This window comes from Neolamprologus brichardi, chromosome 5 (genome assembly GCF_056152115.1).
Source record: "Neolamprologus brichardi isolate AB-2024 chromosome 5, ASM5615211v1, whole genome shotgun sequence".
Classification (NCBI taxonomy): domain Eukaryota; kingdom Metazoa; phylum Chordata; class Actinopteri; order Cichliformes; family Cichlidae; genus Neolamprologus; species Neolamprologus brichardi.
The window spans coordinates 1,593,047-1,737,225 of NC_142108.1; the positions used below are offsets into that span (position 1 = coordinate 1,593,047).

The 144,179-nt window shown below is 40.2% G+C and overlaps 2 protein-coding genes across 2 annotated transcripts; one reads left to right on the top strand and one right to left on the bottom strand.

Annotated features, from left to right (window-relative positions):
- Positions 1-638: 638 nt before the first annotated feature.
- Positions 639-58,473, bottom strand: hdac11 (histone deacetylase 11). The gene is given in 12 exon segments (XM_006800198.3): positions 639-4,794; positions 16,191-16,369; positions 20,737-20,833; positions 30,313-30,375; positions 30,691-30,767; positions 40,103-40,145; positions 49,199-49,315; positions 51,896-51,963; positions 51,966-51,986; positions 57,483-57,631; positions 57,739-57,798; positions 58,258-58,473. Coding segments are annotated over 11 exon segments (1,092 nt in total). The 5' UTR covers positions 57,774-57,798; positions 58,258-58,473; the 3' UTR covers positions 639-4,551.
- On the top strand, positions 40,873-42,281 carry LOC148102679 (uncharacterized). Its single transcript, XM_087841244.1, has one exon. The coding sequence runs from the start codon at positions 41,031-41,033 to the stop codon at positions 41,841-41,843; it is 813 nt and encodes a 270-aa protein (XP_087697370.1). The 5' UTR covers positions 40,873-41,030; the 3' UTR covers positions 41,844-42,281.
- Positions 58,474-144,179: the final 85,706 nt, after the last annotated feature.

Sequence of the window (144,179 nt, forward strand, 5' to 3'; positions counted from 1 at the left end):
CCCATCCCTTTCTTCTTCTAATGTGAAGATTTAAGCAGTAACTGTAACAGAATACAGTTACTCATATTTTGTATTTTAAATACGTAACGCTTGTACATGTATTCCGTTACCCCCGAACACTACATTTAGCCATTTCATAATTTTTTTGGAGCATGTTTCAGAAAGGAAGATTATCCAGGATATGCTCATTGATTACAAACTTATGACTGATAACTCAGCAATCATGGCAAAAACACTCATCTCAAGGCTTCAGAATAAGACTTCACATTGTCTTAGGTGAGGTGTAGGTGAGTAGCTACATCCACATTTATGCTGCCTATGGCTGGGAGAACCTAAGCTATGCTAAGGAGTCATAAGGATCTGTTGCTATTATATTGTCTGCTTGTCTATGTATATATGGGCTGAACGTCAAAACTGAATTACCCCCAGGTGACCAAGTTTGAGTTTGATTTCTGTACATGAAACTAAACAGCTACTTTTACAAACCTGTACCAGGACATTTAGTCAGTAATGTAAAATTGTATGACCTCTTTTGCACTAAATGAAGCAGGGCTGTTAAAACAGTCATGTGTTAAGATCATTTTAATAGATGAAGAATTAATTTAATGCTTAAAACATGGAAAAGAACCTCATTGGTTGTTATAGAATTTATTCAATGTCATGATAAATGCATAGAAGGAATTTTCAGTGTTTACACACAGCAAAAACATACAGCACAGCTTTTAAGTTCTATTTTTGGCACATAAGATTCAGTAATAAAAACCGGCTGACACAGAAAGGATCTGACGAGCTGTGATGGCATTGTGTATTAAGAACAAACCTCCATACAGTAAGCAGCACTTTCATAGTCCTAATTAAAGGTAGACTGCACTAAACCTTTTAGCTGCATTCAAAAGCAGCATGCCAGATCAAAGGCTTTAGCTAATTAGCACAGACACCACTATGCCCGCCTTTCACAGTTTGGTTTTGAGTGTTTCCAAACAGCTTCCAGGATAAGTACCCCAATACGGCTTTCACGCTGTTCAAAGACGGACCTTTGAATCTTTCAAATAACTGCAAGTCTGCATTACAGCCATAAACTTTCACAGTACAGCTGTAGCAATAGCACACAACAAACATGAAGATTACAGCCACTTCAGGTCTAATCAGCCACAAAATAGCAAAGAACAACTGAATGCAATGACAAACACTAGGATTAAAACCCTCTTACCACCTTCATGGTGATATTGCAGAACCCTTGTCTGCTGTTATTAAACATGCTTTCATTGTATGTTACTGGGACAAATGGGGAAAGTATTTTCACACTTAATAATCTGAAACCAAATCCAAACTGCACCCTCAACAGCAGAAATGAATTAGTACACGGGGTTTAAGGTTTTCTTTTTTTGATAATTATTTCCATCCATTTTTTAAATACACGTTCAAAACAGGGTTGTAGCTCGGCTGTAGCCAATGCCTGTTCACTATAGGGTGAAAGGTGATTGGTCCCAAATCCACCACATGGTTGACACTGAGGGACAACCGCACAACTACCCTACGACCAGTTTAGTTACCATTCAACTAAGGCTACGTCCACACGTACACGGGTATTTTTGAAAACGGAGATTTTCCGTTTTCGTTTTAAAAAATAATCCCGTCCACACATAAAGGCAGAAATGAAGGAAAACGCTGCTAGGAACATGCCAAAGCAGCAGGTGGCGCTATATTCCTAACCGTGCAGAAATGTTGGCCAATCAGAAGTCTAGAAGCCTCGGTGGGAAATATTAAACAAAGCTGGGGCATAGAAGCAGAACCGAGTCGTATGTGTGGAGGGACAGTAACTGTGTGTGTATATGTAAGCATTTAAACACTGCAGAGAGAACAATTAACAGTATTGTAGAAATTCATTTCACCGAAACAATAACGTGGCGCACAGTGTGACGTCAAAAAAGGCGCACACCTTTGACGCTGCGTTTTCTCCATTTTTCTCGTCCACACGTAAATGCAAAAACTGAGTTTTAGAAAATATCCACCCAGGCTGGAGTTTTTAAAAATCTCCATTTTCAGTGACCGAAAACGCCGTTTACGTGTGGACGAAAGGTGCAAACGCATAGAAAAATCTGCGTTTTCAAAAATACCCGGGTACGTGTGGACGTAGCCTGAACATGCATGTCTTCGGCCTGTGGGAGGAAACTATTTAATATTCCAGAAAAAGGCATCCCAACACATAGGGCAACATTTACTGTGCAAGTGCGAATACCTACTTGGTTTTTGTACTTGTTCAATCAATCAAGGATGACTTACTAATAGGTTACGCAGGCAGTGTCATTGCAAATTACTCTGAATTTAACACTTAAAGCATGCATTGTACCTAATGTGGTTGTGACAGTTGCAGCCAGGAGTGTTCATTTAGTATGAATGAGAGAGGAGGGTTCAGAGTGAGTTCATAATTTGATGTGGGTGGATGAGTCAAAGCTGTCGCTGCAGTGCCCAAGCTTTGGCTCAGTCCTGTAATCCTAATATGTTTTGGGGAGAGCACCACATTGTCACCTTTCTGCCTGCTTGGTGGACATTCACCAAACTAAAGCAGCCTCAGATAGGTTGCCAGTGACCTGGTGGATGTAAAAAGTTGAACGCCATTTTTGTAATGCTAAGTGAAAAAAGTTGTTTACCATAGTGGGATGCTTGGGTGGATTTCACGTTCACGCAGCATTTATAGCCACGTGTCTGTTGATGTTTTAAATACATGTAGCTGGTTAACTAGTTTTAGCTATAACAACACCGGCGATAACCAGTATTTGCAATGTGGCCATCATAGCTGCGAGGCCAATTATAAAGTGCTCACAAAATGTTTTCCATTGATGTTCGTCTTTTGATTTGGGGTAGATGGACACACACAAAACTCTACATATAAAAATAGCAACTTTAAATTCTCCTATATGTACATGAACAAATACATTGTTGCAATGCCAAAAACATGAGACACCCCAAATTATAATGAATGTTAAATGATTCCACAGCCAACACTGATGTAGGTCACGTGGGTCATTTGATATCAGCTTATATTAGCAAAGTTTCACAGAAAGGCTTGTGATGCCCTTTGACCTCAGTTCGTGCATGTTTTAGGCAGAGATTGATAGTAAAATGCCGTAGTGATCATTACATGGGAGCACACAGCTTGTATTCAGTCTGTGTCAGACGATGTCTTCAGTATCTTTTGGAAGCGGTGATATTGTTTCAGCCGCTGCATTAATCATATTGATCTTAGTGTTTTTGTGGCTCCTTTTACAAAGTTTCTGCATGTGTAAACATCATTAGGGAAGCTCTGTGTCCAACTATAAACAACCAATCAAAAGTGAAAGCCACTGGAAACCCTGCTGTACAGGCTTTCTCATTAATCACTGAACATTCTGGGTTTTAGACTTAAATCTAGACATGGTGGAAAAAACGCTGCAACAAGCAGACTGAATTTCAGGAGTCTAAAACGTTGGGCGACTTGAGTTTCTTAAGCAGTTAAAGTGCTCAGTCAAAAGTTTTAGTGTCTCAAATCTTTCCAATTACAGGGACAATTAGTACCTGTAATAACTTAAAACATTAACTGTACATATTAGATTGGATTCAAAGCACAAAACTCATCTCAATTAAGACACTACTCACTTATATATATATAATTTGATCTTCTTTCAATGTTAAAATTCACCCAACGATTACTTCTGATTAAGATAATTACACTTTCATGTGCGGTTATGCTTGTTTTCATATTATATATGCTTTATATTTATAACTTGAGACATTATTTACACATACATTGGAAGTATATTAAGCCTTAATAATAGCACATGCTTCATATGCTATTATTAGTTTTGCATTTCCTGAGATTAAAGATTACATTTAGCCAAAATGCTGACCTGATCACACATCACACATAAAACCCATAATCTCCTACTGATTAAACATTTAAAAAGCTCTTTTGTGCCATATGAAAGTCGTAGCTGTGAAAACACGGTTGTTTAAAGACAGCTTTTTCCCTCTGAATGATTATTCCCTTTGAGTGTGTGTCAACCTGCGCATAGCAAATGTGAAAATGTTACCAAAGCTCATGAATATTTAAGTGTACATGTGCAAACTTCTTGTTACATAATCTGAGTTTAGACAAGTGTTGAATGTTACAACAGCTGTCACACGATCACAGCACAATATAAAGTTACTTAGTGCTTTCAAGCAGCGGTCTCCAACCTTTTTTGCGCCACGGACCGGTTTATGCCCGACAATATTTTCATGGACCGGCCTTTAAGGTGTCGCGTATAAATACAACAAAATAAAACTAGTACCGACAAAAATAAGATTTATTCATAACACACGTGAAAAGACCCAGGAAAACCGAGTAAACGATAAAAACAATAACAAAATAACGCTGAAAACCGATAAAAACCCTGAAAACTATACATTTCACACCTGAGCCTCAACTCTCAACCAAACGACTCACGGACCGCTACCGGTCCGAGGCCCGGGGGTTGGGGACCGCTGCTTTAAAGTCAGGTATGTTAGTGTTAGCTCCAGGATTAAGGCTCCTCAGACAGCTGTGGATGTTGACCCTGCCGATCCAGAGGTAGACGTCATGTGGGTCGTCAGCGGTGTCGATCCCTCTCCGTCCGCGGCGTTGTCTTCTATTAGACCTTGCCGGTGCAGGTTGAGGATGGAGTCTGCGATTATGCGGGCTGTTTGCTTCTGATATCCTCCGGATGTCATCATGAGTACGGGGATCCCCCGACGCTTCGCAGCCCTGAACACGAGCTCATCTCTCTTTATAATGCCCTGGCAGAGAAGAAGGAGAAGAAAGTAAGAAGTAGAAGAAGAGGCAGCCTCTCCATGCTTCCAAGCACTACCTTCTCTGGATTCTCTGGACTTCTTTTCTCCTGAGAGAACAGGAAGATCTGGCCCAAAAACACACGCTAACATGAACAGACAAAGAGCTGCAAACAAAACTACACTTGTGGAGTTTTTTGTTATTGGTGATAATCTCCCATCTGTTGCCACTTTCAGGAAGCATCTTACAAAGGCTATTTAACTACCAACATGTTACGGTGAAGGTCAAAAGGATGGTGAGTGTCCCAGAGCCTCATTTGTAGAATACTGAAGCATTACAATCACACTAATGGAGCAGGCATGGGCACTGCTGCCCATCCTCCACCTGTAGCTCCCAACTCATATTTACTCATCAATCCTAATTTTCTGTGTCATATTGCCAGGAGTAATGAACCTAGACACCAAACTTGAACTCTAGTATATGACTGTAATAAATTAATGTGGCAAATGTGATTTGTTCGACTTAAATACTCATAAAAATGACCACGCAAGGACTTGGCAATTACATCTCAAAGGCAAATTTGAGTGACAATTTTGGCCTCCAGCAATTATGAAAACAGAATAAATGTGAAAAAATGCACCTTTGTGCAATTATTTTAATTGCACAAAGGTCCTCTTGCTTTGGTGGTTTTCAAGTTAACAAATAGTTGTGCTAAATGTTCAACATTACAACTGCTAACCAGGATAACTGTGATTATAAGTTTAGCTACCCAACAGAACTTCCTTCAGTAACACACCGGAAGCTGATATTAGAATAGCAACAAACAGCTACCACTTGTTATGCAAGACAGTGCATCTCATTGATAAAAGATTTGATAAAACATGCTGATAACATCGACATGTCTAGTCCAGAGTCCTGATCTGAACCCAAGGACAAAGTCATGGCTAAGAAATCCACTACACCGAGTTACTGAGCTCTGGAACAGCTAGAGGAAGAAGCACACATGCATGTCTGTGGAGGGATTCAAACAGTCAATAGTTTGTGTCAACACTGTCATTTATTATGGAACATCTGTTAAAACACTGAGTGATTTGGAACATTATTAAGCATGGCAAAAACACATGTTCAGCCACAACTAACACATCCTGCACATTTACCTTATTTGCGCCAATTACTTTCTGGGATTCACAGCATCACTGGCTGGAAATCTCTGCACAGTAAGTAATAAATGCCAATTTGGCTCATTTTGACCAGCTCTCAGTACAATTTGAAATTTCCTGATAAATTAGTTACATGAAGAGCCCATGTGGCCTGATTCAGCTGAGCCTGCCAGTTACACATTTTTCTTTCCTGCTTCTAAAGCAGTGCAGATTCATTCAATATTAGACACAAATGGGCTGGATTCATAGGCCTGGGCATATCATAGTTCAACACAAAAGAACATCTGCATTGCACCAAACAGATTTACCTCATCCATAACATTAAATACCTTACAGTACACAAGGCCTAACTTAAAAGATACTAGCAAACCCAGATCTTAAATCAAAAACTATTAAACAAGCCCTGGATCAGGGGCATATCATTTTTTTCACAGGTTTTTTTCCAATAGTTAGATAACAAATTCATAAAGGTAAAATGAACACAAGGGAGCGAACAGATGCTGGGGTCTCCAATGCCAAAACAACAAATTCTGTAACAATGTGTTACAAGAAAAGTAAAACCCTGTTTTGGCCTCCCACCTGGACATTCAATTTAATTCTTCTTTATATAGATACCGACTAATTGGTGCCACCCACACCATTTATGAATGCATCTGCTAACTAGCTAATGTTAGCTAATGTCAGCAGCCAAAACACCAATGCTAAAACTTGTTGGGCTCAAAACCCAACTGTTGACATCATGGTGTGCAAGTGACAAGCATACAAATGACTTTAATGTTTAACCATGTATTAACCATGTTAATACTACTTTTCTTCAAAATACATTTCAGTGAAACCTTAGATTCAACTTCACACAGCTGCACAGCAGTTAACAGCTGGTTTTGTATGTCGGGCCCCCCATTTACTCTAATATGACTTAATGCAAGCGCTCAAACAAATGCAAATACATGCAGTCTATCCAAAACGTGTTTTTAATTAATTGATTAATCACTTGCTGTCTACACCCACGCACATTCAAACACCACTTGATACTGGTCTGACAGGAGAAATAATAAACCAGTTAGCACTGAATAAACATGCTTGACACCGTGTTTTTAATTTCAGTAATTAGAGGAAATTAGTACGGCTTCCATCTGCATTTAAAATTGATCGTGGTGAAAACAAACGATTTACAGTCATACAAGCCTCTGTACATACATTTAATGATATACACTAATGAAATGGTTCTAGGAGAGTTAATACACTATGTAACGGATATCAAGCACATGAATTCAAATTGCCGACTGCCAAAATGAAGTACAATACTCAGTGATCAGCTGCAGCTACAGCGTGCTCTCATTCTTTGATGTGTGCTTCAGTCTATGTTGGATCTGTTCCAACGGATTTGCAGTATGGGAAACAAAAAAAGGCATTTCCAGGATGCATACAGTATGTTTGGCTGTGTTCATATCTTAATGATGCATTAATGCAGTCAGAGATTGTCCAGCTAAAGTTGTCTTTCCTTTCCTGGCCGCTGCCCGGCTCACAATGCACCCGACCCCTGCGGTGCCTGTTGTGGGTGGTGGGCCTGCAGGAAGATGGGCCCATGTCCCTTTTTTGGGACCCATGAACTAATGCCTGGCCACCAGACACTCGCCCTCGGGCACCCTTCCACTCCGGGAAGGGTGAACTGTTCCCTTTATGTTCTTCCCATAGGGGTCTTCTGAATCACTCTTTGTCTGGTCCCTCACCCAGGACCAATTTGCCATGGGAGACCCTGGAACACACAAACCCCTCCACCACGATAAGGTAGCAATTCGCGGAGGGGCTGAGTGTAAAAGCAAAGCTCTCAATTTACCAGTCGATCTACATCCCTACCCTCACCTATGGTCACGAGCTGTGGGCAGTGACCGAAAGAACAAGATTGTGGACACAGGCGGCAGACATGGGCTTGCTCCGAAGGGTGGCTGGCCTCTCCCTTGGAAGTAGGGCAAGAGGTTCAGCCATCTGGGAGGCGCTCAGAGTAGAGCCGCTGCTTCTCCACATTGAAAGGAGCCAGCTGAGGTTGTTCGGGCATTTGACAAGGATGCCTCCTGGGCGAGGTGTCATGGGCATGTCCCATCGGGAGGAGGCCACGGGGGAGACCCAGGACATTATATCTCTCGGCTGGCATGAAAACGCCTTGGTGTTTCCCCGGACAAGCTGGAGGAGCTGGCTGGGGAGAGGGAGGTCTGAGCTTCTCTGCTTAAGCTGCTGCCCCCGCGACTTGGCCCCAGATAAGTGGAAGAAGATGGATGGATGGATATTTTCATATCTTCAGTCAGCTACTGGTCATAGTGCCTGCCTGATGTTTCTGTCACGCCTACACGAGCAGTTTAGAGACCAGTGCCAGTAGAAATCAGAATAATGTGATTATTAGTTTGCAATCATTTCACTACCAAGCTTTTGTTGTTTTGTCTTAGAATTTAAGTACACATTTTTTCTCTCCGCAGTGCATTTTTTCAACTCTCCCTCAAAGCTGTAACTCACTCAGTTTATTAATGTCAGAACTGAGATTGATGGCACATCTGAGTTGACCATGTTCCAGTGGAAGTAGTCAGAAAAACAGGTAAGGTTTTACTCTCTAGCAAGGTAGAGCCATTCAGCCGTCACTAGCAATACCTGGAATACAACACAATGCCTCCACCTCCATCTTTTTTCTTCATCCATTCAATTTTCTTTTAAATTTGGCTCTTTAGGTTTTAAGGAAGTCATCTGTAAATATTCTTTTACGTTGAGTTTTTATTTACTTGATGAGTAATCATGTTGGATAACTAACGTGACAATTATTTACCAAAACATAATTGTTATTTTTGCTCAAATAAAGCAGACTAGGCCCAGTCTTGAGTCTTGTCTTGTCTTCACCCCATCCACTTAAACTGCCAGCATAGTCAAGCATATTTAGTAGAGACTCGATTCAGTGAAATGTAGTGCATACTCAGAGTCACTTCTGACTATCCAGGCTCAATGAAAACCCTGTTTGAGAGAAAGAACTTAGAGGCGCATTTTTTCCACATATAAGACAATTTGTATGTTTTCCATTTTAAACCAAAATCAGCCAAACAAACAAACGAAAGCTGTTGAAATTCTATGACATCAGATATTTAATTTCTTTCTTTCCTTTTGTTTTTGCATCTTGTAATTGATATACTGGTTTCAGTGACCTTAATAAATCTTAGTAACTTGAATCTTCATTGTGTTTTGTTCCCAAATTAATCACATCCTGATGTTTGTCACGGTTGTCTCAGCTAATAATCCCTGCTATGGCTGGCAGTGTACAGGACCGATGGTGGGAGAGCAAGTAACACTTAAATATTTGAGGCTGAAAATCTGTATAAAAATTTGCACCTCCAAGTTGCGTAGTGTATCCAATGAATGTTGTCCTAATTGTGTCAAACCCAACCATGCTTTTGCTTAGTTGTGGTGAATAGGAAAGCTGTTTAGAGCTATTATTATTTATTTAATAAAGCAACCTACACAGTTCGTCTGATAAGCGGACGCAATGTCTGAATAAGACATAATAATACAACGTAAGATTATGAGCCTAAAGACCTTTAACACTGTGTGTCCTGTAATGTCCCAAAATCATCTGATAGAGCATCCAGCTGCCAATTGCATGCCTAATAAACTGGTTCTAAGAAACTGTGGGATACACAGAAACGCTGCGCCCAGATGATTATTAGCTTTAACCCTCACATCTTTTAACTGCTTCATTCATTCTCTGTTCTGCATTGACTTTTGAGTTGCAGGTCGTCCTCATTAAAAGAAATGTCTCCCACTGAGCTCTGATAAACCTCCAGAGAACCACTCTGTCACCGAAGCAAACATTTGAAAACTTCCAAATGTCACAAACATGAGTTTTGGGCCAGGCCCAGAGATTACGTTTTGTAGACATGTTATGATAGGATTAAGGTGAGGAATGAATTCAGCAGCTGTGGTGAAGTGTTTTGGCCCCAGCTGAAACAATGATGTGGTCTAGATTTGCTACAGCTACAGAGATTTTTCTCTGCCTAGGCTCTTCTCCATGGCAACAGGAGCTGAGCGTATGTGTCACATTATTACCAGACACTGTTTTCTCTTTTGGGGATTTCAATAAACACACTTCCATACATTTAAGCTTTTTACAGTAATTAAAAACACTTCCAGAATCAGCTATCCCTACTCAGTGCCCGATTCATCATGTATACCTATAACACATTACAACTTTACCTTTATACATTTTTCCAGCACTGACAAATGTTTGATCATCCTCTGACTGCCTAGTCATAGGTGGTGAAGTTCTTACAAGACTGCACTGTATTTATACTTCCTGTTTATAAACTACATACTACAATAAATATTGGGTACGGGACATTGACCACAAAGCTAAAGTAATAAACCTGGATGTGAGGTAAGTATTAGAAGCAGGGCTAAATATAATAACATATAGTTCGGTAAAACTCAATGTTATGACCTGAGTGCTAGAGCTGTTCGATGTAACGATATATATCGGATGACGATATAAAAACGTCTATTGTTTCATTTTACGCTATCGTTTGTTTCGTGGTGTCGCAAAATAAACTGTTTACGGCAATATTTTTTCATCGTTTTGATGGTCACTGTAGTGGTTATATTAATTTCTTAAAGTTCTCTCTTTCTCTTATATTTAATGTAACCACACTACAGACGGACAAGCGCCTGTTTTTATGCGTTGTCGTTAGCAACAACAATGGTAAAACCATTGCATGTCCGCTTGTTTATTTTCCACATAAACCTTTCACAATAAAGCTCAAGATCCTGCTGAGACTTTTCAAAATAAACTGAATTACGTGAAAGAGTATGCAGAGTGTTTCTGGATGAGAAGCAAAAAAGAGCCACCGGGTGCTAAAAAAGACAAACCTTAGACTCAAACGTTAGAACAGGCTTTTCCCCGCAGCACGCCGTGTAATAAATACAAAGAAAACGGCGGCCGTTACAACTTATGTCTAAAAATGTATAGTTTCATGCAAGGGCGTATATTTGGTTTAGGCATTGGTGGGGACGGATGATTCAACCACCGAATGCTGCCCTGTTTCTTTTTTTTTTTGTCTTTGCTTCTTGATAAAAGGAGAAACATACTTGCCTACATATGCTATTCTACCTGCTTTTAAACCATTCAAAATTACAATTCATAGTTTTATATGTGAATTATATAAAGTTAAATTACTATTAAACAAATGACTGACTAAGTATTTTAGACTTTAGTTTACTTCAACCATATTCCATATAAATCAGGTATCATACGAAAATAAAAATTGCTTCAAATACAGTCATGACAATAAAAGAATATGACTTTAAAGACTTAACATCATTAGTTCAGTTATATTACACCAACATCTCTGATACATCAGCACTAAGGGAACGCTGAATGACCTGGTGGCTTTTGTCCATAAAACTACTCGTCTAAGATTACCACAGAGTAAAAGATCTCTCAGCAAAATTATGCAACATTTTAGGCACTATTGCCCCGATCAACTCAGTGAGCTGGGATTTTTTATTCTCAACATGAACTACTGTTACAGCAACAGAGCTGCCTCTGTCACCTGATAAATAACAGTGAGACATTCCACATACATGCAGTCACACATGAGCTTCAAATACAGTCATGAACCAACAGGTCATCAGCCAATTCCACCTGTGATCTTGTATCACCATTACTCTGAGCTTTGTGTTGGTTCTTCTGTCACCTGACAAATAGGACAAACATGACAATAAGAATAAAATGTGGAGCTGCTTCAGTGTTTCTGTCAGTTTGTGCAGATCTTGACTCATCAGTAATGTTTGTAGGCTGAATGCATTTTAAAACAATTTGTGCAAACTGCACTACAAGGTGGAATATTTGCAAAATCATGACTACTTTGTGATATTTTGTCTCAAAAATTAACCCTATGAAAATATCATTACCATTAGGATGAAATTATTGTGTCTCCAACATTTTAACGTTAGACATAATTTTAACAGCCTCTGTAAACTAATATCCTGGCTTGCTTGAGGCTTTTCTCTGACACTTTCAATCAAAATTATCTGTCTCTGGGAGACTGAGATAACTAATAGTGCTGCATGTTGTGCAGTATCAAAACACGTTATGGCTACATACAATTTTAGACTGATGTGGGCCAAAGCCTAGCATAGCCTGTAACGTTATTATGACGGACACATTTTATGAGTGAGCTTGACTTGAAAAACACTTTCTTATATCCAGGTTTTTCCTTTTTGCTGCCATCCTCCTCTCCTCCTCGCAGCGCAGGCTTGCCGCTACTAAAACTAAACAGAGCTCCCTGAGAGGCACAGCCAATCACATTGGCCATATTTGTCACATGAGGTAGGACTCCAGTAGAGAACGTAATTTAGCTCTTTCTGCACCGCTGGGCGAATGAGACGTTGACAGATCTTTTTTTTTGTCTATCTGTTTTTTTTTTCTTTACTCGAAGAGATCAAATTATTGGTGGGGACAATTTAATAATCGCTGGATATTCGTGGGGACACGTCCCTTTCATGCCAAATCTATGCCCTTGGTTTCATGCATCGGTTAAAACACTTGACTCCAGCTACACGACGTCGAGCTTGAAACACTTCATGCAAGTCGAGCTGCCCGAGATTCACAGAATTTACAGAAAATTTAAAGTTTTTGTGATTTATATCGTTATCGGACGATAGATGTCTTACATCGGGATATGAGATTTTGGTCATATCGCACAGCCCTACTCCGTGCTAAAATACGGAGCTGAATCTGTGACGCTGTAGGGATAGTCACAAAAACCAAACAAACAAAAAACAGAACATATCAAAGGTATCAGACTAACATGAGTTCTCTGAACACATGCAGCCCAATTTTTGGTTAAATGTTGCTAATTGTTAACTGTGTGGTCGCTCAGACAGGCTGCATATGTGCAGCTCTGGAGGGAGAGGACAGAATGAGACACCATGGAAAAAGTAACGCGTATATAACCAAAGGAAGTGTGCCGTATCATATTTATCCTCTGTCAGATACAGCAATAAATGGTTTATTTAACCATAACGGATGGATATTGTCACGGCCAGCGGGGGGAGACCGTGTAGAGAGTGCGTGTGGTGGACCCAGGCGCGAACACAGGCGAGGAGACGGGAGTAAACTTAAACTGAAAGCGAGCCTTTATTTGGGCTGGTGCAGAAGGAAGTAGACAAAACATAACAGGGACAGAGACTGCAACTAACCAAAAACCTAAACTGGAAAAACACTAACCTGACAGAAAAGAATAACTATGACCACTGTGAACAGAATGCTGTGCAGATGCATGGAAACTGTGAACCAAATGGCGTGACGAAACAGACATGAACATGACCTGCACGGAACCTCATCGTGCGGCTGCATGAAAAACAACATAAACCAAATGGCAAACATGAACTGCACAGAATCCTGAAAAATAACTTGACTAGAGGGGAAGTAGAACAGACGACGCGACACTGACACAAAGACACACTGGGCTTAAATACACTGAGGAAGTCATCAAGGAATTAGAGACAGAAGGGGAACACAGCTGGGAGGAATAAGACCTAATGAGACGGGGGGAACAAAGCTAGAAACACTGACATAAATGGTAAATGGCGTGCATTTGTATAGTGCTTTTCTAGTCCTTAAGGACCCCAAAGCGCTTCACACTACATTCAGTCATTCACACATTCACACACTGGCGATGGCAGCTACATTGTAGCCACAGCTGCCCTGGGGCGCACTGACAGAGGCGAGGCTGCCAAACACTGGCGCCACCGGGCCCTCTGACCACCACCAGTAGGCAAACATGGGGTTAGTATCTTGCCCAAGGATATTTGGCATGCAGCCAGGAGGCGGCAGCCTGGGATCGAACCACCGACCTTCTGATTAGTGGCTGACCTGCTCTGTCACCTGAGCTACAGCCACCCCAAGGCACCCCATATGACAGGAACATGAACCTTCAGAGTAAAACAGGAAACAAGACACCACTAAACAAAGACGCAGACACGACACTGAGAGACAGACTAGACACTGAACTAAACCTGCAAGAAACATGAGAACAAAACCTACGAACTAATCCCTAAACAAGAATAACTGAAACATAGAGTCATAATCATTATTATCATCATAATAACAAAAGAGTCCAAAATGCAAAAACACACCAAAACATAACTCAAAATACTGGGTCAAACTGACCCAGAACCGTGACAGATATTGTCAGAACAGATAAAACAGTGATATGTTATAGGATTTCTCTGGTTTTTAAATGTCCTCCATTGTTGCTTTGAGCAGTTTGTGTGTGTGTGTGTGTGTGTGTGTGTGTGTGTGTGTGTGTGTGTGTGTGTGTGTGTGTGTGTGTGTGTATATGCATATCCAGTACATAACTGGTTTTAAAATGAGGTAAATACCACCACAAAAATAAAGCCAAAATACAGAAGCAGTGTGTGAAAAACAAAGTACATTGTTATGGCTTCCATAGGAATTAATAGGGTTAAGTATCATCCAGGTATGGATAATCCAAATGTATGTTAACACAATTCCCAGGAAGAAAGACATGGACAACTATCCAGTTGCTGTCGATTAACATGGACATGGACTTCGAGGGTTATATAAGTTATATAACCCTCTAAGTCCAGCAGTCAGGTTTCCCAGGAGTGGTTGTCCTAGCAAATTCATGCCAAGATTAGACTGTACAATGCTTATGTTATCGATGAGAGGCAAAACAAAATAGGAGTAAGCTTGAAGGAAGAGAATGTGAACAGTGTTGTGGAGGTGAAGAGAGTGTCAGACAGGAGTTTGTGGCCGCAAGTCAAAGGATATTAAACATTGTCAGTGCATATGTCCTACAGGACATGTAGGTGAAGGGAACAGAGGTGATGAGGAGGAGTTGGGTAGGTAAGGTATTAGGCAGAGAAATGATGTTGTTGTTAGGGTGATTAAGGACAGAGATGGAAATGTACTAAAGACTGAAGAGAGTGTGTTAGAGTGTGAGCACTTTGTGAAACTCATTAAAATAGAAAATATGAGAGAGAGGAGGACAGATGGAGGACAGTTAGTGAACCACAAAGTGTAGAGTATTAGTAAGGAGGAAGTGAGGGCAGATATGAAGAGTGGATCCAGATGTCGAGGACAGAGGGCACTGGACATTTTTATCAGACTTTTTAACGTGATTGTGGAGACTGACAGGATGCCTGAGGAGTAGAAGAACTGTACTGGCAGCTATTTTCATGAACAAGAGTTATGTGAAGAAGGTACAGAGAGATAAAGCTGATGAGGTATACCATGAAGCTATTGGAAAGAGTAGTTGAAGTTAGGTTTAGAAGAGAAATGACAACCAGTGTGCAAAAGAGCACTGCAGATGCGATGTATACTTTCAGAGTGTTGATGTGGCAGAGAAGCATGTAAGGGTGTTACAGGACATGTCTGAGGACAGCAGTGATGAGGTATATGGTAGGAGTCACATATGGGTTCAGGGATCAGCTCTGCACCCCATGTTGTTTGTGATGGTGATGTACAGGTTGACTAATGAGGTCAAACAGGAGTCTCAGTGGACAATTATGTTGACAGATGACACTGTGATCTGTGGTGAGAGTAGAGAGCAGGTGATAAAGAGCCCGGACAGGTGCAGGTATGCTCTGGAGAAAAGACGAACTGAAGCAGGACAGAATACATGTGGATGAATGAGATGGAGACAGCTGGAAAGGTTATCATGCAAGAAGCTGGCAGACAAAACAAAACAAAACAGGAGCCTGAGCTCGAGGTGACAGAGTTGAAGATTTTATTTTTATTGAGAGTGACCAGGATGGACAAGGTTAGAAATAAGTACATCAGAGTGACAGCTCAGGTTGAGCAGTTTGAACACGTGTGAAGGAGGGACAGAGGATACATTGGATAAAGGATTTTAAAGATGGAGCGTCGAGGCAGGAGCAAAAGAGGAAGACCACAAAAAATACATGGATGTAGTGCAGGAGGACAGCATGGATGGATGTGATGGGACATCTGGATATGGATAGGGTGAGATGGAGAAAGTTCATCTCCTGTGGTGACCCATAAAGCAAATTAAGAAGCACTTTCTTTTTACCTGACTATAGGTCTGCTGGGCTGCTAAACCTTTATTGCATGAGTGGAAACCCCACTGATGATGATCCAGACCTCTGGACTGTCATTTGCCTGCTCAAAAATGGCAAATGAATGCTACTCTGAAACCCTTGTATAAAATAATCAGTAGTGACAGTACCTGTGGTGATACTGAGAGTCCCCCAAGTGGGTCCCCATCCAAGATGTCTGTCCCTGCATTATAAACGATGATATCAGGCAAGACCTCATTCAGTGTTCCCTCCATGTGGAGCTCAACCTTCTGAAGGTACTCTGAGTCTTCAGTGCCCCAGTCCAGCTCCACCTTCCTTTTTATTGCTCCTGTTGTTGAACAAAAAATTAATTCAAGACTGGTGCATATAAGACGCAGTGAAGCTACCGAACATAGCAACTCAATAACCCAACTGATACAAAGTAGAAGCATTTATGGGGAGTTGATTCCAAAGACATCACTTATACATGGTCCAGGGATTGCTGCAGTATTTCAACAGGATTTCTTTTGGCAGAGTTCTGAGAGCAATAAAAGAAATGAATATTATGAGAAAGTGTAAGAATAAATCGTCGACTGACTGTAATAAAACTGGTATGGCAACAGTGAAGGAAGCCATTGATGGTATTGTAAAACGTCTGACTCGTATGTGCTTCCAAATGGATACTTTTCCTACTGTTAGATAAAGCAGGAAGTATCCATCATCTTTCCAACCTCAGATTTGTGTCTATACTTCCCCTGTTTTAATACATATTAGAAAAACTTTTTATTAATAGGTTAGACAGTTTTATTGAAAAGTGCAACCAGTTTGACATAGTATGACACTGAGACCATTAACCACCAAGTATAAATCAGTGAAATGGAAGGGTAAAGCTTGAACACGGCCCATGCCATATTTTTGGTTAACAGGAGTGGGGCTACAGACAGAGCAAATAAAGCATTAATGATACTTTAATTCGATTTACTCGTGGATGCTGATCGTAGTTTACATTTTAAAGAGCACTTGCACCTGAAAAACGGTGGTGCAAAAAGACAATGAATAAGATATTGAAAAAGATATTCAATAACAATGAATATCTACTTTGGAGTCTTTGTGTTTGTATATGGATACTTTATAGATACCTTACTGGTCCCAGGTTGGAGCCCTTTCTGCTTTCAGAACTCCTTTAACTCTTCATAAAACAGACTCAACACAGTGCTGGAAACAATCCTTAGAGATTTTGTTCCATAGCATCACATAGAGATTTTTCAGCTTTGAATTTCACCAAATCCCAAAAGTGCTCTGTTGGATTGAGATCTGCTACTAAGGAGGCCAGCTTTGTGAAATCATGCTGCTTCCTGTGGAAGCATCCATAAAAAGATGGCTACACTCTGGTCATACATTACTACATATATGTTGTGTTTAAATCATGCTCACCGGGTACTAAGTGGTCCAATATGTGCCAAGAAAATATCTTAATATATTTTACACCAAATCCTGACCCTACCTTTCAAATGTTGAAATCAACACTGATCAGGCAACATTGTTACAGCCTTATGCCGTCCTATTTTAGTGACTCTGTGTAACCTGAGTTTCTTGTTCTTGGTGCTTCAAAGTTCAGTTTGTTCCCATGGTTATAATGTGTTTATTTGAGTTACTGTTGCCATTTTCAGTCAGAGAGCTGCTGTTCATTGGAAAACTATGAGCTAGCTAAGACTATTAGCAGAATCTAAAATAACAGCTGTCAGTTTAGACACCTGTGTATTCATGTTGCATGCCTGCTCTGTACCACTGCATATGACCACGTTTTATTAATGTTCCCATTAATAAAGCTTCTAATTCCTTGTAATTCTTTGTTTCTTATTTCAGAGTTAGACACCTAAAGTTACACTTGTGAAAATTAATCTTACATATTGCACCTTTAAAGTGTACTGAATACAGTGTTAATTTTTATAGCAAATGTTGCTTTAGTTTTACTCATAATTTAGCCATCAGATTTATTTTCGTTTAGTTTCAGTTGATAAAATATAAGATTATCACAGATAAAATCTGAAGTAGATTCCTTTGACTAAAATGTTTTACCGGTGAGAGTTTCTCCACATTGTTTGCAAAAATATTATTTTCCTTAACATCAAACACGAAATGTGTCTGCTCTTCTCTTCCTCCCAAGAATTCACATTACGTTGTGTTTTAATGGGAGCATTTAATTCATCGACGAAAGTGTCAATACATTTTATCATAGTGTTTTTCCTCAAGCATTCGTTCTTGTCGCCAACGAAAACTAATGAAAATTAATGAAAAAGTTGACAAAATTATCACTGATTGAATAAAGCGCTGTGTCAGTAGGTGAAAGTGGCTTTAGGTGTAAAAACAACTTAAAATACATCTTCAGCATCCCTAGTTTAAAAAAATAAATAAACTACCGTAATTGTCGGGCTATAAGCCGCTACTTTTTGCACAAGCTTTGAACCCTGCGGCTTTTAGTCAGGTGCGGCTTTTCTATGGATTGTCCATGATTTTTGTGATATCGTAAGACGATTTGTTTTGTTTGTTCCGCTGTTGTACGGCACTACGTTGCCTGGCGGAAGGGCATGTGATCAGACACACAGTATTGGGGTTCAAGAGTGGTATGTTGGTCACATGTCCATCCGCCAGGCAACATAGTGCCGTACGAAGTAGCGCGAAAAACAAACTTCAAAGTAGCGCTACGCGTTCAGCGGGAGGGCGTGGATGACGAGCGGCGATAAACTTGCGAAAAGCAAGTTATGCTCAACTCCACCGGTGGATTCTGACAGCGTGGAAAAGTGTGAAAACATCCATGATCACCAACGGATTTCGAAGGGCTGGACTGCTGCATGATGGAGAGGAGGACAGCGCCACGGCCCTTCTGAGGGTGTTCGACTCTGACACTGACAACGAGGATTTGTTTGGTTTTGAAAGAGACAACGAAGGAGAGAAGCGGAGAGTGGATGACGAAGCCATCCTGAGCCTGTTCGTATCCGACACTGGAGAAGAGGACTTTGGTGGTTTTAGTGCGCAGGAAGAAGAGAAAGATGGTGGTGAATGACTGACTTTTCTTCTTGTTAAAGCTGTGTCACTGCACCTGAGCCTAAAAGGTAGGCCGAATCTATTTTTCTGGTGTGCTGTAGGTTATTGTTATGTACGACATTTGTTACTCATTTATGAAGCACAGTACATGTTTCGTACTTGTAATTACCGCTACTTGTACATATACCTAAAAAGTTATGCAAATATGTACCCATAACTTGTTTTTCAAAATATTAATAAAAGGGGTGTGTCTCCAAACAGCCATCTCTTTCCTGACAATTCCCTTTGTGCATATTCTCTTACATATGATAAGTCAACATTGACACACCTGCGGCTTTTAGTCAGGTGCGGCTAATGTATGTACAAAACGGGATTTTCCCCTGATTTTAGCTTGTGCGGCTAATATTCAGGTGCGCTTTGTAGTCCGGGAAATACGGTAACCAAACTTCTATAACAAGGATGCTGGATGTTACGTGTCTGATCTTCAACACAGTGGATGTGACATGTAAAAGCAGCGCCCACATCAATCACATGTTTAACCAGCAATACATTAAACTGTAACAATATGGTCAATATTGTTCCCTTTACCTGTATTTGTGTATGACGGACACTGGAGAAGATGGAGATCATTTATAACAAGTATCAAGTAAGGATGCCAGACCAATGTGTGATTTAGCTCCTCCGACTTTTGTTTATGAGACCTTTTCATGTATATTTTACAGTTCTTTAGTAATACTCTGTTTCTAACATGATTAACAAATCAAACTAAAACAACATTGATTTTTAATAGAATATCAATGTAGGTAACTGGATTTCTTCATTCTAAAATTTTACAATTCTGCAGAAGTGCTTTAACTCCATTTATACTAATTAAACTTGAAAAAGGTTAATTAGAAAACCTTAATGTTTTTAAACAGAATAAGGCTGTAAAAGCAGGACGAGCCAGTGCAACGGCACATTAAAGTCAAACAAAAAGTTCTTGGTAGTTTTTACAAGACTTTCAAGAAAAAAAAAACATAAGCTTGGGCTCTAAAGGTACAGAGAAATAAATGTGTCTCAGAGAAAAATATGAAAAAGAATACGACTGCAGTTTTTTTTATCTTAAACAAGCCAGAATATACATTTATTTTACTCTCTTAAGGGGACAGACAATTATAAAATGTCTTAAATTCAATTAATTGTGCAAAGCAAGATAACTGGATGGAGGACGGAGAGAATTTCTTTAAGGCAGACTGCGACATTTGCTCTGCAGAGTATTGTTAGAATCGGGGCTACACAGTGGAATGTGGTCGCTGTCAGAGAAGCTTCAATGTATTGACAGATTAATTTGTGCAGAAGCCATGATTGTGGTGTTGCAGGGACGCTGCGTGCTAGATTTCCCACTGAGTGCTAACGGAGTGAGTTGTAGTGCTCGGGGAAATCACAGCATAATTAAAACACAGTGACATCTAAGGGATGGGAGTGGGGGAAGGCAACTAACCACTGCTACTACCTCAACCTTGATGGGGTATTTGGAGAAGTGTTGGGTTTGTTTTTCTCGTGCATTTAAGTCCTACAGAACATGTGAACGGCATAAACCTGTTTGAAGGTACAAATTATTTCAAAATTGTTATGAATTGAAAGGTCAAAAGAGGCAGTTTGAGAGGAAAATCGACTGTGCTTTTCACTCACTTTTGGCATATTCGTCTCCAGGATAAATGTAGCGATTATACATATCCATGATGAACACTCGCCTGTCGTCCAGGAAGTCGCGCTCGTGTCCATTTCCCTGTAAAACAGCAGGACCACGTGCCATCAAAAAAAACATTTTGATGCTGTCGCTGTTTCTCCAAACATCATTAAGCACTGACAAACTGAATCAAGTAAGCCTCGTTCACCCTTGAAGATGTCTTTGACAGTCAGCTACAGTACATCATTTGAAAGTGCCGAGGTCCACACAGGTGTCCCTCAGACCCATTTGTTTACTCGAGACATGCTGCGCTGACTGACAGCAGCAGATGAGGAATAAATAGTCTTGTCATCTGAAGGCATTAAATGTTAAAAATGCTTTCAAAAAACTCACGGCTGTTCCATCACTTTTCATTCCCTCCCCTCCATTTGTCACTCAGTGTCTGGCTGCTGTCAGGAGATTAGGCTTTGTGCCAAGTTTAGTAGTACTGGATGGAATAACGGATGTAAGGGCTGTTCTGTACCAGCTGAGCATCATGCTCAATGACTGTGTAATGCATTTTTGTATGATGAATGGTAAAGATGGCTGCTTGATAGGCTCTCATGTCTGGTTCAACGACAAATCCAAAGCAAAGCAGGGCTTAGGACTGCAATATCTATAGAAATTCATCATTAAACTTAAATATTACATTTATGACAAATGTCACAGATAAATGCAGAACTAAATATAATAATGTTTATATAAAAAAATAGCATGGATCTAAAACAATGACAAATGAACAAAGCGGTGGGCACAGTGTCACCGAGGAGCCAACATTAGCTCAAATGCTGTGAAAGCAGAGAAGGCAGATGCTGCATCAAGAGCAGACAATTAAATAAAGAATCACCAGTCTCCAGAACGCTGACTCCACGACAGTTTCACTGTGTGAACAGCTCAGTCTGACGTTGTGGGTTTGCTTGTGAGAAGTAAATCTCTCTCAGCTGCAGTCAAAAAAGGAACGCTTGCAGTGGGTTGATGCCATGATGTCCGTCATGCATGTCATGGAGTGGCATGACATGCATGACGGAGATGCAGTGGCAAACATACCATTTCTAAAAGAGCAGCAATAAACCACACTCTGAGTCTGTAACCCAAACTGTATTCCCGCTGGATTGTTTATTATTAATTACTTTTCATTTAATTATTATTATATTATGAAACTCCCTGATACCAAACTCTGACTTCACTTTATGTGAAGGCTAAACTTAGTAGAAAACATGACTTTTTTAGATGAATGATATTGACAAACATTCGTATAAATCCTGAAGAAACTAGAAGTACTAGTTATTTAGTGAGAGTGAAACTGAATATTACAGCAATTATTATTCAACAAGAGGGTTTGAGGATATGTTTAGGCTTAGTTTTCCATGAATAAATAATGGGTCAGTTTAACATGTTGTTGAGGTTGTATTTACCACATCTTAAGACCTGCAAAGGACCAGATCATCTTTTTATTATATGATGATGATGCATAAAACCTCCAATTAAAAGAGGGCACATTTTCTTTTACTTGATTGTCCGCTATAGCATTGAATGTCAATTTGGACTGAGCCTTTTTTTCTGGTCTCAATTTGCAAAAAATGTATTTCAATGAATATTACAATTTGATTTATAATAAATTTCCTATCATCGAGGAAACCGAGCCAAGCAGCCAAGTCAATTTTGATGAACTACTTTATCAAGGCCGTGCAGATCTATTACAGCCGGTTTGCTGTCGGGTAATCCAAGAAGAAAAAAAAAGAAAAAGAAAACCTTTATTTTTATTTTTCTTAAACCATTTGTAATCAGCTCTCCCATCATCCATCAGCAGCCCATATAGACATATAACCCGGATAACTTTAGGTGTGTGTGAATGAAAACAACTTCTGAATGAGGGGGAAAAAGTCTATATTAGAGATGTGCTGGGACATTATGATCCTATTACTCTGGTCAGAGAGGACAGAAGAGTATCATAATAATCAACAGATACAGTTATAAAAAACTTTACTCCATTACTGGAATTGATTCATCAAACCAAATAAAAATGGTTGACTCCAGTAATCTATATATTCGTAATCATAAATTTTTGGGGTGTTTTTATTCTTAAAGTGAAATCAAAAATATCATGCATGGTTGTCCCTCTAAAACAAAAGGTTTTGAAGAGCATGTGGGTGGGGCTACAGTGCTCAGCCAGAGTGGTGTGGCAAATAGCAAATCACAGGTATTTATGCAGCAATTTTCTGCTCTTACTGAGCACTCAAAGTGCTTCTATACTAAAAGCCATATTCACCAAGGACACCTCGACATGCGGTTTGGAGAAAGGTAAGTCACATTGCCCTCTTACAGCCACCGAGCTCTGTCCCTTAGACAACCACATTAAAGAGGCAAGACAGTAGTAGTGATGTGGCAAGCAGAGATCACGGGATGTCAGTTAAATTGACCAATTGTACCACTGCGGGGTCCAACAATGAGTCCAAGGATTTCATACTGATACCTAATGGCAGCCAGGGTGCCATTGCCTAGTCTGTGGAGGTCTCTGTGTCCATGCATGGTTAAGCCTTCACAGGCCATCAAAGACTCACCACCAGACTGCTCATGGTGGCCAATGTTACAGACAGGATAATGTTCCCCACAGCTTTTCCAGACCCTGAAAATCACAGGGTGCAAATACCAAATATACAGGACCTATACTAGAGGAGCCTGGGTCCTCAGCCCACCCTAATGAAGTCAGTCTCTGATTGTTTGGTTAGAGACATTCACACCAGTGGTGTGTTGGAGGGCACTACAATGTCCATCCTGTTCCTCTTTGCATATCCAGTCAGAAACAATGATGAGGGAAAACTGTCCAACTGTAAACCCATTCCAGTTTGGGGATTGTCTCATTGTTGACCCTTTAGTGCATCAGTTGTCAGTGTTGGGAAGGTTACTTTTAAAATGTATTCCATTACAGATTACAGAATACATGCCCCAAAATGTATTCTGTAACGTATTCTGTTATGTTACTCAATGAGAGTAACGTATTCTGAATACTTTGGATTACTTAATATATTATCATGCTGTTTACAACTACATGAATGCACTATTGCTGTGATTTATTACTGTTACTGAAGGTCCAAACCATAGGAAAGGGACCTCTGGCTAATACGGTGGGTTCTGTGTCGGCTCGTAGCTGAAAACTAGCTTTACTTTGTTGTCTGGGTCAACTTTGCTAGCGAGAGACAGAGAGAGGCGTTGAAAGGCTGCTCCAACAGAACTTATTGTTTTTGGAGGAAAACACGAACACGGTGTACAGTCGAGTCTTAATAGCTTACTTACAACTGGGCTCGTCAGGCTCTCTTCTTGGCTGCAGTGGTTATTATTATATTTACATGCTTCCAGCTCCCGTTTTTGCTCGATGACAGCTCGTACTTTTCCTTTTTCTGCCTCCCTCCCTCACAGACACATAACGTGTATGGCAGTCCATTCTCCCTGCAGCACGGACTACACTGCCCATGATGCTACATTCTTTAGAGCTATACCTGTAGCATTCTGCCTATTAGCTTAGCACAACAACAACAAAAAGGCCTCTCTCACCCAGGAAACAGCAGAGAGAGCGCGTCACCCTGTAACCATGGCAACCGTAACGCTGCCGCCTGGAACAACAGAACGTAGCTGTCAAACAAAACCCAAACAGTCCTGACCCGCGACAATATGAAACAGGGAAGTACCGCCGTGTAATCCATTTATTTCAACAAAGTAACTGTATTCTAAATACCACCTTTTTAAACGGTAACTGTAACGGAATACAGTTACTCATATTTTGTATTTTAAATACGTAACGGCGGTACATGTATTCCGTTACTCCCCAACACTGTCAGTTGTTAATTTCAGTAACAGCAAAGCAGCTGAAACCGATTAACAACACCCTCTGCTACATAACTGACCACATCAACATCCCACACGTTTCACTGAATAAACTCTGTAGAATAGTATATACATGACAGGAAATACAGAAAAGCAGAATACATCCTATTTTAATTGGTAACCTTGGATGGACGTGTAATGATATACACACAGATTGTTTTCTTTCTCCTCTCTTTTTTAATAGTTTGGAGAACTTGAGATGAAGACTGCATGTAGCACATAGGTTAAAGAATTTGAAAGACCCACCTGAAGCTTCTCCACAACAGCCAAGACATATTTATTTGCTCTTAGGTTACTTTAGAGATGCACTGTAGACATCACATAATAAAAATCAAGACACGGATGCATCTGAAGGTTATAGACAACTGTAACTTTTGCATGTAGTTGTATTTTATACTGTATGAATAAACCAACATACTGAACTGAGGGGTCACACTGACTTCTTTTAGAAAATGACTACATAAGTGAATGCCCTGTCCTCTAAATCTAAAAGATATGTGGAGACTATAAATCATCTCATATGCTGCCTGAGCTCCTGCTGCCTCCAGTCTTATTCATCTTATCTTCTTCCTCACATCCTGTACTGTACAATAAAAGACTGCTGTTTCACTGTCATTTGTTAGTGTCAGCTGAAAGCCTTCAAACAGGATTTTTCCCTCAGTTATTTGGAACATAAATCCTCCCTAACTGAGCTTGAACATCTGTATTAAATATAAGAACCATCCATTAATGCTTAACAAATCAGAATCAAAGAGTATCAAAGAAAAATCCCCTTTTTCCATCTCAGAGATGCAGAGAATATTTATTTAGGCTGCTGACTGTTTATACACATACACTGTAGTTTTGTTGATTTATAATTAATGTCTGTTTTAATTCAATGCCAATAAAACAGAGTTAAAGTCAAAATTGGAACACAGAATAACAAGGTTTCAGTACGGAAAAGAAACATTGATTTCAAAATGAGAAGCTGTTTAGAAAACCACGTCTCATACATGCTCACCCACGTAGTGATAGCATATCCCATTTCATTTCACACTCACAAATAGAGATTTATAAAAGTTAATATAATCCTCAGGCTACAGACACAAAGACAAATTTCTGATCTAATGAGGACACACGTACGATCTTTCTCGAAAAGGTGTTCATACGAAAGGTATGAACACAAAGTGACAGCACAAAGCAAAGATGGAATCCGGCACAGAGACTTTAAAGCGATCCCTGCGGTGATTCAACTGTAGAAACATTAACAGGTACAACAGGAGGATGTAGACTGACTCCTCATCAGTTTGTTAACTGTTCAGAGTCTGGCTGCTGGCCTGGGTTCAAAGTTCACTCAGCTTTACCATCACTCTGGGTTCTTGGCTAGTTTAGCATTAGCATGCTGTCTGTGCAGCTGCTTGCAAAGAGCCAAAGTTGTGTAAGCAACATAATGCAGCTGTTTCTGTGCTGGTGCAAGTGGAACCAATAAGCTGAATCGCTAAGCAGACTAAAAATTCCAAGTAATGGAAGTACTGGTTCTTGTTTCCCATCCCTACTCATAAAGCATAAGATGAGTATTTGTCCCTTTCTTTGTATTCTATATTAAAATATTCTAACTATTATCTACGTTCCAGAAAAAAAAAAGAACACAGGAAAGAAAAGAAAAACACAAATTAGTGAGCAAACAAAAACTAGCAACATTTTAACCCCCTAATCTCCTAGAATGGGATTATTTTACCCACCATCATCATAAAATTGTTGCATGTCAGTGATGGTGAACGGTCCCTGGAATTTCTAACTGTACTGATGTATTTGTCAGCATCAGTTGTGTTTTACCAATGTATAGTTAAAACATTAAAAGTTTCAAATACAATCTTCAAAACCTTCAAATGCTAGAATGAGGACTGCCTGAAAAAACAGAAGACCAAGAGTTCCCTCTGCTGCAGAGAAAGAGTCCATTAGTGTTGGCCACCTAAATTACCAGCTAGCTTCACCTCACATTAGAGTCTGAATCAATCCTTAAGGGTTTAAGTAGTAGACCTTTCTCAACATCAACTGTTACAAGAAATTGTGTGGATAAAGACTTCATGACTAAACTGCTGCAAAGAAACCAGTACTGAGGGAGGCCAATGAAAATTGGATAACTTCTTAGGGAAAGAAATGTAAGCAATGGACTTTGTGCCAGCGAAATCTTGACAGTGGCTTATAGTGTATGTTTGTTTGTGTGAGTGTGTGTGTTTGTGAGAGCGAGAAAGCAGAAATCATTCAGTCTAAGCCTGGTTGAGATGATTTGGAATGAACTCCTTGGAGAATGAAGGTGATAACTTAAAAGCTGGTTGACAGTCCCAAGGGTCTTTGTGAAAAAGTTTAAACTTATTTCAACAGTTTGAAGTATTGTAGTGGTGCATCGCCAGCAGGCAAAGATGTGTACATGAAAAAAGAAGGCGCATCCATGCTTAATTAAATACGAGGGCTGTGAACTAGTGTACGCAACAAAAACACAAACCCAGATATGTCTGAAAGCGAGCACCACTTGTCAGCCACTGATGATGATTTGGTACAAAATACAATGCAGTAAAATGCTGCGGCTGCGACCTTGTGTCGCTGCTTGGGCCTTCCTGCGTGGACTTTCTCTGGTTACCTGAGCTACTTCTCACAGTCCAAAGACGATGTTAGATTAACTGTGAATGCGAGTACGAGTAATGGTCCGTCTCTGTGTGTTAGCCCTGTGCCACCTTTCCACCTCACCAGATGCTGTACCTCACTTTGTGCCCTTTATAGCTGACCTAGGCCAAATGGTTGGGTAAAAAATTCATTAATATAGCTGGCCCACCCCAGCATTTATTCAAAGTGACGAAATCTGTGATGCAATACTGAGCTATGAAAAAACACACTGCAGAGATGTCATCATAGCAAACGATTTCAGAAAACATCAGTGATTGTCCTGGTACAGGTAAGTCAGGTTTGAACAGATTCTCTCCTTCCAGACATGGTGTTGCTCTATATTGCAGAAAATAATGAACTGTTCCCCTTTATTAAGCATTAAGTATTATAGACTAGGGATGGGTATCGTTTAGGTTTTATCCGATACCGGTGCCAAACCGGTACTTTTGAAACGGTGCTGGTGCTTAAAGAATGGAGAACACAAACTTTGTCCAAAAACCTCTCATGTTCAGCTGTTTTCCACTTTTTCTTTGGTCATTTTAGTCTTTTTGTCCAGGGTGAAGGGAGCATCTGCCATCAAACAAGAAGACAGCCACATGTAGCTATGATGATGTTTGCTAGTTCACCTTACATGTATTAATGTAATAATGTGGTTAGCTTACACACGAACAACATTAAGCGACTCACGCAGAGAAGAACAGCTGCTGCTGCATCATCATCCTCATCATTTCTGCTACACTGGCAGGGCTAGGGGCCAGGACTCTAATCTTCAGGTTTTTGGGGGATGTTGCAAACTCCGGGTCCGATAACAGGCACCACACCCGCAGTAGATGTGCTCGGTGTGAGGTCTCGCAGCAAGCTATCAAATACGGCGCATTTCTCAGCTTTTAAAAAAACGCTATGCGTCACCAGGTGTTTCATCAGATTTGAGGTGTTACCTCCTTTGACAGTATCACAGTATCAGCTTAAAGCACTTGTTGCAGCTGCTGAGTTTGCATCTTTTGCTGTGAAGTACAGCCAGACTTTTGACCGCTTCGCTTTGGGCATTTTTAATCTGTAGCTTTGCTCTAAAAGAACGTACGTACCTGGCCCCGCCTACTATCCTCGGAAACATAAAATGATTGGCTAGAATCTAAAGTGTATGACATCTCAGGGGAAAAAAAGCACCGAAATGTGCGCTGCTTTTCGGTCTGGTTACTACCGTTTATGACAGAACCGGTGCCTATCATAGACTATATAATGATCAACAGATATCTGTATCTGAGATCATAAAATCCATATTTTGGGTTTCGCATCACACACAGGTGATGCTTAAGAATATGCTCTCAGAGCTGGACTCCAAGCAAGCGTCTTATAAACTCAACCTAAAAATCATTACTGCTTTGCTGTGAAAAAGCATCCCAGCGTTGTAGAATCTATTACACTGCTCACAAGAAAACGTTGTCATAGTAAATGGACCGATACTTATATAGTGCCTTTCTACTCAATTTGAGCGCACAGAGTGCTTTCAACTACAAGTCACAGTCACACACACATCTGTACAATGCTTTTCTCTGTACCTCAGCACTTCTATCCAATATTCACACACATGCAAACACTCTGGATGGTTGCACTGGGGGCAACTCCGACACATGGACAGGAGAAACCGGGGATCAATCCACCGACCTGCTCAACCACCTGAGCCACAGGTTACTGCTTTTCTCTCAGCCCAATTATCTGCTAAGAGGGCAGTGTAGGTTTATTCTTTGGTCTTAATGAATAATTCACTCAGCATCTATATTGATCCCTACCATTTGTCAATAGATATAGGTTATTACGTGCAAACTGGTCTCAAAAATGAATGCCAGGCTATTAATACAAAACAGCCTTGAACCCAGGTTGTTAAGACATCATCAGTGTTTGCATAATTCTTAAGCCTAATTGGTGGTGGATACAAGTCATTATGCTGAAAATACATCTGAAGGCAAATATATGTTAATCAGGGTCTTAAAAAGGTTGAGTCATTGTTTTCTACAGCTTAAGTGAGTTCAGCCCACAAATGATGCACAGCATTATTATACAGTGTTAAATGTATTACACCACCACCTAATGCAAGTTTTATATCAAAGCTGCTTTAAACTAACAGTACTGGTAATTACCAGATTAATTGTTAATCCACCAGTATGTACAACCTCTTTAGTCATAATTTATTTTTAATTTCTAAAATAAAACTATTGTTGTTATGATTTTTTTTTTTTTTTTTTACAAATGTACTGTTTTACAAAAACAAAGAAAAATAATAAAGAACATTATTATTTTTGATTAAGATGCCAAATTACAGCTACTTGCATTCATAAACAAATACACCCCTCCACCTCTTAACATAGCAAGAGGCCCCCGCTGCGCCCCAGAGGGACACATGAGCAAACAAGTGAGTGAGACGGGGATTAGGTCAGTGGGGAAGTATCCCATGATGGATGGAGATCCCTGCATTTAATCAAAATTCTCACAAAGTATATCAAACAGTTTTTGGAAACATGCAGGAATACAGAAATATGATGTCTGGATGCTGTTTTTTTCACTCATTTTCCTCAAATCTCCACAACAAAGGTGAAATGAGCAAGAACAGCATTCATTCTGTTTTTTCCAACATTATTGAAAAAACATCAGAATGAAATTAATCAATATTGGCCTTAAACATTTTTAAGCTGTAGTTGTAAGAATTGTTTTAATTAAAAATATATCAAAAGTGATTCTTTATCATGGTTAGGACACATTTTTCACAATATGAAAAAAGCCCAAACAAACAAGTTACCTTACATTGCTGAAGACATCCCACTGTTTGCGCAGGCCTGTATGCATTCGGCTGTTTGTCAGCGGAGACGTTTTAAGATACATTCTGCTGAATCTGATGCTAAGGGCCAAATTTGCCTGCAGGGAGCCTCTGGCGGTAAAAGTGGGGCTATTTTGTCATCAATGATGGCTGCTAAGCAGTGGTGTGAATTGACATGGAGAGAAGTGATGTATCGGCTCACCTGATGAGCATCCAGATCGATGATGGTCACCCTGGAGATGCCTTCGACTCTCTCAAACAGAAACTGAGAGACAAATCAGAAAATATTTGCTTTCTGAACACACATCCCCAGCATGAGAAAAACGTTTACATCTCACATGGATTTAGATTAAAAACTCAAGCAGAACAATGTTCACAACGCCCACATTAATCTTTTAACTCATCCATAAAGAACAATGAGCTTCATGCGATTCCTGTTTGTACTTTATGGCTATTCTAGTGAAAACTGTGCATTTGGGTTCATGCCTTGATTTTTAATAATGGCAGTTTTAACAATGAGTGTCAAGTCAATGTGTTAAATAATGGGGAATCTAAAAAAAAGTGTCTGATTCAGTTTTACCTTGATGGCCAAAGTGATGTCAGCATAGGCACAAAATCCACCTCCTCTGTCGCTGGAGCAGTGGTGGAAGCCTCCTCCTGGGAAACAGAAGATTCACAGGCTCTGTCTCAGGACCATCAGGGCCATTAGACTAACCGAGCAGGTTTCTAAGAAGTCCATTATTCAAAATGGCTATAACTGCCGATTTAAAATGGGCTGTTATTGAGTTTATTGCACCTTATAAAAATGGCTGCTTTTCCCATGTGGTATAACAGTGGGACTACTGACACCCAATGGGACTGTTCTAATGCTGCTAATGCTAGGACAGCAGCAGGCTACAGGGAAAAGCACTGTGTGAAGAGACCTTTTTAACAACTGGGATGAGAAGCATTCGTTCAGGTTAAGAAATATAGTCTCCTCTGACCTGATTTGGTCATTAAAATACAGAGAAATATGTGGTGGCTGGTGAAATATGACGATCATTATTGCCTAGCTTTCAAAAACAGTCCTTTATAAGGGTTCTTCATCCTCATGGTGTTGAGAAAAGATGTTTCTATATTTGTGTAAAGCTAACTGAAGGCTGTGCTATATTAACATACAGTTGCTCTCATAAGTTGATATACCCCGGAAGAATTTATGATTTCTTAACCATTTTTCAGAGAATATGAACGATAGCACAAAAACTTTACTTTCATTCATGGTTTCTGGAAGGCTGAACATATTTATTGTCAAACAATTGTGTTTACTCTTTTTAAATCATAATCTCAACACAAACTACCCCAATGACCCTGATCTGAGTGAACAGCCCCTTTAACATCAGTAACAGCTAAATGAGACTCTTTATCTTCTCAGTCAGTAAAGCTGCCCATTGTTTTTTTGGATACTATTCAGACAGACAGCAATTTAAGGAGAACATGCGGCTAAACATGTCACTCCTGATTTGATTGCTGCTAGCGAGTAGGCTAGGAGCTAAGGGGACAAGAGATAGTACTGTGGCGGGGCGTGGTCTGCAGCGCGGCTGCTGGAGAGGCGGACGCACCTGAGCGGCATCCACAATCACGTCTCGCCGACCTGTCGCCATCGTTGTGCAGGATGGCGCTGAAAAGCAGCGTCTGCGTGTGTGTGTGTTAAGACGACAACCAGAAATAAAAGTGTATGCTGGAAAGTGTTGGGATGTGGTCGATGCTATCATGGATCGTTTACAGTGGTGCCGAAACCCGGGATTGGGGCGCGGCAGACACGGGGAAGACTCTGGCCCAAATGCATGAGTGAAAGAAACTGTTTTTTCATATCATTCACATTCTCTGAAAAATGGTTTAAAAAAAATCATTAAATCTGCCAGGGTATGTAACCTTATGAGCGCAACTGTAACAATAAAATAATATCAGTAGATGCTGAACTAACTTGTTTATCCTGCACTACACTGCAGAGTATTTTCATGCAGCTTTTAAATAGAAGTTAGTCTGCCTCCGTTTGTTTTGGAGCATGTTTCACAAAAAAAAAAAGTCACATGTATGGATCCAATATCTGATTTAAAAACATGAGGACTTACATGTAAGCTTTACATTCACAGTTTAACACCACTGAGCAGTCCTTACCTTTAATCTAACCTCTTCTTCCTCTCCTATTCTGTCTTTCTTATCGTTCTCCATCCCTGAGTGAAGTTAGCTCTCTTTCTCTCTCTCCCTGTGAAATACAGCAGCTGGACCTTTAGCAACACACTGTGTGACAAACTGCACACAGTTTGTGTGTTTGCTGATGTTTGTTAAGCTGAAAGAAACGCTGCATTTGAAATTACCTGCCACTTAAGGAAAGTAAATTCCCTTTATGCTAAAATAATAACTCTGAAAATGCATTAAAAGTAAAAATCATCTGCAATGATGAGCACACTGCACCAGTCAGCTGTGGTGACAAGAGAGCCTAATGTGAAAGCAAAGCTGTTGATTTCCCAGTCGATCTACATTCCTACATTCATTAACTGTGGGCAGTGACCAGGATGACCAGGATCCCTCCCAGAACCTCTTAAGTGAGATCTTTCTGACACAAGCCCCACAGCTGGCCCAGGACACATTGCAGAGATCACATCTCTTGGCTAGACCGGGACTGCCTTGGTGTCCCCAAGACAGCTGGAAGAGTTGCCCAGGGAGAAAATTCTGGGCACCTGTGTTGCTCCAGTGAACAAGACCCTAGTAAGCAGTAGAAAGGGACGGCTACATGGACGGATGGATGGGGTTTTCCTTCATCTTAGCTGGGCAGGTGGGCTGTGGAAGCAAGAGGTGGATGCTTTTGTTCCATCAGTTTCTCTTCTTCACCAAAGACAAGTCTGAAAGAGAGCTATTCTTCTCTGACGTCTCAGATAATCGGATTCACTTGGTGGGAAGCTTTTATTGCACTTACAGTAAGTGAACTGTTTTCAACTTGAATAAAGTTATTTTCACTTCTTCTGCCTCTTATATGCTCTGTATGTTTGGGGATGGACTTTCTGTGGATTTACACCCAGAGAAAGTGGAAGCACATAAGAAAGGACAGAACTTGACATGACCTTAAGTAACAACAAATCAAAAGCTGAACTCTCACACTGAAGAGTGTAACCATCTTTTTATTAAGAAAGTAGGGCTGCCACGACTAGTCGACTAGTCACGATTACGTCGACTATCAAAATCGTTGACGACTGATTTAATAGTCGACGCGTCGTTTGAAGCTTTGTAAGATCCCAAAAGACGCAGGAATAAGTAGTAGGATTTAAGAGTGTAATAACGGACTGAAACAGAAGATGGCAGCACTGCATGTACAAGGATGCCAGCTGCCGTTAAACTCCAAAGAAGAAGAAGCTGTGTCCCAGGGCCTTTCTCAATATGCGTACTTGTGCGTACTTGCGTTCTCGTGTACTCGTGATACGTCATCAGTCGGAGACCAAGTACTGTTCCAATTCGAAGTACGCATCAAGCCGAGAACGCGAAAAAGTCCCGGATGTGTTCTCGCTCCGCCCGTTTTATCGAGCATGCATCGGTGGTGACTTGTGTGGACTTGGTACAGCTAAATATCCCAGAATGCATTTCGTCCAAAACTCAAACGCGGCAATGGCGGACGAGCGGGGCTAAAAACTTTTAAATATTACTCTTTCTGGGTCACAAAATAAACTTTTAAGTTCTTTTCAAGCGAGAATGTAGCTGTGTAAACTTCGAATATCTGCTCAGTTTATCAAGATATCATATATTTCCAAACGAGGTCCGACGTTTTCGGAGACGTCTGTGACCCGCCAGCTCCATAGCAGACAGCGAGGTCGAGGATTATTACAGCCGGCGCGAACAGCAGACTCCCGGCAGTTCGTTTTCAACCCCCCCGCGGTTTTTTCGCTACTCAGGTTAAACAAACCCCAGTAGCTGTCTATTGTATTGAGTGTCCACTAAAATAAAAATAAAAGCGTTCTAACATCTCACCTGCTTGTTTTTATTAAGGTATGTACACGTATGTACATGTGCACTATTTTTATTAATAGAGATTTCACTAGTGAGGTTAAACATGATATATAAGTCACTTAGATCACTTCTAAATGTTAATGTTGGCTTATTTCGGCTTTTTATTTGTTCCTGAGTAAACCGGTTTGGCTGTGATTAAAGTTAAGCTTCATAACATATTACTCACAGTTAAATTAAGGACGGCAGTAAAAACTCCGGACCTGTGACATCATCAAGTACGCTGGTGTTCCAATTGTACAAATCGCGAGTCAGTGCTCGCGTTCTCGGCGAGTCCGTACTTCCGTGCGTTCTCGGCGAGTACGTACCCGCCGAGAACGCGAGTACGTACTCGCGTACTTGAGAATTGAGAAAGGGCCCCAGAATTCATAGCGCAGCCCAGCTCAGTTTCTAACAATGGCGGCAGCTAGTTAGTTTTAATATTACTCTTATTATTCTTTCTGGGTCACAAAATAAACGTTTAACATATTTTCAGGCGAGAATGTAGCTGTGTAAACCTCAAATATCTGCTCAGTTTATCAAGACACCACATATTTTCAAAAGCGCTCCAACGTTTTCGGAGACATCTGTTACCCACTAGCTTGATAGCTAGCCGGGGGCTAGGCTAACTAGAGCCGTGAGAACACCGGACTCCCGGCTGGTTTTCAAACCCACCGCCGTCTTTCGCTACTCAGGTTAAACATATATGTGTCACTTAGATAACTTCAAAATGTTATTGTTTGGCTTTTTTAGTATTTTATTTGTTCCTGAGTAAATCGGTTTGGCTGACATTAAAGTTATAGTTTTTACACAGCTGAATAAACGTCAAGCAGACAGCTGATCATCAGAAGTGTGAGATGCTGGAGAATTTACTCCCGTGTCCTGTTATATTTTAGATAGCAAGGAGTTTATTAAACTTCACTGAAACAATCTGCAAATTTCATTAAAATTTAATAAACTATCATCTTGTCTTTATTTTTAGTTAGCACATACCTTAAACACTTAAAGCTATAAGCTAGTGATAGTTATATAAGAGCAGATGCTGCTGGTGCAATAAGTTGTACGTTGTACGTCCAATGGATGATGATCTGATTAGTCGACTAATCGCAAAAATAATCGGTGACTAGTCGACTATCAAAATAATCGTTTGTGGCAGCCCTATAAGAAAGTAATAAAAATATGACCATGCAAAATTTCAGAAACAGCAATGGTGTGTGTCCAATGAGGAAAAAAGGGAAAAGTGTGTTTTATGCTATATTCTCAGTGTTGTCATTGTAATATAACAATATGGTTGGGTGACTAAGGCGGTCTTTTCTAATCTTAGAAGTAAATACAGTGCACATTTTTTCATAACATGCTTTGTAAAACTGTTGGTGCAAAAGTGTATACAGCAATGTGGAGCTTGTTCATGTCTTCAAACTGACGTGGTTCCATTGTTTACGGTTTCCATGACGCCAACAGACAGGGCTGCAACTGACGACAGTTTATTTAAACTATCGTCAGTTGCAGCCCTGTCTGAAACAGCACAGCTCATCAGAGAGGACAACATTTAATCCGACAACAAAAATGAGCAAGTCACTAAAACCTCACTGGAGTTCTTTGTCAGGCTATAAATTAGCCAAGTTGCTACAGGACTCTGATAATCAGAAGAGGAAGCTCGCTTCACAAGTGGAAGTGCTGAAGGATCAACTCCGAAGTGCTGAGACTCTGTGTGCTTGCCTACAAGAAAAGGTTGCTCAAGGGGCCGCCAAGCTGGAAGAACAGAAAGCTCAAATAGAGCACCTCCAAAGGCAGGTGAAGGAAAAGGATACGACTTTGCAGAGTGCTATGAAACACGGTAACAGACTTCTCAGTCAGATCAACGTCATGATGGCGCAGAATACATCCAGAAAACAGTCAACTGAAAAGACGGATGAGCTACGTCAACAGCTGGACAGGGCGACATATAAACTACAACAGGAGAAACGTCTGAAGAACAAGTACATGAATGCAGAGAAGAAAGCAAAGAAAGAGGCACGAAGGTTGCAAAAGATCTGTGACAAATTCAAGCAGCAAAAGAATAACAACACGGAGCTACTAGCTAGCGCAGCTCTTCAACAAGAATTCGGGCTAATTCAACATCAGCTAAACCAGGAGAACAGACTGCACGTAGAAAGCACATTAACAGATGTGCTCCTCATCAGAGACCTGAGGGCCACGAGGGAACACCTAGAACAGCAAATATGTGAGCTCCGAGCCCAAAATGATGCCGCGGTGAAGGAGCGGTCACTTATCCGAGACGTGGAGAGATTAAGATCACAAATCAAAGAGCTGATTGCATCCAGCCTCAACACTGCTGAGAAGGTTTCAGAGCAGGAGGAACACCTTGTCCCCGAATCACAGGCCGTCAAGCTCCTGGGGGAAGCTGCTGCTCCGTTAGAAAATCTCCCAGGAAAAGCAAAGAAGAATACATCGTGGAAAAGATTCCTCATGGCTGTGGGCCTAAAACAGAAAAAGAAGGCCCCAGGGTCCACCGAAAAATGAGATCAGATCTTGAATAACAAGATCTTGAATAAAATGCTAATATAGAGTCCTACGAGTTTTATTTCTTTTCAAATTTATTAAGAGGTCCTACAGTCAATACTAAATGCTTCCAAACCTATCTTTTCAAATTGCTCCTTCATACAGATGAGTCTCACAATTTCTGCTTAAATAAGAGTAGTTGATTATATTTAAGAATTGCATACATGTATTTTTTAAGCTTAAATTACAGATTTGTAGGTTTAATTAACAATCAGCTCTGATTAGATACATTTTAAACAGATTTTTCTGTTCTGTTTCAGGCCTTCTATGTATTAGTTATAGTTGTGGTGTGATGCACATGTGCTGACCTATTATTTTGTGAACTGTTCAGGTGTGCTTGGGGAAAGAAATGATGTTTTATTGCATAAAATAGTGCTGCACGGTACACACAGACAGAAGAGGAAAAAAAAATCCCAGTTTTTCTGAGCTTGTTTCAGTGAACCACCTGTCACCTCACTCAAAACAGGCTCGAACCTGTTGGTTTCTTTGGTTTTTCAACATGCAGTATAAAAGTGACGTCACGCTCTGTACTGGCAAATAACATCTTCTAAAAATTTTAAGCACCCGGAATCTTCCACGGCATGCATTTTTAATTTCTCTTATTTCTCTTACTTATATTTGGGCTGATTGTTTTTACAGTCATCAGGTGCCAAAGAATTACCAGATTTGTTTTTTAAACCACATTTTTGTTTGTGAGAAAAATGAGATCCACATATGAGCATATTTGTTTAAAATTTCAATAGAGCAGTGGCAGTGTAATGTCCTGATAAGTGGATATCAGGCCCTTGTAGAGCAAAATGTAGTATTTTGGTCTAGACAACCCAAAATGTGATGTCCACATTTGTGGACGCCAGGTCCTAGGAGGTTACGTCTACGTACGTGTTTTTTTAAAACCAGGGCTCCATGTAGTATTTCATGTCCACTTTAATGTCATTGCCTTTATGAATGACTTTTATATAGATACACTCTGCATGTTTCTGCTGTGAAACAAGTTTACAACAAAAAATCCCAAATGAAAACATTGTGGCCGCTTAACTGAGCAATTTATTTGTTTGACGCTTCATCACAGAGTCAAACAAATGCATTTATTTAAGCTGAGACACTAGCTGCTGTGATACAGAATATCCAGGAAATCAATGTGTACATATACCTGACTCTAGCTGGCTGCTGCTTAAATGGCAGACCAGTAGCACTTGTAAAAATGCTAACGTATTTTCCGCACTATAAGGCGCGCTTAAAATCCTTTAATTTTCTCAAAAATCGACAGCACGCCTTATAATCCGGTGCATTTTATGTATGAATTATGTATTTTTTTAAATATCTTGCTGCATTTTGTATAAGTCCATACTCAAGTTTTAAACAAAGCCACACTAAAGCTATTCTGTTACACCTGTATGCAAAAAATACACTGCACCCAAAATATTTCTAGGTTATAAATTTGACTTAATAGTTACTATATACAATAATGGACTTCTATACATTTTACATAAGATGAAAACTTTGGTTGTAAGATTCAGATAATTATTTATTAAAAGCTAGACATGACAATTAGAAAGAAAAGTTTGTTTTTGTGCCCCCCTTTCCCTGTTCATGCCCTATCGGCCCCCCTGGCAAAACTTCGCTAGATCCGCCCCTGCACAGTTACCAGCCGTCAGCTAGAAAAGGATCCTGGTGTAACAACAGTTTATCAAGCTTAAACGTTCGGCTGTTGTTTATCCGCTGGTTTCCTCTTTCTGCCGCGAAGTGGGCGATAAACAAACAAGAGAGACGGGAGTCGCGACAGAAAAGCCGATCAGCTGATCATTGATCAGTTTCATGATTGAAGTAGCAGCAGGAGAGGGAGGGGGAGAGAATGAGAGGCAGTCGCTCCATATATCGGTTGTTAAGCTTAACATGGGAATGCTTTACTAACATTCAGAGATGAACTTACACACTTGCTTTACTTCTCTGGCATAGCTTTCTCGGAGATGAAATGCCGGTTTGGAAGCGCGCAGCGAGGCTCCAAATGCTCAACCAGACTGCCGACAGGTCTCACACGCTACAGCCACTCTATCACGAGACGCATACTGCTCTGACGTGCTAAGGTTATGAGCTGGGATACGTTATGTCGCAAGTTTTGTGAGGTGCTTTTGTGATATTTAATGGATCGGATTACATTTTTTATTTCTCTCCGATATCTGATACAGTCATTTAGGTCAGTATCGGACAGATACTGATACGTAATATCGGATCGGTCCTTCTTAGTTCTGACTGAGATTTTTGAAAAAATTAAAACGTACAGCTCTGCTATCACTTCAAACATAAATGAAGACAGAAAACTAAACAGCAGGGTTACTGAAGTTGGACTAGCTGGTATATAATGATGTGCTACATGATTGCTAGCACACAGCTATGTTAGCATCACATAAACACAGTGAAGCTGGAGGATGAGCGCTAACTTTTTTTCCACTCGATAAAAGTTAACGTGAGGGTTCCTGATGGTTAGGGACAAATGCAATCGCATGGCAGGATGCTGTAAACGGATCAAATGTCAGTCAGGAGAACAATACGAGGTTAGTTATTAATAAACTGCAACATGGGAATAGAGCAGCTGCGAGAGATTTCAGCATTAATGAATCAATGGTACGAAAGTGGAGGAAGCAAGAAGAATGAGATGAATAAAATTTGACTTGTCTGACTGTTTTGTTTTGCTTAACGCGCCTTATGATGCAAAAAATACGGTCCATGTCTGGTCTGGTGAGTGCTATGTTTGCGCCACTCCTCCTCTAGGTGATAAGCAGCTAAGGAAACTGATCAGCATGTTCTACTTTACGCTGAACACTGTTTCACTCACAGCTACCAGAAACAGACTGGTGTTGTCAACTGATGTTGAAGAGTTTATAGCATCTCGTTAACACAGAGCATTCCCTTTGCAAATGATTCAAAAACATATTTGTGCTAAGTGGGGAAAGAAAAACCAAAAAATTGGGCGGAAACCAAACATCGCGTCCAAATAAATAATGAATAAATTCCAAATAGAAAACGGAACTTTTTGCAACCAAACCAATGAAAATAATTGGGTATTTTTTTGTTTGTTTAGTTTTTCCCATTCTAGCAGCTGGTGCTGTTACTTTTCTTTTTTTACTAAAATAAATAAATAAATAAAAAATAATAATAATTCACCACCTAATTTAAGCTATATGCAAAGACTGCATACAAATACCACTGTGGGAAATGAAGGCTTTTGTTGCATGCTGAAGACACTGGAAACCTGGCATGTGACACCACTATCTCATGCAAACCTCCATAGCTAGGCTCCATAGGGAGGTGAAGAGTGTGGGGTAAACCGTTTCCCATTTGAAAGCTAAACATATATCAGCTGATTGCAGATAGACGTATTACTGATGCATGGATCAGTGCATATATTGCAAACTCACCTACGTTTATGGCCCACCCTCGCTCAACAGCAAGTTTTCCTGCCTGTGAAAGAGACAATATTTCAGTTCAGTTGCCTTTATGTGACCATAAAAATGTATAAAAGATCCTGTCTGGTTGACAGAGACAGAAAATCCCCTGAAAGGAAAATGACCTTTTAAAAAATAAACTACAGAATGCAACAGGAATCTTCAAGTGGCTCCTGCAGTCACCATGAACTGATTCATGTTGACTGAAAAACAACAACAAATAAAAGGTGCAAAGCGATGCATTCTAGTGCTGGTTTTCTGTGCATGGCACGGATTTAAAAACGAGTAAGTACGACTAGTGAATCTGACTTCTAACTATGTAAAACATGTACTATTTCTAAATATGCATATGGACAACAACAGACTTAATTACTGCCAAAGTTAATGGGTTAACCGGAAAAATAAAGTGGACTCGTGCTCTTTTCTTTTCTTTTCTTTGTCCCATGCGAAGCGCTCTGCTCTGCTGAGACTTCAACAGTGACGTGTAATTAAAAGGTGACAGGTTTTCAAACAACTTGTCCATGGGAGCCCTGTCACTGTGTCATGGAACAAAAACCCGAAGCCACACAGACCAGCTTGTGCTGTACAGCAGGATATTATAAAAGTCAAACAAAAACAAATAAAGAAAGTGGGACTAAAGAGTACTACCCTCCAAAAACCTAAAATCTTTAAAAGTTAATATATCTGAAGCCAAGAATTATTCAGCAGAATACCAATGTAAGCGGAGTAAAGGCCAGGTGATAGCCATGTGAAGACGTGTTGTACAGGGCTCCTCAATGGACTAACTTTTTTCATAATTCCACCGCTCCAAAACTAACGAACTTTTAATAATAGTACGACAATACGCCCGTGTGCTGCTCTGAGGCACTTTTTACATCTTTAAAGCTACGCTGTACGAATTATGAGCAAAACTAGATCGGGGAAAGAACAGGCCGCAAAAGCCTCGGACCATGCTGAGGACAGATCGGAGGCACCACCCCCTGACATGAGTGAGATTATGAGAGCGATTGCTAGCTCTGAAAAGAGGATATTGGACCGTATCGATTCAAGCACGAAAGATTTAAATGATAAAATAGACACAATCAAAGAAGATTTGGAGAAGCAAGAGACTCGTTTGGAAAGTGTTGAGTTTGGTTTGAATACTTATTCAGACCGGACAGTGGAGTTGGAAAACGAGGTTAGCAAGCTGAAATCGGACGTTGCTAAGTTGACCAGCAAATTGGATGACATCGAGGGGCGACAACGCCGGTGCAATGCACGCATTGTAGGGGTGAATGAGGGCTTTGAAAACACCGGGAAACCCACGGCAGTTATTGCTACAATGCTGAAAGACATACTGGGCCTCGATTTTACTCCGATGTTGGACCGCGCTCATCGAGCCTTGGGTCAACAGGGAAACTCCCCCAGGGCAATCGTGGTGAAGTTTCACTATTACCAAGAGAAGGAAGAGGTGTTCCGAAGGGCCGCCAAGTCGCAGCCGTTGCTGCTGCAGGACATGAAGATAAGCATTTTTCCTGATTTTACAGCAATGGTGGCAAAGAAACGAGCTGCTTTTATGGAGGCTAAACGTTTGCTCCGAGGCTGCACTGGCGTTAAGTTTGGACTTTTGTTTCCAGCTGTTCTCCGCATCACTTCACCTACGGGACAGGACAATCGTTTCACCGACCCAGCAGCTGCAATAGACTTTATCAAAAAAGACTTACTACGGCCGTGAGAGGTACAGCCGAGTGAGAAGAGATAAGTTGGACTTCATATGTGCGATTGTTTGAATTCAAGGGACATAATTTTACGTTGGTGTTGGGGAGAAGTCAAGTAATTAATTGGGCCATACTCAAAAAAGGCCGGAAGGTATAATGATTTTGATTTAATTTATTATGAATACTCTGCCTTCCTCCTTTGTTCCGATTTTTCGATATGTTCGAGATATTGCTGTTATTCTGGGGCATTTGATTAGAATAAACACGGGGAAAGTGGAAAATATAAGTTTTGGAGTTTTGTTTAGTTATTAAATGTTATATATTTGCCCAGTTGAGGGGCTGTTTGAGGGTTAACAGTATGTTTAGTCACTGTGCTATCCTAGCCTGGAGGGTTGCGATCTCAGGGATAATAGTAGATCAGCATGGGGTTTTGAGGCTCGTTTTGTTTATTTATTTTTCCCTTTTTTTTTTTTTTTTCTTTTTTTTTTTTTTTCCCCCTCTTTCTTCGGGTTCCAGAGGTTGGGACATATTTTTTCAGCACCTGCATTTTGGTACCTGAATGGCAAGCTCGCAAAGTAATCTGCCTCTTCGTTTTATAAGCTGGAATGTTAAAGGTATAAATAATCCGGTTAAACGCACAAGGGTTTTTACTCATTTAAAATCATTGAGATCCGACGTTGTATATCTGCAGGAAACACACCTCCGATCAAGTGAACAAATTAAACTAAAAAAAACATGGATAAGCCAAATATTTAGCTCAAAATTTGAGGATAGATCACGGGGTGTGGCTATTCTAATTAGGAAGGGGATTCCATTTATTCCACTATCAACTGTGGCGGATACCAGAGGGAGATATATTATTATACAGGGTAGGTTGTATGGGAAACAAGTAATTCTTGCAAATGTATATGGACCAAACTGGGACGACCCAGATTTTTATTGTACCTTTTTAAAACACCTGCCAGATTTAACAGAGTCCCATTTGATTCTGGGTGGTGACTTTAACTGCGTGCTTAATCCTCAACTTGACAGATCTAATCCTAAACCTGATAGCAAAATTTCAAAAGCGGGTAATGTTCTAAAATCTTTTATGCAATCTTATGCTTTTTTTGACCCCTGGAGGAACAAAAATCCAACATCTAAACAATTCTCTTTTTTTTCACCAGTGCACCGGTCATACTCACGGATAGATTTTTTTGTTGTAGATAATAGAATTCTTCCCAAGGTTTTAGATTGCCAATACAATTCTATTGTTATTTCAGACCATAGTCCAGTACAATTAGATGTAAATTTTTATGAACGCTCAAGTCAAAAAATGGCCTGGCGACTTGATCCTTTACTCCTAATTAAAGACTCATTTAAAAAAATGGTCTCTGAGCAAATACAGTTTTTCTTAGAGACAAATCAAACCCAAGGGATGAAAATGACCGTTGTATGGGAGGCATTAAAGGCCTATCTTAGAGGCCAGATCATTTCATATGTTTCATTTCAAAAAAAGAAAAACTTACAACAAATGAACAACCTAGCCAACAGTATAAAAGAGATTGATGGCTTATATGCAGAAAATCCAACACCAGACCTCTATAAGAGAAAATTATTACTAAATTCAGAATACAAAATTCTGTCCATTCAGCAAACAGAACGTTTATTTTTCAAATCAAGGCAAAAGTTCTATGAACATGGGGAAAGAGCCGGAAAACTTTTGGCACATCAAATTAAGCAATCCATATCAGCTAACACGATTTCTGAAATCTGTAAAACCTCTGGAGAAAAGACGTCCGATCCGAAAACCATTAATGACCAGTTTAAAATGTTCTATTCCAATCTTTATACTTCAGATCCGGTTGATGAAAAAAAGGTTGCTGAAATGCTTGATAGATTACCAATTCCACAAATATCTGTAAATGACAGAACAGAAATTGATAGAGAGATAACCATTAGTGAAATTGTCGAAGTAATTAAATCAATGCAAAGTAACAAGGCACCGGGACCTGATGGTTTCCCTATTGAATTATATAAAATGTTTATAGACAAACTAGCACCAATACTCAAAGATGTATACCAGGAAATATTCCTTCAAGAGAAATTACCAGATACTATGAAACAAGCCATAATTTCTGTGTTGTACAAAAAGGGTAAGGATCCCTCACAATGCAGCTCCTACAGACCGGTGAGCCTTTTAAATTGCGATTACAAAATTCTCACAAAAATCTTAGCTAATAGAATTGATCTTATACTGCCAAAAATTATTAATCCTGATCAAACCGGCTTTATATCAGGGCGACAGTCATTTTATAATATGCGTCGCCTATTTAATATTTTATATGCATCAGAACCAAAAGAAAAATCAGAAATAATAATTTCTCTTGATGCAGAAAAGGCCTTCGACCGTATAGAATGGCCATATCTTCATGCGGTCCTAAATAAATTTGAATTTGGCCCAGTGTTTCGAAAATGGATTAAAATACTGTATTCCTCTCCAGTTGCAGCAGTGAGGACAAATAATGTAACCTCTGACATTTTTCAGCTTGGCAGAGGCTGCAGGCAAGGCTGTAGTTTATCCCCCTATCTCTTCAACTTAGTAATCGAACCCTTAGCTATCGCTCTTAGGGAGGACAGTCAGGTTGCCGGAATCTCTAGGGACGGGACAGTGCACAAAGTATCATTGTATGCAGATGATTTATTGCTTTATATATCTAATCCAACGGCATCAATCCCTAAATTGTTTAAGATATTAGACCACTTTGGATGCATATCTGGATACAAATTGAACTATTCAAAAAGCCTACTGTTCCCTATTAATAACATAGAGCAAGATTTCTCTGCCTTCCCTTTTAAATTAGAAAAAGAAACGTTTAAATATTTGGGAATAAATATAACCCGCACAATGAACGAGTTGCGAATTTATAATTTTGACACTTTGTTAGAACAAACATTGCAAGATTTTAAAAAATGGGCAACACTTCCAATTTCATTGGCAGGCAGAATAAATATAGTTAAAATGGCAGTCTTACCAAAATTTCTCTATGTTTTCCAAATGGTTCCTGTTTTTATAACCAAATCAAGTTTCAAAGATTTAGACAGATTAATAGCAACATTTATTTGGAAAAATTCAAATCCCAGAATAGAAAAAACATATTTGGAAGTACCAAAAGAGGCTGGTGGGCTAGGGTTGCCAAATTTTATCTTTTACTACTGGGCGGCTAATATCTCCAAATTATTGTACTGGAAATATGTTTATGAGAATAACGAGGGTGAGGCTTGGGTAAAAATGGAACTGATGTCTAATCCACTTCCCCTCCTAACCTCATCCCTAGCTCTAAATCAAAAACAGAAAATAACAAATCCAGTTGTAGGAACATCTATTAAAATATGGCTTCAATTCAGAAGGCACTTCTGTTTGCAACAAGTTAGTAATTTTTTCCCTGTTGCTTATAACCCTTTTTTTCTGCCATCCATTTCAGATAAAGCATTCCAAATTTGGCATAATAATGGTTTGAAGTTTTTTTACAATTTATTTTCAGGAGAAACTTTTAACACCTTTGACGCTCTGATGAGAGATTACAATATACCAACCTCACATATGTTTAGATACTTGCAAATACGAAGCTTTGCAAAAACATTGTTTCCTTCTTTCCCGTACCGACCTCCTAAAAATCAAGTGGATACCATTTTGGAAATAGATCCTTTTGGCAAAAGGAGAATTTCCGTCATATACAAACTGATACAGAGCTTAAGGCCTATTACTTGGGAAAAAACTAAAAATAATTGGGAAAAAGACATTGGGGTGGATCTATCTGATGATGAGTGGAGATCTTGTTTAAATCGTATACATACTTCCTCCTTTTGCATTCGCCATGGTTTAATTCAGTTTAAAATTCTTCATCGTCTTCATTATACAAAAGAGAGGCTTTCAAAATTTTTCCCAGAAGTTGATCCTGCCTGTCCCAGGTGTGGACATAATCCAGCAAATGAGGGTCACATGATGTGGTCTTGTCCGAACCTGGATAATTTCTGGGGAAATATATTTAAAGCATTATCTCATATCAGTGCGCAGAACTTAGTGCTTGATTTCCGCATTGGCATTTTTGGAGTTATGCCATCTCAATACAAAACGAGTAAATCTCAGGAAAATGCCATAGCATTTGCTACATTGCTTGCCCGTAGACTTATTCTATTCCACTGGAAGTCTGATAAGGCTCCTTCATACATACAATGGTTAAAGGAGGTGCTTTTCTTTTTACCACTGGAAAAACTTAGATACAGAGTTCTCCCATCACAACAAAAATTCTCTGCGACTTGGAACCCATTTATTGACTATATAAAAACGTATTTTCCAGATGTGTGACATACATTTTTTGTTTGTTTTGTTTTGTTTCTCTTTACATGAGCCTCGGGTGGGGGGGGGGGGGGGGGGGGGGGTCTTTTTTTTTTTTTGTTTGTTTGTTTGTTTTTTGGTTTGTTTTATTTTGTTTCTTTTTTTTGTGTATAATGGCAATGTTTCCATTATGTATTGTGACCATGATTTGTGAAAAAAAAATAAATTTAAATAGATCATTAAAAAAAAAAAAAAAAAAAGAATACCAATGTAAAAGGAATATTTACAATTCCTTTTGGAGATTTCATTGCAGAGCCTCACTGATCCAAATCTACTCCTGAGAGCAGCTTTCTTAAGAAACGTGAGACGGGCAGCGTTTCAAGTTCATTAGTTTCTTCCTTATGTGCCGGCTTACACCTCAGGAAGACATTAATTGGGCCTGGTTGCCCTCCTGGTTTAGCCGTATGTAAAAACATACTAAAGGCTTATTTATCTAAGCCGCTTCACAAATAAAGGGCATTCTTAGGAAAGTAGTTTCAATCTTCAAACTCAAAATGTTCTCAAGTATATCATCAGTTAGACATTTTTGGGTTTTTTTAAACAACAATAAGGCCGTGGTAGGTCACGATTTCTCGCTTGGAAAAGACAAGAGTGGCTGCTCTGCCATGTTCTTCTGCAGACCAGCATGTGTGAGAGCTGATGAGAGGAGATGTGACCTGGGGAGATTGTGTGTAAATGCCAATATGGTTCTCTGATGGATGAGTAATAACACAAATTTGCATGTATGCACACAGTCTGGCAATGGACAGAGTGTGTGCGTAACACTCCACTCTGTCTGGGGAAAACAAGAACACTCTGTTTCAGAGCGTAGCGGGCATATTTTACAACAGCCCTCGAATCTCATGTGCACCATCGACCACCAGGCCCAGAATGCAGAGAGAAAATACATTTGTTATCAAGCGTATGCTGAGAAAACCATATGATATGCGTTGTTTGCGTTACAGTGGGCATATAGCTCAGGTTCATTTAGGTCTTCTTCTTGTACTCCATTTATGTCTTATTCTCTATTTTTCCATTTTCAATAAGAACGCTCCAAAAGGCAGATCCCAGATTCCAGTTTCTCCCTATGCTCCACTAAAAACTACATGAGAAAAATCAATTTATAGGATTTATGATTTCCACTGGACTCCCACCTTTCAATTTAATATTTTCTTAACAATCAGATCAGCCAAAAATATTAAGATATAAATCCAAGAGAAACAATGTGTCAATATGACTTTTAGCTTTTATGCACCTGTCAGACAGAAAGAATGCGTTCCAGATAAACTTGGATATAAATATTAATGTTTTCAAACCAATTTGCCTCACACAGACAGCTAACAGGATTTTAAAGAAGAAACCTTCTACATAACCATTACAGATTTAAAGAAGTAAATCACAACAAACGTTTCAAATAAAGTCACATAGACTGTTCGTCCTACTTAAAACAACTTAAGTAACCATTCCCCAAAACACATGAAAGAGTATTTCCATTTAAAAGTGCAAACACACGATATGTTCAACAAAGAAAACTCATCCATCCATCCATTCGCTTCCACTTATCCTTTTCAGGGTCGCGGGGGGCGCTGGAGCCTATCCCAGCTGTCATAGGGCGAGAGGCAGGGTACACCCTGGACAGGTCGCCAGTCTGTCGCAGGGCTAACACACAGGGACAGACAACCATTCGCACTCACATTCATACCTAGTGGCAATTTGGATTATCCAATTAACCTATCCCCACAAGCTGCATGTCTTTGGACGGTGGGAGGAAGCCGGAGTACCCGGAGGGAACCCACGCAGACACGGGGAGAACATGCAAACTCCACACAGAAAGACCCCGGCCTGATGGTGGAATTGAACTCAGGACCTTCTTGCTGTGCGGCAACAGTGCTAACCACCGTGCCACCGTGCTGCCTCAAACTTTTCCATTTAATAATATTTAATCAGCTACAAAAACGGGATTTTAAAGAAGAAACCTTCCACATAACCATTACAGATTTAAAGAAGTAAATCACAACAAACGTTTCAAATAAAGTCACATAGACTGTTCGTCCTACTTAAAACAACTTAAGTAACCATTCCCCAAAACACATGAAAGAGTATTTCCATTTAAAAGTGCAAACACACGATATGTTCAACAAAGAAAACCCATCTTCCCCCTAAAACTCTGTCGCCACAGAGATTAGCTTTTATATATGAAATATATATATTTAACACAGGTTTTCTATTAGGCTGCTTTCCCTTGGAAGTGTCCACCCTCACAAGACTAAACAAAACAAGAACCTTTATTTCCTTTGAATTCACAACTTTTACAGAAAGCATCAATTTAAAGCAAAGTCTGCACAAGTCTTTTCAAGAAACCCTTTTGTTAATACAAAATTGTCACAGAGCTTGAATATGAAGGTAAAGTTTCTAAAGGTAATAAAACAATGTGAACATCTCAGGTTCTGTAGTTAGTACTAAATGTCATCTGCAGCTGCATAAAAAATAGCCCTGTAAGCACAGTCTTCCATGCCTGATAAAGCAGTATATGGTCAGCAACAGGCCAGAACCAGAACAACTAAAAACTTAAAGACTTTACTTTACTGCAGAGCAGCGATCTGTGTGCTGGACTGTGGCAGTGTTGTCCTCCTCCTGGAATTTCCTGCTGAGTACTGTACAGTTATTTCATGCATCTAGATGTTTTTTTGTAAAACACACTAAAACCACATGCAGATTATCTACTAAGGTGGGCAACCTGAGTTCAACTTAAGGTCATTGAAAATCCAAGGCCTTGTTGTGGAAGAACCTCATTGTGCTGCTGGATGCTGAGTGCAGTGGGTGTGAACTGCAACGTTTCTGCTGCACTCGTATTCGTTGATAAAAGTAAACGGAGCCAAGAGTGGATCTCATCATTATGTGATGGTGGTACACTACAGGACATCATCTCTGTTTCTACTTCTGACAAATGAGGCTAGATAACATGTCATTATCAGCCACAAGCATGAAGAGGAAATGAGGGTGTCAGATACCTACCATTATTGTTCCCCCTGTCTGGGTCCGCAAAGGCCTCAGCACCTTCCGCTGCACCAGGAAATTAGGCAGAAACAGGAGAGGTGGAATTTCTGTGATGGTTGCCACCACCATAGACCACTAAATGGAAGCAGAACATAATTAGAGCGGTATAGAGATGTTTTTTTCTTTGCCATCTGTCACAAGACAAACAAAACTAAGTTGCCCTCAACTGAATGAACAGCACGGAAAACAGGAAAGGAAAGGAAAAAAGATGTGGATATAAAGGTGGAGAAAAACTGAATAATGTTGCCAGGGGGTTCAGGCTGAAGCTTGAATTCTCATGAAAAAACGACAGTAAAGAATAAAGCTATTGCACCTCACAACAGAATAAATACAAAGCCTGTGAATGTGACAGAAATACTGTTATCAGCTTTGCTTCCTCTGTAGCAGGCACTCTACTAGAAGAGCTTTACAATGAAACGTCAGCATTCCTGACATCCACAGACAGCTTAAAATTCCCAAATCCACTCAGGGAAAGGTAAATAAATGTAGATGCTAATCAGTCCCTCTAAAGGATAAATTAAAATTACAAAAGCTCAAAGGAGATTTGCCATGTTGTTAATATGCGTGACATGATATTCCCTGAGGACAAAGGATTAATCAGATGAGGACTGATTGGTGACTGATAACTGACTGGAGAGAAAGAGAAAGAAGAATTCTGAACAGAAGTAATGAGGAGGTGCTGGGAAGGTATGGTGTTAAAGAGACAAAAAAAAGTATAATAGAAAAATAGTGATTGATTTTGTGAAAAGGATAAAACAGGAGTAATGTATAAGAGTGGAGGAGACTACATCTTATGCAGAAGGTGAAAGAGAGAGCAGACTGCAAGGGGAGAAGCCAAGGATTAAATGGTGGAAGTTGAAGAAAGAATGTTGCATAGAGTTCAGGAAAGAGTTGAGACAGGCAACAGGTGTTACAGAAGAGTTGCCAAAGAAGGGGAAAGGGCTTGCATTGATTAGTTAGGCAGAGAGACAGAGCTGGAAAAGATGTGCAGTAGGGCTGGGCCATATCATACCGTTCACAGTAACACCGGTATAATGTTGGGCAACAATAAGAAAATGAAATATCACGACAGAATATGGGTAAAACGCACATGCGCAGTGCCTTTGTTTTCATACGCACATGGTGGAAAAAGCATGGCGGAGAATGAGAAGGGCGAAAGTGGATCGTTGAATGAAACAGATGAACCAGAACTGGTTTGTAAAAATGCTGCAACTTCAGTAGTGTGGAACTGGTTTAGCTTTCATCCGTCAGATACACAACAAAGCACTATTTTTGGTAGAGCATGCTAGCGGGCCGTCGTTATTACCGTGTTTTTTGGAAAATACGGCACACTTAAAATCAATCCTTTGATTTTTCTGAAAGTCGACAGTGCCCCTTATAATCCCGTGTGCTTTATGTATGAATTCTGGTTGTGTTTACTGACCTCGAAACGATTTTATGTACACGGCGCTCGAAAATCTGTCAAATGTTTTAGTACGACTTTGCTAAGCTATGAACCCACACCACTTGATGGATTGTTGGAGCATTACGGCTATCGTAGGCGGAGCCTCGCGGAGTGATACATACTGTGCTTCAACATAATATTACCGTATTGTGTGTGTGACCTCTTTTTAAGTTTTGTGGGTATTAAACATGGTTATGCTGAGGATATGTCAGCCAGTTTCCACTGGAAATGCCTTTTGGTTAAACTGTCAGCAAGGATTTGCATTTGCACTGTTACATTTTTATATAACTTTAATGCACATAAAAACAGCTGTTTGTTTAAGTGAAAATACATTGATTTTTTTTGCACTAATAAAGTTGTGGAGTTGTAAAGTATTTTGTCTCGTGTCAATTATATTGTTATCGCAAATTTTCAAATGTATATCGTGATAAATATTTTTGGTCATATCGCCCTGCTCTAATGTGCAGCAGGTTAGGGTGAAAAGATTATAGGGGCAGCAGTTAAAGTAGGGGCTAGACCTCCATCTCCTGGGCAACCTCCTCTAGTTCTCATGCAGTGGAAAGCTAGACATCCTTTAGTTTATCCAAGCAGGCCCTCTTCCCAGTAGGACACACCTGAAACACTATACCCAGACCTCCAGGAGACATCCTAGTAAGACGCCTGAACCATCTCAAAGGGGAGAGTGATCCCCCTTAAAGTTTGTGCACACCCTCTGATTCCCTGTCTTGAAGAGGGGAATCATCACCCAAGTCTGCCAATTCAGAGGCACTGTCCCCAGCTTCCACGTGTTGCAGAGGTACATCATCTAAGACGGAGCTACAGCATCCAGAGCCTTAAGGAACTCTGGGCAAATCCCATAAACCCCAGGAACATCACAACGTTCCCAACGCCTTCACTTCCACCTGATCCAACTCATCACCAGGTGGTGATCAGCTGACAGCTCTGCTCCCACCTTCACCTGCAAATCAAACATCTTCAGGAGATTCGTTTCAGAATCCAAGCAATGCGTTGAGGTGAGCCCGATTACATCATAGTCACTATGTCTTGACCTCGCATACAGGTTCAGACTTCATCCTCTCCAGTGAGGTGACACTCCATGTCAAATGAATTGGATTAAATTCATGTGTTACGGCAGGAAAGATGGAAGAAAAATGATGCCAGTCAAAGTGATAGATGCTGCACTATGGGTGAGATAAAGCAAGCAAGGCTACCTTTAATCTGTTGAGGTAGCGTTTGGTGTGAACGATCAGCAGATCCTCCTCAGCAGCTTCACGAGCTTCCCATCATTGATAAACTGCTCCTCTGCAACACATACAGAGGGAGGGGGCACAGTTACAAAACACTGGATGCTAGAGGGGGAGCTTCTACAACTTTTGTGCTCCACAATTTGTAGGAATTAGTTTGGTATTTAGTATGTTTTACTAAAATACAATATCTGAACCAAGATGTCAGCATTCATTGAAACTCTTATCAGTAACCAGACTAATTTGCATGCAGAAACAGAAGAACATAACAAATCCTACATTTATGAAAGCTGTAATATTTAGTTTTCAAAGCCGATTGTCATTAAACTGCACAGGAATTATGAGGCTGCAGTATGTGGCGCTTATTGCATTATAGCAACAGGAGTTTCTATTCTAAAGAGAGCATATAACAGAAACAGTCCTCTTGAAAATACAATGCAGTATGAGAGGACCATGTTGAGGACCACAATTTTAAGACACTTGGTATGAAAAAGATTTTCTGAGCATCTAGAGTTCAGAATATCATTTTACAATTGTCCAGCCCACTTTACATCAAAGTGAGCTGGACAAGTGAAACTCCCCTTTCTGTCCGTATAAAGACATTTAACTACACATTTAAACCCAGAGATATATTAATATAACATTTTTTAAAAAGCATAATTTCAACAGTCCACCTCTACATGACAAATGTGTAAAATTACAGAAAAGGTTCTGGTGGCTCATTGCCCAGACTGCCCTATATTTATAAAAACAAGTATCAGTTACTTGTTTAAAATACTTTTTTTTTTAAAACTGAAATTTCTATAGCAGACAATGGCTGTATCCCAATTCAGGGTCTGCAGCCTTAAAGGCCGCATTTTAAGGCCGATTACATCACCGCGACGCGACGAAGGCTGTCCCAATTCGAAGGCTGCTCGAAATGCGGCCCTCAAATGCGTCCTTCATTTCCCTGAATTTTAAGGATGTGGCGGTGTAGACTTCGTGGCCCAACATATCCCAGAATGCATAGCGCGGCGGTGGGTGTGGATAATTTTGCCGAAAAAAACGGCGGATGAGGGGCGCCCGAAGAGTAAACTTTAAGTAAGTACTGAATATTATGTCACTTATTTATGTGCAAATGTTTAATAACGAAGAACATTAAAACATTACTGTTGGCCACATGTCGGCAAAGTCATGTGACATTAGTGACGTTTGTACTAACTTGGTTTTAAAGCCTTTACTTTAAATATACGCCGTCCAATAGCTGAGTTTAATTAGAGAAGGATCAAAGCTCATGTAGAAACAAACAAACAAATGAACAAAAGATTTTCTCCTTCATTTCTGTCAAACAAAGCTGTATGAAACGTTTCCAGCTGTTAGTATCAAGGTTGCTAGGCAACCTGGGCAGCGCAACGGAGGCTAGACCGTCCCATTTCACAAGCCTCGCACTTCCGGCCTTAGCGGTCTTTAAGTACGCGGCCCTTGAGGATCGCTGAGGCTGCGTACTTTAAGGCTGCAGACCCTGAATTGGGATACAGCCAATGACAAAAACAGGAACTTTTCTATAATTTAATTGTTTTTTTTTAAACTACTTTTGTGTGGCTAAAACACAAAAGTAGTTACTAGAACTTGTAAATATACAGTTAAAAGTTATAAGTTTTTTATAAGTTATAAATATGCATCTTCCCCCAGACCCTTTGGGCCACCCCTGACAGTCCTCATTTATAAGGTGCTTTACAAACTCAAACAGTATAGCTAACAGGTGGATTTTCCCAGAACCAATGACTGCTTAAAGACGGACAGTGTGAAAGTGGATAGTACATCCTTGGTTTCTTAACATCATTGCTGCAGCCAGGGGTACAAAAGTGGCCTTAGAAGCACCTTAGACAGCTTTCTTAGGTTTAACCTCCTTGTTTTCCAGTGAGTTATCAGTTCTGTTACATAAACGAATGTAAGTCTATGTTTATGACACTATATTGCCGAAGATATTCACTCAATCAGCTATTCATCCAATCGCTTTCATAGCCAGATGGCAAATGGACTGGTTCTTATATAGTGTTTTTTTACTCTGAGCACTCAAAGCGCTTTACAAGCCATTTTATTTTTTACTCTATGCTGTTTCCAAGTGCTTACTCCTAGCATTCATACAATCCATTGGAGATGGATGCATTCACCAATGCAATGGGGCAACATGGGGTTGGAATGCAGACTGAAGCAGACTGGGATCAAACCTCCAACCTTCCAGTTAGTAGGTGACCCGCTCTACCACCTGAACTACATCTGTATAAAATCAAGCACGTAGGCATGTGGATTTCTTCTACAAACATTTGTGAAACAATAGGTTGTTCTCAGTATCTCAGTGAATTCCAGTATGGTACCATGATAGGGTGCCCTCTCACTGACTACTGACGTGTTAATTACAACTCAACAGCATCATCTTAACTGCTGTTGGGTTATCAGTTCATTACTGAGATAAACACAGGCCGCTTGGGCTGAATTGTAGACGGCAACGGTGACCACCCACTTTAAGGGCTCTGGTTTCAGAAGTGAATTCCCCATTCATTTGCCATTTCAGAATATCGTTACATAAAAAACTTTAAGCCTTGAACCAAACCTACAAGCTACAGGGTGAATCATGAGCAAAAAAAGATTTGATGTGGATCAAAAAAATAAAATAAAAACTGAAAAAAGAAAGAATAGCTGATGCTATAGCAGTGGGACGGAAAATAGTTGGGCATTTTAAACATTCCGCCTTAGCCTACTCCCGCCTCGAGGACATTCAGGGACAGCTCAACCAGCCAATAAAGAGACTGCAGCAGGACGTACAGACGCGCTGGAACAGCACGTATTACATGCTCCAGTCCCTCATTGAGCAAAAGCGAGTGCTGGGCGTGTCCGAGCACGAGCTCCCTGACTATCTCACCGCTCACCAATGGGCTCTTATGGAGACGACTGTTGCCATCCTCGCCCCCTTTGAGGAACTAACTAAAAAAGTGAGCAGCTACGACGCACTAGCCTCTGATGTCATCCCAGCTGTGACTGTGCTAGTGAGACTTCTAAACAGAGAAACAGACGAGTAAATACCTCTCAGCCCCATGTAGCAGTGTGGAAAGTGAAAGGCTTTTTAGCTCAGTGTCACACATTATAGATGAACAGAAACAGTCTGACTGCTGATAATGCAGAAAAGCTACTTTTCTTTTAAAAAAAAATATCCTGCCACTCACTTTTTTCTCCATTAAGTGAGTCATCTTAGACTTGATGTTAATACCTACCTCAGTTACACTGACTGCCACAGTTCTATGTTGGTGGATGTTGTTAGTTTATTCAAATATTGTGCACTAAATGGCAAAGATGTTTATTAATGCCCCTTGTGTTGTCCAAAGCGGCAGAGTTTACAATAAACTGAAAACAATACTTGAGTTGCACTGTCACTGTTTAAATTTTTTTTTCATAATTATTTATTCTGTAATATGTTGCAAACAACATGCTTTTCATTTTAAATAAATGTCCTTAATTCCAAACCAGTCCCTTGTTTGTTCTTTTTGTTAAATTATAGGACTAAAGCTGTTACCTGTAAATTTAAATCATGTTTTTATTAAGTACTCGGTATCGGTGAGTACTGAAATGCAAGTACTCGTACTTGTACTCGTTTCCAAAAAAGTGGTATCGGTGCATCCCTAGTGTACAAAGATGCTGTAGTTGGTTGCTCTTTTATTCAGAAGGGCTCATTGACCCATGAATGTTTGCTTGTTAAGCAAATGTGTAAACAGTTAAAGTGTGTGCATAATTATCTTTAAAAGTGAAGGAACTACTTATTCCATAATGCCTTAACCTCCTAAGACCCGAACTCTTTCATGGCATGCATTTTTAATTTTTCTTTGCTATTTGGGTTGATTGGGATCCGAGGAATGTAAAAACAAAGATTTACCAGATTTTTTTTTTTTTTACCTAATTTTTGTTTCTTAGACAAATGAGATCCATGTATGAGGACATTGGACATTATTGTATGGTACAGTCCTTCATTCCTCAGTGGAGTCACCAGTCTCACCATTACTGAAATTTTGCTCTCACTAACTGACCTGATCTTCATAGGTTTAACCATCTCCATGGTAACAGTAAAATCCACCAAGCAGAGGCATTGCCGTTTCAATACAGGACTATGAGCAGAGTAGTTTTTTTCCTTGGTATTGCAAGTAAAATGCTTTTTTGGTAAAGCGAGGTTGAAATAATACAGATGTGTGTTTTCTACAGGAGCACATAGCATCATTTCACAATCTTTCATGTTAAGTTTACATTATATGGTTACATTATGGCTCATAATCAAAATTTCTATGGAGAATATGAATGGGACTTTTGCATCCAGAACCTCAGTGTTGCACTATATACATTGTTTATACATACAAATGCATGTATATTCTTTTGTATATTCTTTTAAGAGATTACATGAGAAAGCACATGGTCTATGTTTTGTTCGCCACTAAGACTGAATTTTTATTTCAATAATTGCAATAAAAAAAAAGAACTGTTGAAAACTCTTAGCTGTGATTGGTGAAAACACAAACACAGACCTGAACAGACAGGCCAGCTAACCTGTCTGAATCAATTTTGAACTGATAAGTACAATACTGGTCAAGTACTGTAGCTTCAAAGAAAGTGCGCCACAAAAATGTTTTTTGGATTCATTTAATTCTTAGAGATAAATAATTTAGGCAACTTGTGCTTTTTATTTAATGCTAAAATTTAAACCGTTAACCATGAAGCCACGGAGCTGTAGTGTTTGCATAAGAAGTTATAAAGCATTAAAGAGAGGTTTGTAAAATCAGGCAGAAACAGTCCCAAAGTAGCTGCTTAAAAGCGTGGAGTTTAATTTTTTAGTTTCATTATAAATTAATGTCACTATATCAAGAAGCGTAGGTTGTTTTTGATGAGCACCAGCCGGTCAATTGTGGGCCATTTTACACTTTATTCCCTTAGAGCGCTGAAACGCGGTGCTCCAAAATTGGCTTCCAACTCTGGACGTAACACAGAGGGCTCATTAAAAACCCAGTGCACAACCAGTTCCTTTGTATCACTCTCTAAATATGCTGAGTAATTCTGCAATATCATCCAGTTTTCTTCCAATTACTGCGTGGCTAAATTTAGAAAAACCAAGGTTTTCCTCTGTCAGCACAAGCTCAGCTCTTTATTTGCACTCTTAACTTCTGAAAGTTTTGTGAATTCATTAAACTGCGTGCGACACGTTTAACAGCACAGATGATCCACCGTGCAGCCTGACAACAGCTCGGTGTGAAGTCACGCCAGTTATCCAGCAACTGTTTTCCCTCAGCCTCCAAAACCACACTGGCCTTCATCTACTATACCTGCACAAACTCCCACAGGGACTTTTCTCTAATTATCTGTGCTCTATTGCTCTGCCTCCCCTACTCCCTCTTCTTCAACTACAACTACCTCTTCCACTGTTTCTGCTTTGTTCTCCGGCTCTTTTCGCCTTTATGACCTCAGTCTGGTTGATTCAGTGTTCATCAGCTCAGGGAGATATCCTCCCCATCTGCCACTCTGTTCTTAACTCGCTTACCTTTCAAGAAGCGGATGACTTTCCCCCACTTTCCCGCATCAAACGGATGAAGCTTTTCAAGGCCCATAAAAGTGATGTTGTAGTCTGGGTGGTACACAATAGGCAGACATGTTCGAGGGATGCTGGCATACAAATCAGTGCGGTGGCAGCTGAAAGAGGAAAGTCAAAAGTGTGTATTTTATTTACATGCAGTGATTTCCCCAGTGCGTTAATAAGCACTATTGAAAGTGTCATGCTGTTTGTTTGTACTCCTTACCGCCTCTTCTCCTCGTTATCTTCTTTGTGAGACATGTTTTTCAGGCATTGCTTCTTTCATCTAATTAAAAAAAAAGGAATGAGATAAAAAAAATTTCATAAACTTGTGACTGCCGTAAATATGCACAGGAAGTCTCAGGACACAATTTATCTTTTTTAAAAGAAGACTAAGAGCTTGAAATGCCTTCAAAATGTCTTTGTGTCACACTGTAACCAACTGTCGTCATTAGTACACAAACGGTACACGAGGACCTAAGCTTTAGCTTGTCAAAAAAAAGGGCTCGTGGCTCGCGCATGCGCAGTGATTTGTATACATATTACAAAGACGCAACGGGACAAGGAAATGTTCCTGCCAAACCCGTTTGAGTGCTGGCCGTTTTCAACGATAAACACGAATCATTTTTATGTTTGTTTGTTTTCATCGTGGAGGACAAAAACAGCACCAGAGACGCTGTGTATGGCATAACAGCCCGGGACCGTTTCAGAGAACAGAAACTAGCAACAACCCGATGTGACTCACCTGCTGCTGTTCTGTGGAATAACGCAGGCCACCAAACAGCAGCTGGATGTAAAGAGACGGAGACTCTCTGTCCCTGGTGACGGTGTTTAAGCGGGGCTGTTGTCAGAATTGAGTGAACGAAACGAAAGAAAACGTTTTTCTTCAGTGTTTCTTGGACAGTTCGCTTAATTTCTGTTCCAGCTCCATGTACGTGCGTCGACTACGCGCGAGCTCCGAACCCGCGTAACTGACGTACAGTTACGCTGTTAGCGGAGATTTAAAGAAGAAACGTGTTCGTAGGATGCGGAAGCTTCTCGGAGTATTATCTGCATAATTGTCAGCTCAACTTAACGTTTTCACAAAGAGGCGCCGGAAACTTTGTTGTGCATTTTTCAGTGCGGATGATTTTGTTTTCCTTTTATTTTGAAAGGTAACCTTACGTTGTGGTTGAGGTCCGTCTTTAAAGGCCCGTTTTTGAACTCAATGAAAGGGAAACAAACTTGATTCCCTTCGGCGCCTATTTTTGTAATTATGTTATTTTATTTGTTTAATTTAATGTGTTTTGAATGTAAAACGTGTCCTTTTGATATATTTTGCAATGTCTCAACAATATCACATAAACATAGATAATGTGCTGAAAATTTTAAAAAGTATCAAAGAAAGATGTGAAACCTTTAGCAGGTCCACTAAGATCTACAGTGAGGAGGGACACTTTATTGCCCTATTGTGTAATCTGTTTTGGAATTAGTGTTCTTTATATTTTTTGTTAAATTCCCGAATGAATGTGAAAACTCTTCAAATAGCATACTGAGGCAGAAAAAGTCTAAATACTAACTGTAGGCCTCTAACAGCAGTTTGATCCTTACAGCAGTGAATAGTGCACTTGGTGTTTTTTCCCAAGACTTGTACGTTCCTGTTGATAATATAAATGGAGATGAGATGTGAAGTACTCTTAAAGCCTTGGCAGGAAAGCTTTGGAAATAAATCAGGTGGCTCCTAGTTCATCATCACTGTATAATACAAGTCCAGCCAACTTTTTGAGACAATACTGCATCATTATATAAAGGGTTTAACCACTGGAGCATTGATGAGACAGCATGATGATGAGTGTAGTGAATGCCAGGCACAGTGGCGTTATGACTAGAAGATAACAGAGACTTTGATTCTACACAACAGGGCTACTGATTTTTCTTTTATTTGTTTTGTATTTGTTAGGCTGTGTGCCACAGAATGAATTTGAATTTGAATCTTCAATGAACTGGAGCTATTTTAAGTTTTGCTAGGAAGAAAAGTGCACATATAATAGAAGAGAAGCAGCATAAGATAAGATAACCTTTATTAGTCCCACACTACAGAACAGAAATTTGTTTTGTCACAGCAGGAAGTGGACAGTGCAAAAGTTATAAAGCAAAAATTAGAATACAATAAGAATAAATACAGTACACAACTGTACAGAATAGAATAAAATAAAATACTATATACAGTAGAATAAAATAGAATAAAATATACAATAAGATAGGATTCAATTCAGGTATTAGCTGTATCAAGCTTATTTAATCCAGTTAATTTTCTTTGTATGTTGAATGATGTATACACAGAGCCCTTTTTACACATGCCTTCCAGCTATGAATAGTGCAGGACATATTTGCATATAGGTGACTAATATGCATTAAGTCATAGAGCCTGTAACAGCCAGCTTCCTAATTAACTAACCTTTATACTAATTTCTTTTGCCATCCACAATTATTGTACTTTCACAGGCCACTCTAATGAGAATCTTTCCCAGCTGCATTTACAAAGTTTTACCTCGTTTCAAACTGTGCAACAAGGGAACAAGAAAAACCAAATCCTTTCATTTCACAACCGTACCACGGGGTGTGCATTGCAACCATAGGGATCAATGACATTTTTATCATATCTGAGCTCAGTGTGTGTGATAAGTGTGTGCAGTTCCTCATAATAATCCCCCTGAAATGCTGCTGGTATGTCTGTGTTGCCACAGAGCAATCATGAGTTCACATACTCACAGTTTTCACCACTGCAATGGAGGCGGTGGCTGGCAGTGTTGCCTGCAGTTGCAGTGAACTGTGATTCTGCCATTTGGCAGCTGAAGAGGCAGTGCAGTCAAAAAGTATTTGGCCTCTTCCTGATGTCTTGTTTGTTGCATATTTGTCACGTTTGCATTTCATAATGCAAATCCAATGATCATTTACAAAGTAATCCAAGCCCACCTGGCCTTTGTGAAATCGCTCATAAACTTAATTGCTGGTTGTGCCACCCTTGGCACAAGAACTGCAGACAGGCTGTTGCAGTAACTGATAATGACCCTGTGATGGCTGCACTTACAGCCACACAGTGATAATACCCACCATGCTAGTGTAGAGGCTTATAAGTAACATCGCATTCACATTTGTTTTTCTTTAAATATAGGGATTAATTTACAGGACAATAAATAACTGGTTTTGTTTTAGAGTTAATTCACATATCCACATAACACTGCATTCTAAAATAAGTGCGCACATTTTAGTTTACACTGTTATGTGTGATTAATCTTTTGTTTTCTGAGTTACCGTAGTTGCAGCTGTTCCAGTCCCTTGATTAAGGAGCCAAAAGGTGGAAAAGGGGCGGAGCCAGCTTTAAAGGAAGACTACAAATTGGTTCATGCCATAACTCGGGACCATGGGGGGAATTGGAGTTCATTATGTCAGGTTTAGTTAGGTTTTGTGTGTTTTACCCCTTCTCCTGTTTTTGTGGGCTGATCAGCCACTATTTAAGTTTCCCCTTTGTCTCGTTAAGTTAGGTCAGTTTGTGTGAGTTATCAGTAGTGTTGTCAACTTTGAGTAGAGTTCTGTTATTTTGACCTCTTTTATGGGCCCAGGATTTTGATTCTTTTTGCATGATTTAACTAATTATGTTTTTTGGGTTAATAAAAAATCATTTTTTTGGAGTTTCTTTCACTGCTCGGTCCATCACAGACCCTTTCACATCTTCCACTTTGATTAGGTCACTCCAAAACCTTCATGTAGTTTCATGTGTTTTGTTTGTGACCCATCCATAGCTGAACTTGCTGCTGTGTTTCATATCTTTGTCCTGCTGCGTAACTCAAGTGAGTTTGTGCTTCAGGCATGAATTGATGAACTGATGAGCACTCTCCTTCAGGATTTTCTGGTGTGGGGCAGAGTTCATGGTTCCATCATTTACAGCAAGTCGTTCAGGTCCCGATGCAGCAAAGCAGACCCAGACCATCACACTAACACTACCGTGACTGATTGCTGGTATCATGTTCTTTTTATGAAATGATGTTTTTAGTTTGATGCCACATGTAACGGGATTCAAACCTTGAAGAAAGCTCAGCGTTTGTCTGCTAGCTCACAGAATGTTTTGCTCAGTGGTGGTTTTCGCGTGGGAACTCTCACATGAATACAATTTTTGCAAACTCTCTTTCTTGTTGTTGAATCATAAACACTGAGCCTGCAGTTCTTCACATGTTGTTCTGGGTTGTTTTGTTAACACGTGGATGAGTTGTCAATGCTAACTCTCACTGTGGTTCACTGCAGTGTCAAAGCCTTAGAAATAGCTTTGTAACCCTTTCCAGTTTGATGAATGTCAGTGGCTTTGTTTCTCTTCTGTTCTTTAGCTTCATTAGATTGAGACACAGTGTGTTGCTTTATGAGATCTTTCAGCCTACTGCAGTTTGTCAGACATCTTTTATTTTAGTGATTTCTTGATTCAAAGAGATCTGCAAAGAGTGGTGCGCTCAGCCGAACGCATCATTCAATCAGAGCTCCCTGACCTCCTGTCCATCTACACCAAGCGGTGCAAGTCCAAAGCTAGGAAGATTATGATGGACCTCTCCCATCCCAACAATGGACTCTTCTCACTGTTGAGGTCTGGGAAGCGCTTCCGCTCCCTTAAGGCCAAAACAGAGAGAATGAGGAGGAGCTTCTTCCCCCAGGCTGTTCGGGCCCTGAACCAGGTGTAGGACTGGACTCTCCCACACATCACATCACCACACGCACCACCACACTCTTCCTATAATCCTATAATTCCTATAATTTATAATCTTGATAATCTCTTTCTGCTATTTGCACATTTTTACTGTAAATTCCTAAGTTAATTTGTAAATTTTGTAGTAACCTGTAAATTGTAAATACTGCAAAACTTTTTTTTTTTCTGTCATTTCATGGTCGGGCATTGTACAGCTACAAGCATTTCACCCCCATGTCATACTGTGTATGGTTGTGTGTGTGTGACAAATAAAATTTGAATTTGAATTTGATTTAGCAGCTCTGCCAGTGATCAGGTCTGAATTTTGTATAGTTGAAATCAGCTTTCCAAAAAATGCGGCTAATCGCAGTTAATTCATGATTTTACTTTTTCACATAGCGAAAAAGGTAGTTCTGGGTCGCTGTCCCCCCTTAATACATGAAATCATCATTTATAAACTTTAAAAAAAACATTTAAAAATTCACCTTCATCTGATATTAAAACATCTTTGATAATGTGAAACGTGTGAAATGTGCAAAAACCTAAGAAACCAGGAATGGGTCAAATTGTATGTTAATACCTGTGAACCAATACAGAGATTTAGAGATAGAGATTTTTTGCTTCTGATGCAAGGAGAGCTGTGGGCCGTGTTCTGGGTCAGCAGTCTGAAAACGTTCAGTCACACACGCTTGTGATACTCGATTACAATTACCTTATTGTGGCCTCTGGTGTATTTTTAGTTCATGTTTATTCCCTTTAGTGGATATAGTGACGTTTATATGCAATCTCTAGAGACATGTTTCAGTTATCTCTCTGCAAACATGGCTACAGAGATTTTATCTTCTGTGTCGAACCTGACGGCAAAATGTGAGCAAACATTGAAACTGTTTTAAGCAGAAAAGATCTGTCCGAGAAAATGAGAAATATTTGTCACATTATTGCAAAGAAGGAATTAAGTGCATGTTTTTTTTGTAGTTGATGTGTGATCGACAGTTTATTTGATTACTAGATGGTTGTATATGGAGTAGGAGCTGTTCAGAGTGTTATTACAAGAGTCTGCTGTTTGCATACAGAGTCACTGGTTAAACCCAGAAATAGTTATGCTGAATATCTGAATTGACAGATATACAGCAATCTCTTTAAACCTTTTTTTTATATCAGCTACCACAATTTCAAGGAGTGAGAGAAGAAGAGCAAGGTCAGCAGGGATTAAATCCAGGAGACACTGGATCTTCTCGTGTTTGTTTATATTTTTGAAAATGCAACTTAATATATGCATGTAGTTTCACGATAAGGTAAATATACATTTCAGACCATTAAATGTGTATGTGGACCTAATTTAAAGGTATTTTTCACATTCAGTGTGGTTTACACATTAACACCTGTGGATGACCTTTCCTTGTCATTTCCTATTCTGTGATATGAAAATGCATTTTGTTTTTTGTGAGCAGAGCTGGACTCTGAACACATAAACATCAGCATGGCAATTTGTCTGATGTTTCCCTGACTTAAATTCAAGTATACGCTGCTTACTCCAAACCTATTCCCGTCCTTCTTCTACCACCACACCTCTCCTTCCCACCTCATCTACAGCTTTCCTTCATGTATTCCTTCATTTTAATTCATATAAAATAAACACATTTTTGTGAAATAAACATAATATACTATGTCATTATACTGGAAGTACTGAATGTGGAGTTCGCAGGTTAGAGTTTTGCATCCCTTTTATATACAACAATAGTCAAAAGTCTACACACACACTGACAAAATACTGAACCAAAACCCTGAATCTTTGAACTCATGTAGCGCTTCCTTTGCTGTATTTCAACCATGCCAGCCTAATTCAGAAAAGTGCCTTCAGTTGATGTTGAAAATGCATCTCCTACATGACATAAGATCTATTCTGAGGTAAAGTTTACAGCTCATTTACATGACTGGTAATCCTTGGATTACCTAATCTGCATCAGAGATAAGTTTTGGTATTCTTTTTACCCAACTGACCTTCATGGTTTAAATGCCCCCTTTTCTTCTTCATAATATAAATTAGATCTGTAGAAAAGGGCTCTAAACAAATAGTCTTTGACACAACACAACTAGCTCCAACCAGGGTTTTAATAGTTTTGCAGTTTTCATTAGTTTTTATTTTTATTTAGTTTTGACTTCAGATTTTCAATTTTATATCAGTTTTAATTAGTTTTTACCAATTGTTTGCTAGTTTAGTTTAGTTTTTATTTTTTTGAAAATCCTTAGTTTCAGTTTAGTTTTGATTAGTTTCAGTTATAGTTTTAGTTGTGTTTGCAATAATTAAGTGTAACAAGTTTTGACAGTTTCAACATATCAGTCATTCTCTTCTGCTTATCCTTGGGTATGTTGCTATTCCAGCTACCATACTGCACCCTGGACAGGTCGCCTGTCTGTCGCAGGGCTAACACGCAGAGACAGACAACTCACATTCCCACCTATGGGTTCTTTAAATAAATAAATAAAGGCAGATGAACAACCATTGATACCAGGCAACTATAAAATGTATATCTTGGCCCCAATGAGACTATTAACTCTCGCAGCACCGGGTGTTCGTAATTTTGGTTCAAGTGAATCGATAAACTTTTTGAAGGTAATTGACTCACACAGTTGTGTAGATATCCCCGTCCTGTTGTCTCGGGATGCATCACGCTGCCTTGCCTGGGGTTAGCTTCTGTTTTCTGGGGATGAGGGTTGAGTGTGCTCCCTTACCTTCTCAAGCTAAGCTAGGTTAGCCTTCTTGTGTGAGCTTTTCAAGTGCACTTTAAGGTTTGTGGGATTTTTTTCCCTTTAGAAATGTCCCTCATAATTTGTCTCTTTCCACTACAAGACACTTGCTTTATCCAAAACACAGTCATATTCAAAGTAATCCCAAACTGGACTCTGGCTCCCGACTTTTCCTGACATGATTCTGCGCGTGGACGGAGCAGCGACACAGACGGCTCGACTAACGTGCTGCCACCTGCTGGCATAATTAGACAGCAAGAAAAAAATCTGGAAACTAAACTTCATTTTCACCCTTGACTCTTGTATGACACGCACACATCAATGAAAACTAAACACATTTTTGCTATAAATTCAGTTAATTTTAGTTAGTTTTGTGAACACCCATTATAGTTTTAGTTAGTTTTCCTTTTTTTGCTTTTATTTTTATTTCCGTTAACGAAAATGTTTTTTCACTTCTAGTTTTCGTTATTTCGTTAGTTTCCGTTAACGATAATAACCTTGGCTCCAACACATTAAGAAGGCAGAATATCCATCCAGTTAAGACGGACAAAAGTCCATCTGTTACCTGAAAGCCATTCAAGTGGATGACCCCCTGAATCTGTTTGATATCAGAAATCAGGTTTTAAAAACAGTTGCAGCTTGCTATAATCTTACCTGCCTGTCTCCTCTAATGAAGTACAATGTCTAAAGGCATTTCCAGCACACTTGACTGCTTTACATAATCATTATGGGCTTGGTAAGAAATTATATGAGAATGGGTGTTGTGAAAATATCCTGTCCATGTGTGAGATAATTGCTCCTTCTGGCTTTGGTTGTGCAGATGGTAACGGTGTGTTTTGATCCAAGAATACCTCCCTGCAGACTTTGAGAAGCTCCTTTCTCATTCATCTGCAAAACAGCCCTGAGTGACGCGTGCAACCATATGGAGCGACTGCGAGATGACTATAAACACATACAGGAAGATCTATGACGTCATCGTATAGATGCTACTGTTACATTATTGCTTTGAATATATCATCGGCATCTCTGCGTCACATTTATTTTTTTCATTTTGGCTAGAAGGGGTGGCTGTAATATCAGCTTTGACAGTTGCCATGGTAACCCATAGTGCTCAGTATTGTTGGCGAGGTGTTTATTGCCCAAAGCAGGCTGTCTAATTCATGTCAGATCTGGGATTCAGACTGTCAATCACTTCTACTGAGGCTGCAAAAACAAACTTACAAAGTGACTCAGAAGAACATTAATGTTGCTGAAAACAGGATCTGTTCATTCAAAATCGTATGTACATTAAAGTGTGTCCTATTTCAGATAAGACAGTCATTAATTTGCACACACGTCTTAAAAAAGACACACACACAGAGATACAGGGCTAGAGTTTTACAACCTTACAATAGTTTGTCATTACATTAATTTTAATATATCTCTGTATAAGTTACTATACCAAGTAGGCTTTCTTCAAAAGGTTATTGTACATGCACCTGGTTAAACGTTTAACACATCTACCCATTCAGTTAAATGCAGATGACAACAATCAACCAAAATAAACTATTCTTTTTTGGATTGTTCAGATTAGCCTTACCTTAATAACAAAAGTGCCCACTATTGAGAAAAATGTTACATTTGTTACCACTCCCTGTTTGAACTGTTGCCCTCAGGCAAACGGTACAGGGCAATCAGCGCAAGGACTAATAGACTCAAACACAGCTGTTATCCAACTGCAATAACACATCTGAATGCTACAAAAAAAATGTCCATCGCGCCACTCTTGTGTTAATCTATGCACGGTCTGAAGCATGTGGGAATGTATGTGAATGTTTTACTGTTACGCCTTATTAGTATTTTAAGTATTCTATCTATTTTATTTATTGAATTTTATTGTTTTATTTATATTTTGATATTGCTAGGGATGATGCAATGATCGGGGAACATTCTTAATTTCATTGTAGCTGTGACAATGACAATAAAGTTTCTGATTCTGATTGATTCTGATTCTGATTTTGATTTACCCAAAAGATTTGGGTAAAGCTTTGAAGTTACCCAAAGCTAAACAGTGTAGAGGCAGATTTTGCAAATAGTCGCGGTCACTTTAGAGGCACTAAATCCTTACCACAGTATATTTCCACTCAGTATGGCTGTTGTTGCTCCATAGGTCACTTCCACCATAGAAATGTAGTAAATTCTGAAGTTACAATGTGACTGTAAAAAGCAGTAGTGACAGTATACCCCTCCTGCCCCCTTCAATAATTAAGCAATATAAAAATAAAGCTTCCTTAAGTCTTTGGACCAGTTTAAAACATACCATTCTGACAGCGTCTTGCTGCACCTTTCCTGGATACCTTTGCTTCTCTTTGCTACCTTCTGGCTGTAGAATTTTAAAATTTTATTACTACCATAGTTATCTACCTATTTGTTACTAGCTGGCAGTGGCATTTTCACTGGTAGGCTGTGGTTTTTGGCTGGACTGAACAAGTTGAGACAAAACGTCTAGGGTTGCTAAGACAAATGAAAAGCCTTGTTTGATCCTCTCCCTCTACCTGTGATCAGTTTTGCTTGGTTATCCTGCATCGACTCCTCCGAGGAACCTACTGAGGAAACTGGAATGCCGGAATTGAAAGAGGAAGGCAAGGAGGACCAGGAAGCGGAAGCAGAAAGCATATTATAATTCGTAGAAGGTTGGGACTCGATTCAATTATCAATTCTGATGGTCAAGATCATCAAACCACCTAAGGTTTTGTGTTCATCACAGATTGGTCACTCATCATTTATTTATTCATTTATAGAGTAAAAAAATGTCACTTTTGACATTCCTCACATTTGTTATTATGATCATTATTCTATTGTTAGAGAAGAAAAATGGATAAGTAGCTTCCTTTCACATGATATGAGAAAGTCACACCCTCAGTAATACTTGGCTCGGTGAATTTCTTTACAGCGTGTACTCAATAAATCTTTGAGAGGAATCACACATCATCTGTTTTGCTTATTAGGCTAGTTTTTGGTTTTAAAAAATGCAGGCAGGCAGTTAACAATTAGCAGAGATAAATGAATCTTGTCAACATTTGTTTGGTCTCATTTATATCCAAAATAAATAGTCAAGTTAGAGCAAATTTGTGTAATGTTCAGCCAATGTTTCAAGGGACAACACTTTTAGTCCATTAACAGGTTTTCGGCATGGGACCTTCCCTCCTGAACTTGTTAGTCTTATTGTCTGATTAGAAAGAAAAAATGTTATTAAGGTTTAAAGTTATTCAGAGAATACATACAGTAAAGCAGTCGTTCCCAAAGTGACTGCAGCAGCTTAAAAACCAGAAGCTCCCACAGGGCCCACCCAATCTTAAATCTTCACTCTAACCAAAATACAAGAGAAAACTTTATTTTTAAAAAAGGAAAAGAAAAGAAAACAACAACAAAAAACAAACAAACATACACAGTCTCTTGGCTATATATTGCTGATGCTACCCAGTCATATGCAAAGTTTTAAGACCAATGCTGGACCCACTGTCCACTGATAAAGGTCAGAGTAATGAATAACATCACTAACAAACCGCTTCCTATTACCATTTTAATTCACTTTAATTCACAAAATATCTAATTGTACATATGTCAAGCTGAACACTGCCGTCCACCTGCAGTACCCTTGTGGCCAAAATGCTGGGAAACACAGCAGTACAGAAAAGGTTGAGACTGGTCATTCTTCCAAAAACAAACAGCAGATTCTTGTGTTAAAGGGAGATGTTTCGTTGCTCCATTCATCTATATCTTCTAAATGTGAACTCTATAAAATTTGTACCTTTTATCCAGTGTCGATTTCCATGACCAATAATTTTCATCATACTTGTTATACTTCTGACGAAAACAAGATGATAACTAAATAAAACTAGTGCACAAGGACAAACTCTGTAATGAAATGTACTGACACCTTCTTCAGCATATAGTTAGGGCTGGATCAGGTGACCCTGAGCCCTCCGTTAGTTATGCTGCAATAGACGTAGGCTGCTGGGTGATTCCCATAATGCACTGAGTTTTTCTACTTCAGTCACCTTTCTCATTCATTAACAGACCTCTCTGCACTGAATCATACTTGTTATTAACCTCTGTCTCTCTTCCACAGCATGTCTTTATCCTGTCTTCCTTCTCTCACCCCAGCCGGTTGCAGCAGATGGCCCCGCCCCTCCCTGAGCCTGGTCCTGCTGGAGGTTTCTTCCTGTTAAAAGGGAGTTTTTCCTTCCTGCTGTCGCCAAAGTGCTGCTCATATGATTGTAGGGTCTACCTTACAATATAAAGCACCTTGAGGCGGCTGTTGTTATTTGGCGCTATATAAATAAAATCGAATTGAATTGAATGTTTTAGTTTGATGCCACATATCACAGGATTCAAACCTTTAAGGAAGCTCAGCTTTTGTCTGCTAGCTCACAGAATGTTTTGGTCAGTACTTTTTATACTTTTTACTTTACTAAAAAGAATAAATGCCTAGATTATGACGAATTTAGCCTTTTAACAAAAACTAAACTAAAAGGTTTTAGTCAAAAGACTAAGAAAAGACTAGAAATAAAACTAGATTAAAATTTGCCAAAATTAACATTGCTTTCATCCTTCCAATTTGGTCCATTGTTTGTTTACTTGAGTCAAAATGAAATACTATCCCAATAGTTTCTTGGCCTTTAACCTCTTAAGCCCCAAGCCTACCTGATCTCCTGCTTTTTGCCCCCGTATCAGGGGGCGTTGGGGCTTAAGAGGTTAATTCAACTTCCACGTTTTTGTGGCTGCTTTGATTAGGGGAGTGGCTTATTCAGAGAAATGTGTGTCACCAGGGTTTTTTGGTCATCTGAAGGTATATATGAACCCCAACAATCATGCTGGGTTCTTCTCCAGGTTCTTTGATATTTGTTTTAGTTCTTGTGTTACTTACACAGCAACGTTTCACATGTTACTAATGATATATTTAACTTCTTAATTTTGGACTCTACATGCTTTAAATTCAATTATACAATCACAAGGACAGTTGCCTCAAGGTGCTTCATATTGTAAGGTGAAGACCCAGCAATAATACAAAGAAAACAGAGAAAACTCCAACAATCAGATGGTCCAAGCTTGGAAACCTATGCCAGTGTTTTCCAACCACTGTGCTGCGGCACATAGGTGTGCCGTGAGAGATGATCAGGTGTGCCATGGAAGATCATCAGGTTCCACCTGATTAGTACACTTAGGCTACGTTCACACTGCAGGTCTTAATGCTCAATTCCGATTTTTTGATCAAATCCGATTTTTTTGTCTGCTCGTTCACACTACAAATAAAATGTGACAGCAAACGCGCCCTAGTGTGAACGCTCAACGCGGCCGCATGCGCAAAAGAAGACGTCACACACAACGCGCTCCGTTTAGACCCAGAGCAACAGTATTGTTTGACTGATGGCCGTTAATATAAAGACTTCGGACTTTATGTTTCCCAATTTTTTTTTAAGTTATTTTGTTATTTACATAATAATGTTCACGTTTCTCCAACGTTGTCTTCCCAACAGTTTCACTGACATCTACACGGGATGGTCAGGAAGCGTTCGCGATGTCTTATTGGGTGCTGATAATTGGCTTCTGTCTTGTGTCGGTGACGTAAAAGACGGATTTAATGCGACCTGACCGTTCAAACAGCAGTCGCTTTCTAAAACATCAGATATGTATCGGATTCAGTACCACATACGAAAGTGACCAAGATCGGATTTGAAAATATCGGATTTGTGCCGTTCACACTGTCACACCATGATCGGATATGGGTCGCAGAGGGTCAAAAAAATCGGATTTGATGCGCTTTCGCCTGCAGTGTGAACGTAGCCTAAGCGATTGGCGTGAGTAACGGGCAGAACAATTACATTCTCTTCCACTAGAGGGCAGTACCTGCTCTAATTAAATGGGTTGCCAACTGCCAGTAAAACAGAAGACGAAGAAGAAATTACATAATAGTCATGCTGTGAAACGATGCAGCAATAGATAAATATTTGAAAAGAAAAAGTAGTCAGTCTGACCTGGGTCCTGGAGAAGATTCGGACCCAGATGAAGGCCCTAGCATGAGTGGTGATCAGAAGAAAGGTATACAGGGGACAAACTGAGCCTATTCCACTATGCCTGGTGCACGGGGGGAAATTATCCATATGCTTTGTGTGACATTTTTGTTTGGTGGTGATTTTTCTAATGTGAAATATGTGCTGTGGCTCAAAAAGTTTGGGAAACACTGCCCTATGGAACTCTAAAATGAACCTCGGTGTGTGAAGATGTCTCCCCGTTTTCTACAGAGAAAGGGGAATGACATGCAGGAAATGGTTTGGATTAGAGTGAAGGCTTCAAACTAATCTCAGGAGAAATGTTGTAGCCTTAATATTTAAATTTTGTTGTTTTGTCTGCACATCGTTTGCTCATTGTTACTGGTAATATGTAAGCCATGAAAGCTGCCATTCATATTAACTAAAGTCCTCAAACCAGTGGGTGACATCATGCGAAAACATGATGACACCAGCACTCTTTGTACACCGATGCTTTCAGCCTGCTCTGAATATATGAGTGAACATTATTGCTGCTCTTGAATTTCATTAGGAAAATCTCTTGTTTTGTGAGTCAGTTTCTCCACAAGGAATACTTTATCATTTGGTTTTGAGAAGCATCACACATCATTCGTTTTGCTTACTGCCTTCACTTAAACAATAATTTGACTGCAGGGAAAAGGACAGTGAAATTCAGATCACTTCTGTTGCTGTGATAAAAGTACACCATATACCTTTGCTCATATTGTAAAGGAGATGTAATGTTTTATATCTCAAACTATTTTAATTGACAGTGGGACGGTACTGCGCTATAATGCAGCTTGAGATTTATTTCTTCTACTTTTAGTTGAGAGAGCAGAGACAGAGCACAATTTATATTCAGTCACACAATGCCTTTCTGTCCATCCAGGCTGCTGTAAACATCATCTGATTCTCAAAGCCAGGCACCGATGAATCATGAAACGCTGCCTTTATGGGTGTTTGCCTTGCTATCCTGCCAGCCCTCTGTTGTGGTTCTTTCACTCGCCAAACCAAACCTCATGCAATATGCAAATCATCAGTGGATAGTAGATCACAAATGGAGTCTGGCTATAAAACAGGACGTAAAGCAAAACTTTTAACAGAAAACATAAATCCAGCTAGCATCCTAACATCTATGTATTATCATATGCTGACAAACAAAACAAAATAAACACAGGAGCCTCTGAGGAAGCGATGCTTTACTTTTGGAAACCTGCTTTCCTTATTTTGGTTTAGAAATTCTGATCTCATAATGACTCACTGAGCGAAGAAAAGTGAAGCCCAAGTGTAAGTGAAGGAGACTGTACTTGTGTTTGAGGTGTGACACACATGTAGTAACTTGTTATGTTGCAAATTGTTTGGATGTAATTGGGAAACAAGATCATTTATTGCATAAAATACTGCAGATTGTGGCACTAAGTACACCCAACCAGCAAGGAAAAATCATCAGTGTCAGTCAGTGTTGGGAAGGTTACTTTTAAAATGTATTCCATTACAGAATACAGTATACATGCCCCAAAATGTATTCTGTAACGTATTCCGTTATGTTACTCAATGAGAGTAACGTATTCTGAATACTTTGGATTACTTAATATATTATCATGCTGTTTACAACTACATGAATGTACTATTGCTGTGATTTATTACTGTTACTGAAGGTCCGCGGCTCCGAACCGTAGTAAAGGGACCTCTGGCTAATACGGTGGGTTCTGTGTCGACTCGTAGCCGAAAACTAGCTTTACTTTGTTGTCTGGGTCAACTTTGCTAGCGAGAGACAGAGAGAGGCGTTGAAAGGCTGCTCCAACGGAACTTATTGTTTTTGGAGGAAAACACGAACACGGTGTACAGTCGAGTCTTAATAGCTTACTTACAACTGGGCTCGTCAGGCGCTCTTCTTGGCTGCAGTGGTTATTATTATATTTACATGCTTCCAGCTCCCGTTTTTGCTCGATGACAGCTCGTACTTTTCCTTTTTCTCCCTCCCTCGCTCACAGACACATAACGTGTATGGCAGTCCATTCTCCCTGCAGCACGGACTACACTGCCTATGATGCTACATTCTTTAGAGCTATACCTGTAGCATTCTGCCTGTTAGCTTAGCACAACAACATCAAAAAGGCCTCTCTCACCCAGGAAACAACGCAGAGAGAGAGCGTCACCCTGTAACCATGGCAACCATAACGCTGCCACCTGGAACAACAGAACGTAGCTGTCAAACAAAACCCAAACAGTCCTGACCCGCCACAATACGAAACAGGGAAGTACCGCCGTGTAATCCATTTATTTCAACAAAGTAACTGTATTCTAAATACCACCTTTTTAAACGGTAACTGTAACGGAATACAGTTACTCATATTTTGTATTTTAAATACGTAACGGCGGTACATGTATTCCGTTACTCCCCAACACTGATGTCAGTTTGCAGCTTCACACTCCTCCTTCATAAAGTGCTCTAAAAACCTGAACATTATAGCTAACAGGTGAATCTTCCCTTTTCAGTTCAACTAGCCAACTACGAAGAACCACCTACGGCTAAAGAGACAGAGTGAAAGTGAACAGCATGCCCTCGGTTTCTAACATAAAATTCAGTGCTGCAGCTAGAGGCAGCACAAAAGTGACTTCCTCATACTGTTTATATATATATATATATATATATATATATATAATATTATTTTATCTTATTCTATTCCATTATTTTTCTTGATTTTTGCTGCTCTTAACTTTGTACTTTCTGCCGTAACCAAAAGATTTCCCACGTGTGGGACGTCAACCCAGTGAGGTCACGTTCTGGCACAAGGTGGCTTTAAACATGCTCTAAAATCAATCAGTTCAAACACATATTTGCTGAATCCAGTTTCAGAGACTATTAAATCTATGACAGCTTTAGAGTGGGACACCATGGTGTCAATTAGTCTTACTACATGTAGTGTTTCAACTTTAAGATGTCAGATTTTATTTTTAGGAGTCAGCACAGAACCAAAACTTAGCTAAAGAGCATCAATACTTGATTCACATTATTCTGGTTAGCACGAGCATGGCTCTGTGGATACCAGAGCTGATATATTTAGTCTGGATGTCAACAGTCAATCATGTGCTAAGTTATGGCTACTAATTCAATTCAATTCAATTTTATTTATACAGCGCCAACTCACAACAACAGTGCTTTATATTGTAAGGTAGACCCCACAATAATATTGGTTTATCTATTCCCATTAGTTTGGTTGATGCATATATCTGCAGCAAGGAGTATTTGTATTCAGAGCAAATACAACATCCATTATGTCAGCGGTCTCCAACCTTTTTTGCACCACGGACCGGTTTATGCCCGACAATATTTTCACGGACCGGCCTTTAAGGTGTCGCGGATAAATACAACAAAATAAAACTAGTACCGGTACCGAAAAAAAGAAGATTTATTCATAACACACGTGAAAAGACCCAGGAAAACCGAGTTAACAATAAAAACAATAACAAAATAACGCTGAATTGAGCTCACTCATTGAGCCATATTTTTGTAATGCAGATAAACACAACTATGTCTGTAATACAGACTGAACTTATTGAACTGAAAAAAAAAGACAGTTTCTTGGCCATTTCCCCACGATATCTGTAAAAGGAGGCTTTAAAGAGTCATTGATAGAACGCATGAAGGTTCCTTTTTAATGAGTTTTATTGGAAGTTTAAAGATAATAAATGCACAAATCATAGACATAGTGTTAGGATATAATTCTGTGATTCAGCTAAAACGATTTCTAGTAGTTTTGGTCAGGTGATCAGTTGCACATCACCTGCATGCACACAAACTGCTGCATAGACCAAATCAGGCCAAATCACACATTTCTCAGATATATTGAAATTCCTCACCATCTCTGTTGCAGTACTTTGACACTGGTAATAAGCTCAGGGAGTTACCTTTCCCTCACTCATATTTTTGCATCAATGTTTTACTTATGACATTAACCCGCGATCACCAATTAATAGTCACAAGGAGCTATGTCAGATGGCCTGTCTGGGGTCGTGCCTGGGTCAGTGGTTTCAATGAGGTGTGAAAAACAGAAGGAATTTTATTTGATTAAATTCTAACACAAATCCCCTGCCTGCTGGGGGACTAAGGATGCCCCTGTCATTAATAGTGCATATAGTGATATAATAATGCCATATTTTCATGCTCTGGATCTGATTTCACTCTTTTACTCTCTAGATGTCGCTTTATATTTTCCAGCTCTACGACCCTCTTGCAGAAGACGCTTACACCATCTGGTCTGAATCAGTGATAATCACCTTAAAATGCTCAGTAGAAAGCTGCACATTTTCTTTAGCATTTTTGGCCACCGTGGACACAATTAAGTCACGACAGAGAATGACTTCTCTGCACTGATCTCTGCCTGAAGAATGATTGGAGATATGCATTGGTGGGTGAAGCACATGAGCAAACACTGATAAGTGCACAGGACTCTTATGTCTGTATGGGGGACATAGTATCTACTTCAGCTGGACACAGATGTCCTTATACATTTACACAGTTTCCATTCATTTCCCAACATCCCTGTTCTGCACTATTTACACCAACATTGTTGCATTTGCTATTTTGTTTTAAAATATTGTTAATAGCTGTTCATTTAAACCACTTTACTGAAGTAGGCGAAGTGCTCCACGAAGGCTCAAATGACATGTCAATTACACCCTTTATATCAGCGTGCACAGAGGGAGGGTTAGCAAAGAATCCTGATAACTGCTGCGATGACAGCCATGATCTGATTGTGGCTTTAGGTTTCGTTAAGCCAGCTCGTGCAAAGAAAGCCTTGCTGTTGTTATGGCAAATGCAGATGGACCCAATTCAATTCAATTAAATTTTCAATTCAATTTTATTTATATAGCGCCAAACCACAACAAAAGTCGCCTCAAGGCGCTTCATAGATACAGAGAAAAACCCAACAATCATATGACCCCCTATGAGCAGCACTTTGGCGACAGTGGGAAGGAAAAACTCCCTTTTAACAGGAAGAAACCTCCAGCAGAACCAGGCTCAGGGAGGGGCGGGGCCATCTGCTGTGATTGGTTGGGGTGAGAGAAGGAAAACAGGATAAAGACATGCTGTGGAAGAGAGACAGAGGTTAATAACAGATATGATTCAACACAGAGAGGTCTGTTAACACATAGTGAGCGAGAAAGGTGACTGGAAAGGAAAAACTCAATGCATCATGGGAGTCCACCGGCAGCCTACGTCTATTGCAGCATAACTAAGGGAGGATTCAGGGTCACCTGGTCCAGCCCTAACTATATGCTTTAGCAAAAAGGAAAGTTTTAAGACTAATCTTAACAGTAGAGGTCCCAGGGAGCAGAACGCACGGAGGCAGAGTTGCGGTGAAGACAGTTTATTTACAGTGATGGGGAAGTTTTACAAGGACAAAGTATGTACAATAGCATATGAATGGGGACGCGGAGCCAAGGACGTGCAGGTGACGGAAACACACACAGGTAGTGCACTTGATTTGGTACTGTTTATTGCCAAAACCTCCAGACGGAAACAAACCAGACGGGGCGAAATCCTGGGGAGGAAACAAAACTCCTTACAATCACCAGAAATAATCTGAAGGCTCCAGCAGGCAGGGGCAGAATTACAGACTCTCCAAAAACGTCAATACTCCGACACCAGTCTGTCAGGTAGCTCCTGAAGTACACTTCTGAAGAATGATGAGTAACAGGTGTGCCAGATTCAGTGACGCACTGCCCCGCCTCCCTATACAAAAAGGCAGGCACCAAAAACACATACAGACAAAAACACCACATAACCAGAACCCAACTCCTAACAGCTATGTCGAACTTACCCCTCAGGTTTATTTTGTTGAGCAAACATCGCTTCAATGGGAAGAAGCGCTTCATTGAAATCTGACCTTTGCTACACAATCAGCATCGTTAGATCTACACAATGAGAAATGCAAAATATGTCTTTTCCTTTTAACATCTCAATGTTTCTAACTCTTCAGATTTGGAAGTTATTTCTATATTTGCTTGATAATATAACACATTTTTGAAGTGGTCTCAGAGTTTTCACTCAGCCTGACTTGATTTGTTTGTGTGCCTCATAGAGCAGACATTATTACCTCTGCCAAAGAGGTTACGTTTTTGTCAGTGTTCGTGTGCATGCATGTCATTCTTTCTGTTTGTAAGCATCAAGGCTCAAAAAGTTTTTAATGAATTCTGATCAAACTTTGTGTAATATTGAAGTGTAACATCCAAATATTCCACTTCTTCAAGGTCAAATAAAGTCAAGCTTTCATAAAATGTCTTTTATCTTTAACATTATGTTTAAAACTCTGCCTTTGTTTGTGTTGCCAACATTTAGGAAATGATACTGATATATGGGGATTCTAAATATCACATTATGGTTTGCATCCAATAATGTCGTTGACATTTGACCTCTGAGCTCATTTTGTTATATTTCACATCTGTTTTCAGTCAAGTTGTCTTCAAAATGTTTTATATCTCTAAAAAAAACTATTGTCAAAAGAAAGAAAGAGGTAGAAATATCCTTTGGTGTAATATTATATAAGCTCAAGTTATTCATTCCCAGTCATTTACAAATCAGTACATCTCATCCATTATCTACATACTATTTGTTAAATCAAAGCAAACATCTGTCATGCTAAACTTATTTTACTGCACTACAAACTTCCCTAAAGTGCATTTCAGAAGAACAAAGGAAACTAAATTAATCGATATAAAATACAATACCCTTAAAAATCCCCTTTGAAGTAAGTACTGCCCAGAGCCTGAGCCACTTCAGTTTGTGCTCTCGGAGCACTTCTTGTTCCCATTAGTGTTGCTGCTGCACAACAATATATGCAAATACAGTGGACTAATGACATTTCACTGGGCTAAAGAGAGGTGAACTTACTCAAATCTATAAAGATAGGGGCTATTTACAAAAGTCTTTCTTGGAGCAAGAATCCCTGTGTAAGGAATTGCTCCAACACACATCTTTGGCTCAAGATACTGGTATACTGTTTGGTATATTGATTTTCTAAAGACCACACTAATACCATGGACAGTTTGGAGATATTTTGCACAATAAGTAATAAATCTGAGCACAGTAAGGACAAGCAAAGGCTAGCACCCTGTTTCCTGTGAATGACTGTTTCTGCATATTAAATAGTCAGCTAGACATAGACAGACTGGATTTGATCCCATGCTGGGAAAAATCGTATGGTTACATTGTCACCTTGGTTCTCTGTTGCCACGACCAAGGGGGGTCATACCCCGTACATATGGAATATGTAACGGAGTGGAGAGGTAGTCTTGATGTGATAGAGAACATGTGTTATTGCAGCACAAAATGGACCAAGATTTTTCTTTTTTATATGTACATAAAATGTACATAAAGTGCAGTAGTGTGATACTAATATGCAAGTATGGAGTGTGGATGTTGTCCAGTCTGACTACAGATGATATGAAATTCCTGGTTTCCTCAAGAAGTCAATCACCATCTCCTTCTCATTGGTCTTCTTACTGGTGCTGATGTGGAGGTAGTTGAGTTCACTCCAGATGACAAAGTCATTAATGATTAAACTATGCTTGTTTAGCTTGTGAATAAAATGGAGCCGAAGTGTAACTCAGTGTGGTTTAGCTGTAAGAACGTGGCTGATGTTAAGAGATGAATCCTTCAGTCAGACTGTGGAACTTTTCCTGAGCTAACAACAGTGGCTGATGTCCTCACTCACTGTATATTTCCTAGTGAAGAACTGAGGCTCTTTCCCTTCTCATTATAATAAACATGATGGTGTTAGCAAAAGCCACAAATGATGAACAATGTTTCCCTCTTTTTGTTTTTTTGTTCATTTATCCTTGTTAAAGACAATTTTAATGATGATTACCATGGTAACATCAGTCTTAGATACCATATTACTTGGCTAACTCAGGTCAAATTATTTTATCATTAAATTAATTAGTAGGCAGCACGGTGGTTAGCACTGTTGCCACACAGCAAGAAGGTCCTGAGTTCAATTCCAACATCAGGCCGGGGTCTTTCTGTGTGGAGTTTGCATGTTCTCCCCGTGTTTGCGTGGGTTCCCTCCGGGTACTCCGGCTTCCTCCCACCGTCCAAAGACATGCAGCTTGTGGGGATAGGTTAATTGGATAATCCAGATTGCCACTAGTTGTAAATGTGCGAGTGAATGTGAGTGCGAATGGTTGTCTGTCCCTGTGTGTTAGCCCTGCGACAGACTGGCGACCTGTCCAGGGTGTACCCCGCCTCTCGCCCTATGACAGCTGGGATAGGCTCCAGCGCCCCCCGCGACCCTAAAAAAGGATAAGCGGAAGTGAATGGATGGATGGATGAATTAATTAGTCTATATTTTAATCAACCTAACTTGAATTAGATTAAGTCACCACCAAGCTTTTTGAGATGTTTTGTGGCGATGATCTGTAACAGTTGGTTGTTCTTGTGCAGCTGTGAGAAACAACTGACTTTGAATATCATTTCGTTTTAAACCAGCTCACAGCATTCTGTTCATGGCGGCGCACTGTCACTGTCCCAGGATTTAAATCGTGTGCCCTAGCATCTACCCGTGCCTCCCGCAGGAGCCTTGACCACTGCCACTCACAGCACAATGGTCCTGACAGAGAATATGCTGTGGAGCCACGGGAGGGAGTGGTAGACCCCCACAGCACGGACATCAACGCGCTGTCACAGCGTGCACCCAATTTCCTCTTATCCAGCCACACATCTGACAGCTGCTCCCACGTCACCACAACACTCTCATTCCTGACAGGAGAGGAGCGCGACACAAAGAGACGCCACTCTGTAGGGTTTTCTTCAGACAAGGGTTCAGGCAGTGTGTTTCATCATGGCTGCAGCATGGATCATATTTTGACCCGCGGCAGAATTATCTTTCTTCATCAAACAGAATTAAAGATGTGTAAGGCAGCGATCCTCTGGCCCAAACAAAACAACAACAAAAACAAACAAACAAATATGAATTGTGATTTAATAAAAGTGTGAAAGTAAAGAAGCTTAAAGGAAATTTTCTTTGGGCTTTTTTTGCTAAATATAATAAACAGCTGAAGGTTGTGTATTAAACTATTTACTGCCTAGAGTAGTAAATAGTTGCCATGTACAAAAAAATGCCAACATGAACAGACAGAATTACAATAATGGATGTTTCTGCTTTTCTTAGCAGAACTTATAGTACTGCCTTTGTGTCTCTCTTTGAGTAGGCAGACGATAATGAGAGTGCACGACTGCCTCCACACAAATGCTTGCATGTAGTCCTGGATGAAAAAAGGGTGACCACAAACTGCACACTGATTGGCAAGAGCGTACTCTGGATTGTTTTTGTTAGCGGACATTTAGAATAACATTCACAAAATGGACAACTGCGCCTGTAATGTCCAATGAGGAGCTCATTTTTACACGTTCTTCCAAATATTTGATGCTGACTCCTGGTAGCAGTACATAGCTAAAACATGGTTCTGGGTGTTGAAGGTAGTTATGCCAAATATCAACTTTCAAGCTTGTTTTGTCTATTTTTACCCTATATACTATATTCTGTGTATATCTGCAGATGCTTGAATAAATTGCTACACCTGTTTCTCATTTAACTAGTTTACTTTTTAAAAAGGAGACTTTGGCACAGTACGATATGTTTCAGAGTGAGCCTTGTTCCTAAACACCATGTGTCAATAAACAATGTAGAACAGGTTACAGAGAAACAAAACCCAGGAAAGAAAGACTTCACCCAGACAGGCAGAGAATCACCAGCCTACCCTAACCTTATCTACCAGGTTATATTATACTTTTATTTAATTTGATTTTATTTATAAAACGCCAGATCAGAACTTGAGTACTCTGGTCAGCTTTACATTGCATTTACATTACAGCTAATTTACTGCTTATGTATTGAGGTTCGAGTACCTGTTTTTTTGTTTGTTTTGTTGTTTTGGGGGTTTTTTTGTTTCTGAGAAAAATGAGATCCACATAAGAAGACATTCGTTTAAAATTTCGATAGAACAGTTACTAGGGATGGGTACCGGTATCCGGTGCCGTGATGGCACCGGTTCTGACATAAACGGTAGTAACCAGACTGAAAAGCAGCGCACATTTCGGTGCTTTTTTTTTTCCTGAGCTGTGATACACTTTAGATTCTAGCCAATCATTTTACGTTTCCGAGGATAGTAGGCGGGCCCAGGTACGTACGTTCTTTTAGAGCAGAGCTACAGATTAAAAATGCCCAAGGCAAAGCGGTCAAAGTCTGGCTGTACTTCACAGCAAGAGATGCAAACTCAGCAGCTGCAACAAGTGCTTTAAGCTGATACTGTGATACTGTCAAAGGAGGTAACACCTCAAATCTGATGAAACACCTGGCGACGCATAGCGTTTTTTTAAAAGCTGAGAAATGCGCCGTATTTGATAGCTTGCTGCGAGACCTCACACCGAGCACATCTACTGCGGGTGTGGTGCCTGTTATCGGACCTGGAGTTTGCAACATCCCCCAAAAACCCGAAGAGGAGAGTCCTGGCCCCTAGCCCTGCCAGTGTAGCAGAAATGATGAGGATGATGATGCAGCAGCCGTTCTTCTCTGCGTGAGTAGCTTAATGTTGTTCGTGTGTAATTTACGTTGAGTAGGCTAACCACGTTATTACATTAATGCATGTAAGGTGAACTAGCAAACACCATCATAGCTACATGCGGCTGTCTTCTTGTTTGATGGCAGATACTCCCTTCACCCTGGACAAAAAGGCTAAAATGACCAAAGAAAAAGTGGAAAACAGTTAAACATGAGAGGTTTTTGGACAAAGTTTGTGTTTTTTCCATTGTTTAAGCACTGCTTCCAGCCAAGAGTGATACCATATATGCCCCATAGCTGCAGAAAAGGCTAACATTGTTATCTTTTTACAAAAAAACAACTGAACATGAGAGGTTTTTGGACCAATTTTGTGTTCTCCATTCTTTAAGCACCGGCACCGTTTCAAAAGTACTGGTTTGGCACCGGTATCGGATAAAACCTAAACGATACCCATCCCTAACAGTGACAGTATAATGTCCTCGTAAGTGGATATAAGGCCCTTGTAGAGCAAAATTGAGTATTTTGGTCAAATGTGATGTCCAAATACGTGGATGCCAGGTCCTAGGACCTGAACTGACTGATATGTTTTATAGCTCAGTGACGATGAATCACAGAGGAGTGTGATTAGTGGAGGAAACATAAGTAACATGGATTGATGGTTGCTAAACAAACAGCAGAATTATCTAGAAATTTATTAGACAATCAAAATTAATATAGGAAAGAAAAAAGAAGGACACGGAGAAAGTACTCAAGTGAGTATTTGTAACGGAGGTTTACAAGAGTGGGAGCCAAATACAGTCCGAGGACTGTCCATGTCCCCTGATCAGGGGTGACGACAAATGAGATCCTGAAACTTTGTAGATCACACCACCATCTAAAAAACTAAACATGGACAGAAATCAAGCTACGAGATAAATAAAAAACCTGTACTGCACACAAAGGCTGAAGACTTAATGTAGACTAAATGTAACTCAAGTTATAAACACAGGCAGTTAATGAGTGAGCGGACATGGCTGGATATACACAGTGAGCTTACTGGGAAAACAGACATATGGTGTGAACAAACACTCAGGAAATGTGGAAGCAGAACAAAGGCAAGCGAGTATAAACTGCAATCAAACAGAGGAGAAGCTTTTCAACTCCGTATAACTGAAAGAAAAGTATCACTGACAAACAGACAAGCGAGTACAAGTCAGGAGGGAAACTGGAACTGAAAACATAAACCAAGAAATATTCAAAGACTGTAACAGGATGCAAACTTCACTGAATCACTGAACACTTTATGTGCAGTTTATAATTTCAATAAATGAACACATTTGAACACGATGGTTCTAAATGCACAAATATGCAAACATGAGCACATGTAAAAGCATCAGCATGTCACTGCATTGACCATATTAGGCATTTTAGCATGAAGTTGATATGAAGACCCCAACCATACCGTCCTATTGTAGGAGTCAAACAATTATTATTAAATAGACTATTCCCTCCATGGTCGCGGATAAGGTCATAATGTTTGAAGCTATCACACCAATAAGTTTGGCAGTTATAAATAAACCTAATGATGGTATTAATGAAGAGGTGGCAGGTGGACACACGTAGTCATTTCATGTAGATGTCAAATCAATACTCTCAGGAATACAGATTCATGTAAAAGGGAAAAGCACGTGTAAAACAACAAATATGATCGTGACCTTGATCACGAATGGGATGAAGACCCATTAGTGATCTTTGTGTGTACGTTTGATTAATTCTGACCAGTGATGCAGAAGAATCAGTGACTCTTGTGAACTGTCGACACTGTCGACTGGTGGACAGTGGACACTTCACCTTGGGAGGAGCTCATTAGTCCTTTGGATGGCTGACCTACAGATGTTCATTTATTATTTAAATTGGGCTTTGTAAAAATGGAAGAGACATTTTGTTGTATCATATAACAAATACTGGAATAGATGCTATTCTTCTTGTACTTGGAGTTGAATTTAGATGAAATACTCTATTCCAAAAGCAGAACCTGTCATTATGAAAAGCACAGCTGTTACTAATAACATTAACAATGGCTCTGTTCTGTTCAAATGTCCCTGCAATCCATTACAGCATGACAGCGAGACGTGAGCCCCTGAAACTAAAATAGCCGTGTGGATTTCAGCCATTAATCATCATATTATTTTGATGTAATTGTGACATTTGCACTGTACCATTTAAAACATTCCTTCTGGTGTGGGGGAAGAAAAAACATTTACAGCTTTGACGCAAGTATTTGACAAGGAAGGCGTAGATGGTATAAACTGCTTTTTAATAGTGAACTGATGCACAGGGAGGGAGAAACTGCTGGTTGTTTATAACAGGTCTTGATGCGTTGCAGGAACTGAAAAAACAAATAAAACATACAAACTTGCCGTCTTACTTAATGGTTAACTTCATTTCTGTTGTTTCCAGTAGTTCCAGATATTTCATAGAGCACTCAGGTTTGATGAAAATAGGTCTGGAGACATAACAGTTTGCTCTTCACGTTGACTGTGCATGTGTAACTGTTGTTTTAAGGATGTTTTCTTTACACAGTGATGCATGATGTTGAGCCTTGAGTTGTAATCAAACATGGGAACCAGTGTAGCCAATTATCTGTGATGGTCATTAAACTGGAAAGATGGATTACTAATTATTAATGACACTAGTGGGCATTCAGCTCTTCAGTCCCCAAATCTTGATGTACTAAACACCATGAATCTTGGTTAGAACTATTTTTTATTTTCACGCTGGAGTTCATGTTCACTGGGAAAAACCAAATGCAGACAAAAACAGGATGCCAAAGGACAAGGCATGTTGACTGGTACTGAAATAGCAAGAAAAACTATTCTCACAAAAGGTGGCAGAATAAATTTGATGCTGCATGGAGCCAGCAAAGCATAATAAGGCACATACACATACAGTGGATCTAAAAAAGTTCACTCAAGGAGGTGAGGAGAAGAGTAATGAAGATTTTTCAAGGCGTTGTAGATATACCATGGAACATGGTTTTACAGTAAGTGAAGAACTAGACATCCCTCCAAAACTGATGAAAAGAAAAGACTAAACCTGTTCAGGGAAGGTACCCAAAGGCCTACATGTGACAGCAGTCTCAGTATTTTAGGGTTTCAAGATGGAAGCAAAACATCCATACTAGAGATGGACCGATCCGATATTATGTATCGGTACCGGTCCGATACTAACCTAAAGTACTGGATCGGATATCGGAGAGAAATAAAAACTGTAATCCGATCCATTAAATATCAGGAAAGCACCTCACAAAACTTGCGACACGCCGTAACTCGCGTCATAACGTTAGCACGTCGGAGCAGTATGCATCTGTAACCGACCCAGAGTTTGTGCCGGTAAAACAGATTAAATGTTCCTGCAAAACAGGGAAATGATGAGACAGAGACGACTGGTGAAGTTTCTCTTTGCCTCGCTTCTGCCATATTGGAGAGGAGGACCTATGACCTCGCTATTCTGTCTCACTGAGCAATGCGCCACCCGGAGGCCGGGGGGTGCAACTACCTCATTACACATAGTTCACTTCGGTGACAAATCTCTCATTTTTTTTAACAAGTACTACTTCTGATGGGATCACACATTAGTGTGTCACATGCTCCCTGACAAATGGAAATGGCTCCTGACATTCAAAAATACAAACATTTTCCAAAATAATACAGTCAAATACTCAACATGGCATATGTACAGGGTAAGTATATGGCCCAACTGGATAAGGCACACAAGATGCAAACCCCGGGCTAAATGGTACAAAAGGTGTTAGTGTCCATGGCTGGTATGGAAAGAATGGCGCAGATAGTGCAGATACTATGGCCTGTGGCTGTAGAGCCGGTTCTCCCAGTGACTCATAAGTAAACACTTGTCTAGGTCTCCTTTCTCGGGCTGACCTTCTTAACTCAGTCTGTGGGTCACCTTTTTTGGGAGTAATTCATTAGAAATCATCTTTTGAGTATTGAAAATGGAAAACCAGCCAAGTTAAGCTCCTCAAAGTTGAAATAATGCATTAAATAAACTTCAAATATAAAGCTCAGTGGTATTTTAATAGTCTCAGCAGAAACAGCTGTGAGAATGTTCAAATTCTAAATAATAATCTGACTGCTTTGCTAGGATGTGGCATTAAAAGGTTTAGCACCCGTTGGTTAAATTATTATTGTTGTTGTACTTTGAGGCATTTCATTTGAAGTTTGTTTTACGCCTGATTAAAAATGTCCACTATTCCCTACTGTGTTTGCACTGTTTTTAATAGTATCTGTGGTAGCGCTTTCCCGGGTAAAGTGGACCTTTCACCTTCTTCTTCCAGACAATTCGGCTGTGCCTGTACCTCAGGGACAGGGGGCATCTGACTGTCTCTTCCTGTCTGTTCATGTTCGCTGGAGGTTCTTGCTCTTTCACTGTCTCTAGTTGGTAACCGGAAGAGGTTCCTTTGGTCCTCAGGGCTTTGGCTTGTTGGGGGTACGCCAGACTGACTATAATGGATGTCTCTTTCAACATGTGCAGCCTCTCTGGGGAACCTAAACCAGTACCCTCCTGCATCCTCATCAGATTCTGAGTCACTAGAATCGCCTTTCTGTCTGTTTTGTTCGCTTAACTTAGCTTCTCTCTGTCTAATCGGTTTCTCAGGTGCCTGCTCAGATCTCGGAGGCGGAGCCTCAACTGGGAGGTCGTTAACCAGTAATAGGAGGTTACGGTGTAGAACCCTGGTCTTACTTCCATCACTGCCCTCCGAATAGACTGCATAAACTGGATTATCACCTATTTGCCCTTTAACCAAATAAATGGTTTTCTCCCAGTAAGATCGCAGCTTCCCTGGTCCTCCATGTTCACTGCAGTTTCTTACAAGGACCCTATCACCAGGCTGTAAAACTACACCCCTCAGCTTTTTATCATAGAAAGACTTGTTTTTGATACTAGACAATCTACTTTTCTCACTGGCTATCCTGTACGCTTCTGTCATTCTTTTCGCCCACCTGTCTGTGTAGCTTTTGTGTGACATTATCTGCTTCTCCCCAACTAGACCAAATAAAATGTCTACAGGAAGGCGCGGGTGATGTCCAAACAGTAGAAAATGGGGGGAAAAGCCTGTGGATTCATGGCGCGTACAGTTGTAAGCGTGAACTGTGTGTGGCAAATGATCCTTTTCCAATTCCCCTTTTCTTTTTCACCTAGTTTTCTTAACATTTGTAAAAGCGTCCTGTTAAACCTCTCGGCAGGATTACCTTGAGGATGATATGGGGATGTTCTCGAGTGTCCAGTACCTGGTTTCTCCCTCAGTGTCTTGAAAAGTTCATTTTCAAACTCGCGCCCTTGGTCGTGATGAAGTCGTGCTGGGTACCCAAAGCGCGGAATGAACTCTCCAAAGATTCGCTCAGCTGCTGTCTTCCCAGACTTGTTTTTGGTTGGGTACGCCTGGGCAAACCTGGTGAAGTGGTCCACGACAACAAGAATGTATTCATATCCCCCCCGGCTGGGCTCCAGGTGGAGATAGTCGATGCAGACCAGGTCCAAAGGCGAGGTGGATGTGATGGTGCCCATTGGAGCACGTACTTGGGTTGTTGGTTTCTTGCTAATGATACATCGGCACTTCCTGGTAACATAGCTTTCTATGTCCTGTTTCATGTACGGCCAGTAGAACCTCTCTCTCACCAGCGCCAGTACTCTCTCTGTGCCGATATGTCCCATGTTGTCATGCAGGTGCTTTAACACTGTCTCTTTGTACTTGGCAGGGAGGATTAGTTGTTGCCTTTCACCTGTCTGTCTATACATTAGTCCATTTTTGAAATGTAATTTGTTCCACTCCTGCAACATTTTCCTCGTTGTTTTAGTCACTGTGTTTCTGATGTCATTTGTTAAGACTGTCATTTTCTCCTTTAGCCTCATTATTTCTCCAACCGTTTTGTCTTCTCTTTGTGCTTGAGCTAGCTCATCTTGGTCAATTGCAGGAAAAACTGGATGTGGCTCCCAGGCTTCATTTTCAGCGAGAGTTAGGGCAGCAATCCATGCAACATCACTTTCTCGAGCTGCTCTAGCCCCACCCCAGGCTGCTTGGACCACCTCAGGTGATAACTCTTCAGTGCACTCACCCACATACATGTCAATGTTAAGGGGCAGACGGGACAATGTGTCAGCATCAACATTGGCCCGGCTGGGCCTGTATTTGATCTCAAAGTGAAAGTCTGACAGTTCCCCGACCCAGCGATGGCCCACGGCATTAAGCTTGGCAGTACTCATAACGTAGGTTAATGGATTATTGTCTGTATAGACAGTAAAGTGTGGAGCATAATACAGATAGTCTCTAAAACGCTCACACACTGCCCACTTAAGTGCCAGAAATTCTAGCTTGCCGCTATGGAGACGATAATTCTTTTCTGCTGGTGACAATGTCCTGGACCCATACGCTATTACCCGTAATTTTCCATCCTGGCGCTGGTAGAGAACAGCGCCGAGGCCCTGTTCTGAGGCATCTGTGTGGAGGCAGAACGGTGAGTTAAAATCTGGGTAGGCCAAAACTGGGGGACTCGTAAGCATGGTAATTAGCTGTTCAAGTACATGCTGGTGTTCACTAGTTCATTCAATGGGGGCCCTGGATGACAACTGGGGACCTTTAGTCTTCAGTTGGCGCGATGGGAAGGTTGGCATGTCCGGTTTAACTTTTAACAGTTCATAGATAGGTTTTGCAATCCTCGAAAAGTCTTGGACGTAGCTTCTGTAGTAGCTTAAGAAGCCAAGTAGACACCTTATATCACCAACTGTTTGAGGTGTCTTAGTTTTTAGGGATTCTACTGCCTCTAAGTCCTTTGGATCAATCCTTACCCCTTCTGCAGATACAAGGCGGCCAACATACCTTACTTCTTTGCGAAACAGTTCGCATTTTTCGGGTCTTAGTTTTACTCCGTGCCTCTGAAGTGCTCTTAAAACTTGTCTCACACCCTCAACATGCTCTTCAAATGTTGGTGCATAGCATAAGATGTCGTCCAGGTATGGGATACAACAATTGTCCCTGAGTGAGTCTAACATCTCCTCCATGCTTCTTTGAAAAGCCGCAGGTGCATTGGAGAGGCCGAAGGGTATTCGTACCCACTCATAAAGGCCCCAGGGGGTGACGAAGGCTGTGAGGTGACGTGAGCCCTCCGCCATGAAGCCCTGGTGGTACGCTTTTCCCTGATCAAGGATACTGAACCATGAATGCCCCCCCAGAGTGTCGGTCAGGTCTTGGATGCGAGGAAGAGGGTGTTTATCCGGAATGGTCTTCTGATTCAGCAGACGGTAATCTATACAAAGGCGTAACGAGCCGTCTTTTTTTCGGACACAGACGACTGGAGCAGCATACGGTGACCTGGATTTAACAATCCACCCCTTGGCCAGGAGGTCCTGAATGTACTCCTTCACTTCGGAGAACAAAGGCTTTGGGACAGAGGAGTAGGCTCGCTGCACTGGGATGTCATCTTTGAGGTTGAGTGACATGTGCAAACTAGGAATACAACCAATGTCATGAGCATCTTTAGCGAAAGCTCCTGACTCCTCCCATAACATCTTTTCCACAATGTCTTGCTGCTGTTTCTCAAGATGGCCTAGACCTACTGGTGGCTGCCACAAAGTTCTAGGGGAACCTGTCTCTGCCTGACAAACAGTAGTTGCTCTACTTTAGCGTAGCTTTCAATGGGTGAATCTGTCTCTATCACCTTCTTAATTGCCTGGACGCTACCAATAGCAGTCTTTCTTGTTAGAACAATGTCATGTCTAGTGTGGTTTTCTACAGGCACAGCTACATAAGGTAGTTTACTGGGCTGGATCTCCTACTTGGCCTCCCTGAACCTTAAACTCACGTCTCGGAAGATAAGGTAAGTCTTTGAGGGAGACTACAGGGCTGGGGGGAGGTCTAACATTACTTTGTGAGGTGAGTTGTTCTTGGGCTTGTTGTAGTGCAGGAGTTTTTACTAAACCTTGCAATGTCCTACCAACCTTCTCATAGTCCAAAATCATTTTAAGGAGTTCTTCTTGTGGGATGTTAAGGCTAGAGTTGGACTGGTCCATGTTTACTTGAGCTGCATTGAACTGGCTGGGCTCTGAGGTAGGGTGGGGTGCACGCTCTGGCGTCCGTGTTTCCACATCTGTCTCCACGGCACTGGTCTGGTTGTCGGTAGGATTCAGAAGTTCACCTACCATGTCCTTTAGCGCTAACAATTCCCCTATCCCACTGTCCTCAGCTTCTAACATTGCCTCGCTGTAGATGAAGGAGTTGATGTACTCGAAGCTTCCTTCTGCGTCATCACTTGACATCTCTGACAGATCCTTGCCTGGTACTGGACCCACCTTTGCAGCAATCTCAAAAAGCTGATCCCGCGTCAGCGCGAAAAGGCCCTTCCTGATGTCCCACACCAGGCTATTCCTTACGCCGTCAGCCATGATGTCCTCCTGGTTGCTCTGCGATGGGTAATTCTAAACTGGATCTTCCCCCTGTAGTGGACAGCAGCTCCTCCGCTTTACACCAACTCTCCTTGGACCATCATCTCCGCAGCAGGTCTTATGGATGTGTGAGGATCAGCTCCATTGAGCTCCAATCCCCGTACGGGCCACCAAGAATCTGTAACCGACCCAGAGTTTGGGCCGGTAAAACAGATTAAATGTTCCTGCAAAACAGGGAAATGATGAGACAGAGACGACTGGTGAAGTTTCTCTTTGCCTCGCTTCTGCCATATTGGAGAGGAGGACCTATGACCTCGCTATTCTGTCTCACTGAGCAATGCGCCACCCGGAGGCCGGGGGGTGCAACTACCTCATTACACATAGTTCACTTCGGTGACAAATCTCTCATTTTTTTTAACAAGTACTACTTCTGATGGGATCACACATTAGTGTGTCACACATCACGTGATGGATGTGGCGTGCAAGAACTGTCGGTGGTCTGGTTGAGTATTTGGAGCCTCGGTAACAACCTGGCATTTATCTCCGACAAAGTTATCCCCGAAAGAAGTAAAGCAAGTGTGCAAGTTCATCTCTGAATGTTTGTAAAGCATTCCAGCGTTAAGCTCAACAACCGATATATGGAGCGACTGCCTCTCTCTCTCTCTCTCCTGTTGCTACTTCAATCGTGAAACTGATTAATGATCAGCTGATCGGCTTTTCGCTCTTCTTAGTTTTTGGCCCACTTCGCACCAGAAAGAGGAAACCAGCGGCTGAACAACAGCAGCACGTTTAAGCTTGATAAGCTGTTGTTAGAATTTATTTATTATTACTTTCTACACCAGGATCCTTTTCTATGCAGCTGACGGCTGGTAACTGTGCAGGGGCGGATCTAGCAAAGTTTAGCCAGGGGGGCCGATAGGGCATGAACAGGGAAAAGGGGGCACAAAGACATACTTTACTTTCTTATTCTCATTTAAAATGTCTAGCTTTTAATAAATAATTATCCGAATCTTACACCCAAAGTTTTAATCTATTGTAAAATGTATAGAAGTCTATTACTGTATATAGTAACTATTAAATCTAATACACCCTAGTAAGCTGTAGTACTTTTTCCTTTGGGAAGGTACCATCTGTGAATTCTGCAGTTCTGTTGAAAAAAGATGTTGAATCTATTTAATTATTCTTGAAAAATAATTTATTTCTGTGCATTTTTTTTCCACACTGCATCAAATTAAGGTTGATTATGTCGATTAAGCATCATGAGGTGGAGGGTGGTTCCCTATTTTTTTTTTAATTAATTAATTAATTTGTTGCTGGGAGTTGGAACCCTATTAGTTAGGTTGCTTACTCTTTAAAATACCAGAATAGGGAGGATGGAGCAGGTTTAAGTTTATTAGATTGATCAGTGTTGCTGATCTATGAAATATTTTGGGTGCAGTGTGTTTTTTTTACATACAGGTATAACAGAATAGCTTTATTGTTGTTGTTGTTTTTTTAAACTTGAGTATGAACTTATACAAAATGCAGCAAGATATAAAAAAACTGTTTTATTGATTAAAAAACACTATATCGGATTCATATCGGTATTGGCAGATATCCAAATTTATGATATCGATATTGGACATAAAAAAAGTGGTATCGTGCCATCTCTAATCCATACCCAACTAAACCACACAAAGCTACACATCAAGTCTTTTAAAAGCAGCAAATATGTTCAGGTTAATTTTGGGGGCTATAATTCCAAATGGTATACTAGCAGCAACGGAGCAAAAACATTTCTACACATCACCAACCTGCAACCTGCCAATGGTGAAGCATGGTGGTGGCAGCATTAAGCTTTGGGGGTTTTCTTTAGCTTAAACTGAAATTTTGATGAATGGTGAGCAGTGAGGACACAGTGATGACGTGGAAAAATACTGAAAAAAGAGAATTAAACTAAATGTTGGTGACCTGGTTGTCAGACTGATTTTACTTCATTTAAGTTAGCTCAGCCCAATCAGACCTGACCAGTGAAACCATCGTATAGTAAGAATTACACAAAACGACCGTTTTCCTTTTATTTAGTGTAAAGATATACCAATACAGTACAACAGACTGAGATGAGAAAAATACAGCTCCTCAATATGTTTGTTTTGTACAGTCTGTTGTCATTGGAAAGAAATGTCACTGATTAAAGAAAAGCAGGCAGGTCAGGCCAGCCTGTCAGTAAGAAGCCTGTGTTTTTGATATGATGCTTTTTAATGACTGCAACAGAATCCCATAAAAAGTGCCCCAAATCTTGTCCTTATCTGGAGGTTTTACTCTTTGCAAATCCAGTTTGCCAAAAAAAATTCCCCATCGAAGTGTGCAGGATCTTCATTGGCCAGAATTTGGAGGCATTTGAGTGAACAAGGGGTCGAAGGTCACTGAATAAACTGCTCTCCAGTTTTATTTTCTATTTTGTTTTAGTTAGTTTATATTAAAAAATCTGTTGGAATACTCACATTATAAGGCTTTCACCGTGGCCTGTGGTTTTAACAATGTAGCCTACAGTAGCTTTATTCTTTATTTTGCTACTTTATCCTGCTTGCAGTTGTGCAAAGAAGAGCAGATCAAGATTCCACCACAGTGATGGGAAACACTCATAGCCAGCTATCACAAACACTTGTTTGCAGCTCTTGTTGCCAAAGGTGGCACAACCACTTATTACCTTTAATGGGCAATTGGTTTTTCACATAGGGTCAGCTAGCTCTGGATAAAAAATATCATCATTTGAAAACTGTATTTTGTGTTTAGTTGAGTTACCTTTGTCTAATATTACAGTTTATTGATTTTTAATCTGAAACAGGAAAGTGTGACAAATGACTCATAAAAAGGAAGAGATGCCACTAAATTTAATGTAGCCTAATAAAGGCAGTACAGCACTCCAGCCAAAAGTGGTTAATGGACTCTGCTGGAAACTGAATTTAGTTATCTCTCCTGCAAAACAATAAAGATATTTTACTTTATTCAAAATAGATAACAGCGCTGGGTATTTCAATTATTGAGTGACTACACAAGCAATTCGATAATAAAACAATAAAAAAAAATTGTTCTCTCTAAATGTAAATGATTCTCATTACACTGAAGTGCTTCAGTTCTTGGTATTTAATTACTTTTTTAAATTTGGTGTGAACGGCTTGAACACGAAGCTAAATAGAATAATGATTATATGAAAAATGTGCCAAATGGTCACTTTGTGATCTGTGAGTCATGCAGCCTGGTCTTAGCACAGTGGGAAGTGCTAATGAAAATATACACTGAGCGTGTTCATGTGTGTGATTTTTCTCTCTGTGTGAGCTGAACGGGATCAGCGAGAGTTTGTGTTGCAATCCTATGTTTTGAGAATCTACGAAGCCATGAGACTTCAGTGTATCATAAACCTGATTCGTATTCCACAAGGAAAATCAATCACGCTAACGATAATCACCGTGGAGGAAACTTCCAATGGGTGCGAGCTGTTCGTGTTCATTCAAACTAATCCATAATGTGGCATAGCTTCCAGCTAGCAGCCTTCTCTTTCATTCATCAGTCACTAACCATTTGGGCTGGGCCTGTGTTGTGATTGATTGTGTTTATACTTTGTGCCTGCTGTGTGACTGATGAAGTGAAATGTGTGTGCACCGTTCAGTGGACGAATGTCATGTGTACTCTATGCATGCTGCACACAGAATCAGTGGTACAGTTGGAGCTGCTCTGAGACACAAGTTGAAAGAAATTGAAACTTTTCAGCCTACAAACCAAAGTAATCCCGCTCTTTCAACTTCAGTTGTAATCACCTTTAGTTGGTCACCAGTTCTCTGTAAACAAGTTTGTTGCCTCTCGAAGACTAATGTTAGCCTAGTAGAGGCATTGGCTGGAGGTAGTGATGTGACGTTCTGTATAGACGCTTCGAAGCTTGTGTCGAGTAATTGAGGGGGCGTTTCCGCGATGCGCGGCTTGCTTCATTTATGGGAGGAGCTGAAAATGATGACATCCGAAGCCTCGCTGCCCGGCTGTACCACGTGACTGGTTCATGAAGTGGTTCGAACTTTGCCGCGAGCTATGACAGCGATATAAACCCCTCAGACTTCATTCAAAAATGTGGGTGTTTGATGGAGAGTTGCGGTTAGTGAGAGTTTGGAGACAGTTTGGAGAGAGTTTGGAGGTTTATGAGAGTGAGGAGAGAAAGTCAGGAGAGAATGGAGCCAGCTAAGAAGAGGAGGATGTCCTCCCCTGTGTGGGAACATTTTGATCTGACCCAACAAGGTATGTAAATTTCTACAGAAGATGTATTTTCATAATACTGATGGTGCAATACAATTAATGTTAAGCAGCTTTACTTTTGTACAAGGTTAAGTGTTTGCTATGTGCCAGGGAGCTGGGATATAACAACAACACCTCATCCATGCTTAGGCACTACAGAGCTTTGCATGAGAATAAGGGGAACACCGACTGTGGAGGAAGACCAGGTGAGCCTTCAAATGCCATGATAATATAGCATGCAGTAATGTTACTAAATGATATAACAATATTATACAACTGTTATAAGTTACATGTGTGATATTTATATTTGTGCTTTGTCTTTATTGTCTTTCCTCAGGAGAACAATCTCAAATAGATGAAGACCTGGTTAGCATGGTGATTGAGGACTCCCAGCCATTTAGCATTGTGGAGGACAAAGATTTTAAAAGATTTGTTAAATCATTAAATCCTAGCTATGTTCTCCCCACTAAAAAGGTCATAAAAGCAGTGAAAATGTAGTTTTTACAGAATAAAATGTGAACAGGCAGGACTGAGGCTCAAAGCCTCAGTGTGTAGCTGTCCATACCTCAACGTTACAAAAGCACAACCACTGTCCACACCCCAACCACACCTCACCTCACAGTAAATGATCATTTTCCATACTGCCAGTATAAATATACACAGTATACTGCCATCACTACAATATACATGTTTTACACACTCCTTTTGTTGTTGACATTTACAGGCTGTGTGCAAAAGGCCACACTCTTCAAATTCATGCCAACTAATATTTTTACGTCCAGTAGGTGTCCTACTAGAGCAAATGAAGCTTCAAGACGCTTTGCGCTGGCGTGAACCAATTGGATGAAAAGCTTCAGTGCTTCATGAAGCTTCATCTGCCCATCACTAGCTGGAGGGACCAGGTTAACTATTTGTTGGGAAGCACTAATGTAACAATGTGTTCTGCAGGTTACCTCTGTGGCGGCCATCTTGTTTTCCCTGCAAAGAGGAGGCCTGCCTCAATTGCAGCTCTTTTATAGGCCAGTCTGAATTGAGAAGGCGTGGTCTTTAGAGTATTTAAAGTGGGCAGGAAATGGATTGGGGGCGATTTTGAGAAGATGCTGTCTGTATGTGCAGGATATTGGCAAGAGACAATAAAGCAATTACTTCAGTTAAGATAGAGTGAAGACTGATGTTTCCCTCACCACACCTCTCTGCGTAACAGTGGTGTCAGGAGTGGGATTTGGTCACGCCTGTGAATGAGGGAGAGAACACGCTGAATGAGGGGTGTAGGACGTGGAAGAAAGAGAAGGTGGACAAACAATTGAGCCAGCTCCACCACCTGAAGGAGCAATGGCTGATGAGGATGATTTTGAACCAGTAGTACTAAGCAGACTGCAGTTGGTGTCGTGAGTAAAGAACTTTCTGAACCGGATATCTTTGATGAAATTAGAGAATTTCCAAAAGAACAGAAGCAATACAGTTTAAACAGATTAAACAACTGAGTGACAATATAGCAAGGCTACAACGTGATGTACATTCTGAACTTCAGCCTTCTGTCCGGAGTGACATTTCTACAGCAGCTGTTTGTCCAAAGCAAGAGGCTGGGCAACTGCCTCCACTATCAGCTGTGCAGCCACCTCACGGAGCCACTGAGCACCAAGCTGAGCTGCCTCCTTCATCTCAACCACTGCATGCACAGTCTCAAATGCATGTTGTTCAACCTGCTTCAGTGCAGAGAGCAGAAAAACAGTGGAGGTGAACCAAGAATACCTGACTTCAGGGAAGGTGAGGATCCTGAAAGTTTCTTTGTACGATTCGAACGCATAGCTAAAACGTGGGGATGGCCACAAGTTGAATGGGCAGCTAGAGTGGTCACGTTATTGACTGGAAAAGCCCTTGAAGCTTACGCTGGCATGGATGAAGAACAGTCAGACTCTTATGATGCCATTAAAGCTGCAGTGTTATCCAAGTTTAATGTAACAGAGGAGACCTACAGATACCGGTTCCGGAGCACCAGTGTCTCTATAAGCGATGGATGCGTCCTGACAGTCGGAGCAAAGAAGAGATTGGCGAAACCATTATTTTAAGAACAGTTTCTTCGCGCGCTGCAGCCAGACGTCCGCGCATGGGTGAAGGAGAACAACCCAAAGACAGGAGAGGAAGCTGCAGATCTGGCTGAACGTTACCTAGCTGCTCATCGTGAACCTTTAAGTCACAGATGACTGTGGGGAGACCGAGGTTTGTGGAGGTAAAACCTTCAGGGGTGACTAGTGTTGAAAGCTTGGACACTAGGGGTGGTAAGAAGCCTATACATTGCAGTCAAAGGTACAACCTCATTTGCTATTACTGTCAGCAGCCTGGTCATAAAGCTTCTTTATGTCCCCTAAGAAACCAAAGTCAGAGTTGTGTGTAGTTCCCTCCACAGGTCTTGAGGGTGAACTAACTGGTGATGGTTTAGTGCCACATAAGCGTGTGGTAGATGTTTCAATAAATGGCCAAACAGTAAAGGCTCTCGCTGACACTGGTAGCTCACAAACCTTGGTTAAATCTTCTATGTTGAGCAATGTATTACCTAACTTTAACAAACCTGTAAATATTACTTGTGTTCATGGGTGTCAAAAAGATTATCCAACAGCAGATGTCACTATTGAAGTTGAGGGCCAAGCATTTATGTTAACTGTAGGAGTGTTGGATCAGTAAGCATATGATGTCATTCTGGGAGAAGACTTACCAATGTTAGACAGCTTGGTTCACAATAACTCTGAAGCCTATTCTTGTGCTGTTGTCACTTGTTCAATGAAAAGGGGTTTAGAACCACTGCCAGATGTAGATGATGACTCATTGGAAGTAAGGAGTAAAATCAGGAAAGCATAATGACAATGCAGGCAGGAGAAAAATAAAAACAGTGGTAGGGCAAAACTTCCGGAACCAACCTTACCAATGTCTCCACCTATTGATCTTCAGTGGGAGTTTCCCAATAATTTTAGAGAAAGACAGGAAAATGATCCATCTTTAAAACCTCTCTTTAAGAAAGCATACAACGTGGACGATGGAAAAGAAAATGCCACTAAAAGAGCACTGCCCAAAACCTCAAATGAAGCATTTGGCCCGAGATTGAGCCCCCGTGCCAGAGTATGAGTTGTCGTTTTTTTTCTTGAGATATTCCTCTTTAAAAAATTGAAAACATTGTCGGCTAAATTTTTTGGGCACTTTGAAATTGAGTGCATGATGACAGAATGATGCCTGATGTTTTTTTTATGGGCCCTCCATGAATCAGACTTGATTGCCCAACACAGATGCTGATTTGGATTGAGATCTGGGGAATTTGGAGGTCAAGTCAACCTCAAACTTGTTATTGTGCTCCTTAAACTAGCAGTACACATTATCATGCTAAAAGTGGCCACAGCCATCAGGGAATACCATTTACATGTAAGGGTGAATGCACATTTAGGTGCCAGGTGTTCTGCAGGTAAGCAATGCATACACATCGGCAATCCACATGATCCCGGCCGCCTTCTTCCGTTGCTCAGTAGTCCAGTTCTGATGCTCTCATGCACGTTGTTGGCACTATTCAGCATGAATACCCTGACTGGTCTGCAGATACACAGCTCCATATGCAACAAACTGCAATGCACTGGATATTCTGACACCTTTCTATCAGAATCAACATTAAGTTTTCCAGAGTAGTTCACCTGTTCGACTGGACCAGAAGGGCCGGTGTTCACTCCCCACATGCATTAATGATCCTTGGCCGCCCATAACCCCGTAGTTTCCTTTACTTCTGTTGGTTCCTTGAACGACTTTTAATACATACACTGCAGATCAGGAACACTCCACAGCACTCTCTGACACAGTCATCTAGACATCACAATTTCACCAAAAACCTTATGCTTGCCTATTTTTTCTACTTCTGACAAATCAACTTTGAGAACAATACATGTACTCCTTCATATGTCGCAGGTGCCATTGCTCCTTTTGTCGAGGTGTTGTTCCCCTCCTGCATATTTCCTGGTGTCTGCTAACTTTTTGGAATTTGGTCTTGTTTGAGTTTTTGTATCAAGGAGATTTGATCAGCTCAATAAAGGCTTGCCTTTTGTTTCAAATTCTGCCTGCAATGTTGTACATTTCCCTGTTATTGTGTCATTTGACACATTAACTGGGTCAGACAGGGCCTTACCGTGTTCCAACATGTCTTGGCAACACCAATTATGAAATGTACTTAACTGAAGAAAAAAAAAATCTAGTGGTTCATGTAAACGCTTTGCAGTCATGCTGCGTTCTTTAATGTTCCTTTTGTGTTACAGAATGACATCAAAAAGAACATTAAAATATATAAAATGACCAGAATGTGATATACAATTACCACAAAGCAAAGCGACATGACCACAAAATAGGAACACATTTACAGACAGAATGGGCAAGAAAACAGATACAGAATTACCACAAAGAAAATCGACTACCTGAGGTGTCATTCTTTGTTTCTTTGTGCTCGTCTTCCATTCCTAAGAGACGCACGATGACCACAAACAAATGCTGCACAAGTACAAAGATAGTGATTTAAAAGAGAAATCCTGACTATAAACTAAATACAAAATGACAGTTATGTAATTTAAATTACTACAAGTGGATGCAACAAGGCCATAGAGAGATGCAGAAGGATCATAGACACAGAATGGAATTGCAAATAAAGACATCACAGGGACTCAGAATGACCACAGCGATGAGGATGAGGAAATGAAGCTATATATCTGAATCACATTGCATTTTGAAAATGATGTATGCATGCATATAAATATCAAAAATGTGTGGGGTTTTTTTAATTTATATTTCTCAGTGTGCCCTTTTATTCTTTTGCTATAATACAAGTGTAGCAAGTGTGGGCTTGTTTAACAGCTAACATAGCCTCTGGAGCTGAAAAATGAAGCTGATGTGCATGTGTCAAAAGTTTTCCTTAGGAGGCCACTGGAGGCTGTAGCTGAAAGCAATACAGCCTGCAGAGTTTCATACTAAAGTTTTCAACTTTTCTGTAAAAAATAAGAATATCTTCAACCTGGAACAAAAACAGCTTTGCTCTGTAGCTCATCTATTAAGGATTAGAGTCAGGGGTGTGACTGCTTTGACGAATGTGCCGATGCAAGCACCTGTAGCTGATAGCTGTCACTGAACTGTACATATCAAAGAAAAACCATAATCCCCCCACCAAGTCTGTGCACTAGTTTTTGGAGTGTGGATAAAGCACAGACTATTTTAAGGTTTGTTAAACATGTTTTTAAGGATGTCAGACTTTGCTTATGATTTATTGTATGATGTCTGATAGCTATGATCTTCTTTGTGTGCTTTCTAAACCTACAGTATGTGACTGGATCACATGGAAAATATAGTTTTTAAAAATAACCAGACAAACAACAAACGCTGTGCTTCCTTTTTAAATGATCCAGAAGGAAAAAGAACATTTGCACATTGCGTGTGAGGAAATGTGCTATACTCAAGTCTTTGTTCAAGTACACGTGCCTTCTTTTTGTGTGTTTAATTAAAATGTTACTTGATTATTATGTTTGTTTTTCCCCCTGAACATCATCTGTCCGAGTTCTAGCACAGACTGTTACTTCCTGCCCAAGGGAGCCTTTCAATTGCTATCTCTGTCTTTCTGGTCTGCCCTCCTCTCTCCTCCCCCTCCATAGCTTAATCTTCACTGCCCTTTTCACAGTTACGTCCATAAGCATTTAGAGGATGTGGCACATTTTGTGTGACTTTCCTTCATGACACTACCAGAGTATTTAGATCAAACAATGAAAATGTGACTGAAGTCCACATGTTCAGCTTTAATTAAAGCAGTTTAACAATAGTATTGTATTAACTGTTTAGGAATTACCATTTTTATAAATAGTTCATTAATTATTTAGGAATTAATTACAAGGAATTGCACAATTGACTGAGAGGCAGTTTCATGTCCAAGTGAAGCGTGATTCACCAGAGATGCCTCCACGGCTATAGATACAAAGGGTTAGGTGCAAACAAAGTTACACTGAAGACTAAGAAGGTCAGATTAGATTTTAATATATATATGTATATATATATATATATATATATATATATATATATATATATATATATATATACATATAAAAAAAAACCCAGCACGCCCCTGCGGGCAGTTTATCCTTCAAGCTCGGGTCCTCTACCAGAGGCCTGGGAGCTTGAGGGTCCTGCGCAGTATCTTAGCTGTTCCCAGGACTGCGCTCTTCTGGACAGAGATCTCCGCTGTTGTTCCCGGGATCTGCTGGAGCCACTCGCCTAGCTTGGGAGTCACCGCACCTAGTGCTCCGATTACCACGGGGACCACCGTTACCTTCACCCTCCACATCTTCTTGAGCTCTTCTCTGAGCCCTTGGTATTTCTCCAGCTTCTCGTGTTCCTTCTTCCTGATATTGCTGTCATTGGGAACGCTACATCGATCACTACGGCCGTCTTCTTCTGTTTGTCTACTACCACTATGTTCGGTTGGTTAGCCACCACCATTTTGTCCGTCTGTATTTGGAAGTCCCACAGGATCTTAGCTCGGTCATTCTCCATCACCCTTGGGGGCATTTCCCATTTTGACCTCGGGACTTCCAGGTTATACTCGGCACAGATGTTCCTGTACACTATGCCGGCCACTTGGTTATGGCGTGTGTATAAGAAAAAAAATCCTTATACACAGAACCCTTGTCCATAAACTGATGCTAAATGTGACAAACATACTGCATATCTAAATCACATGGGGTTTAGATATGCAGCATGTATATATATATATATACATGTATATATATATATACATGTATATATATATATATACATGTATATATATATATATACATGTATATATATATATACATGTATATATACATGTATATATATATATACATGTATATATATACATATATATATATATATATATATATATATATATATATATACCAGTGTGAGAGGAAGAGAAAAATATGGAGAAGGAACGAACAGCTCATGACACAGAGCATATTACAAACCCAAGAAAATTGATTCTGTTTTTCAGAGGGAGAAACGTTTGGTATTTAAATTCTGTGCCATAAAACAGTCGCACAAACATTTGATCTTTTATGTAACAAATTCATTTCCACTTGCTCATCATAAATCCTTGCTCATGAATTCCATAAATCTAAAGTGTGGAAGCCATTGCCACCATCGATTTCAGCAGTGCAATCACTGCTGTTTTATAAACTAATTATTTACAATAAAGCTTGACAATATATTCATTGTCAGTACTTTTACTCATGCGCCAGTGATAGTGAAGAAATCTAAAAAAAGAATGAGATTTTTGGGACATTTCTGAAGTAGTCACACTTTGTCCCAATTCATGGAGAGTTAATTTGAAATGCTGAAACTGCAGGCCTAAAGATATGTGACGAGAACAGGCATCACTCTTTTATCCAAACAAACCGCACATGATGTCAGAAGTAAGACTTTTGTTGACATTCACACGATGAATATTTCCTCCATGGTGCTGTGTGACCAACTGGAATTTAATCATCAACATTCATCATTTGCTCACCATCCAACCTGTTCACCAGATGTAATTGACTTTTAGGGTTAATCAAAATAAAGTAGGAGTAGTAGAAAGAGCCCTGAAGTGGAGGAGGAGACGACCTTGAAGTGGTTTTAAGATTTCTTCAGCATCAAAGTCAAACATTCCCACAAGGAGCTTCCAAGAATGCTTTGTGCTCTTGATGCTTGTCTTCCAATACCATTATTTCCTCAGCTAGATTTCATGGCTTTAAAAGCTGTATTGATTTTGAGATTAGAGTTTAGCCCTTCAGTTAAAGTCAAGAATATGTGGGCAATACTCTGCGATGTATTTATAGTTTACTTATAGGGTAAACAGTAGATTGCATGTCCTTTTAGCAGAGCAGGCAAAGTTAGTTATAAGTGGAGAAACAGATATCAGTGGGAAATGAGGTGTTATTTTCTCCAGAATCTTTCCTTGAGCTTGATAATTGAAGGTGACTTTGTCCTGCTGACTACTTTAAAAGCAGTAAAGCTGTCTAATCTGAGACCTAGCATGCCAAAGCATGTCTGACCACCACACAACATTTGGAGACAAGTTTCTAACATTAACATTTTAGTATGCACAAGCTTTAGAGGCAGGTCCACTTAAGGGTTTAAATTCTACTTGCAGGGGTTTTAAGAAAAGGATTTTTGATGGATTGTCCTCTGTGCTTACTCTGCCTCTCACCAAGCTGAGCAGAACACACGGTGTCATGAGTGTTACATAACCCACCATGAAAAATAGTGCAGCTCAAGGTCTTGGTGAGGTTTATGGCCTTGTTGCTACATGCATGGTGATGGAGCAGTATAATAAAATGCTAATGAGAAGCCAGAAGCTGGAGCTTAATTCACTGTGCTCTCTTCTCAGTGAGAATATTGACTGTTTCCCCTCCTTCTCTCCTCGTTTAATTGCTGCACAGCGAAACTCACTAAAGACTCTGGTGTACATTTATGACAGCGTTTCTGTGTGCAGTCTCCTCGGATAAGACCTCAGTATCATTAAGTCAGGAACTTAGGTAATATGCCTCAGAATGCACACCGGGGATTTGACAGATTACGATGGGTTGTAAATCCAAGTGGATGTAACTGCAACATAATTAAAGTGAGCTATTAACAACAAGAAAGCTTCTCGGATGAGAGGTGAAACGTCTTCAAGGAAACTTAAAGAAGTCCGCATGCTTTTCTTTCCAGGCTCCTTAGACTCCTCATTGATGTATTGCATTAGTATCACTGATGTGCTAAGACTCATGATGTATTACTGTAACACACCCAAAGAAAGATTCTAGGTCTGACCAACCGTCTCAGTTGTGGGCAAAAAGATGACAGTCAATAAAATTCTAAAAGATAATTTATTGACAAAAAATATCAAGAGATAAAAGATAAAACAGTCCAGTGTCCCATTTATGAATCAAATAAAAACACACAGTCCCAAGGTCAGAGCCAGCTATGCCACACGGCCAGTTGCACTCCACGTGTTGCCTTTAACAGGGTTAGAAGTTGTCCTCGGAGACCCACCACCCTGCAAGCATATAGCCAGTGGTCACTCCAGCCTCTGCAACTCTGCTGCCTTTAGGCTGTGGCATATAATAGGCCATGGCCTGCACAGAGAGACAAAACGACACAGCAGTGTTTGTAGTGTGGGCTATAAGTAGACCAGTGTATCAGTGCAATCAAGTACACCTGCCTCTAATTAGTCCAACCCCATTCCAGCCATTGGCTCACCAAAAATGTGACACACACAGAACCACTCCCAACCCAGTGCAACTTCACACAATAATATGGAGCTGAATTAACACAGGCACATTAGCCTACCATGTTACATTACATCTGAAAAGCCATAGCTTCATGTTCCACATCCATGTATAACTGACATATCACATGTGTCACATCACAGATGTGTCCGGGTGTGCAAGGCTTTCCTGTCAATTTTGGCTTTCAATACAGTTTCATACACTGGACAGGTCACCAGTCAGTCACAGGGCTGTATTTGATCACAGCGTGTCCAGTTTCAGGTACATTAGCATGGATGAGATGACTGGTACTCAAAGGCTCTGGGTAAGTTTGAAATTCAGTGAGGAACTTTTCAGCTGGACTTTAATAGATCATCTTCAGGAAAGCAAACAAACATTCATTTAAAACCATGTCCAGGTTGGTCTTGTGATGCTACCAAACACAACTGGGAACACCAAAGAACCATCAGGCTACCACTTCCAACTAACCATTGTTATTCATGTCTTCTTTGTCAGTAAATGTTGCCTGGGGTTGTGGTTCTGGCTCTGAACGTTATTATTAGAAAGTCAGTGTCAAAAATCATTACAGAGCTCAATAGTAGAACCATTTCCATGAATGGTTTTAAGTAATTAATGTTTTTGTTCTGTTTTTGTTTGTTTTGTTTCAAGATTTGGGGTAATTTGTGGTAAACGTTGGGGATTCGTTTTAATAACATATTTCAATTTCATTCTTTATTTTTAAGGTAAGGACTCTCAGAAGAGCTAATCTTTTTTCTTTTCACATAAACCAAACCTAATGCTTTTTAGCATTTGCTTCTATCATCCAAATGTGTGCATGTAAACTTTGTTCTCCAATAACTCAAACTGACTTGATTTATTGGCCTTGATAAATTAAACATTGTCATTTCAGTTGCTGCTACAGGCTTCTTCTAACGTGTTGGGGTGAAATAATGACCTTTCACACGTACATCTGCATGGGTTATTTTTATTGTCTTTTGTCTCATTTATTTGTTTCAAAGAAAAGCCCACTATATTTGTTGCAGTTAGTGGGAGTGACAAGCCTCTTGTCCCAGTTTAATGACAACTGAATGACCCTTCTTAATGTCATTAACTGCCAGAGGCATAGTGTGTGACTAATCTGCCTTTATCTTAGTGGGTATTATAGTCCGTATTTACAAAGCACTTTGGATCAAGCTGTATACAAATAAGCTCTCTGTGTGTGGTAAATATGTGACATATGGATGTTAAATAATTGATTTGTTATTGGACTTAATTTATTGCTGCATAATGTGATTGACCTGACGTGTCATTTGAGCACATTACCGTTGTTGTTTTTTCACATTACCTTAATTAATAGCAAAGTTTTTTCAACACTTATGCAAACTTTGGCTTCATTCTGTTTCTTTCCATTCTTCTAATATGTTGAATCACTCTAGAGTTCTTATAGTTTCTCATTAGTTTTAATTTTTATTTCATTTCAAACGTTATGCATAAGTTCAATAAGGAAGATCTGTAGGTGTAGGCTGCTGGTGGACTCCCATGATGCATTGAGTGTTTCTTGTTCAGTCACCTTTCTCACTCACTATGTGTTAATAGACCTCTCTGCATTGAATCATACTTGTTATTAATCTCTGTCTCTCTTCCACAGCATGTCTTTATCCTGTCTTCCTTCTCTCACCCCAACCAATCACAGCAGATGGCCCCGCCCCTCCCTGAGCCTGGTTCTGCTGGAGGTTTCTTCCTGTTAAAAGGGAGTTTTTCCTTCCCACTGTCGCCAAAGTGCTTGCTCATAGGGGATCATATGATTGTTGGGTTTTTCTCTGTATGTATTATTGTAGGGTCTACCTTACAATATAAAGCACCTTGAGGCGACTGTTGTTGTGATTTGGCGCTGTAGAAATAAAACTGAATTGAATTGAATTGAACTGCTTCCCAGGAGTTTGGTCTCTAACTATGCTTTACATCACTTCCACTTTCCCACGCTGTCGAGCTCATTGGTGACTTCACTGGTCTAGTCCAATTATTTTTTGGCCTGCCTTATGTTTTGCCTTTTTTTTCCTTCATTTTTGTCTTTTTATTGTTATCTTACTTACAAAAATGAAACAGAATTTTAAAACACATTTCAATCCATTACACCACCACCACCAATGAGACCTAAATATCTTATTTCATTATTGTCTAAATTATTGTTTTAGCAACAACATAAACTACGAAGTGTCCACTGAACAATGAAGAACTGTTGGGTAACTTGGTTTTCTGTGACATACAGTAGAGGAGGTGTCACACGCACACACACATACACATATATATGATAATCCCAGACATAATCACCTTTGCTCTTCACAGACTTCCCCTGCATCCTGACGGACAGATAATTGACCTCAGGCCGAGGGTCCATCTGGAGTAAAAAGTCGTCAGGGCAAATAAGACAGTGAAAATCACGACTGCAATCATCCATCACTTCTGCTTTCAGTGTACAGCCAGGCCTGTAAATGCTATTGAGGTCCACAGTGTCATTTTCCCCCCTTACAATGCACAAACTGTTGGACCACACTAATGTTCCTGCTATCACTCAGGACAGCGTGTTTCACTTGTGAGCTGTCTTTCAATCAAATATTGTCAGATGACAGCAGCACTTCGGATTCTTACCTGCTTAATCGCCGATGAATTTCAAGAGGAATTGCACACAGCTTTCTATGAAACTATTTTTGAATTAATTGTCCATTTGATAGAACTGTATCCTTGATAAAAACAAATGCTATTTAAAAATACATATTTTCGTGTTAGTGCAATCCCATGAGAATAAAGTGCACTAGAAAACATCTGAACATGAAATATAAAGTCTACGGGACTGTGACTATTGTATACCTCTGTCTTTTTGTCATATTAATTGTAGTAACAGTTTATGATGGAATATGTTCGGGCCTGAGGCCATACCTGTGGTGCACAACTTTAGAGATGTAAAAGCTGGAGAAGATTGTTCAGGTAAATAAGAGTGTGATAGAAAATGGCAAGTTCTGTAACTTAGATCATCGGGGAATGATAGCATCTTTAATTTGGATCTTAGAATCCCTTTCCATCATTGATGGTTATAGAAATTAACAACAACAACAACAACAACATAATAATAATAATAATAATAATAATAATAACAATAATAACAACAACAACAGCAGCAGCAACAACAACAACAATAATAACAATAACAATAATAACAATAACAATAACAATAATAATAACAATAATAATAATAATAACAACAATAAAAAGAACGATAATTGGGTGAATGAGAAAAGGACATCACATATCATCAGCTGCTTCGAGGCTCAGCATGAGGGATGACATATGGAGAAACTTAAAAAGTAAATAAAATAAAATGTTGGTTTGATTGTTTGTTCTCAGGTTCCTCTCATTCAGAAAATCCCCTAATGTCAAAGTTAATAAACCCAGTTTTCACTAGGCCTGCTTCCTGTAATACACCACAGCAGTTCACAAAAGCATTTTGGATCAGGTTCAATAAAAAAATATTGGTTCTAAACAAATGTAACACATGTTGTGTCCAAGTCATCGTGGACCTTTTTCTGTGTGAAATTGAACCATAATCTCTCCATTACAGTAAGAGAAGATCTGACGGTGTAACATAAGCCCTAAACAGGTGAAAAATTCTGTAGTCATTACAAGTAAATAACACACAGACATATTATAAAAATCACCTGTCACTGAACTTCTTTAGTTAGTATCAACACATTTGTTGTGATACAGTAATTAAAAACTGACTAATTACACATGTAATCAGACACAGCTGTGTTTCCTTCTTCACATCATATTTGTTGTTAAAGTTTAGCTGACTAAAAGTGTAAGCAGGTAATGTGGAAGAACAGACTGATTGTTGATGGTTTTTAGCTCGGAGAGTCAACAGCAGCAGGCTTCATCTGCTTTGCGCTGCGTTGTCTGCAAGGATAGAGTTTTATGACAACAGTTAAGGGTCAGTGAAATTTTGAGCCTGGGTGATTACAAATCATTTCAAAGTTGACTTTACTAATCAGCCTTTGTACACTTCATGACAACTATTTAACAATAATCACAGCCTTCCCACAGATGTATCATCACAGTAACCACAGTGCTAACCTCAATAATTACTTCCTCCAACCATCAGCATGTTTATTCCTAAAAGACAGTTCGAACATGTCTTGCCATTAATTAAACCCCCAATATTAAACATGATCAATTTATCTTTATTAAGGGGTCTTTTAATGCTGTTATAATAAAGTATTATTTAAAAAGCCTTCATTCGAGTCAGCTGTCTTTGCCAATTGTACACCAATTTGCAATCTAACCATCATGTCAAGAAGCAATGTTGTAAATCAGCTGTGTGGTAAGTTGAGGAGGAACGGTAATAGATATGTGTAGCTAAAGAGTTCATCATAGCACAGACAGCACTGGCCTACGGCAGGGGATCGGCTTCTGTGTTTGTCCTGCAAGACCTCAGCGTTCAATACTGGAACGTTTTAATAGAATACATAACTGTAAGTAAAGGAACTGAGCAGTGCTGACTCAAGTTGTACTTTGTGATAGATTGCACTTGGTTAATATGAACAATGAGTCTTCTTAATACAAAAAAGTTAGCATTGGAGTTCCAAAGGGTTCTGTGTTAGGCTGTGATGGCTGCATGCAACCACACAATTGAGATACTTAGGTAATATTCATTTGGTCTTTTGTCTTATGTTTACGTTATGCTCTAAAGCTTCTGTGATCATAAGTTAACTAATTTGATATTTTGAGTTTACCTGTAATGCATGACAGCACTAAGCTATAGCCCAAATGGTGGCATAGACTTTGCATTGTTTGTTATTTTATACGGGTATATGTTATATTAATTATATTTCTGCTCTTTCTGAGTTACCTGACCTCCGCTCCAGTCCTTCCTGGTTTGGCTGAAAGAGGAGGCTGAGGGTGGAGCTGGTTTAAATGCAGAAGCCAATAAAGTGGACTGGACCATCTATTGTGATCATGCAGGGGGAATGGGGTTCTTCTTGAAATGATGGTTAGCTGTTATCTCTTTAGTTTTCACCTTTGGTGTATATAATAGTTTATTCATTTGCTATATAACTGGAGCTGTTTCTCATTTGGGCAGGTCAGTTTGTTGAGTTATGTTTAAGTTAAGTAAAGCGACTTTTGAGTAGCGGTCTGTTAAGTTAACCTCTTTTATGGGCCCACTTGGTTCTTAAAAGCTTTATTTTTGTTATTTTGAATTTTTGTAATCATCTTGTCCTTTTTGGGGTATAATAAAACCCATTTTTTTGAAGATTACATTTGTGCCTGTGTGTTCCTGGCTGCTTGGATCATGACATAGGCCCAATAGTATTTTGATTATCCATACTTCCAAACAAACAAATCAATTAATTAAATAAAAAATAATTAGACCCCTTTCATCAAACTTTGTTGAAGTGGTTGGGTTTTTTGGAGTCAGGTTATGTTGAGAACAGTGGTTATTAAGTTTTTTGTTTATAATACATCAGGTTTTAAATGAAAAAGCAAAAAAACAAACAAAAAACTGTGGACCACCTGTGTTGAGTATAACTTTACCATGTGAGAAATCCTCTCTCCCTGAAAAACATCCTTTCCCGCTTACCAATCACAGAAGAGTGTTTAAACACAAGCCCCGTCTATTTAGCAGAATATAAAATATGATCTGTGAGAGCAGCAAGGTTTAAATAAAAACTTAGACTAAACCACATACATTACTCTCACAGGCCTAATGCAATGTAGCGAGAGGCAGCATCGACGGGGGCAAAGCCTCTGTAGGAGTACCAGCTGTTCAGAAAGAGTATACTGGGATACGAGCTGAGAGATGATGGCACCTTCACAATGCAATGTTTGTAACCTTACTTCTAATGACAGTTTCGATACTTTTCTGAATGAATGAACATCTGTTTCTTAGTAAAATCTGAACAATACTAGAGCACATTACCAGTACATGTCTAGCAGGTATGTACCAGATATTCTACCAAAGTATCCTGAAATTAGAATGCAACACAAGTAGAAACTCAATCTTTTATGTGATCACAATTTAGAGGACTGCATGCTGATTTACCCATTAGCTGTTTGTACATTGTACCAAGGCTCAGTTCAACACCATTAAACAACACAACACTATTGCAAATGCAGCCTGAGACTCTGGTCTATGTTGAGGCTCTAGTAATGAATTAAATGAGCCTCTGTGTGTGGTACATGTGTATTTATGTGTTGCTATCAGCTGGGGATGTAATGGCAAATCAGACCCATTTTCATTTCTGCTCTCCCCTGGAGGCCCTTTGTCGACTGCCTTTATTGGATTACACCGACTCTAATGGTGTCCCCTATTGTGTATCTGAGAATGCTAATTGATCCACACCAGCGGAGAATATCTTCCGTGCATTTAATATGTGTGGACACTGAGAGTAAAAACACCTTCCACCTTCCTCAGCAGCCGTTAACAAACGCTTGCATTCAGTGCGCCCAATTTTCAGTTGGTATAAGAGCTGATCTTTAGTACATCGTGGGAAACACTGAATACGTTGGTCGACCCACATGAATGGTTTTACGTTATGTTAAACTATTTACACTGTTAACATTAAGACATTTAATAGTGATTTACAAGATCTAGAACATTTAATTGTGACAAATATAAATCAGAAGGAGGGCAAACAGTTTTCATGGCGCTGCGTAGACAAATACACATATGTACAAATACATACATGCACACATAGGCGCACAAAAATATGAAATGTTTGAATTGTTTCCTACTGTCTAATAGTCAGCATCTACTTCATACATATATCAATAAATTATTACTATTAAGATATATCATAATTATTATGATTTGTTTTGCAGTAATAACAATAACAACAGGTTCGATGTACATGTTGCTCGTCTAGGTGTGGTGCTATACCATAATACTATAATCTGATATTCTTCCTCAACGTCATCAACATTTTGTTACTTTTCATGTTTTTATTATTAAAATGGATCTGATGTTGGTTATCAAGGATTACTGTGTGTCACGGTCTGCGGCGGGCGGACCGAGTGTGGGAGTGTGAGGTTCCAGGTGCAGACACAGACGAGGAGACAGTACCGAACTTGAAACAAAAAGCGAGCCTTTATTTGGGCTGATTAACGTGGCAAACAACAGAAAGCACTGAGGCAGCTGAACTGGGAAAACTAAGAACTGACTCTTAACTCAGACAGCAGGGAAGGCTAAGACAGGGTGACAATGATGCACATGACGGAGACAACTATGAACAGGACTCTGTGCTGGAACAACAAGGAACTATGAAACGTATTCACGTAAGTAACATGGACATGACCAGAACAGACTCCTGAAACCTGGCGTAACATGGGGGAAGCTGAACAGACGACGCGGCGACGAACAAAGAAAGATTGAGGACTTAAATACACACATGAGGTGATCAGGGGAAGTGGAGACACATGAGAACACAGCTGACTAGAAGGAAACAGGAAACTAGAATGAAACCTAATGACAATAAAGGAGAGAGTAACACTAACTACAATGAACAAAGAACACCATACTCTTTCAAAATAAAACAGGAAACACAGAGACATAGACATGGAGATAGAACATGAACTTAACCTAACCAGAGACATGAAACATGACAGGTAGACACACGGACCAGGGAGAGATGACGCCCTGGGGCGCACTGACAGATGCCAGACACTGGCGCCACCGGGCCCTCCGACCACCACCAGTAGGCAACGGGTGAAGTGTCTTCGAGCCGGCAACCTTCCGATTACAAGACAAACTCCCAACTCTTGAGTCACGATCGCCCCTTGATCATTCACTGTATCATAACTGTATCATACTAAAATCATATTACAAGATTATTTCTTTCATAAATTGTAATATACACAGTAATTCATTTAATGCAGTACATTTACAGAGTAATGACACATTAATATATAATAAATAACTATAAATAAACACTCCTCAAAAGGGGGCAAAATGCGGGCTGGAGAAAGAATAAAAACTAAACAACCTTGAATTTCATACAGGAAGTTCGTTAAGTATTTATTCACTCTGATTTTTTCCTAATCATTGTTTTGCAAAATATGGCTATTTAGCAGTTAGACACTCAGTGTAGGAGGCTTAAGCCACAGGTGACATGCAGAATATCCGACAGTGAACACATACATAAATACTAGCAGTGGTTCTGAATACTAATGGTGTAGCCTACACACAGTTTGTGAGCCTTCTAGAAACTGGTTACATTGTATAATCTCTTCTGACCTCAACCACTAAAAAAGTGCAGAGAAGTCTAACCCTGCATCTCATCAGAACTTCATATATATAAAAATGTATAAAAAAAAAATCAACACTTTGAAACTTGAAGTTTTATTATTACTGTGAGTCACTTTATGCATTACTTAAAATAATAGTAAATTTAAACTAATACCCCTCGTTGAATTCCTACTTGGTATCTCCCAGAAACTTAAATTGGTGTTTGGAGGTTTTGGGGAAACTTTTAGTCAGCAGACCTTGGAGAAGAAGATAGAAGAGAAGAGGTGAGAAGTGAGCAAAGAGAAGTCACTTTTATCTTAATTACTTCAAAAACAAGTGACTCCGGTTAAATGAAACAAAGGCATTTAATTTAAGTGTTTTGGAATGGAAACAACAATGGAAACTAGTGATCAGTGTTGCTGCAAGCGCTTTGTAACAGGTGGGCAGTGAATTAAAAAGGGTTGTGCGATTTAGTTTTTCAATGATTGATTCTATAAACTTGCAGTCTTTTTATATAAACTGCTTTTGTTGGTTTAATCGTGTCACCATACTTAATGCCTGACTTAAAGACTGATAATAATGTGCTTTTAATTCAAAGGTAAACAAACAGGCCACATGAAGAAAATCAACAATAAATGTATTTTTTAGTTCAACTTACAAGGAAGGAATATCCAGATTCTGGCCTGCTGTCGCCTTCAACCAGCTCGGAGTGAGAGTAGAAATATCAGATGAACACTGGAAAAACTGGGCCCATAAATCAGTGGAGTGCCCTTTTAAACTGGAGTGCATAATATTTATTTTAAAATGTCTATTTTATGGTCTAGCAACTTGGATGTGATTTCACTTCTTTTGATTGATGGCCAAAACTATGCAGAACTTGTCCTTTTATTACTACTTGACATCCGTATTACCTCAAAACACAATTTTTTTATATGACACTTAAATTGAGATTTATGTGTCGAGCATCAAAGAAGCCCATAGCTCATTTTTCTCATTGTTCTCATCATCTTAAAGCTCAGATTTGAGTTATTTTACAAGCTAAATCAGTACTTAGGCTGTATCTAACAAAGAAGCATTTGGAAAGAAAAAGTAATTTTCGCCTCCACAAAATGTATTCCACAATCTGTGGCTGCTGACAGCTCCATATGGTAATGTTTCCACACTGCTTCAGCCCTGAGGCAGTGATTCCAACATATTAAGGTAGTCTGTTATTTTAGATCTTAAATCAGAAGGCCTATGAATTTTTTATCAGATGCCTCATAGGATCAGTTGACTGCAGGAAACGGACCCTGTCAATGAACAAACCCTGTAAGAGCTTACACAAGGTTACTGCTGATAGGCACTTTCCCTGATAGTATGTAGAGATGTTGGCAAAAATGAGGGGATATATAAAAAGTATATGATGTAAATGTGATCCACCTCCTTAACCCTGTTTCCTCTCAGTGTTATCGTTCACTTTGTGTGGCTATGTAATTCACTTCTATTGTGTTCTGCAAAGAACTGTGTGATTTCCTCCTATAAGCGTCATCTAATCCTGTGCCTCTCCCGAGCCTGACAGGGTGTTAAAAAATTCTTTACAATGGGATTAAATAGCGCTGATTTAAGCTTTTAGTGTTTTAGTGAAAGATTTAATAGTGCTGTATGACACTCACTGCACGCCCTCAATGCTGGATGGGAACCATCCCGTCTACATCTCAATTAATCTGCAGCTGCATGCATGGCTCATGGGTTTCAGTAATGAACAGAAGACTGTGACATTGGTATCATAGTTGATCACTGAAGTGTTTTGCTGCTTACCTGCTGCACACCTACACAATGTTGCTCAAATGTGGCAAGGTGGAAATGAATGTTGAAACAAGTAGTCACCAGTGCTCTTGTCATCCCAAATATTAGTTTTGGCTGTGGTGAGTTCATGTTAAGCAGCAACGCCCTGGAAAATGACACGCCAAAAACTGGGGCACACCGGGGCAAAAGGTATGGTTACCCACCAGGGACATTCCTCTAGGGCTGCCTTCCCGCAAGTTGCCCCCCCGCTTTGTCGGTCCGTATGAGATTGACACCATCATCAGTCCAGCGCCAGTGTGGCTAAAACTTCCTGCATCGTGGAGAATTCCTCCGAGGTTCCACATTTCCCAATTTAAGCCAGACGGGGGAGGCAGTATCTGGTGGACTGGGAGGGTTATGGTCCGGAGGAGCGTTCCTGGGTTCCACAGTCATTTATTCTGGATCCCGATTTTCACGCTTCTCTCCGCAGGCTCCGGTCTGGACGGCCACCAAGAAGCAACCCTTGAGGGGAGGGGGGTTGCTGTCATGGTCCGTGGGAGCATATGAGGGTTTTTTTTGCATTTTGTTATCAGGATGGTTCAATAGCTACTCTCCTGGGCGGAGCCACCTGCCTCGCACCCGACCCCCACCCACTGTCAGTTACAGGCGGAGTCATCCCTAGTTTGTTTACTCACCTACCGTGGTAACTAGGCGTTGTCTACGCTCCGCTCTTCAAGTTTAACTTGTGCATAGGTCTCTGCACTATCCTGGACTCACCACCTGTTGTTCATTTCCTCCAGCACTGGCCTCCTCGTTCCACCTCCGTTGTCAGTTCTTATTAAGGAAATCATCCTCCAGTCCCTTCACCTGCCTGTCCTCCTGCCAGCCCAGACGCTCTTGGTAACTCAGGGAACCATTCCTCCCCTCTCTGGATTGTCCCACGGAAATCCTCGGCAAAGCTCTTCAGCCCGGCCCTGCATGTAAGCCAATAGCAACTTTGTCAGATTCTCCTTACTCATCTGCTCCCTGCCAGTAACTTCTCCCTCTGTTACAGAGCTCCCAGGGTCCTGATATGAGCTGTGCTGGTCCCTCCGGCTCCTGCTTCACTCTTAAAAATAGACATAAAACAATAGTAGTTGTATCAGCTAGAGAGCAGTTAGCTTCACTTATCCTCGTTTTGCTCCCGTTCCCTCTGTAAATAAAGCTTGTACATAGTTCTCAGTGAGTGCATTGAGTCTGCTTTTGGGTCCAGCTCTTGCATGAACCTCGGTTCATGACAGTGTAACAGACAGAGGGGAAAAAATAGACATAAAATAATAAAATAACAGTAGTTGTATCAGCTAGAGAGCAGTTAGAGAGAATGATAAGCAAAGTGTAAGAATTAGTAAATTATATATATATACCTAGAATCCCTAAAAGCCTGAGTGGTAAATGGACTGGTTCATTATATAGCACTTTTCTACTGTACTGAGCACTCAAAGCTCTTTATACCATTTGATACAAGCACTTGTTTCTATGTCTAAGTGCTTTCTACCTAACATCCACACTCTGATTAACACATCACAGCACTTGGGGTTCAGTATCTTGCCCAAGGATACTTGGGCATGCAGACTGGAGCACTCAAGGATTGAACCACCAAATTTCAGATTGGTAGATGACCTGCTCTGTTCCCTCAGCTACAGCCACCCTACTTTTGTCTTTTACAGCAAAATGCTAACTCTGACGCTTCAAAATGCAGGATGCAAAAACCTGTAATTAGCTTGTTGCACCCTCCGGATGCCTTTTTTAGTTAAAGGAGAAAAGCAGCAGCAGCCTCAGCCACATGGTTGAAACAGAAACACACTAGCAACAGTGTAATTCCTGATGCCAAGCAAGTGCAGTCTTAAATTGATGATATAGTCACCTCCTCTGCTTTATGCCATCAGATTATTGCTGCTGTCATTTATTTTCCTCTATGCCATCTTTCTCTTGTCAGCGATTAATGACAATAAACTTCAAATGCTCTGACGGGTCCTTTTCCCCTCCATTTATGACCCTTCCTCGCTACTCATCATCACTTCTTGTCAGCTTGTTTCCCTAGCCCCGGGAAAAGGAGTGAACCTACTGTGATAACCACTTGTTTCCGTGGATACACATGGTCACCAACTGCTTGAACAAACAGCTTGAAACCTCATCTGGGGCAATGCAAAGCTCCAAACTCAAACTAAACTAAAACCCATATTCCAACAGCCAGTTGCACAGGTGCAATGTTCAATCAGACTTCACAGGAGCCTCTAAAGTCCAATAACGACTGTTCTCATTTGTTTAAGTGTTAGCGTGCAAATGGTCTTGAGTGTCAGCATAAAGCTGTTAAACATTAACATGTCAGACTGCTTGCAAGTTGGGAAGCTAATGTTATTCTATCCAAAGTTGTTCTAAATACTGGATCTTAGTGGTTGTTTAGTGAAGCAACACTGGTTAAAAAATGTGCCAATGAGTGTGGGATATGTAGCACAAGAGCAGAGCTATTTCTACTGCAACCTGTCATGCACCTTTAATGTTGTTTTTACAGTGTAGGGCACTGAAAATCTCAGCCGATGTATTGTGTCTATCTAGAATGTTTCATAAAAAATAAAAAAAGACTGATGCATTTGATTCGTTAGCTACAGCTAATAGCGTTGTAACGTTTATAGAAACATTTATGGTGCAATGGGAAACATTTTTTGTTTGGTTGTTGTTTTTATTCATAAAATTTATAGTACTTGGTGAGTAGCTGATGACAAATCATCACATCAGCTTTTGTAATTACAGGCTTTCATCATATTTGCATTTCTCATCCTCCTGAAATGTGATGCAATAACTAGTACAGTAGCTTATCCTCTTGAAGTATGATGCAGTGGGGTTACATCAGTATTTCTGCCTGAGCTTTTCACTTTATGATCATACGTTCTTCACCTCATCTGCTTGGCATAAATGTGAACGCTCTCATGACTTCTGTGACTGAGTGTTGGCAGACTCATTAAAAGCTGAGGAAAACATTTGGAAATTCAGTTTACATTTAAGTGACAACATTGAAAAATCATGTTTTTGTCTCAATTGGTTTGTTCAATAGAACATTTGAAAAATCATATGACTAAACAGGAACACTTGAACTTTTAAAACAACAAGCACTGATTCACGCTATGTCCACACGTACCCGGGTATTTTTGAAAACGCAGATTTTTCTATGCGTTTGCACCTTTCGTCCACACGTAAACGGCGTTTTTGGTCACTGAAAACGGAGATTTTTAAAAACTCCGGCCAGGGTGGATATTTTTGAAAACTCAGTTTTTGCATTTACATGTGGACGAGAAAAACGGAGAAAACGCAGCGTCAAAGGTGTGCGCATTTTTTGACGTCACACTGTGCGCCACATTATTGTTTCGGTGAAATGAATTTCTACAATACTGTTACTGTTAATTGTTCTCTCTGCAGTGTTTAAATGCTTACATACACACGCACAGTTACTGTCCCTCCACACATACGACTCGGTTCTGCTTCTATGCCCCAGCTTTGTTTACTTTTTCCCACCGAGGCTTCTAGACTTCTGATTGGCCAACATTTCTGCACGGTTAGGAATATATCGCCACCTGCTGCTTTGCATGTTCCTAGCAGCGTTTTCCTTCATTTCTGCCTTTACCTGTGGACGGGATTATTTTTTAAAACGAAAACAGAAAATCTCAGTTTTCAAAAATACCCGTGTACGTGTGGACATAGCCTCAGACTCTATTTTGTTCACTTAGGTTGTCATGATCCCCCGGTTCTCCTGTCATTTTGTGGTTGTTGTTTTCCCTCTGTCCCGAGCCCCTATCTCTCCGTTTTCTGTGTTGTGTGAGTGTATGTATTCTCACCTTTGTGCTACATCGGGACCTTGGCAAAGTTCCCACTTCAAGCCACTCACACCTCGTTGGAGAAAACTCTCAAACCTTAGTAAATATTTCTGTGGGGACTGAGGAGATCATGTATCCAAAGACAGATTATTGCACCAGGAGCTGGGATTCTTCACTGTGGAGGAAATCACGTCTTTGTTGGAACTGTTTTGCACATTGTTAATCACTTTAAATAAACAAACTGTCTCTGTCTTCCTTCCCTCACCCCAACGGGTGGGAGCAGATGATCACCCCTCCCTGAGCCTGGTTCTGCTGGAGGTTTCTTCCTGTTAAAAGGGAGTTTTTCCTTCACACTCTTGCCAAAGTTCTTGCTCACAGGGGGTCTGTAACAGGAATGATGGACCCGACCACATAGTTCATACATTCAATACTTTATATTTCCGGTTGCTGTTCTCACAACACTCGGCTGCAGCTTTCCAGCTACAGCCACACAACAACAACAACAATCTCAGGTCCCGGCACGCTCTTTTATGCAGGGAGGCAGGATGAGCTAATGGAGCTCTGGTGTGTCTCAGCCTCCCCTGCAGCTCCGCCCAAGCCACAGCCCGCCACAGGATCATATGATTGTTGAGGTTTTTTCTGTTGTATTATTGTAACGTCTACCTTACAATATAAAGAGCTTTGAGGTGACTGCTGTGATTTGACGCTGTATAAATAAAACTGAAATGAACTGAATTAAACGTGGTGGCTAAAAACATGTGGCGCCTAAAGCTACATCCAGTCTGGGAGCAATTAGCCCATCGCACATCAGCTTGAAGCTGATGGCCGGTTGCTTGCGGACATTTCAGGCTTCACTTGCCTAGGAAACCCGCTAATATATTTATTACTAGGTCATATGTCATATTCTTCACTCTCTTGGTATTCACTTCATTCTCTTGTCTGGAAATGGAGACATGTTTATCTTTGGTCCCACACACCTCCTGTCGCCAGCAGTCATACCTACTGCAGCACTGATTACCTAACAATGATGTCTTAGCAAGAAATGCAACATAAAGCAAATTAAAATTAGTTTATTCATCAAAACCATCGACATATGAGATGAAAATGACTAAAAAGAACATAAATAAATACAATGAAGAAAACATTTTCACTGATTTCTGCCAAGCCGTGTCATGAAAAGGAATGTTAATGAGGTGCTAGAGCCAGAGTTTATGTAATCAGTTTACACAAGAAGCATAAATGTTGGCTCAGACTGAAAGATTTCAACAAGTTTTTGCTGTATAGCCATGGATTTTTGTACAGACATTCATGGTCCTCAGAGGATGAATGCGAGGGATATTTAAGAAACTGGTTGCACCGTGACATTTACAATGTTTTATATTCCTATCAGCTACTGTTTGTTTGAGTGCTAGCTGACAAATGTTATTCAGTAACACAGTGAACCAGATCAAATTAGATCCAGTGAATCCAGTATATTTATGGTTGACATTAGTATGATGGTGCATGTAGCTCATAATAAGTTTGCCCAGTTTAACTCAACTACTAGCATTCTTGTTCTATGAGCAATGAAACAGCGTTAACCAAGATCCCGTAATATTTGTGATACTTAAAACCTATAAATCTATTACCTGTAGTTCTCTCTAAACAGAGGTGTCAGTGTAGCATCCCTGGCTGAATGATGGTCTCTTATACTGATGCTTCACAGAGGTTTTGTTGGAAAGGTTTTTATTGAAACATTCAGTGAAGACACCGTAAGAGCTAGGAGCAAAACAAAACCAGCAATATTAATACCATAACATCAAAGGAAACAAATTTCTCCTGCTCACATATAGCATATACATCAAATTTACATCACTCAATTCATTATATCACCTCACTAACTTACAACTACACATAAAGGTCAAGGTTAACAACATAAACTCTATTAAACAACATTTTGATTGCATTTAACTTATTCCGTTAAAAGAAAAAATTAACAAACCTTGTGCCACTGTCAGCCAGGTACTAATTGGCAAAGGAAACGTACATATTTTTCACTTTAAGGCACACTATTTACCATATCCTAAAAGAAACGTTACTAACAAGCCCTTTAACGGTTTTGCGCCAGTTTCCTATTTCAAAATAAAAGCATGGATTTCAAAATAAAACCGAAGTACCTTTCAAACAAACGTAAAAATATTTACCAAATTTAAAGGTCATTTACAGTCAGTTAGACATGTAGATCATAAACAATGACTCTAGGTGCATGCTAAATGTTTCATCAGTACTTATGTTAAAATAATTAAAACCGGCTTGTTGTTGTTGCTGTACTGATGTGGTTTATCACTCAGTTGTGCTTTTTGGCCCTCACTCTCAACAAGCAGGCAACCATTTAAACACATCTCCACCTTGTCTGTTAAAACCAAAGCAGATGAAAGAAGGTGCTTGAGGTTAAGGGTAGTTGCCAGGATGCCTTCTGTTCAGCCTAACTTTCAAAACTCCTCTTCATATGGTGTCTTAACAAGTTAGGATGCCTCCCTAAAGACAATACAGGTCAGAAAAGGTCATAACAAAGTTGAATGGCAAACAGCACTTACCACGATGAGGAGTGAACCACCAAGCTTTATAACTTCTTTTTTGCAATTGCTGCTTCCTGTCAGATTTTCCCTTAGTTAAGGCTCACAAGGCTCATATGTTAATATTATGGAATATATTTGAATGTTTAAATTAAAGAAGAGACTTGTACCATTACATTTTATACCTTTTCAGTGACATGAAAGCCTGGACAAGAGTATGCCCATCTTCCTCCAACAGGGGCAAAATATAATGATACAAATAAATTCACTGTGCTAGAAGTTCTTGTTCGATCTTAATGTTGTTTAGAAATATTGCTGGTGGTACTTAAAAATATCTGAATATTTTATTAAACATGAATCCCTGTATTAAGATGAGTCGACAGGTTTGAGTTGGACAACAGGAAAAAGTACATGTAAACTGTTTCGCTGTGACTAAAATGTTCATTCTGTTTGGATTTCATTGATTCCTGAAGCTCGCAGCACTCTGTACCTGTTGTTATTGACCCCTTCATATTCTCTTTGTGTCCTGCTGTTTTTGATTAGTTTCGGACCCTGTTTATCAGACATAGTCATATTAACCACATTAATAATTTCAAACTTGTGCACCCACTTCTTGTGTTTTCATGAATGATGTATGCTTTACAATCAAACAACACAATATGATTCTGAGAGCATGATCCTGACAATTTGCTCTATAGTCATGGTGGAGAATGTCTCCTTGTCATGATCTGGTTCAGCCCCTGTTTGTCAGACATAGTCAGGTAACGATATCCTGGTAATTGCTCTGTTGACTTTATCCCTGCTCCCTTATTATTAGATCGTCATTTGATTGATTGATTCATTAGCAATACTAAGGTGAAAAGACTTGTCTTAAGGACTTTAAACACAATTACATAAACATGCATTTTTTGTATGAGTATCAATGCTAGTACATCACCATATATGAAGAAAGCAGCTAAGATCAATTATCCACTCATCAGGAGAAAAAAACCCAACAATCATATGACCCTCTATGAGCAAGCACTTTGGCAACAGTGGGAAGGAAAAACTCCCTTTTAACAGGAAGAAACCTTCGACAGAACCAGGCTCAGGGAGGGGCGGGGCCATCTGCTGTGACCGGTTGGGGTGAGAGAAGGAAGACAGGATAAAGACATGCTGTGGAAGAGAGACAGAGGTTAATAACAAGTACGATTCAATGCAGAGAAGTCTATTAACACATGTTGAGTGTGTTCAGGTGACTGAAAAGGAAAAACTCAATGCATCATGGGAATCCCCCAGCAGCCTACAGCTATTGCAGCATTACTAAGGGAGAATGCAGGGTCACCTGGTCCAGCCCTAACTATATGCTTTAGCAAAAAGGAAAGTTTGAAGCCTAATCTTAAAAGTAGAGATAGTGTCTGTCTCCTGAATCCAAACTGGAAGCTGGTTCCACAGAAGAGGGGCCTGAAAACTGAAGGCTCTGCCTCCCATTCTACTTTTAAATACTCTAGGAACAACAAGTAGGCCTGCAGAGCGAGAGCGAAGTGCTCTAATAGGGTGATATGGTACTACAAGGTCATTAAGATAAGATTGCTCAAGGAGGACTGGCGGCGGGTGGATGGGCCTGGGCTCCCTTGCCTTGGTGGGTGCCGAAGGACAGGGGTGCCTACTGCGGTCAGCAGGGGAGCTGGCCCCAGGCCTTTTCCTCCCCATCCCCAGCTGCCTCCCTCTTCCCGCTCCAACACACCCACACACACAAGTAGGGCCTTGGGGTGCGGGTGTGTCACCAGGGTGCAGGGGAGGCATTCCCCCCCCCCCCCCCTCCCGGTCCCCTTCTGGCCACCTATGCATCAATTTTATTCCACAACTTAGACATCCACATTACTCACACTCTCATAACACATATATATAGGGCCTTGAAGGTGGGCACGTTAAAGGTGTCCAGTGGACGGTCTGTGTATTCAACCCCACCTCTGGCGCCGGTGCCCACCTCTCAATTTTAAATCCATGTAGACATTGAGGGTTCTTGGGAGGGGCCGTGCTAACACCTGCTGCTCTCTAGCAGCAGCACCGTGCTCTCCCGTGTTTTAAATGCACCTTAGAACAACACGCAGCAACACTACACATGAGCGAGAGGAGGGAGGTTTGGGGTCTTCACACACCCCTGTTCTCTGCTGGCCATCGGGGCCGGGGGGCTGGAAGGAGGTGTTGGCCGTCCGATTGGGATCTGGGATGCGGGGCCTCCCTGCTGCTGCGGAGCCTGGGACGGTCTGCTTACCTCCACCCCGGGAGAAAGGGTAACATCTCCTGGGTCTAGTTGCCGTTTCCCCCTCTGGGGGCGAGGGTACCTGGACCCGGGGTATAGAGTATGTTTGGGGAGTGTGATTGTGTGTCCAGTGCTGGGCGCTCAGGTATGTACCAGCTCTCCCACGGTGACTACTTGGCGGGGCCTGGCGCCTGTTGCTCAGTCAGGCCTCTTCCAGAGCGTAGGGGGCCCTCTGGCCTCTGGGTCTGCGGCTCGGTTCACTCTGGCACAGTTGGCTGCCGGCAGAGCTGGCGGGCACCGCCAGCTCTGCCGGTGCAGCCCCCTCTGGCTTCTGCTCCGTGGCTACTGGGTGACCCCTCATCTGGGGCTCTCCTCAGCTCTTCCCAGGAGGGTGGCACGGATGCCCCTCCGGTGGTCCTCCTTGGGCTCTCACACTCTGGGGCCTCTGGATGTCTGGGGCCTGGATCTCCTCCATGCCTGCTTCATGCCCTGGGGGACAGGGCTGTAGCTCTCTGCATCCTCTAGCAGACCATTACATGGGGAAACCATTTGAATACAAGCGCGCTGATCCACACAGGTGTGCACACAGGTGTTCACTGTTCGTAGACTTAAATCACACCTTTATTGGCTGCTATTTCCAAGCACATTGTGCGCTGTCGGTCCTGCGTGCTACACAAATACATTCATTATTTAGTATTTACTGCTGTTAAACTTAGCTAGATTAATGCAATGGTGTTGTGTTTAGTATGTTGCTCTGTTGTTTTTGCTTGTTTTCTCTTCTTTTTCTCTCAACAAGTGATCCAGAAGATTTTTTTTCTCTTCTTTCTCTTTTTAAGTGCCCTATCTCACTGCCCCTCTCCCCTTCTGTTTTTCTTTTCCTTCATCTTTCTTTCTCCCTTTCCTATCCCTCAGTCATGTCTGTCCCGTCTGTAACAACTGAAAATAAAATAAATAATAACAACAAAGGTCGATCAAATGGACCAATACGGCAAGGCCGTGATGATCCATTTGGCAAAGTAAATCCATTGGGTATCCTTGTTGGTCCTCAGACAACAATTCTGACGGCTAAAGAACCAAATGGGACAGGCAAAAAAAAAAGAATTTCCATGACAACTCACCTGCCTCCTTATGTTTAACAGAAATACAGCTATGTTGTTTAGTAAACTCTCAAGAAAATTTACATTATATATTTTGTGATAACCATCATTTCCTGTCTGGCTTTAACTGCGACTTCCCATGTGATAATTAGCTTTATAATCTCCTAATTGCCCTCTATTGTATTTTCAACTTATGGTGGCAGCATGAAGACAGCAACTCAGCAGGAGTGTATACACTCTATGTGGCTGTTGCTGTGGATTTATTAAACACCTGCATCTCTTAACACAGCCACAGGCATTATAGCTTGAATGCAGTGAATTACAGGCTTTAGTCAATCCACCTGAATAAGTCCCATTACAGAGAAGTCATCCAACGAATAATGTTTATTGGAGAGTAAACAAAGCACAGAGTGCAAAGCATTAGGGGGCTCCAAAGGAGTAATTTTGTTATTTTCCCACTGAAAAAACTGAGCAATAGGAAATGTTCAAGACAAATTGAACTTTAGATTGAACGAACCATGTAGTCAGAAAAGAAAACCCTAGTAAGGATTAGATTAGATTTTTAAATGATGATTTGATTTATTACGTGATAAAACAAAACTTTCCATACCTACCTTGCCCTATGTGAAACAATATTTCTTCATCTTGTTAAATCATGAATTAACTATGATTAACCACAGTTTCTATTTCACTAGCTCCACCCATGCCTGATTAGTGCTAAACCTATTAAATCAAGAAATCACTGTTAAAATGAAATAGACTAAAAGAAAAAAAAAGCAATGCATCGTGCTACGATCTAAAGAAACTCAAGAATAGATGACATACAAAGTCACTGACATCTATCAGCGTGGACAGTGTTGCAGAATCATTTCTATGGTTTGGGACTCCAGTGAACCACAGTGAGAGCCATTATCCACAAACAGAAAACTTGGATCAGTGGTGAACCTTTCCAGGAATGGCTGGCCTACCAAAATTACTCCAAGACCACATCAATGACTTATCCAGAGGATCACAACAAAAAAGAACTGAAGGCCTCACTTGCATTAGTGAAGTTCATGGTTCATTATTTAGCAATAAGCAAGTGACTGAACAAAAATGGCATCTATGAGTTCCAAGGCAAAACGATGACTCGAACACAATATCTGGACGTAGTGGTGTTGTTGTGATTGTTGTTGTGCCAAGGTCGGCTGTTACTGCCAATAACCTCCCAATGATAGGAGTGTCCTCTCTTTTGAGGGACATCGCTGTTGAACTGGATGAGCCGCTGTCACGTATCTGGGCTAGCAATATTTGTTTCCAGCCTGTGTGACTCCAATATTTTGGCTTGTTTGCCGAGGACCTGGCCAGGTTGCCATCTGTATTTAGCCCTGCCTCAGTGCTGCCTTTCAAACAGCAAGGATGTGTCTCAGGGTTGGACAGGTGGAGCTGCAGAGTTGGCAGATTTCCAGGGACTTGGAAGCGTATGAAATGTGACTCTGATCAGGAAACTCATCTTTGCCTGAGGCATCTTCTAGATATCAGCCCATGTTATGACCCTGTTGGTCACATCTTCCCAAGTGAACCATCTCCCTTGCCAGTGTTGGTTGAGAGCTGTCATCTTTTAGTTTTCCTCTTCCATCTTAAATTGTTAAAGCTTTGTTGTGTGAACCTGACAATCTCCTGTGTTTTAATTCGATTTGTTGGTCTACTGTTTGGGTCATGTTCCACATGTGTCCTGTACAGACTTCAGCATTTTGAATTGCTAGATATGGTAATCCTCTCAACTCAAATACTTTTTGTACTCCAGACTGATCGACAGTAGTGAAAGTTGCAAGATGTCTCTCCCAAACCATGCTGCAATAGTAAGACAGTAAGAGTGTGGTGGGGCATGGTCTGCGGTGCCACTGAAGGGGAGGCGGACGCAATCACACCTCGCCAGCTTAAAGTCTGTGGTGACTGAATGTTTGTTGTTGTTGTTGGTATGTGTCCGGCAGTGAGCTGCAGAGCTAAAGTTGTGTGTAAAAGCAACTGTAGTTAATAAAAGTATGCTGAAAAGCATGAACGAGTGGTTGGGTCTGTCACAGTGGTGCCGAAACCCAGGATGGGGGCACAGCAGACCGAGTACCGGGTGAACCAGGGGAGGAGCTGGCCCAAATGGTGGCCGAGATGGTGGCCACGTGGAGGGAGCAGGTGGCGACACCGACAGCAGGAAGAACTGCAGGACTGGATGGAGCGCCGCATGCAGATGATTAAGAGGCTGTGGACATACATCTTTGTTTGACCCTTGCACTAACAGTGTCCACATCAAAGAATAGTTTGACACTCCAGTGCATCAGCTTCAGTTTCCAGGTGCTAACACATTGGAAATCTGTTTGACTGGAAAGACAGCCTTGGTAAAGGGGTCTTCCAGTAAACACCACATGACAACAAGCCTGCTATGTTTGTGGAAGACAAAGTCTTTCTGGAAATAATGGACAAGGAGGCTTTCACGAATGACTCACATAGTTGGGTGCCACCACTACCCTTCAGGCAACCAAGGCACAAACTCACCAACAATTGGGCCCAAGCAATCAACCATCCTTTGATGTTACGGCACATGCTGTAAAAGAGGGCAGACATGAAAGAACATATGATTGCCTTTATGAAGAAGCTCTTTGAGGCAGGTCATGCTGAACCAGTGCCACTACCCACTGGTGAACAAGAGTGCTGGTATTTGTATCTTTGGAGTGTATCATCCAAGTTAACCAGGTCAAGTATGGGCAGTGCTTAACTCCAGCCTTAAGAATGATGGTGTCTTCCTTAATGACATCCTGCTATGTTGCCCTAACTTAAATAATACACTTTTAGGTGTCCTCACTCACTTCCGTAATGAAACTCTGGCAGTGGCAGCCGATGTAGAACAGTTGTTCTATTTTTCCATGGTCTCCCAGGATCACCAGGACTTCCTACGTTTCCCCTGGTTCAAGGACAATGACCCCAACAAAAAAATTGCGGAGTACAGGATGAATGTACATTTATTCCCCAATAGCCCCTCTCCTGCTGTTGCCATATACGGCTTGAGAAGGGCAGCTCTGCAAGGAGAGGAAGAACATAGCACAGAGGCAAAACAATTCGTTCTAAAGAACTTTTACATTGATGATGGTCTTGCCTCATTCCCCGCCGATGATGATGCCACCCGACTCCTGAAAGAAAACAAAGAAACGTTAGCTGACTCAAACATACGGCTACATAAGATGGTGCTGTGCCAAACATGGCGTTGTGCAGAAGAGACCAAAGTAGAGAATACTTTGCTCTCTTCTGTCCAAAAAACATTGTTTCTTCTCATTTGTTCAGCTGCAACTTTGCAAACCCAAGCCATGATATCATGTTCATGCTCTTTTCAGAGTGAACCTCTCTCTCTCAATTTTTCTACGAATAAGTCATACTCAGTCTTTTTCTGATTGTACTGTCATGGATTTTAACATTTAACATTGTGACAAAGTGGCTAGGACAGAATTCATTTGCCATTTGTCACTTGCATATATTGTTATTTTGTGTTCTGTTATTTTACCGTCAGCCATAATGCTTTAATTTAGACATTGCTGGTGTAACTTCTCTTAACACACACTATCCCGGGTTTTGTTTGTGGTAGCAGTAGTTACATCCTTTTGTTTAGAATTGTATTATTTGGTTTGACCTATTTGTTTCAATGGTAGAGACTAACGAGGTCAGGTGTGGGCAAAGTCCTGTATAAAGCAAGTGGGATTTTTGCATGCCTGATTGATTGTTTCATGGTAAAATGCAGATGCCAGCAATAAAATATGCTTAAAAGAACTTCAATCGTCTGCTAATGCTATTTACTTATCACCTTCCTTGCTGCTTAAGTTATGCTACATCACAAACATGCTTAGTGAGGCGTGTGGAGTTTGAGATGTAGGTCTGACCTTTGGTTGAAATTACTCTTGCATCCACACATATTGTGATATCGTGTTTACACACAGCATATCATAATGCTCTGACAAACCAACAAACCTTCTGCAGTTATGGAGGTGGTCACACCTCCTGAAAATAAACTAATTGAGTGTGTTTGATTAGCAGCACCTGGCTGCTACTTACCCCATTAATTCCCATGGCAGCAGTAAAGATGTACCTGGTTTTTGTACATCCTGTTAAAGCTTTTAAAAAGGGTAAAAATTCAAAAAGGACACAAACTGATGTTAAATTAATGCACTGAATTTGTACTATTTACTACAGCTTGTCCTATAGTTGTGATTTAATATTCTTACTTTAGAGGTGCTCCTGAATGTGCTCTTAAAGACAGGAAACCACATTAAAGAATGTGTTTAATTTTGGCCAAGAACGCCACATGACCTTTGGGCATTAAAACTACTTTAACAAGAGTAAAGAGCGTCATTTTCTGCTTCCAGACTTAACAGTAACCTTTCTGTAACAGCAAAGAAATACCTTATTCAGAACCTGGTGGAAAGCTAAAGCACTTTGTGAAATATACAATGAAATATAATAGGATGATATTATCACCAGAAGCCGGCAGAAAAATGATTTAAGGGTGTGATGTGATGAGTAAATGCAGAAATGGATACATCGTTGGCATTTTCAGTTCTACTGGGTTACCTACTGCAACCACCACTCTTATTCTGATCAGCCCTGTGCTGACTGTCAGCTCAGGGACTGATTTATTGCACACATCAAGAAGAGTACATACTTCCTCCTCTGTGAGAAATAGCTAGCACACTAGTACTGACAATGAGGACAGAGCCAGGCAGCAGTGGTTTTGGGTCTGTGCCGCTTTTCCAAGCTTTGATAGTTCTAATAATAAGAATGCATATAAACAACGCTCAATCAGTACCTTTACTTAAATCAGATACCTGAGCAGGTGACTAAGCATCACGCCAATATCAATCCCTGATGAGAGTGAAAGAAGCCAACATACTGATGGACCTATTACTATTTTGAGTGGGCTGTGGTTATCTTTGGAATAACAAGACAAAGTGTTTGACACATAGTCTTCCTTTTTTCTATTTGTTAGGGAGGATATCTGGCAGTTTCCTCCTTAAAGCTTTGTCTGCTCTTTCTGTGCTATTTTGATAAGAGACCCCTTGTTTTGATTCATTTTTAATCACTGCGAGTGTTAACAAAACTGCAAAGTGCCATTTTGCTGAAATGTGTTTGAATCGCTTTTAAGTGTTACATTTATTTCTCCTCTCTCATTATGTGGGTCTGCAAGCAGCAAAACATGTATTTAACTCTGCTGACAGTAAAGACATTTTTTAGAGTGTCAATTTTATTCCCAGCAAAAGCATCAGTATTGGTATAAACACATATTCTAGCTCAGGTAATAGCATCTGTCGGTATTTTATTAAAAAAAATAATAATGCCAGTAATCTGCATGCATTTACTTTTGATTTTGTATACATCTGAAGATGGAATATAAAATTGCTTCCTTACACAACATGAAAAACATGGTTGATACCCATACCCAGATAAATACCATGACCTTTTTAACCCCTGGGTTAAAATCTGTTTATTGGACCCCTGCTGACTGCTATAATATATGTCAGCTTCATTATTTCCCCAGCAACTGTGAAAGTGAAATGATTAGTTGATTAATCAGTGTAAAGATCAAATGTTGCCATTTTTTTTCCTACTAGCAGTATTTAAAGAAAAAAAGTGCTCGTTTCGGCTTTTGGGCAAAGTTAGTGACAAAATATTTGTCAAAATGAAAGCTGGTGTCAGGCACACAAGACTTTTGTGGTTACGTAGCAGTTCCCTGAAACAGAACAAAGGGAAGCAATTTGATCAAATCTGCTTTAAAACAAATGTCAGTAAGGTCAGTGTGAATTCGAACTACCTGTCAGTATTTTACCTTCGTGGTACAGATTTCTAATATTTTTTGTTTTGACCTTTTTCAGCTTTTATTTGACAGATGCAGTGGCTAAAGGACAGGAAAGCAGGGGCAGGGGCAGAGAGAGAGAAGGGCCGCAGGTCGGACTCAAACGTGCGCCGGCCGCTCTCAGCCGTATGGTATTTTTGTGGTCGCCCTTTCAATGCACTGAGCTAAACCAGCAACCCATTCTAATACATTTCTGGCATTCAGTCCTATGTCAAACCCTTCTTGATTTCTTTGATTTTGTTCTAGACTTGATATACGTTCATTTGTACGTCAAAGTAAAATTATATAGTTGGGTTCAGAAGATTGTGGAAATTGGCACACTTTATATATAATTTTGATCCTGTATACCACAACATTAGATCTGAAATGAAATGAATTAAGATGCAATTAAATTATTTCACCGCAGTGAAAACAGTTCACCGTGCCATCCACATTCAGGTTAAAGCTTCATCATGCAAGAAGTCAGATACAAACATGGTCCAGAAATAGTGATTTTTCAATATTTCCATAACTGAATTTTTGTTCAAAGAATTAAATGACTATTAAATTCATGTATTTATACCCATGTACTCCCATTAAATATTTATTCTAATTAAAATATTCAATCTGCCAGAAGCAGGAAGTTTGGAAGTATTTATTTATTTATTTTTTGTGATGTAGCCAATAATGACAGAACAACTTAAATTTCTGGTGCCACAGAATTCCACATATGTCATTAAGATACGTAATAACCTGCTCTAAGTTATTACAACCTGTGCCTTCAAAAGACAGCTACTCTTCAGAGACCAAGTAAATATGAAGAGAGTGATGAATAAGGGAGTTTTTCCTTCCCACTGTCGCCAAAGTGCTTGCTCATAGGGGGTCATATGATTGTTGGGCTTTTCTCTGTATCTATGAAGCGCCTTGAGGCGACATTTGTTGTGATTTGGCGCTATATAAATAAAATTGAATTGAATTGAATAACTTTTCAGGTGTTTCCAGCTGCAACGACAGTTTGATAAATTCCCTTATGATGACTAATTTCAGAAGGCATTGGAGAGGGCATTCGACCGTGTCCCTCGGGGTGTCCTGTGGGAGGTGTTGCGGGAGTATGCAGTGCCTGGCTCATTGCTACGGGCCATTCGATCCCTATACAACCGTTGCAAGAGCTTGGTTCGCATTGCCGGCAATAAGTCGGCCTCGTTCCCGGTGGGTGATGGGCTCCGCCAGGGCTGCCCTTTGTCACCGGTTCTGTTCATAATTTTTATGGACAGGATTTCTAGGCGCAGCCAAGTGGCGGAGGGCTTTCGCTTTGGTGGCCTCAGAATCTCATCTCTGCTTTTTGCGGATGATGTGGTTCTGTTGGCTTCATCGGGTGAGGGCCTCCAGCTCGCACTGGAGCGGTTCGCAGCCGAGTGTGAAGCAGCTGGAATGAGGATCAGCACCTCCAAATCTGAGGCCGTGGTTCTCAGCCGGAAAAGGGTGGAGTACCCACTCCGGGTCGGGGATGAGTTCCTGCCCCAAGTGGAGGAGTTCAAGTATCTCGGGGTCTTGTTCGCGAGTGATGGGAGAAGGGAGCTGGAGATCGACAGACGGATTGGGGCTGCAGCTGCAGTGATGCGGACGCTGCACCGGTCCGTCGTGGTGAAGAGGGAGCTGAGTGTAAAAGCGAAGCTCTCAATTTACCGGTCGATCTACGTCCCTACCCTCACCTATGGCCACGAGCTGTGGGTAGTGACCGAAAGGACGAGATCGCGGATACAAGCGGCTGAAATGAGCTTCTTCCGAAGGGTGGCTGGCCTCTCCCTTAGAGATAGGGTGAGAAGTTCGGCCATCCGGGAGGGGCTCAGAGTAGAGCCGCTGCTGCTCCACATCGAAAGGAGCCAGCTGAGGTGGTTCGGGCATCTGACAAGGATGCCTCCTGGGCGCCTCCTGGGTGAGGTGTTCCGGGCATGTCCCACCGGGAGGAGGCCCCGGGACAGACCCAGGACACGCTGGAGAGATTATATCTCTCGGCTGGCCTGGGAATGCCTTGGTGTTCCCCCGGATAAGCTGGAGGAGGTGGCTGGGAAGAGGGAGGTCTGGGCCTCTCTGCTTAGGCTGCTGCCCCCGCGACCCGGCCTCGGATAAAGCAGATGAAGATGGATGGATGGATGGATTGATGGATGACTAATTTCAGAGTAACATGCTATGGGGTTTTCCATGGCATTGCAGGAATACCAGACACCCCTGGAGCAATAGACTGAACCCATCTACTAACTCCATTCAGTAAATGCATCATAAAAATTATCAGTGTATTAATGTTCTGGTAATATTTGATTCTGACTTCTGAGCCCATTATATATATTATTTTCATTTTAAAACATTTTCAACTTTTTTTTGTCATTTTGGGATATCGTGTGCAGATTTCTGAAGTGAATATGAATGAATTAATCCAAAATGAATTGAATCCATTTTGGATTAAAGGCGTAATATAAATGTGTAACAAGCAGTGGTGGGATTTCCGGCTCTTTTTAGAGATCCGGCTCTTTCGGTTCGGCTCACTAAAAAGAGCCGGCTCTTTCGGCTCCGAACCGGCTCTTCAGGTTGTTTTGTTGCTTTAATTAATTTATTATTAACAATAATATAAAATTATGCACAAAAGGAATTACTAACGTAAAAAAAGTGGTTTTATTTATATATGTTTATATATAAATATATGCGGTGGCCCCTAGAGACAAATCACGTACAAACTCCAAAACACATTTCTAGCATGAACTGAACTTCCAAAGCAGAGCTACTAGATCACTTAAATTACACAATTGAAAGCATGTGTGTATTGTTTGTGTATTTATACACAGGCACTCATATATATTCAAATAATTTAAAAAAAATGTTCATTTACCTGTTATTACCACACACCAAATCTGGTCGTTGGTACTTGCTGGCTTGTGTAGGCACTAGGTAACAAAAGCGCAACACTGCGCCCAGCATCCTTGAGCACTTCTGTTGTCTTTTGTACGTGTTTTGAGTTTTTATGTGCTTCTGAGTTTTTACGTGCTTCGGAGTTTGTACGTGTTTTTACGTGTTTTGGAGTTTGTACGTGTTTTTATGTGTTTTGGAGTTTGTACGTGTTTTTACGTGTTTTGGAGTTTGTACATGCTTCAGGGTTTGTACGTGATTTGAAGTTTGTATGTGCTTTGTCTCTAGGGGCCACCGTAAATATACTTTTATTTATTCACTCCACATAAAATGTAATAAATAAATCATATAATACAAAAATCAACTATTCACATTTCAACTTTTAACTATTTAAATTTTCAGCTTTTTTCTTTTACAAATTTAACGTGAAACAACACAAAACACTGCAAACCACAACACAATTAAATATAAATTAAAATATGAAAACAAAAAGAACATGCATAGTCTCTGTCATATGGACCTGCATGAATAAACTTTCTGAATCCTTTATCATCTGCAACTGAAAATAGTTGTGGATGATTACTATACCTTTCCAATGTGACGTTGCTGTCCCTGGCTCTCTTTCTCTCCCTCTGGCTCTGTTCCTGTGCTACTGAGTGTAACTACCGCCCCTCCCCCCTCTGCCCAGCGTAAAGCACAAGGCTCGCGTGCTGAGTGAAGCAGAAAAAAAAGTGCGAGAGAGGCTGAGAGAAAGAAAAAAAAAACCCACGTGACGGCTCGCGATAAGGAGCCGGCTCGCATCGTTCACGTCAAAGAGTCGGCTCTAAGAGCCATTTCGTTCGCGAACGACCCATCACTAGTAACAAGTGAAGAAGTGTGATTACTTTCTGGATGCACTGTAAAACTTTTGAAAAAAAAAAAACAATGCTCAAACTAAAGCTGAAATCTGCACTTCAGTCACAATCAGATGTGACTTAAGGCTAGATATAGTATAGTATAGTGTAAATTGGCTAAATGTTTTATGTAATCTAGTTTTTAAACAATGGCTCCCACTCTGACGTTAAAATTCCTCACTTTTACATTCCAGGTTTGCTTTCACGTTGTGCAACCATGCACACCAGTATTTCCTCCAATGGCTCCAGTCACATGTTACCGCTTCATAGACTTTAAAATGAGATGATTTCATACGAATAAAACTGGCAACATGTTACAATTAGAAACCTTACGTGGACCAAAAATTCACAAATTCTCCTCTATGGTACTGGCAAGAAAGTCGTTTTTTAACCATCAGTCAAGAGTTTATGACGTTTGTAAGTGAAACTAGCACAAAACAAATGCTGAATAAAGACCAATATTTATGAAATTTAAAATATACCATCTAACCACAATATCAACATAACGTTGTGCTCTGTATGCTGTCAACATAGATGGCAGAGACGTTTTGGAATTCGGTTTTCTTACTGCTGCACTGAATCCCAGACTTTCTAGTTTCACCTGAGCTCTCTGTACACATCAGCTTTTTTATTTTTACTTTGGGGACCAAATTGAATAGAAAAAGCGATGATACATATTATGTTTTGGTGCACAGTCTAAAGCTGCTTTCCTGTCGATCATTTTGACAAACCACCACAGATGTCAGATGCCAGATAGCATATCTGTGGTCACATTGCTGGCTCCGACTCGCTGCTCATCCTATCAGAGACAGACGATGAAAAGTGCTGATATGGTTCTGGAAACAGAAAAATAAAACTCACTGGTTGGTGGCCACTGATGGATCTGCGTATTGAGCATCCAGGCAGGCTGTCGAAATTCCCTGCATTCAGCTGAGGATAGCTTTGTTTGCCAGACAAAGAGGCACAGAATGCATGCATTTTCAGTGGGCATTGTATTGTCCACACCATCATATATCTAAAGACATCCGATAGTTGTAGAAAAATCTATATCCCAGTCTTGTTTGCTGCACTACTGTGGATCCTTTTCAACTATTACAACATTTACATGGATGCGTGTTGGGACATGCAATGCATGTGTGTCCAGCTGAAAAGAAATGCAGCATCTTCTTGGCAGCAGATGAAGAAATTCTCATTTATTCTTGCTTCAGCTGTGGGAAAGACGCTTTTTAAATTCCTGTTCCAAGAAAAAAATTAGAAGACTGAAATGCCGTGCCTCTCGTGTAATCAAAGGGTTACATTCAGATATTGCGCAAGGACAAAACTGAGATGTTGCAAGGCCCAATCATTCTAAATAAAACACCCCAAACAGCAGGGGAGCTGGAAAGTAAGCTTTTCTCAACCTTCAGTCTACTGATCGTTCAACCTGAATAACAAGGGAGAGGGAGAGAGCGCGCTGCATATTAACAGCTGCCCGTGTCTGTTTCTACATACTGGGATTTTTGTGTGTATTAAAAAATCCCATGTGAGACACCTAACGCAGGGTCATCAACAAACCGTAACACAAAACGCCTAGGTGCATCAACAAAATGTCAAAATTCTGACAAAAAGACAGACTCATCATCTGTCAGCAGTTTTGTTAAACGCTGCACCTCCTACACCCGAGTGCAAACAAGTCTGAGAGTCCATTCAAACCCCGGCCGTACGACCCATGTTTTGTGTTATAATAAATAAAATAGGAAATTTATTTTGACTAACTGTCCGTCACAAATCATTAGTTGCAGCGGTGAAAACACTAAGCTAAATTGTTATAACAGGGCTTCACTATATAACAGGGAACAGTGTTGGGGAGTAACGGAATACATGTACCGCCGTTACGTATTTAAAATACAAAATATGAGTAACTGTATTCCGTTACAGTTACCGTTTAAAAAGGTGGTCTTTAGAATACAGTTACTTTGTTGAAATAAATGGATTACACGGCGGTACTTCCCTGTTTCATATTGTGGCGGGTCAGGCCTGTTCGGGTTTTGTTTGACAGCTACGTTCTGTTGTTCCAGGCGGCAGTGTTACGGTTGCCATGGTTACAGGATGACGCTCTCTCTCTGCGTGTTTCCTGGGTGAGAGAGCGGCTGTTGTTGTTGTTGTGCTAAGCTAATAGGCAGAATGCTACAGGTATAGCTCTAAAGAATGTAGCATCATGGGCAGTGTAGTCCGTGCTGCAGGGAGAATGGACTGCCATACACGTTATGTGTCTGTGAGCGAGGGAGGGAGAAAAAGGAAAAGTATGAGCTGTCATCGAGCAAAAACAGGAGCTGGAAGCATGTAAATATAATAATAACCACTGCAGCCAAGAAGAGAGCCTGACGAGCCCAGTTGTAAGTAAGCTATTTAGACTCGACTGTACACCGTGTTCGTGTTTTCCTCCAAAAACAATAAGTTCTGTTGGAGCAGCCTTTCAACGCCTCTCTCTGTCTCTCGCTAGCAAAGTTGACCCAGACAACAAAGTAAAGCTAGTTTTCGGCTACGAGCCGACACAGAACCCACCGTATTAGTCAGAGGTCCCTTTACTACGGTTCGGAGCCGCGGACCTTCAGTAACAGTAATAAATCACAGCAATAGTACATTCATGTAGTTGTAAACAGCATGATAATATATTAAGTAATCCAAAGTATTCAGAATATGTTACTCTTATTGAGTAACGTAACGGAATACGTTACAAAATACATTTGGGGCATGTATTCTGTATTCTGTAGTGGAATACATTTTAAAAGTAACCTTCCCAACACTGACAGGGAATGTCTTTATAGCTGCATCCATGTAGTAGGTGCAGTTTATGTCTCCAGCTCTGTACCCGGCACTTCAAGTTTCAGTCATGTATTTTACATTTATTTGGATTTAAAGAATTGAACAAGTCAATGAATTAAAACTAAACTGATTTTTTTCTGCATCTAATCATCGGTTGTACCAATGAATTTAATAGCTTATGAATTAAGGCTATTGAACAATTAATCTTAAATGTCTTAACAGAAGTTTGTTCATTAGAAATGAAGATAATCTAAGGAATCAGACTAACTCTGTTAAGATCACTGTATTGCACATCAGGCAAGAAAGCCTGCTCAGTGAAGTTAAAATGTATTTTTTTTAAACATAGCAGGATTTTTACCTTAGGGATTTTTGTGTTCTGTACACATGCAGTTACACAATGAACAGTAATATTGTTGCAAAATATCCCAGTTCACATAAATTTATGAACAGTAGCAGGCAGATTTTTGTGTACCTTGGGATTTGGCCTTGTAGGAGCATTTATACTTTGCACAAGGTTTAAGAAGTTGCACAGGTCTTTAAAACAATCTGAGGTCCCTAAAAGTGAGTCCCAATGTAAATACAACCATAAGGATAAATTCAGATTAATTCAATTTATGTAAAATATCTGAAATAGATTTAAGAGCATCCTTGGAGGAAAACGAGGTCTGTAACCACAGCCACCACATGAATATAAGAAACCTGTGACATACTGAATTTATTGGCTTTAAGGTTTTTCTTTAATAACAGAGTTACAAAACCAGTAAGGTTACAAAACCAGTAAGAATTTGACATATATGGTTAGTTCACCTCCCTAACTCATAGAGGTGGGAATCGCCATACATCCCACGATACGATATTATCACAATACGTAACGCACGATACGATATTATTGCAATTTTTAAAAATATTTTGTAATATTCAGATTCTGTACATAAAGGTAAACTTTATCAATATTCATTTTCTCTAATATCAAAGTCTCACACTCAGTCTTTCTCTCATTTCAGTTTTATTGTTGACAAACTGAACGGTTTGTATTACAGTCTAGTCCAACTTAACTGAACGCAACCATCTGGTACAATTATAGCTATTCTGAACTATGCAGTTTATGAAAACTATGCAGCCCCTTCAGCAACTGAAGAATTTGAAAGTAAAATAAAACAAAATATAATTTTACATTAAATTAAAAAGTTTTAAACTTAATTCAAATAAAACATGTCTTAAATTAAAATAAGTAAACTGTCATGTTTATTGCTGCCAAAAAAAAAGTTAAACACATTTGGACAGTGAAGGAATGTCAGGATTCTTGCTCAGAAAAAGGATCAACATGCTCTGAAGTCAGAGCACAAAAACCTTTTTTGTAACAAAATATCGAGTTCTGCTGTCCCTGTATCGATACATTATTAGCAAACAAAATATCACGATACTACACAGTATCAATTTTTCCCCCACCCCTACTAACTCACATAAACAAGCCCTTTGAAATGGTAGATGTTGGCTGAACAACCTCTGATAGAAAAAAAAATATTGACACTGTTAAACAGTTTGAATTTCTGAAGATACAAAATGTTGTTAATTTGTACTTTTTTTAAAGTCTTCAGTGGATAAAATGGGCTGATTAACTGATGTAATGTGATGATGTTGCTGTCTGAATGTAGGGTGAAATCACTCTCTCCATTATCCCTGAGTACATTTAAATATACATAAATACACAATGATGGCTTCAGTGTGTTTTGCTGGAAACAGAAGTATATAAATTTAACCTGAACAGTCAGATCAGCAGACCAGGAAGAGCACTCTCTCCCTAAAAATGATTCATCCTCATAGTTTGCTACTATAATCAATTCTGCTAACCAGAATTGAAGAGAAACAGATGTGATCCACATCCATCGAGTGCTGCTATTGCCCTTTTAGGGGCTACATGTAAACTCCAGTGGGCAGACTCCAGTAGTTTCAGAGTTCAGAGGTAATCTGCAGATTCCAAACTAAGAGGACTTGTTGTTCTATCAGGTGCTACTCACTCAGGTTTAAATGTCATACATAGAAACATTCATTCCTAAACTTCACGTGCAGACATACAAAGAATAGAGCTGGCATGGCTGCTATCTTGGAATGATCATATGTGTCTGTGTGGCTAAAGAGAAACATATCCAGCTAAAAATTGACCAAATTAGCACAAAACTCTCACCAGTTGTTCATTGGTTAGGTCAGACGTTCCCAAAGTGTGGGGCCCGCCCCCTAGGGGGGGGCGCAGAGCCATTGCAGGGGGGGCGCGGCATGAAAAGGGAAAAAAAACCCAAAAAAAACCAAAGCTTGGACACTGCTAGCACGGGCGCCCACACAAACGCAAAGCAGGAGATGAAGCATAGCTAAATATGTTTCCAAACCAACTTCATTCTAAGCCAAAGACTAGAAAATATGGTGAAGCAAATCTTCCCTTTGGTTTTACCTGCACAAGTGCCGAGGTAGGTCTCCCTGCAGGATTGGTTTTCCCTTCGTCGGGAGCAGCGCTGGGCTGTTTAAATCACGGACAAACAGTATCCCACATTCTTGATTTGTAGTTCACAAACACTTGTTGTAATGACTAACTACTCCTGACATTTTGGAGATGCTAGCTCTTTATACAGTAAAGTTACAGTGGGATACAAATAATATCAGGCTGATCCTGCCACAATTTGTTCCCCCGGTTCAAATCACGGACAAACAGCATCCAACAGTTGTTTATGTTTTTGAACCCATTTTGCAGAGGGATTTTTTGAAAAATGTATTGATAGCAATGTTGAATATTATTACACAGGAAAAAAAAACAACTACATGTAAAATAATTACACCGTGACGCCTCTGCCTTTGGAGGATGTGTTCGTGCGTGCGTGCGTGCGCGCGCGCGAGGGGGGGCGCGAACATTTTTCTTGTAAAACAAGGGGGGCCCAGCAAAAAAGGTTTGGGAACCACTGGGTTAGGTGAACACTGTATGACTGTGTGTGTTGGGACACTGTGCATTTTCTGTGATTAACACAACCCACTCAGAAAATCTACAGTGATGTTTAAAGGGCCGTAATGTTTGCTATAATCAAAGACATAATTAAGAGAACAAAAACATGGTAACCATAGTGCAATGCTAGGGTTTCAGCATTGCACTTGTGTTCATGTTTTGTGAGTTGTGAGTTTCATTTCTTGTTATGCTATTATTGATTGATTATATAGTGATTGGTTCCAGATTTTACTGTTAAGTTATTCTAGTTACGAGTTTCAGTATTACAGTGTTTAGGTCCAAGTCAAGGTACTTGTAATTCCTCAGTGTTTACCTGTGTGTCACTGGCCCTTCAGTCAGCTGCAAAGAAAACCAAAGTTATACAAAAACACGTGCTAAAAACTATGAAAACTGTGCAAAGATATTTTCTGAGCTTTTTTAAAAAAAATTATTTTGTTTTTTCTTTCTTTTCGTTCTTTCTTTTTACTTTTCCCCTTTATGCTAAACTCCACTGTCACCACGTTTCCTGTTCAGGCCTGCTTCTTAACCAATCAGCATTCAACCTACATGTACCATCATCTCAATCAGGCAAATTGCACACAAGCATATGTTTGTAGGTTTCATACCCAAAATTCTTCACTCTGCACAGCTATAGACCTACCCATAATCCTGCTTTAGTCCTCATTGCATAAATACTCCTGTCCATCTGTGCTACTCTGATGTTTTTTTCTGTTTGGATTTGGTCGCATTTATTAGTTTTTTAAATAAAGGTCACTTTTTTAACTCAGTATTTTTGGTCTACATTTGCATTCACCTTTAAGCTGATCTCGAAATCTCCAGATCAGTTAAAACTACAAAAGGAATGAGTGCCTCTTAGAATGGAGTGATTATTACAAGGTGGCAGAAATGAAAGCTATTATAGAGTCACTCAAGTGGACAGAATATTTTACAGTTAACCCACCAACTACTCTTAATATTGTAATAAATTGCTTTAGGTGCTCATTTTGTTTATTTCCAATTAGGCTTTTTTTTTGGGAGGGGGGGGGGGGAAGGGGGGTCTGTTGTTCATTTATCTGAATTGCTGTTAATTATCTTTTCATTAGGGAAACACTTTGTGGACTCCCATAAACCACAGCATTACTGATGATAGCTGAAATATCATTGCTGCTCGTTGTAAACATGTGATGGATTGATGTTATGGCTGTTTAAATGTGCTTATATAGCCGATGTGTAATGGTGGTGGTGATGCTGGGAGCATTTATTACAACTGTGCTTCTTATTTGTTTTGTTTTTTAATCAATGCAACTGAACACCGGTGGTTGTAATGGCTTCACTAAGATGGTGGATTGGTCAGTTACTTTCTTTTTTGTTCACTGAGGATAAGCAAATGGCACTAATGTGTAAACAGTATTTATAATTTGCATCAAGCATTTATTTGTTCACTTTTTCTAAATTCTTTACACATTCAGCAAAGGAGCAGCCAGTGTGGACAAAACTGTAGATCTGATGAGGCACAGGTGTTTCCTCCTCTGAGGGCGTGAACCCATAATGAGTTCTGCCCTGGGGAGAGAGAGAGAGAGAAACAGCTGATCAGCGACCAGCTGAACCTCCAGGCCATGACACCTAAGACCCGGACTCTTTCATGGCATGCATTTTTAATTTCTCTTTGCTATTTGGGCTGATTGGGACCTGATGAACGTAAAAACAAAGAATGATCTTTTTACCCGATGTAGTTTCTGAGAAATGGATACCAGATCCTTGTAGAGTAAAATTTAGCATTGTGGTCTAGACAACCCAAAATGTGATGTCCACACATGTGGACGCCACGTCCAAGGAGGTTAAAGATAAACTGCACACCATGCTGAGACATGCTAAGTTTTCTACTAATAGTTCTTTGGCAACGACTTTGTTGACAAACCATTTCATGTCTGTCAAACTTTTTATCTTTGGAATTTTTTCACATTCTGCTAAAGAAATGAGAACAAACGGGGTGTTTTTGTGATGAATTTATATTTGGTTCGTCCACTGAGTTCGGTGCCTTTTAAATTATAAACGATTAATTTTAAAAAATCATCTATTACAATCCTGGTCAGATACAAGGACAGATACATCTGTGAAGATGATGATTACATGTACTAGTTTATTATAAAGAAGAGTGAGGGTGTCCCAATGCTCATCTCCATATTTCTATCCTATCCTCACATTAAAGATCCATTTGGTGGCTTCAAAGGACTCCACATGGAGTTAGACTCTTCACAAAGTGAGAGGGTGAAGGGGCCAGATTGGAATTGGGCAATGCAGGCTAAAAGGTCGAGGGCCATTTACATCTCTTCCATAAAAATGTATTTTATATTTGTGTATTTCATCACAGATTTCACCATGCTCGATGCCTCGGCAATTTTTAAATGTAATTTTAAGCTAGGTGATTTAGCTAATCCATGTTATTAGATAGTTCTTGAATATGAACTTTCTTTTGCCGGAAAGTGGAAGAACATCAGCGAATGATCTACACCACACACGTCAACAGCAAATTCATATCTTGATGTTGGTACAACCATGACTAGTCTTTGAGAAAAGACAGTCATGTTCCTGGGTCTGTTGACCCAGCGTTTTAAGTTTTAGTTTATTTGGATGTTGTTTATGTTTAAGTTCATTAGATTAGCGAAGTTCATTTGGTTATTAGACTCCTTGTGTTTTCTTCCCCTGTATTTAAGTTTCCCTCACCCTTTGTGTTTCATGCTGCGTGTCTTATGTTATCAAGTTTGTATTATCATGTCTGTCTCATGTTTCCTGTTTTATTTTGAAGGAGTCGTGTGTTCTTTGTTCATTGTATTTAGTTTCACTTCCCTTGTCCTGTCATTAGGCTCATGTCAGTCAGCTGTTCCTCCATGTGTTCCCACTTCCCCTAATCACCTCCTGTGTATTTAAGTCCTCTGTTTTCAGTGTGTCATTGTCAGGTCGTTCTGTCACAGTCTGGCGAGGGCAGACTGTAGCGGTTGACGAAAGGACCCAAAACGCAGACTCCAAGGAACAGGGAACAGAACTTGAAATGTTAACAAAAAGCGAGCCGTTTAATATGGCTGGTAAAAAAGGTACAAACAAAGGGCAAACTGAAGCAAAATTAACACAAACCTAAACTGGGAAATCTAAACAAACAATAAGAAAAACCTAGACAAGAAACTTGGAAGCATGGCATGGCATAGGAAACATGGCATAGGACAACAGACAACCTGACAATGACACACTGAAAACAGAGGACTTAAATACACAGGAGGTGATTAGGGGAAGTGGGAACACATGGAGGAACAGCTGACTGACATGAGCCTAATGACAGGACAAGGGAAGTGAAACTAAATACAATGAACAAAGAACACACGACTCCTTCAAAATAAAACAGGAAACATGAGACAGACATGATAATACAAACTTGATAACATAAGACACGCAGCATGAAACACAAAGGGTGAGGGAAACTTAAATACAGGGGAAGAAAACACAAGGAGTCTAATAACCAAATGAACTTCGCTAATCTAATGAACCTAAACATAAACAACCTCCAAATAAACTAAAACTTAAAACGTTGGGTCAACAGACCCAGGAACATGACAAAGACTGCCTGCAGTTAGTCAGTGTTGAAATGTTTTCTGGGATACAGCCGGACTTACATCCTACAATTACATTTTTTTCTGGTAAATCCAGCTTTGTATTCAGAATTTGGGAGAGAGACTTTTTTCCTACAATCAATTGTTAATTTTCAACAAATACCTAATCTATATTTATTGTTTTCTCAACAATCAGATTTAGAATATTCACTGACAAAATAGTCATTAACCTTGAAACCTCAATCCTTCACCGATTTTCCCGAGGGGTCAGTTTGTTTTTCATCATAACTAGATGAAGCAGCTGATGGAGTGGATACAATACCCTAACTACCTGCTTGAAGTCATAAGAATCAATAAGAGGCTATAAAATCATATCTTCATCATTCATCACTGGCACAAAACCATCTCCTCTCTGCAGTGAAGGAAGGAAACGGTCCACTGAGGTTTTTGTAAAAAGGCCATCTCTCCGTCTTAAAGCAGAAAGAAGGATAGCATCTCTCCACAGCTGAATTAAATCGCAAGCTGTGAGCTTGACAAGAATAACACACTCTCCCATGTGTGTTTTCCAATTTGCCACCCAACACAGGTTCCTCCTTATCGACGTGTGAGGAGGAGAATATGAGGCTCACGCTTCAGCCACTTCAGTCTGTATTTCTTTCAAGGGTCACATGGGTTCTGGCGTTACAGCCACTCCTGTCACTGTTACTGTAGCAACCTTTGGCACGATGGCCTTCTATGAAATGAAGCTAAAGATTCACCGTGAGCCAGAGATCAAGAAAATATTCTCTTCGTGAGCATGCACTGTGACCATGGAGCTCAAGACTGAACTTATTTCATCATCAGACAGCAAAGAATACCACGAGTGTCTAAATATAACTTGTGAAAAAGAGGAGGGGAAAAAAATCTCTCTTTTTCTACAATGCACTCCGTCTCCACTCTCCTCCATGCTTTGAAGATTTCTACAAGCGAATGATCACAGGATCTTTTTTGGTGAATTATGCACATTATCATTCCACGCTTTCTCATCCGAGCTGTGGTGCAATGCATCAAAGTGGCTGGCAGGTGATGGCAGAGAGGATTTGGCTTGCTGTACCGTGTTTGTGAGTCCTGCAAATCCAAGAATTTTATTTTGTTTGTATGTTTTGACTTAGTGTGATTTTTGTGCATTACTGGCCATGCACAGAACGAGCAAAGGTTGTCAAACGTCACTTACCCTGTCACTGGTGAACGTATGTGTCCTGACCCCAGCAAACCACTAGAGGGCAATCAGTGTGTGAAACAACCACTCAGCAGTTCCAGCCTGTGAGTATCAGAGGTAATGACAAGCTTCACGTGTTTGTTTGTTTTCTTTTCTTCTATATTATATCCCAAAAGTGCCGAAACAAGACAATTAAGGTTGCAGTTTAAGATCTATATGATGCGCTACGGTGTGGTTTCAGCACCAATATGAGATGAAGGTTGCATCTGCTTATGTTGCAAACAAGATAAATGGCTTTATTAACTCATGGGCTGTGATGCACCGTGATGTAAGGTGTAGTTAATCTAAAAGATGTGCACACTGCAGCAGCCTGCACACATCGGAGAAAATACTGTTCTCCTATTGAGGAGAGAGGGCTTTCGCTTACCCTGGATCATAAACCATTAATTATTGCATTTATTTGACAGGATTAATTTTAAAATGAGTACTGGTTTAATTTATGTGTTTGATTAGCAAGCATTATTTTTTTACTGTAGGAAGAAACTTTATGTGATTCACTGTTAAAAATAATAATGATCTTACACTGGGGCTGAAACATTTCAACTGTTTTTTGATTGAGTGCCCAT

Bases quoted from the DNA above. Each gene is read 5' to 3' on its own strand.
- LOC148102679 (XM_087841244.1), top strand. From the start codon at position 41,031: ATGAGCAAAACTAGATCGGGGAAAGAACAGGCCGCAAAAGCCTCGGAC.